The 142,975-nt window shown below is 45.4% G+C and overlaps 1 protein-coding gene across 1 annotated transcript; it reads right to left on the bottom strand.

Moving 5' to 3' along the window:
• Positions 1 to 53,883: 53,883 nt before the first annotated feature.
• On the bottom strand, positions 53,884 to 141,338 carry LOC309558244 (BTB/POZ domain-containing protein KCTD5). The gene is made up of 6 exons (XM_082261284.1): positions 141,109 to 141,338; positions 112,699 to 112,807; positions 89,873 to 89,964; positions 80,557 to 80,652; positions 68,960 to 69,085; positions 53,884 to 54,000 (listed from the first exon to the last, which is right to left on the bottom strand). Exons 1-6 carry the CDS (start codon positions 141,280 to 141,282, stop codon positions 53,971 to 53,973), a joined length of 627 nt encoding a protein of 208 aa, XP_082117410.1. The 5' UTR covers positions 141,283 to 141,338; the 3' UTR covers positions 53,884 to 53,970.
• Between the last annotated feature and the right edge of the window lie 1,637 nt (positions 141,339 to 142,975).

Below are 142,975 nucleotides of genomic sequence, written 5' to 3'. Positions count from 1 at the left end.
AAAAAAAAATTTCCCATAATTTTAGACCAATTTTTATTCTACTACATATTTTTGGTAAAAAAAAAAATCCCAATAAGTGTATATTGATTCGTTTGTGCAAAAGTTATCATGTCTACAAACTAGGGAAAAGTTTTGTAATTTTTATATTAAATGTATTTATTTATTACAAGTAATGTCATTTGTAGTGGGACTGTGACATTGCAACGGACAGATCGGACACCTGGCGTTTTGGAGGGACCAGTGACATTACTACAGTAATCAGTGCTAAAAAATTCACTGTTACTGTACTAAAGACACTGGCAGGGATGGGGGTAACACCAGGGGCGATCAAAGGGTTAAATGTATACCTAGGGGTGTCTTCTAACTGGGATGGGCTTATGGAATCAACACAAGGACCTGTGATCCTAAATAGGAGGAACACAGGAGCCCTGTGTTGATTGCTGACCTAACGGTCTGCCATGTTCATAACAGGACTGCCGTTCTGTCTCCCCCGGGGAGCGATCGCAGGTGGGTTGGCCAGCAACAATCGTGGCCGCCGGCCCCCGCAGATCAGCTTCCCCACTCGCGAATCGATGCGCGCGCCCCATGATCGCTCCCGAGGAGCAACATAGGGTACAGTGATTTGCGCAGCTGAGCCACCTTGCCATGGCAGGTGGTCAGCAAGAGGTTAAGGTGCGTTTTTTAAACTGCAGGACCGGCCGGTCAGATCCTATGTTCTCCATTCAAATGCAGCTGCATATGGTTGAACAGAAGAGTTAAAAGCAATAGTAAACTCTTTGGAAAAAGAGGGGGGGGGGGGGGGCAATATCACAGCATAATCAAGGTATAAGGGATGAATCGGCGCTATTTTTATTTATTTATTTTTTTTTATTTTTTTTTCGCTAGTTTCAATAAAGTGCTTAAAGAAGTAAGTAAAGTGAGAAATGAAACTAAAAACTACGCTGGATAAATAATAAATGATGGTGTCCTATGGTCTCTCTCCATTTTTATCCACAATAATTTTTCCCAAAATCTTATACCTGATTAGTAGTGCATAGGCTTATCTCAATATCACCGCATACTAGCACATTATGAAGAATTGGCCTTAAAACGAAGCCCTCCCCACTGCAGAGGCTTCCATCTTTACCTGATCTTCCTTCCGGGGTAACGGCCTGCCGCAGCTTGAATACCTGAGCCGCGTGGAAGTCTTGGCTGCAGCACACCGCTCTGAAGGAATAGTAAGGGTGTGCCGTTCCTTCAGAGCGCATGCGCCCATGATGTCACCAGCTGCAGCTCACTCGAATATCTCCTAAACGGTGTACATTTAGGAGGTCTTCATTCTACCTACCGATGAGCTTTACTATAAGCTTACCTGTGGGTAAAAATAGAAAACGAGAGTTTACTACAACTTTAAGGCTCTGGTCCCTCTAGTGCGACTTGTCATGCTACATTGGACACAGTCACATCACAAATTGCAGCCCATTGATTTCTATGGCACCCATTCCAATCTATGCAACTTCAAGGTTCCTGCACTACTTTGATGCCACTTGAGTGCCAGAGAGTGTAACATTGCATTAAAGTCGCATTTAAAATCACAGGATTTTAGAGTCGCACCAGTGGGAACAGAGCCTTAGTAGAACTCGTTAAAGTGCTCTGAAAACTGTTGGCACTATATTAATCCTGTATGATATTAATGTTAATATGACCCTGCCGCCCCCCCCCCCCCCCACAAGCCCCTGGTCACACTGTGTATGCGTTTGTTTTGTCGCTCTTCACACATAGGACAATCCATTCATTACAATTTGCTGCCCTACACGTGTCAAAGAAGCCGGTACATCTTTTTGATCTTTGCATGCATAAACGCGCGTCTTACTTGCCACATTTGGGGTACCATTAAGGGTCCTTTCACGCGGGCTTTCCGCCTGGCAGACTCTATTTTGCTCGGCAGGGATCGATCCACTGAGCATGTGGATGACGGATCCATCTCCTGTCTGTGTGCAGAGACAGACCTGTCAGATCCCCGCTCTCCTCTATGGGGAGATCGGATGAAAACGGACCGCCTGTCCGTTTTCATCCGATTCTATCCGATCCAATCTTCCAGACAGATGGAAAATGGGGTTTCCATCCGTCTGGATTTCACGGACAGGATTGGATAGCAGCAGATGTCAGTGGTGCATGGAGGGTCCATCAGGTCTGCCTGGAAAAACTGACAGACGGACTGGAAAGCCTGTGTGAAAGGGGTCCAACAAGTGAATGGTACCACAAACGTGCCACGCTTTCTATTACGTGAATGCAACCTAAGCCTGCATAGTAATCAGGTGAGAACTGATAATTATGGTGTTGCATTGAGCAGGTTAGTAGATTTGTGTTATTTGCTCCCTGAATCTAATTAACAGTTGAAACCATTTTATTTTAATTAGGGCAAGTGTTGAAGGAAATCAAAGCTTTTATATCCTTCTGGTGGAGTCTCGGGTACCAGGAGCCTTTTGGAAGGTTTTCTGTTCAGGTGGTTTCCATGTGCAAAGTACAGTTGTAATCTATGTATGGGTGAGTATTGGGGGGTCGGGGTCACTGAAACCTTATTGGTTAAAGTGGACCTTCACCTTCTCTTGCCACTCTCCTTTACATCCTGCTCCCCCTCTACAGCACCAATATTGGCCCCCCCCCCCGATATTTATGTTCCCATCAAATGCTTGGCCCATCCCCCTGTTTTTTTAGAATTTGCCGAGGTGAATGACACAATGCATGACATGCAGTCTCATTCAGCAAAGGGGGGGGGGGGGGGGTACAGCTGGGGGAATCCATAGTGAAGGATCTGGGGGTTTTGGTAGATCACAAACTTAATATCATGCAATGGCAAGCTGTGCTTTCCAAAGCAAGCAAAGTCCTTTCTTGTATTAACAGAGGCATGGACTCCAGAGAGAGAGATATCATTTTGCCCCTGTACAAATCATTAGTAAGACCTCATCTGGAATATGCAGTTCCGTTTTGGGCACCAGTTCTCAAAAAGGATATATGGGAACTGGAGAAAGTGCTGAGAAGGGCAACCAAACTGATAAGAGGCATGTCGGAGCTCAGCTATGAGGAAAGATTAGAGGAACTGAATTTATTCTCTCTTGAGGAAAGGCGATTAAGGGGGGATATGATCAACATGTATAAATGCATAAGGGGTCCATATAGTGAACTTGGTGTTAGGTTATTCACTTTAAGGTCATCACAGAGGATAAGGGGGCACTCTTTACTTCTAGAAGACGTCTCCAAATACGGAAAGGTTTCTTCACAGTAAGAGCTGTGAAGGTGTGGAATAGAATTCCTCCAGAGATGGTTCTGGCCAACTCACTAGATTGCTTTAAAAAAGGCCTGGATTCTTTCCTAAATGTACTAAAATTTATGGATAGTTGATTCATGGAAAATCTGATTGCCTCTCGAGGGATCAAGGAAGGAACTTTTTTTTTTTTTTTTTTTTTTTTTCCCCAGCTGGAGCAAATTGGATCATGCTTTGCTGGTGTTTTTCACCTCCCTCTGGATAAAGGATTGTGTATATGCAAACAGTGGGGCGGGCCAATCAGCACCTTCACCCGGATAAGCCAGTAGCTGATCCGACAACATTGCGGCGTCGGACGTGTGCAGCCGCTGCAGAGGAGGATCCCAGCAGATCGATGATGGACCTGTTGGCTAGGTGAGTATAATTTTTGTGTTTGAAGAATGTCAAAGGTAAGCTGTAGAAAAAAAAAAAAAAATGGGAGGAGAGGAGCAAAAAGTCTGCAGTTTCTCTTAACATAAGTAAGTTGGTGGAGGGCCTCAACGTAAGGAGCTAAACTAGAATAAAAATGAACACCGATGCCTTGTTGGTTTACTTTCACTTATTTGATTCTGAACATGCAATAACAGATGCAGTATGTTGTCACAATTGGTTACTCTTAAGGCAGGGTTAAGCCCAAAAGCAGATATTTTTTATATTGCAGCTTTAACAATTCTTCCATGTATTGGCTGCATTAGTGGTTTTTTTCCGCTCTTGTTTTTATCTGGTGATCAAGCCAGCAAGTCTGTTTTTCAAAAGCACAAGCTCTCCAGCAGAATGTATCAGTACATATGGATAAGACAAACCATTTACCACTGGCAGTGGTGATTACAATGATTCGTTTTTATGCTAAACCTTTATCCCAAAAGGGAGGGAAAAAAACAGTTTATATTGTAACTGATTATACAGTGTGTTTGCTGAAGTTTGGCTGCAATTTGTTAGTGTATTTAAATCTGCTAATACATTTAACACTCCCCCCTGCCCCCCAGACTGATGATGCTGCTGTCTGCTGTGCCTGCTGTCTGTGGTGATACCTCCAGTGTTTGTGTTTCACTAATACAGAAGGTGTTACTGGCCTGATCACCAGGTGAAAATGGAGGGAAGAAACCTAAGAAAAGAAAACTGATACAGCCATCGCACCTAATGGCTGGTAATCTGCAAAATGTTACATTTTTGGGTTTAACAACTGTATGTGCACTTCAATGCTGCATAATGTTTTCACATTACCTACTATATATATATATATATCTATATCTCTATCTATCATGTATGGCAAAGGATTTCTGAACATGTTCCTAACTTTGGCCACCTAAGTGACTTGTAGAAATCTTTAGATGAAATGTTTTCCTTCTAGAAAAACCTGGGGGTTACAAGAATAGGAATTGTAAGGCTTTTCTGGAAATTACGGTTAGGGCTTGTTCATACCATGTCTGTTGAGCTGTATTACTTTGCACAGATCAAAGCAGGTACAACGCAAGGTGACATAGAAAACACTACTTTTCTGTGTGCCCTATTCATACCATTGGGGAGCATTGTGTAAAAATGGCGCAAGTATGGAATTTTTTTTCTTTTTTTTTTTTTTTTTTTCTTTTTCAATGCACGGCATGTCCATGCACCTCAATATGGATCCTTAACCACTTGCCAACCAGCCATTGCAGATGTACAGCGGCAGGTTCCCGCGAATTTCCATACCTGTACAGTGCTTCGAGGGAGTGATCGTGGGGCGCGTGCCCATTCGCTAACGGGCAGCCTGATCCACAGGTCCGTCGGCCGCAATTGCTGCCTGGCACCTACGATCACTCCCTGTGGAGAGAGAACGGCGGTCTGCTATTGTAGACACAGCAGACCATTGTTCTGTCAGCAATCAACAAAGGGATCTGTCCTGTGTTCCCCCTTTTTAGGAACACAGCGCTCTGTGTTGCTTCCAGAAGTACTATCCTCCCCCACAGTTAGCAAACACCCCCCCCAGGCTCACATTTAACCCTTTGATTGCCAGTGTCAGTACAGTAATGGTGCATATTTTTAGCACTGATTACTGTAGTAATGTCACTGGTACCCCCCCCCCCCCTCCAAATGTCAGGTGCCTGATCTGTCTGCCGCAATGTTGCAGTCCCGCTAAAAATCACAGATCGCCGCCATTACTAGTAAAAAAAAAAATAATAAAAATGGCATAAATCTTTCCCCTAGTTTGTAGACGCGATAACTTTTGAACCAATTAAGCTTATTGGGATTTTTTTTTACCAAAAATATGTAGCAGAATACAAATTGGCCTAAAAGGATGAAAAAATTTGATTTACACCGATTCGATTATTTTCTTTTGTTGTTTTTGTTTTTTATAATTGTCCTTCTTTTTTTTTTTTTTTTTTTTTTTGAGAGAAACTGGGAGAAGACAGATGGATTATCTTCCCTAAAGGCCTGTACACACGATAAGAATCTGAAGGGAAAATTCGTCCGACCGATCTGCCGATTTTCGGATTGTTAGTATGGTGCTTTCGACAGCCGACTCCGACTTTTCGGCCCAAAAAATCCTGATGTGCAGGCTATAAAATTTTTGTCGTCTGTAATACAACGTCTGATTTTCGTCTCATTAGTACAGATTGACGGAAAAAAATCTTAAGAACAAGACTAGGCATGCTCAGAGACGAAAGAACACATACAAAGCAATCCAACACATGACATCACTTCTGAAGTAGAATTCTGTCGTACGGGAAAATTCGTATGAAAATAACCTCTTTCCACATCAGACTAGCATGCCACAAAAGACGGACGACAGATCGTTCGATAATCTGACCGTGTGTACGGGGCTTTAAGCAACACACCAGGAAAGCAGATGACAGTGCAGGTATGTCCACCAACCTACATTGGGCCAGTTGGGGGCGGGGCTGGAGCTGCAGCAGGAAGCAGTTAAAGCCCCTATGCAGGTTTTTTTTTTTTTTTTCTTCTGAGGCGACCATGTCAGATGCTGCTCCACTCTGCCCTGCAGATCCTGCTTGTCAGGACAGCAACAAGGTAAGCCAGAGCACTCTGGAGTTTCCTCTCTTTACCTCACTACAAACTGTTACTTATTTTTATGTATGGCAACCTCCTGTCTCACTGGGTCCTTTGTGCTAATTTACAGACAAAGACCCAAGAAGAGAAAAGGGCAAAGACCAATAGCAAGGCATGCTCCTCTTGTGGTCACAGGTTTCCTCCAAAATGGGGGGGGGGGGGGGGGGGGACATTATGCCAAAAATGCATCAACAAAATGGTGGCCAAGGAATCACAGGGGTTCCTTTTTAAAGACCACCTCAACTCTTTGAAAAAGCACAATTGGGCCACTACATTCGGCTATAGAAAAGCTGGAGGTTCTACCCACACCAGTACCCGGTTTTCCAGTAAGCCATCCATCCCCTCATGCTGCGGGGGAAGGGGGTGGACCTAGCAGAGCAGGAAACCCAGAGGCGTAACTAGAACCTTCAGGGCCCCGGTGCAAGAAACCATGAAGGGCCCCCCGGACCCCTGGCCGGGGCCCTTCCCTTCAAGCCCCGGGCTCTTCCCACTGATCCTGGGGCCCTTTACTCCGCTTGCGGGGCCCTTTATTGCGGTCCCACAGCGCGTCCCTTTCACAAGTTTTGCAGTGGGCCCCCCTTCCTGCCATCTTGGGGTCTCCCCACGGTGGTGGAATGCCAGGGCCTGGTTGCAAGTGTGACCTTTGCGATCCTGAGAATTCACCCACTGGTGTCAGTAGTTTTTTATTTTTTGGTATTTTAATTGTATTTTTTATCATTTTATTTCATTTTATTTAATTTTTTTACAATGTCACTGACTATGACTCTGCCCATTTAGAGAAGCAAGGAGCTGGTAAATTACATATTTACGACCCCTTCCTGGTTCTCTATTGTTACACATCCCCTGCAGCAGCCGGCAGGAAAGGGGAGGGATCACAGTGGGGGGGGGGGGACCAGGGGAGCACACAGGGGCCCAGACAGCAGAACACAAGTGAACTGGATAGGAGGAATGGCGGGGGCAGCATACAGAGGATCCAATCTCCTCCATTTTCTTTCTGCAGCTACAGGAGGAAAAAGGAGGACAGTGATTTCTCTACATGCTGCCCCCGCCTCCCCTCCTATCCAATGCTGGGCCCCCTGGAGCATTGGGCCCGGTTGCAATCGCAACCCCTGCAACCCCTGTAGTTACGCCCCTGAGGAAACCAATTCAGATAGGTCAGAATCCGAATATGGCCTATGCTCGGACTCAGATAATGAAGGCACCCCTTTTTTCCCTTCGGAATACATGGACAGTTTGCAGAGAGCCATAGCAGATACACTGGGCATCAACTAGCAAAAAGTCGCAAAAAAAAACCAAGAACCTTTCCGGACATGTGACCTCTCCATGGTACTTAAAGGATTCCTCTCTACACCCTTTGAACCATGGGAAGAATGCTCAGAAAAACAATACAAAAGGGTTTTGTGGATTCATAAGCTTACTGAGGGTTCCTTCGACGTTTAATCTTACTGAGGCATACAGGTGTGACTGACCTTTTTGTAATGGTGGACTATTGTGTTTCCTGTTTAGGGAGGGAGGAGCCTATCTCTCAGATGCTGCCCTGAAAGACTTCTTAGTTACCAGGTACCCAACTCTGTTTTCCCATGTAGTGTGCCTGCACTACATGGGTTAACTGCTCATTTTGTCCAGGGGCAACCAGTGAGCTGTCTATTCACCCGATCCTCTGCTCCAGCGGCAAACTGAGCTCCCACACAAACCAACGGTGGACTGTTCCTGACATCCTCATGTCCAGAGCAGGTCCGTGGGTGTGATAGGAACAGTAACACAGCACAAGACTGCTGGACCACGGGGGGGGCTTGTTTTGGGAGAATGAAAGGATTAGTTAAGTGTCTCCGCTCTTCTCTCCTCCTAGAGAGAAAAAGAAAAAAAACAAGCAGGGAACTCTTGATAGTTTTGCTCACAGAGTTCAGCTTTACAAGCTTGAACAAGTTGAAGTTAGAATCTGATTGGGGGAGATTTACTAAAACTGATGCGCAGAGAATCTGGTGCAGTTGTGCCCAGTAACCAAAGTGTCTTTAAAGGCAAACTCTGTCCGATAGGGAGAGATTACCCTTCACTTCCTGCTGCTTAGCCAAAACAGGAAGTGAGTGGAAAAAAAATCCCTCCAAGTAAGGCAGGATTGTCAGCAGGATCACCATAACTAGTGTCCCCATTGGAAGATTTCCCCTCAGTGTTAGGATGTCAGCCCAAAATTAGTGAATTTCTTTTACTTCACTCTTAATGAGAATGACAATAGCACAAATAGAGGGTGAATCTACCTAACTGGGACACAGACAGCAATAAAAAATGGCATGTGTTTTTAATTCATCTACACTCTGTCCAAAACCCTAATTATTTTATTTTTTTTTGTTTTGTCTTTAGTGACCCTCTAAGGGTCCTTTCACACGGCCGCTCCGAGGGTCCGCAAATCATCCAATCCGTTTGCGGATGATTTGCGGACATAATGTAAGTGAATGGCACTGCGGGTGTCAGCGGAATACCATCCGCTGACACTCGATTTTCCTCCTGTCAGTTCTGTTCCGTTTTTACGAATGGAACAGAACCCCATTTTTCCTTCCGTGTAAAAAACGGAAAGGAAGGAAAATCGGATGTCAGCGGTGTCATCCGCTGACATCCGCAGTGCCATATACTTACATTAGGTCCGCATATCATCCGCAAATGGATGGGATGATATGCGGGCACATGGAGCGGGTGACAGAAATGTCATCCGCTCCGTGAAAAAAAAAAGTCCCGCAGCGGACCTTTCACACGGAGCGGCCGTGTGAAAGGAGCCTAAGGCACATTTCAGTGAGCAATGGTAAAGGCATGGATCAGGGGAGGACACGGCTCAAGGTGACTGATGTATCATATTGCTATAGCATAAAGTAAATACAACACACTTTTGTTTCAAGAAATCTAGTTGCAGCACGATCCTTGCAGGACTCCCAAGGATGTATGCACACTGGACTTTTTTCTGCTGCTTCTAGGAGAGTTTGACAGTTTGCCCCCCCCTTTTTTTTTTTTTTTTATTTCCCCTTCCTCTTTTTCCTAACGCCCTCGCGTGTTAGCCTATGTTAATGCACATATAGGCATTTAGAGGAGTTTAGAGGCAGAAAAAAACCCCACAGCCAGTTCATCCAAGCACAACAGTGTTTTTGGCAGGGAAAAAAAAACACCACGAATTGCGTAACGCGTGTTAACGCTAGGTGCGTTAGTAATTACTATTCAGGCCAATAAAATTAATTCACTCCAAAGTGCTTGACACGGCTAGATGCATTAAATGTCTTGACAAGCAGTTTTTTTTTTTTCCTGCCAAAATTCTGCTACCAAGAGGAAAAAAGTTTAGGAGATAGCAGTATGTCCAGTGTGCATGAGGCCTATAAAGTACAGACCTTCTTCACCAGAGCATAGTAACAAGCTGTTGTAAATGGAAGACAAGATGGAGACAGAATGATTACAAGGGGGTGGAAAAAGTGAGCACACAATGGCAAGATGCACTGCAAATGTACTTTAGGTTGTTTTAGCATGCTTTGGCTTAAATGGTATCTGAATCTAGCAGGTTCTTGAAAGCGGGGGGGGGGGGGGGTGGAATGAAAGATGCTTTCCAGTGGGGGAGAGGTAGATGTTGGTTGCCCGAGTGTTTCACATTGTCTCATAGATGAAAGAAGTCATGAATTATGGGGCTGCCTATGTATACGCAAGGAGGTATCTATAGCCGTGGTCTCCAAACTGCAGGCCGGGGCCCAGATGTATCCCGTTGCTTGCCTTTATTCGGCCCTTGGGACACTGTTCCACTCACTGATCCAAGACCCTATTCCTCCCATTGACACCAACTCTTTGCCACTTTTCTTTCTACTGACACCATTGATGGGGTACTATTCCTCCCAGTACCAATGATGGGGTGCTATTCTTCCCACTGACAGCAATGATGGAGTACTATTCCTCCCACTGACCCCCAACCTTTCGGCTTCCCTAAAGTTTTGTAGGACCATAAACTGGCCCCATGTTTAGAAAGTTTGCAGACCCCTTATCTATATCAATGCATCCACTTCAATCAGGCCAATTTCTTTTGCCTTTAGAGCGGTAATTCTCAACTCCTGTCCTCAGGAGCCACTAACAGGCCCGCTTCTAAGGATTACCTTGGGGAGATGCAGACTAGAATACTGCAATCACTGAGCAGCGAATTTCTGCATATCCCCCCCCCCCCCCCCAAGGTAATCCTTCGCATCTGGCCTGTTAGTGGGTCCTAAGGACAGGAGTTAGAGGCCACTGTAGTAGGGGAACCCAGAGATGAGCAACTGGAGAAGCGTGGTAAGCTGAGAGCTGGACAATCTGTGCATCCCAACTACTATATGGCTAATGTGGAGGACTGACAGCATCTGCCTGCTCCTAAGATTGAGATATAGATAGAGAGAGAGAGATATATATATGAAAATTTATATCAAATACTTACTGTAATTTTCCTTTCCTGATGGACTTCCTTGGCAGCCTACTTGTGGGTTAGTCCCACCTCCTCCTACCTTATAGCACCCCACTCCCATAAATTTTGCTCTGCCCCAGAGACCATGTTCCATAAATAGCCTCCTCCGGCAGATGGGTGGGGACTCCGGCTGCCATGGAGTCCATCAGGAAAGGAAAATTACGGTAAGTATTTGATATAAATTTTCAGTTTTCCTGACAAACTCCATGGCAGCCTACGTGTGGGAAATATCTAGCCAAACACACCAGGGTGGGCAATCTGTTGTTCAAAATAAATTTAATTTGCACCATCAACTGATAGTATCCGCAAACCAAAATCAACAGATGATAAAGCTGGCTCGACACAATGAGCCATGAAAGTGTGAATTAAGGACCATGTTGCATATAACTTCGGGAGCCACATGACGGAACGCTGCCCACGAAGTTGACATTCCTCTCGTAGAATGCGCGGTCACTGCCTCCGGGGGAGTATACCCTTTAGCTCTATAAGCCCATTGAATGGTCTGTACAATCCATGTTGCAATCGTTCTAAATAAAGCATGCAAGCCTTTGTTCTTCCCATAGAACAGGACAAATGGATAATCTGTATGGCGGAAATGAGATGTGGCTTCTAGATAGTCTCAAAACTTGCCCTACTTCCAGTGGGTGAGTAGCAGAGTCAGAGGATTTGAATGTTGGTAACACAATTTCCTGATTTTCATGGAAAACAGAGGATACCTTGGGATGCAAATCCAACATGGGGATTAGAATCACCCAATCGGGGAAAAAGGTCAAAGGTTCTTTGCACCCCAAAGCTCCCAGCTCAGAGACCCTCTTTGCTGAGGTGACTGCCACCAGGAACGCTACTATAAGGGACAACTCTTTGATAGAGAGCTGATCCAAGTGTTCTCTTCTGAAATCTGCAAGGAAATCCAGAAAATCCAGAACAAGTGGTAGATCCCATTTGGGGAATCTAGACTTCCTTTGCGGTCTGAGCCTAGAGGCTCCTCTGAAAAATTGCCTCACTAGCGGATGCTTCACCCAGGATATTCCTGTGAAGGCCGAGATAGCTGATACTTGAACTCGAAGAGAGCTGACTGATAAAGGCAGATCCAGGCCAGACTGAAGAAAGCTCAAGATATGTTGAACTTTTGGAGTGCCATGCACATCCATACTCCCAGTGATGTGAGTCATGAACTTGAATTTCCTCCAGATCCTTTCATAGACTCTATTTGTACCTGCTCTTCTCACGTTCAACAGTGTGGAGATGGCTCCACTTGGACATCCTAATGCCTCCAACCTTTCCCTTTCAAAAACCAGGCCATCAGGTGCAGATGGGCTAGGCAAGGGTGCAGCAATGTTCCCTGAGACAGGAGATCCTGCCTGGAGGCCAGTGGAACGGGCTCCCGAAAGCTCAGCTGTAGTAACATCGGAAACCAGGGCCTGTTCGGCCAGTATGGAGCTACCACAAGAACCTCCACTTCTTCCGACCTGAGTCTAGTCGGGAATCAAAGGAGGACTGGAACTGGTGGGAAGGCGTAAGCCTTGTGAAACCTCCACTGCTCCGTTAGGGCATCCACCCCAAAAGCTTGTGGGCATTTGAATCTCGTGTAATACTTCTCCAACGTGAAGTTGCACGGGGAAGCAAACAGATCCACTTCCGGAAGGAACCCTAGAGATTTGAGCCACTGGAACACATCGGAGCACCGACCTGATCCGTCTGAACAGACCCAATATCAAAAAGACTTGGCAGCTTCCCGGCCACTGGAAGAGGCCCCTTTGGAAGCCTTTTGGTTTGAAGATGGATTTTTTTCCTCCATGCTTTCCGAAATTCACAACCAGTTCTGTAACTTTGAGCATCCTTTGCTCTATCCAAAGATTGTCTGTACTGTGTCCTTCTCTGACCCAGCAGGCGGCGATCCTGCGGAAGGAACCCCCGACTTAACCGCCCGAGAAATGGCCTCCAGTTTATTTCCAAACAAAGACCCCTCAAATGGAATACGGCACCAAGCCTGCTTAGAAGCAGGATCAGCTAGCCAGGGGCGCAGCCACAGAGCTCGCTTAGCCGTCACTGAAGAGAGCATGACCCGAGCCACCAGACGTATAATATCTAGGGAAGCCTCCCCCCAGAAAAGAAGCTGCCAGCCTAAGATCATTAACTGCTGAAGACCTGGCTACTTCTTCTGAAATGGACCTTAGAGATCCGAATCTACTTCTATTGTCCAGGCCTCCATGGCCTTGGACAAAGCCGCAATGGCTAGGGCTGGCTTACATGCCATTCCAGCAGACGCGTAGATCTTCTTAAGGTCAGTGTCAATTCTTCTTTCTAGCCCATCTTTAAAAGGCACTGTCTTCAAGTGGAGGAGTGACGTGCCTCACTAATCTCATGAGGGCGGCGTCCACTAGGGGCGCTGACTCCAGGCGTTTCACATCCTCCCTCTTGAATGGGTACATCCTGGCAATTTTAGATACCAGAGAATTTTTCCTCTCTGCACAGCCCCACTCATCTGAGATGATTTTGCCCAGTTCACCTAAAAAGGGCAAGTTATGGCGCTTTTTTTTTTTTTTTTTTTTTTTTTAGGTGCTTGAAGTACCTTCTCTGCTTAGATGGTAACTCCACTGGCTCCTCCCACTTCAGGGCTTCCTTAACTGCCTTAAACAGGGTAGGGACCAAGGCAAAATCAAAGCCTGTGCCAGGAGTATCCGATTTGGCCTCACTATCTGAGGAGTTGAAGCCGGAACGAGGCTATCCCTAACAGGGATGTCTGCCAGGCCAGCCAAGGGGCTATGGGTGCAGTCATCCAAGTTTTGTAAGGATTCCTGGACCACCCGTCTGACCAGGGTTTCTACCTGCTGGTTATCATCCCCCTCCCCTTTTCTTTAGAGGCTTGAGCAAAACAGAAATCGCATAGTTACTTGTCGTCAGGGACACATGCTCCACATCCCCAGCAAGATCTTCTGTCAGAGTGTCTGTGTACTGACACAGCTCTGGAACCTTCCTTGTGATGCCTGGAAGAGGACCTATGGCGACTAGCGCCAGGAGGTGTGTGATGACGTTGTGACCTGGGAAGGTCCTTATCTTCACGTGCTTTAGGTTGTCTCAGACCTAGAAGGGCTAAGAGAAAGGGAAGGATTACCCAGACTGCCCTAAAACCCAAACCATACAGGGATAGGTAAAGAGAGCCCCTCTTACCTGTAGGAGTAAGGGTTGGCCACTAGGGGGCGGTGAAGTATCCATACTGCTCTAACACGGCAATACACACAAGTATAAGGAAGTGCGGCACATATCAAACTGCACAAAGACATCCTGCAAGATGAAAGCTTACCACTAGCGGAGACCGATCAGACACAGGGAAGCCGCCACATATGCCCGCAGTACAATCCCAATGTGATCTGCTCTGACAGCCGTTTAAATCTGCCGCCAGATGTCACCGCCCCCCCCCCCCCCGTGACTGACAGCATTAGTGCGCATGTGCGAACACGGTTCAGCTACTCCACTGTGCCTGCGCCACCCCAGACACACAGCAGTGACCCGGAAGCTACGCTGGGACACAGGAAGAGCCAGGGCCGCAAGATGGGACGCACCTGCGTTCCAAGCACACTCCAGCCGCACAAGACCCCCAGGGAGAACAAATACAGTACAAAAAAACGGCTGCCATACATTACCAAGCACGCTCAGAACCACGGTCAGACCTGGAAAATGAAAACCTCCAGCACATCAATTCGGGGTGTATTAATGGGCCTCCTGCTAGTAGCCAGGATGATTGGCCATATTCAGCTCGCTTTATGCTTCTCCAATGGATGGGAATGCACACCCGTGTCCTACCCCGCTAGTAGCTAGGGCGTACTGGACTCTTCAGGAATTCAGCCTGGAATCAATCGTGTAAACCACCAGGATTAGACCGAAAATCTTCATGAGGTAAGACTTGATAATCATCCAACAGGAGGAGGACAAAAAGGAACATGGTCTCTGGGGCAGAGCAAAATTTATGGGAGTGGGGTCCTATGAGTTAGGAGGAGGTGGGACTAACCCACACGTAGGCTGCCATGGAGTCTGTCAGGAAATGTATATCTCTAGGGGGGTATAATTTATATAAGAAATTTGCTGTACAAATGTAACCAACATTTACATGGCTGCAATTTTAAAAATTTCCTTGTACTCAGATTTACAGCCCCAATTCCAAAACAATTGGGACTCTGTATAAAACACACATAAAAACAGAATGCAATGATTTGCAAATCTTAAACCCACATTTACAGTAGAAAACATATCAAATGTTCAAAATTAGAAATTGTACTTTTTGTTAGAAAATTAAGGTAATCTTAAAATTAATGGAAGCAACATGCCTTCAAAAAACAAAAAGGAAAGCTTACAAACACACCGGAACCTATAGTAAGCAACCCCAAGCGCTTAATGAGGATGATTATCCAAATGTAATAAATGGCAATGCTGCTACTTAACCAAAAAATATGTAAACAATGGAATAGTAGATAGTATTCAAAAAATACACTCTAAATAAACCAGCAGCGCAAAGAAATAACCAGAAGTTACTGCCGCATAGATACATAATAACAACTGCTATATAATCACAACTTTAGCAGTTGTGATTATATATCTATGCGGCAGTAACTTCTGGAAAAGAATTCCAAATTTTCAGAATGATTTGATTTTTTGGATTGGTTGAAAAAGTGACCATTTCAAATTCTGTTGGAATAGCTGGTTAAGGAGTGGGCTAGGATGCCAACCAGCAAGTCCTTAACAACGATGACTCGTCAGCGGGCTTCCCCCCCTGAGAGCTGAAATGTAGACAAAAGAATGAGTGAGTCAGAAAATAAATAGCATGGGATCCCTCCCCAATCCATACCAGGCCCTTCAGGTCTGGTATGGATTCTAAAGGGAATCGCACACCAAAATGTAAAAAATACACCCCCCATTGAGGTATCTTTGGGAAATAGACAGGAATGCTGCTAGCATTGCTGCAGAGGTTGAAGGGATGGGGGGATGTCAGTGCTCAGACCATACACTGCATCAATTTGGTCTGCATGGCTGTCATCCCAGAAGGAAGCATCTTCTAAAGATGATGCACAAAGCCCACAAACAGTTTGCTGAAGACAAGCAGACTAAGGACATGGATTACTGGAACCATAGCCTGTGGTCTGATGAGACCAAGATAAACTTATTTGGTTCAGATGGTGTCAAGCGTGTGTGGTGGCAACCAGGTGAAGCTCTGGTGAACTCAATGCCCAAGAGGGTTAAGGCACTGCTGGAAAATGATGGTGGCCACACAATCTGACACTTTGTGCCCAATTTGTACATTTCCAATTAGGGGCGCACTCTTGTTGCCAGCGGTTTAGACATTAATGGCTGTGTTTAGAGTTTATTTTGAGGGAACAGCAAATTTACATTGGTATAAGCTGTACAGTCACTACTTAACATTGTAGCAAAGTGTCATTTCTTCAGGCCCCGTTCACACTGGGGCGACGCTACTTTGCCGGGCGACCTCACAGGTCGCTGCTCGCACCGCGACCTCGGAGCGGCCGGCACGGACTTCATAACATTGAAGTCTATGCAGGTCGCTCCGGGTCGCCCCAAAGAAGCTCCGGACCCTTTTTCTAAGTCGGAGCGACTTGTGTCGCTCCTATTAGAACGGGTCCGCAGCTTCTCTATGGAAGGAGACCTGTCAGGCGACCAGGTCGCCTGACAGGTCGCCCCAGTGTGAACGGGGGCTCAGTGTTGTCACATGAAGATATAATAAAATATTTACAAAAATGTGAGGGGTGTACTCACTTGTGAGATTCTGTATGTGACCTTTAGATAGATTACTTCAGAGGGGCCAACAGGATCCATTTGGTTATTGATGAACAGAGACAAGCCAGAGGATTGTTGGAACATTTGTATGACCCCCTAATTTAGTGGCCCATACCCAGGGGGTAAGAGGCCCAGTGTGCTATGGTGTCGGTGGAGGACTTGGTTCATCTGCGGTTCATTTGCTTTTGCACCCTGCGTGTCCATTAGGACTGCAAGTAAACAATCATGAGAATGACCATCCATAAATCCTGTTTCTTGGTGTTAGTGAACACTTATGAATTTATTTATTTTTGATTTTGTGATTGTTAGCAGCAATTTAACCTAGCTGCTTTGAAAATCTAAGCACAGTGGATGTTTTTTCTTTTTTACATTATTCTGAAATCATTCAACAATTTTTGGATGCAGCTTATGACAGATTGGTGAACCTCTATACCCATCTTTACTTTTGGGACACTCTTTGACTTTCTAAGATGCTCTTCTTTTTTTCTTACCCAACCTGTTAAAAATTAACCTAATTGGTTCAATTTCAAAATTACTTTTTTTTTTTTTTTTACCAAAATTTTATTTATTTTTTTCTCAGTTTTAAACATTTGATATGTTTTCTATTGTGAATAAAATATGTATTAAGATTTGCAAATCACTACATTTTTGTTTGTGTAGATTTAAAATGGCATTCCAACTTTTGAGAATTGGGGTTTGTAATTTCTATGATGGTGCCATCTAGTGGCCATAATGCAGTATTTTTCTTTTTAAATACCCCAATCAGGAGAAAATACTACATTATGTCCACTAGATGGCACCGACAGTCATAGGAAATCATACTAGGAAAAATTATGGCAGTTTTTTTGCTGCAGCTGTTTGTTACATTTGTACTTGATTTCTTTTATTTGACCCCCCTAAGGTTCATAAAGGGTTAAAACAGAGTGGATAATGCTTTGTGGGCTGGCCTATGCACACAGTAGCCTGCATTGTATAGTCCACTAATTGTATTAAGAGATATCCCTACCTCGCCAAAAATTCTCACATGATTGGTTAGGGCTATAGACAGTGTACAAATATTGTCTTTGCCACTGGGATGATTTATGATGCAGGATTGTGTACTTTTATTTTTAGGATGAATAATGGCAACTTTTTTTTTTTTCAGCTTGCAATTTACAAATGTCCCGCAGTATATTAGGTTTCTATTTTGAGGCCCGTACTCGTTCTCAGCCATGTAAATTTAGGATGTATCTATGATGCCCAGATGCTGAATCCTACACAGAAATAATGTCTAGTGTATGCTGGCTGTGATTTGCATCTTGAAGAATGCATACGTTTATTATTATTATTATTATTATTATTATTATTATTATAATACATTTTTTTAACACAATGTTACTGACAGGTATGAGAAAAATCTGCTGGATCAGATGAGGCGTGGTGGATGGTGACAACACCTACGTGAGTCACTTGTTGTTCAGAAACTGAAGCGATGAACCAGGAAATGGTATTCCTGGTCCCACATATCGGTCAAAGGTATTGATCAATGTCAGATGTTATTACAAACGTGCAATATTCAACTGATCCATATCGTTGGCAATGCCTATAGTGAAAAATTGTTAAATACAGCATAATTGGGTTGTGCCTATTGAAATGGTTAGAAGATCTGCCACCTCTTAGATATAGCAATCTAGTGATGTCCTTGAGGATTTTGTATAATAAGAGAAAGTATGAAAGAAATTTGAATCACCTCCTACGTAGATGTAAACCCAATCACTAAGATCCTATACCATTTTAGGGAAATAAATACTGACTAGACCAAAACCATGTTGTACTTTTTTTTTTTTCTTCTCCCCCCCCCCCCCCCCTCCTCCCTCAGGGCTGGAAAAAAAAAAAAAATCTCTTCCTCAGGCATAAACATGCAAATTCTTGTGCCATGGATCCTCTTAACACAAATGAAAATTGTATTCATTTTTAGTATTCTCTAATGATATTTTTGGTATTCTCTAATGATACACAGTAAAAGATTAGTTTTACCATATAAACCCTATAAAAGGGAAGGACCTCTTTCTTTCCAGACCATGGGTGGTCACAGGTGCTCTGAATCTCCTGCAGAGTATCCAAGGTCTAGCAATACAAGAAACTTGCAGGTGCTGATGGGTGGAGTGATTTCTTAGCCATCAGTGCCTAAATAAATTCCATTGCCAATGTCATTCAGAAGAATCGGAGCCAAGCAGCATAAAAGCTATAAAGCCTCTCCGATAAGTAACCCATAATACAATGGTCTATTCTGCTCCAACTGACCACCAATGTGAGGGTTATTGCCAGTCACCAAAGGAAGGAGGACACTTCACCATCACCAGTGACCTTTAACAGAAGGCAGGTATTTCACCATTAACCTCCAGTGATAGAAGTAACTGCGTTTAAGTAAACGGCGTTGGTTAATACAGTTAGATTACTCGTTACCCTCTAAAGTAACTGATTACTTGTCCCCTCATGATAACGCCGTTGAAATTACTTCCGCTGCAATACTGCAATTACATCTACTGCCACTAGATGGCAGTAGTGTAATTCCTCCTCTCCTCTATAACTGAGGCTGGCGCTGTCTGCAGTACTGGCCTCAGTCGATGAGAGAGGCAGCAGCACAGGCCTGGAGGAGGACGGAGCCAGAAAGACCCCAGCCCACCCAATAACCCACCCCAACCCCCCCCCCCACCAGCAGCTGGCCATGCAGCAGTAGCACAACAGGTGCCAAAAAAAAAACTGTCAGACAGTCAAAACCGGAGGACTCAGTCAAGACTCAGACCCCCCCCACTACCATTGTACCACACCACAGGACTCAAACCCCCACCACCAGTGTGCCACACCACCACAAACAGCCGGCCACTCCAGACAGCAGCAGGTACCAACAAACTAAATATGGTTACTCACACAGTCAGGAGGACTCAGACCCCCACAGTGCGCCACCCCGCCACCACCTATACACCCACTGACCCCTAAATACACCTACTCAACCACCCTATACACCGGCAGTGAACCACACAGGTGCCACTCTCGGCAAATACCATGCATACAAGGGGCATATAAGTTATTTGACATATTCTTATTTGACTTTTTTTTTTTTTTTAAGTAATGCAATAGTTATTTTCCCTGGTAATTCTTTTTTACTGTTGTAACTCAGAGTTACTTTTGGGAGAAGTAACTAATTACTTTTTTTAGGTTACATGACCAACACTGTTGACCTCCAATGTAAGAGGAACACTTCACCAAACTGCTATTTATTATCTCTGTTTTGTTCACGTATGTATCATCTAAGATAACAAGAATTTGCATCAATTTTGTTAATCATCAATGGGCAGTGTCATTAGTACTAATGGACCGGATGGTACAGTGTGCCCAGTGCTTGCGTGGTCATTCATTTCAAAGGACAGAATAAATGACTATTCTGGCCAATGGAATGTATGTTAAACACTTGATGTGCCTAAACTTGTTTGCAAAATGTGGCTTTAGGTGTGTATTTTTACCCTGCTTTTCTCTGGCTAGGAGAAAAGGTGTCCAGAAGAGGCAGGCAAACTCCCAGCGTGCATGAGGACTAAATGAAACTGCATTCTTCAAAAAAGATCAAAACCAACTTTTGAATTTACATATTACAGCTTATGTGAGATTTTAGTAATTGACAATTTAATAATGAAGCAGCCAATAAAAGGTGACAAAGGAGGCTCCAGTCTAACAATTTTACATTGGAGCTGCCCTAGACAGACAACTGAAACAATGCTGCTTTTATTTATTTGGTACAGAATGTCATCTGCTAATAATTTTTACCAAAACTGCTGTCACTGAATTCTGCTGATCTCCTATTCCACCACAAGCTGGCAATAGTATATACATGTTCTAATATTTAACTTTGAACGAAGAACCCTAAACACTGGGAGATGTAGTCCTGAGCCGAAAGCAGGGCCATTATTACTGGACAAAAGAACTACTAAATAGACCAAAAGTATCTGGAAGCAGAAGGATCTTAAGAAGGGGTATAAATGAAAAGCCCAGGAAAGAGCAGGGGGTTTGGTTTGAAAATTGCCACCAACCAGAAAGGAGAGCTGCTGAGGTAAGAGTATTTTTTTTTTTTTTCCTGCTGTAAGGATGATACCGTATGGAGAGCCGCCAGAGCCCACCGCAGACTGCTGGACTGACCTGCTCATGGTTCCGCGCTGCTTCTGTGATTGCCTGAAGCTGCCAAATTATTGCTGCACAGATTTCCTGTATTGCAACAGCTAGTGATCCTGACTGTCCACTGTTTGTTGGCCTCCTGCCGGAACGAGCAAGATTTTCTATCATTAGAGCCTATACCGTCCTTCCCACCAGACAGCTGAAGGACACCATTTCAATGACCCAGCCTGTGGCTGAAGAGACAGAGGGAGAGCGGTGAGAGGATATTTGACTCACAGTACTAGTTGCTGAAATTGACTATACCTCTCAAGGAACTTGTTTCACTTGGATGTATACCCAATCACCTAACTCTCTGCTGAACTAGACCTAAACCGGAGTCAAAATCCAACTGAATTCTATAGTGTCTTAAAGAATCCTACTAACTTCAATCCTATTCCACTGGGTGCAGGACTATAAACGCGCCCATAGAAATAATCTCCATGTGCACCAATGTTTTCAAGGGCCCCAACATAGCCAGCAGAATAACTTTTTAAGGACAGTAGTCAGTTTACGTGATCCTGAAAGCAGATCTGCATACTGGTTTAAGTCTTTGACCACTGGCATAGGCTTAGCCCCTCATTGCTAGAGCTCCCAAGTGACTAAGGCTGGCCATACACTATACAATTTTCTTGTTCAACTTTCCTTTAGATTTACCAAAACCATGTAATATAGGGTCAAACCTAAACACTTTCAATTTGTATGCAGTCAGGCAGGCCCTTGCACTACATAGATTTACCTTAAACTAAAGGAAATTGAATAAGAAAATTGTATAGTGTATGGCCAGCCTTAGCCTATGTCGAACTTGGTACCCACCTGTGTCAGTTACATGCATGCTGGGATTTAAAATTATTGCAAGGAACACTTTATGAATTGTGCATCTGATTTATTTCTAAATTGTTATATCTTGGTTGACCTTAACTTGTTAATGTGCTCAGATACTTAATGTAGAGGTGTGAGTCCAGTTTCTGGGTGCCCTTAAAGTACATACAAAGTATTACTCTACATCCCGTTATTATTGGTAAGCAGTGGCGGCTGGTACTCAAACTTTTTGGGGGGGGGGGGGGGCGCAAAAAGAAAAATGTAATAGGTATTGCTTCGCGGTAAAAAATTGCGTGACTTTGAGGTCATGGTACAGGCATGGCACAGATGGTATAGGCATGGCACAGATGGTATAGGCATGGCACAGATGGTATAGGCATGGCACAGATGGTATAGGCAAGGCACAGGTGATGGTACAGGCATGGCACAGGTGATGGTACAGGCATGGCACAGGTGATGGTACAGGCATGGCACAGGTGATGGTACAGGCATGGCACAGGTGATGGTATAGGCATGGCACAGGTGATGGAATAGGTATGGCACAGATGGTACAGGCATGGCACAGGTGATGGAATAGGTATGGCACAGATGGTACAGGCATGGCACAGGTGATGGAATAGGCATGGCACAGGTGATGGTAAGGTCATGGCACAGGTGATGGAATAGGCATGGCACAGGTGATGGAATAGGTATGGCACAGATGGTACAGGCATGGCACAGGTGATGGAATAGGCATGGCACAGGTGATGGTAAGGTCATGGCACAGGTGATGGTATAGGCATGGCACAGGTGATGGTACAGGCAAGGCCCAGGTGATGGTACAGGCAAGGCCCAGGTGATGGTACAGGCAAGGCCCAGGTGATGGTACAGGCAAGGCCCAGGTGATGGTACAGGCATGGCACAGGTGATGGTATAGGCATGGCACAGATGGTATAGGCATGGCACAGGTGATGGTACAGGCATGGCACAGATGGTATAGGCATGGCACAGGTGATGGAATAGGTATGGCACAGATGGTACAGTCATGGCACAGGTGATGGAATAGGCATGGCACAGGTGATGGTAAGGGCATGGCACAGGTGATGGTAAGGGCATGGCACAGGTGATGGTAAGGGCATGGCACAGGTGATGGTAAGGGCATGGCACAGGTGATGGTAAGGGCATGGCACAGGTGATGGAATAGGCATGGCACAGGTGATGGAATAATCATGGCACAGATGGTATATGCACGGCACAGGTGATGGAATAGGCATGGCACAGGTGACGAGTCAGCACTTCCCTGGCTGAGACACTTACCTGGCAACGGCTCGGCTTCCAGCGGCGGCTTCTCACCCTCCTCGCGACTCCGACGTCCGTCCTCTTCTGCTCGGCTCCCGGCGGCGGCTTCTCCCCTCCTCGCGACTCCTCTTCTGCGGCGGCGGGAAGCTGACCGGGCGGTGACGGTGAGTGACTGATGCACGCACCGGCACCGCCCCCAACGAGGTCAGCATGGATGTCCTTAATCATGATTGGTCCAGGCTGGACCAATCATGAGCCAAGACATCACAAAAGGGGGGTGGTGTAGCGCCGTGCTCTGCACTACAGTTACGCCCCAGAAGGCTGCCATTTTGCACCTCTGCGGGCGGAAAACCCCACCCCCCCATAGGCACCAATGGAGCGGGCTCCAAAAGGGGGGTGGGTGTAGCGCAGTGCCCCTGCGCCCCCATGGGCCGGCCGCCACTGTTGGTAAGGTCAGAGAGGATAAGGCCTTGAATACGGTTGAATGGCTATTAATATTTATAGGTAAAGTTGATCCAGGAAATATCTATCTGATTGCTTCTTGGGGGATCAGTCATTTTTTCTCCTGCTGGAGTAAACTGGATAATGCTTTTATTGGGGCGAGGGGGGGGGTTCCTTCCTCTGGATAAAGCGTGGGTATTGGAAAATGTATAGAAGGTTTTCTATTTGGTTATTTTTTTTTTTTTTCTTTTTCTTCTTTCTTTCTGTTTGATTAGCTGGACTTTCTTTAACCAGATTAACTATGCAACCAGTGGCTTATGTGGGGGTGGAGCTACATAATTGTAAGTACAATTCAAAGTTGGGGCCCCCTAAACTGGTGCATTTTTTTTTTTTTTTTTCCATTCTCTGGCTACCTTAAGAAATCCTCTCTCAAGTGCCATTAAGAGAACCGACTTGCAGAATGAGTGGTTTCTATAAATGCCTGACAATGTTTTTGTTGCAGGTATAAATTAGAAATGAATTTGCGATGAGAACAATTCTAGAGTCCCTGCTGACAAACACTTGAGGACAAATGACCTACAAGAGAGGAAATGTGCAGGCAGAGCGTATGTCGCACTTTCCACCAATTAGCTTTGATAGTATTCATAACGGGAGATGATCACCGCTGGAGACTTCCATCTCTTCTGAAAGTGACAACAAGCAAAGGCATGGACTATCAGCTCCAATTACAGGGACTTGCTGCACTAACACTACAGACAGTGCCACTTCAAGCAATATGTTAAACCCATACTATGAAGCCACCTGCCAACTAAAAAGACGCTTGGCCTATGCTGTCCTTCATTTCTAATTAGATACTTGACTGAAGATGAACACAAAGAAGCTGTGTGGAGTAGGTCCTTTATAAACATTTGTGTGGATTGGCATGGATTTAAAGATAAAGTGCAGCTATAAAAGGGGGGGAAAAAACGCAGTAAAATATCCCTCGCATTGCCCACTTCATTAAAGGAAACCTGTGCAGCGAGAAATGGGGAGACTGCTATGCCTGGCTTCGTTTTTGAATATACTAGTTTCCTGGTTGTCATGCAGATTCTTTAACTTCAGTGCTTTGCCAACCCTAAACAAGCATTCTACAAGTAAAGTACAAACGTCTGGTTCACATACTTGCTCTTTTGTTAGCCAATAACTCTAGTGCATACTAAATCACTGACAGCCAAGAAACTAGCATTGCCCTCAGTACAAGTGTTCTTTAAAGTAGTATTAAACCCTTGGCATTTTTTAGTTAAACACATTAAGCACAACAAAATATATTAATATATCATAAATATAAAAGACAAAATGGCGTACCATACGTCAATACTTGTTAATATTGGGCGCGTGCCCCCCAATCCGCCCCCCCCCCCCCCCCGGGCTGGCTTTCACTTTGATTGTACACCACGGGAGTCTGTCAGTAAGTACCAGCCAATGATGCACAGCCGGGACTGCTGATCAACTCTGTACAATCACAGCCAAGAGATCTGTGTTGACATTCAACACAGAGCTCTGTACATCGGGGAAGACCTCTGTTTTTGCTTAGAGATCAGTTAGTAAAAGCAACATGCCTTACACACATTACACATTGTTAGGCACATATTTAACCCCTTGATTGCTCTAGATGTTAACCCCTTCCCAGCCAGTGCCTTTGTACAGTGTGTAATGGTATAGTGCATTGGCACCCTAGTTTGTCAGGCCGCCATTTCATTCAAATGCTGTCGCAAGCATCCATCTTGTGTTGCGAGCTTAGTTGACAGTGTTGGAAATGGTCATTCTTACCAGCCTCATCCCCCCCCCCCCCCCCAGCCTTTTGGCAGTGTAATGACCCCCAATGTTCCCTCTAATTTTTTACTGTGCTGAGCAAATAAAAAAAATTCTGAGCGCAAACCTTTAGACTGGGGGGGGGGGGGGGGGGGACGTCAATGCAGAGTGCACAGCAATGCCCCCAATAAATTGCAGAGTGCCAGCAGCAATGCCCCCAATAAATGCAGAGTGCCCACAGCAATGCCCCCAATAAATGCAGAGTGCCCACAGCAATGCCCCCAATAAATGCAGAGTGCACAGCAATGCCCCCAATAAATGCAGAGTGCCCACAGCAATGCCCCAATCAATGCAGAGATGCCAGCTTCTCTCCTGCGTTAACATGCTGGTGGAGCAGGAAGTCGGCATTGCGGCCCGGGTAAGGGATGTGCTGCATTCCGAGCAAGTGAACAGCTTCCGACCTCCTGAGTGGATCTTCTGGTGTTTGACCAGCCGTGACATGGCCCCCCCGCGACCCCGTGCACTTACCTCACGGACGGTCACAGTCACTCTTCAGTCCCCGGCTTCCGGCTTCCCGCATCTCCGTCCTCCCGAGTCCCGGCGCCTCCTCCTCGGCCAATGGCATGAAGTTGGCCTTTCGGCCAATCGGGAAGCGGGAGGACCCGCTCCCTGATTGGCCAGGAGGAGGATCCGTATGACAATAGCGAATTTTCATTTGCTATTGTCACACAATGGGCGTGCTCTCGGGGCGCACGCTCTGCTCCCTGGCCGCCCCGTCTGCGGCTGCGCCGTCTAACTAGGTGCTTGCGCGGGACGTAATTTACACTGCGCGTCCGCGCACCTTAAAGGGAACACTGATGACCCCCCTGGGTCACTGAATGCCAGGTTCCTGCACAGCTGACATTTTTCACACCTTTACTATACACAAGCAGATTGACCAAGCAGACATTCCGTCTCCTCATGCTCTAGAGTTAATTGGTAATCTGAACACAGCATATGGTTCCTAGGTCATTCGAAAATGACAGTTAACCACAAAACTTCCTAACTTTATACCCAAGCAAGATATGTCTCTAGAAAGTAGATATTTGGGTGCCCAATAAAATACTGATCAAATTAATATCATACATGAACCCCCTCATGCCTAGTAAAGACAAGCTAGCGACCAGATGCCTTACAGGTCAGAGGTTATTCCGAAATAACCTATGTTTGTTTAGTGTCTAAAGATAGGACATTCAAAACCGGACCATAAAATATCAGTTTCAAGCATGTAACCGTTTCATACTCAAGATATGAGTGCTTTTATTAATCTGTCAAACGTGGAGGTCCCTTAGCAGTTTATAAGACTCAGAGCCTATTGGCTAAGTACTTCTGGTGACACCCCCTGGAGGGTCAGAGAAAAGGACAGGAACTGATAGAGAGCTCAGTTCTCATCCTACCATCGAAGCCATAACATCGCCCAAGGGGAACCAATCATACCTGTTCAGCTTCTGAAACTAAGGTAATACCAGGATCGTTTTAATGCAAGTATTTTCACTCTTTATATTCATATTTCTAAATTGCTGTATTGTGTCTCTATTTCTTTATAACCCATTTTTTCTGTAAATAGTTTTATTCGCACCAATTTTAAACCTTTTTTATAATTTAAACCTTATTTTGAAAAGTGTTAACTTTGTCTCTAAGCTCTTAAACGCAAACTGACCCAAACGAACCTGCCTCCTGAAAGCGCGCTACTGTGTGTTACAGATGGTTATTCTAAAGTCATAATTGATATGTGTAAAATCACGAGCGTCCTCTAGGCTCATTATAACGTAGAGGTGGTAGCAGAGAAAGGGTTAATTGTCTAATTAGCCCAGTGACAATCGCTCTGTCTGCTGGAATCTAGATTGTGGTCCCGCAAGCTGGACAATCTGTGTGCTGGGTGCAGCTGAGAGTGGCATTGTTACGCAAGTGACGGCAGGGTGTGAGATTGCTTGGTCTTTGGTCACAAGGTGGATGAGAAGGCCAGGGGTCTGATACCCGCCACCGTCACACAGTGACCGTGTATATTATCACTGATTACTGTATTATTGTTACTGGTGATGTCATGGCAGTCAGTACTCGGACTCAACCCCCCCCCCGCATGTCAGATTGCCCACCCCACAAGAAGTTGCTGATCACTGACCAGAATAGTAGTATAACAATAAATTACAGTATGCATACCATAGATTGTAGACATTATAACTTTCATGTAAACCAATCCCTATACATTTAGACATGTAGCACAATACATGTTGACTGAAATTTATTTAAAAAAAAAATAGTTTTTTTTTTTGTTTTTTTTTTATAAATTACAAAAAATAAAAAACCTACTGGTGAGCAAATTCCACCAAAAGGAAGCTATGTGTGTAGTGTAAAAAAAAATGATATAAATTTTGTTTGGGTATGGGTATAACATTGCATGACTGTGCAATCACCAGTTAAAGTAGTACAGTGCAAAATAGCAAAAAATGGTCTTGTCATGAGGGGGGTAAAATCTTCCAGAGCTCAAGTGGTTCCATCATAGTGCTGAAAAAAAAATCAACACATATCTGTATGTTAAGACCATTACAAACATTTTGTGATCAGTTTATCCATTTCTTTATTTAAATTTTACACATCTTTGACCAGCGCTACACTATTATGTGAATTGCTGGAGAGTGTCTTGCCATCCTAGACTATGGGGTTGTGTGTTTATGATGCACACAGTGTAGGGAAAAACAACTCTAGTCTTTGCATGCAAGGGTAGCTCTAAAGGATGCTGTAGAAAAACTGACACAGGAAACCCACGATAGCAGTCATGGCCAGGGCTTAATACATGGGCACTGGCCAGGTGCATGGGTGCCCGAATTAGGGGGGTTGCTAGGATGGACTTTGGTACCCTGCACACAGAGTAATGCATCAAATTTTGTCAACAGAGCAACTTTAATTACAAAGTAAGCTTGAAAAAAGACACAAGTTTATCTACTTAAACCAAAAAAAAAAAAAAAAATCATACAATCCTATACCCACAGTTGATCCAGAGGAAGGTGAAAAACCCCAGTAAAGCATGATCCAATTTGCAACCGCAGGGAAAAATATTCCTTCCTGATGACTCGAGCGGCAATTGGATATTTCCTGGATCAACTTTCCCTATAACTATTAGTACCCAGTTATATTATGTACACCTCAGAAAGAATCCAGGCCTTTTTTAAAGCAATCTACTGAGCTGGCCAGGACCACCTCTGGAGGGAGTCTATTTCACATTTTCACAGCTCTTACTGCAAGGAAACCTTTCCGTATTTGGAGATTGACATATCTTTACCTCTAGACTTCGAGTGCCCCCTTGTCTGTGGTGACCTTTAAAGTGATTAACTCAACACCAAGTTCACTATATGGACCTCTTATGTATCTTTACATGTTGATCATATCACCCCCCCCCCCCCCCCCCCGCCTAATCTCTTCTCAAGAGAAAAATAAATTCAGTTCCTCTAATCCTTTTTTTTTTTTTTTTTTTATAGCTGAGGTCCTCTATGCCCTGCCTCTCTGCACTCGGTGCTGGCCCTCCCTCTCTGCACCCCCCCAAGCGTTCATCACTTGTGGAGTAGCATACCTTGAGTCCCAAGCCAGCAGGGCGTATGGCTGCAATGAGAGTGCGAGTCCATGAGTGGAGCTGTCTAATTGAAGCTCTGTTGGGAAGGGCGGGGTTGATATGCAGGGCTCCGCTCCTTTGTTCCGTGTATTGAGAAAACAACCAGTATTTACACATTGGGCAGGGAAGAAGGTGGCAGGGGGAAGGACCAACTACTGCATGTGCACCCACAGCTGTGTATAATTCAGGTTGATTATACAGAGCTGTGGGTGCACATGTAGTAGTTGGTCCTGCCACCTTCTTCCCCGCCCACCAATGTATAAATGCAGACTGTTTTGTCTATGCAGGGGACAAAGGGGCAGAGCCCAAATTTTGGCCAGGGCCTTCCTGACATCAGAGCTTCAATTTGACAGCTCCACTCATGGACTCGCACTCACTCTCATTGTGACCGTATGCCCCGCCGGCTTGCCTACCAATCCCTGGCTGTGCTGGATAGAGGTTTATACTGCTGAATGCCCTGCTATAGGCTGCTCTCATTTATTATGCATCTGATGCCTGCATTCTTCCCTCTGCTCCTGTATGCTGCGAATCAAGATTTTAGGATGTAAGTGTGCTATGTTTAATTCATTGGTGTCTTTGCAGTTTAACACATTCCTGAACCATTCACTCTGTACAATGCATTCCTGAACCTTGCACCCTGTACGAAACACACCCCTGAACATTGCACTATGTACAAAATGCACTCTTGAATCCTTCCACAATAAGCATACCGCACTCATTGGCAGGGCACGTAAACAACAGGAAGGTCAATAATTCCCCAATACCAGTGTGTGCGTCAAGGGTGGTTATTAGGATCAAGTTAAAGGGTAACTCAGCTTGCAAGGGGGAAAAACAAAATAGCAAATAAAGAAAAAATATATTATAGCGTATACAATTTCGACAAAAGTCATATTGTAATTGAATGTTATTAAAAATTACCTTTTCCATTTCAAGCTCCAGCCGCTGTAATTTTCTGAAAATGCAATATGGCTACCAGGAGTTGTTTTGCACACAGAATGTGTACTGAATATACCCTAGAAACATAATTTCCTGCTTATCTGATTGGCTCTATAATTTTCCCAGAAGTCTGCCTAAGATACAAGTCAGATTTCAGGCATCCCTTGCAACAAAAATGTAATTTTTGACGATATACTCCCAATAGAAACGCATCTAAAGGGATGCAGACCCAGCAGCTTTCCTCAGTGCTCTGCAGCTGCACAGCTAATTGATAATTATGAGACCACTCCTTTTTGCATGGCCATGTGCAACAGCATAAAATGTTTGAAAAACAAAACTTAAAATTGCTCATAAATGTCTGGATGTCTACATTCTAATATATACAATTTTTATTTATTTTATAACCGGCCCTCAAGCCTTTTTAATCTCCAGTTGTAAGAGGGTATGAAAAGCACTTGCATGTGTTCTACTGTCAAAACCTGTATCAGAAGTCATAAAGCAGTGTTGGGACACAGTGAAGTGCTCAGGTTCAGCTGCAGCAGAGGAGACTGGTGCACTGTGCTTCACAATATTGCCCACCATCTTCATCCTAAATAGAGGAGCTTATTAAAAACAGGGCCCAAAGATAGCAGGGCATCACGCTGACTGCAAGTAGAAGGGAGTGGGTGGTTTCAGAGCTTCTGCCTATCAGCCATTTTTATTATGTTTAGAAGAGATTCAGTTGGCTGTAAAGTCAGCCCATTGCGTTTACCTGTGGGCTCCCGCCCAGCCATCTAGATGACCTTGTGGGTGATATGGCCCTGTTGTGAAATAATTGCCTTAAAGTAAAATGGAAGGCATTAGAGAACTACTAGGATATTCTTTACTTCCACAACTGAGTTAGCTAGCTATGTCCTGAGGGCAGAATCTGTGTAAGGTATTGAAAGTCTAACTTTAACTTTTGGACATCAAGCAGCAGGGAGGAAGGTAGAGCAGAAGTGTTAGGGCTAACATTAATGGGTTTTTCCTTTCTCGTACAAGTCTATGGGAATGCAAAACCATCTTTAAGTAGGTCAGAAGGAGGTCAACTAAAGGTCAAATGCACCTGCCAATGAATTCAGTAAGATCTCACAAGAATCTATGATGGATGCCATTGACATAAGCCCATCAAAGCAGGCACTTATGCTGGGATAATGTATCTAAGCACCAACCAGTTTTCACCAGAGCTCTGGTTTGCCCCAACAAGGCATGAATGGGAACAGGGGGGGCTACAATGTGGAAACAGTACACCAGGGAGCAACTAGAGAATGGTTGGGTCAAGGCAGAGGATGGCAATGTGTAGGGCAGCAGGTGAGTGGTTAGGACAAGCCAGGTTGGCCATGGGCAAGACCAAAGAAGAGATCATACCAATCTGGGCCAGCAACAGGCTTGAAAGGAGAAGAGTGGTCCGGTTCAAGCAGAAGTCATGGGAAGGCAAGAGAGTAGTCCGATCAGTCAAGGGCTGCTTGTTCTAGGACTAATGCATAACTACCCCTCTGGGCCAAAGGACATGTGCAGCATCATTTCAGGTAACTCTAGAAGTACGGGCAGAGATTCAACAAGTCCCATTGGAAGTACTGTCAAGGATTCTAGAAGTCCTGGCAGAGATTCTACGAGCTCCATTGGAAGTAATGCCAAGGATTCTGAGAATGCCATTGGAAGTTCTAGCAGAAGTCCTGGTGAACCTGGAGAATCCCTAACAGTTTAATTCCTCACTTAACCAAATAAAGGTCCTTGCTTTAGTTAGCCCTTGAAACCTTCCACATTTTGTCATCTTACAACCAAAAACGTAAATGTATTTAACTAAAATCTAGTGGAACCAAGTATTCTAATTAGTAAATAGTCTACCTGTGTGTAATCTAAACCCTCAGACGTTTGTTAGAAAACCTTAGTGAACAAACATCATCATGAAGGCCAAGGAGCACACCAGACAGGTCAGGGATAAAGTTGTAGAGAAGTTTAAAGCAGGGTTAGGGTATAAAAAAAAAAAAAAAAAAAAAAAAAAAAACAACAATCTTTGAAAATCTTATGGAGCACTGTTCAGTCCATCATATGAAAATAGAGTATGGCACAACTGTAAACCTACCATGTCCACTTAAACTGACAGGCTGGGCAAGGAGAGCATTAATTAGAGACACAGCCAAGAGGCCCATGGTAACCCTGAAGGAGCTGCAGAGATCCACAGCTCAAACAGGAGAATCTGGCCACAGGACAACCATTAGTCATGCACTATACAAATCTGGTCTTAATGGAAGAGTGGCAAGAAGAAAGCCATTGTTGAAAGAAAGCCATAAGGAGTCCCATTTGCAGTTGTGTAGGGGATACAGCAAACATGTGGAAGAAGGTTCTCCGATCAGATGAGACCAAATTGAACTTTTTGGCCTAAAAGCAAAACGCTATGTGTGGCAGAAAACAAACACTGCAGTGGTGACAGCATCACGTTGTGGGGCAATCTAAGAAGAAAACCTGTGAAAGTCTGCAAGAGACTTGAGACTGAGGTGGAGGTTCAACTTCTAACACAGTGGTTCTCAACTCTGGTCCTCAGGACCCACTAACAGGCCAGATTTGCAAGATAACTGAAATACATCACAGGTGATATCATTTGCTGCTCAGTAAATGCAGTATTCTAGTCTGCTTCTCCCCAAGGTAATACTTAAAATCTGGCCTGTTGGTAAGTCCTGAGGACTGGAGTTGAGAACCACTGTTCTAGCAGGACAACAACCCTAAACATAGAGCCAGAGCTACAATGGAATGGTTTAGATCAAAGCATATTCATGTGTTCGAATGGCCCAGTCAAAGTCCAGACCTAAATCCAGTTGAGAATCTGTGGTAAGACTGTTCCCAGACGCTCTCCATCCAATCTGACAGAGCTTGAGCTATTTTGCAAAGAAGAATGAGCAAACATTTCACTCTCTAGATTGGCAAAGCTGGTAGAGACATACACAATAAGACTTGCAGCTGTAATTACAGCAAAAGGTGGTTCTACAAGGCAGTGACTCAGGGACTGAATACAAATGCAAGCCACACTTTTAAGATATTTATTTGTAAAAAATGTTGAAAACCATTATCCTTTTTCTTCCACTTCACTTTGTGCTGTCCTATCCCATAAAATCCCAAAAATACATTTGGTTGGGACATGACAATATCAAGGGGTGTGAATACTTTTTTAAGGCACAGTATGTGCATCCATACTCTTTGAATTTTACCATAAATGTTCTTGCAGTTTAGGTGGAGAGAAAGGGTATAAAGGTTACACAAATCGAACCTCCTTATAGCAGCCATTTACAAAGAGAGAGGAGTTAAACAGTGAGGTCATTTTCTAAATTACGGTTTTATCTTAAATATTTATTACCAGGCTCCAACTAATTAAAAGGCAACAAGGCATGCAACCTGGGGTTGCAAGTTATAAACAGTGCAGCAGACTGGCCCTAGCTTGCCCTCTGTCTGATGATAAGCAGATAAGTATTATTTCTGGAAAAACGTAATGTGAACAGAAATTGGCAGTTATTGAGGCCCTCATATTCCTACTGTATTGTTACTGTACTGTCGGTTATTACTATTGCATTGTAAAGTGCTGTGTAAACTGTTGGCGCTATATAAATCCTGTATAATAATATTTTTTTAGAGAAATCATTCAGCTATTTGAGCACTAGAGGGCACTGTGTCACTCCACCAGCACAATGTCACTCATTGCAATATACTTGTTATTTGTTCCTATTTTCAGTGTTCCATGCTGAGGATTTACCCTGGAAACTATTCTTCCAGTAATTTTTCTGTTTTCATTTACTAACCAAAGGTGTTCTACAAACAGTGTAGGATGCATTCATTTTAAGTTTGTGTGTTTTACTAGATTAAAAGAAACCTGCAGTAAAATAAGTTGCAGGCTGCCATTGTCGCCTCTCATTCGCAAATTGTTAGTTGCCTGGTTGTCATGCTGATCCAATGTCTACAATACATTCTCAGTCACCAACCAAGTAGTATGCACATCAGGGGTCCTTATGTTCAATGCCTTTGCTTGTGCTGGGGCAGTGTCTTAAAAGAATTAAGCACAAGACAGCAGTGGCAGCTGGTGCTCAAAAGTGTTGGGGGGGGCGCAAACAGGAAAATGTAATAGGCATTGCTTTGCGGCAAAAACCGCTGTGAAAAATTGCGTGACTTTGAGGTCGCAAAAGTGTGAAAGGGGCCTTTAGTAATTAAGGCATAGCGTGCCCCCTTTCAATGCAGAGTGACCAGCGTGCCCCCTTTCAAAGCAGAGTGACCAGCGTGCCCCCTTTCAAAGCAGAGAGACCAGCGTGCCCCCTTTCAAAGCAGAGAGACCAGCGTGCCCCCTTTCAATGCACAGTGACCAGCGTGCCCCCTTTCAATGCACAGTGACGAGCGTGCCCCCTTCAATGCAGTGACCAGCGTACATGCCCCCTTCAATGCAGAGACCAGCGTGCGTGCCCCCTTCAATCCAGTGCACTTACCTGGAGCGGCGGTGGCGCGTCTCTTTGTGTCCTCCCGCCTCCTCCTCGGCCAATGTCATGGGGTTTGCCTTGCGGCCAATCAGGAATCAGGTATTAGACCCGCTCCCTGATTGGCCGGGAGGAGGATCCATGTGACAATAGCAAATTTTCATTCGCTATTGTCACACAATGGGTGGAGTCGGGGCGCACTGCTCTGCACCCCAGGTCCACCCTTTGCATCGCCCTATTAGAGCCTCTGGCTCTAATCAGGTGATGCCAAAAAAAAAAAAGCCCCATTGAACTCCATGCGTCCGGCGCATGCAGATTAGGGGGCCGGACGCATGGATGGGGGGGGGGGGCGGCGCCCCCAACACACCGGCCGCCACAGCAAGACAGCCAATCGGTGAGTATGGAGTAACCTCCATATTTCTTTCAGTTCAGGACAGGGGCAGATCCAGAGTCTAATCTCGGGAGGAGCACTGCCAGAAAATAAGTTGTTGCTTACAGAACTGTATTGCAAAACAAACTTACCCCGTACTTCTCTTTTAAAGAGGAAGTAAACCCTTCTCTGACACTTTTTACCTATAGGTAAGCCTATGGAGAAGGCTTACCTATAGGTACTGTAAATATCTCCTAAACGTACCGTTTAGGAGATATTTACCTTACATGCAGCCAGTGACGTCACTGGCGCATGCGCTCTGAAGGAACGGCCGCTGGTGCCGTTCCTTCAAAGCCCCGTGCCGTGACCGTCGGCTCCCGCACGGGAGTGACGTCACCGCGGCTCCGGCCAATCAGATGGCCGGATGCCGCGATCCCGGAAGACGGGCGACTAAGGTGAGCGGACGGCATGGCGGGGGCTCGTTCTAAGGTAAGTATTTCATAATGAGCTAGTATGCGATGCATACTAGCTCATTATGTGTTTCTCTTTCAGCTTGTAAAATAAAAAAAAATTTAACTGAGTTTGCAACCTCTTTAAGTGTGTACCCAGCTAAAAGTGGAAAGGGCTTAAAGGGGGGCAATAAAACAGAATCTGTGCCAACTCGCTGTATACACTGCACACACATACCGCAAAATACTGCTAATTACTGTGCCATAGGTAACTGTTTTATAGATACATATAAACCTTAGAATGAACGATCATTTTAAAAAATGTAATCAGGGTCCCCATAGTGCCCCCCCTCACATCAGGGTGCCCACAGAGCCCCCCCCCCTCACATCAGGGTCCCCACAGAGCCCCCCTCCCTCACATCAGGGTGCCCACAGAGCCCCCCCCCCCACATCAGGGTCCCCACAGAACCCCCCCCCTCACATCAGAGTCCCCACAGAGCCCCCCTTACACATTATGAAAGAGCCTTGTGCTCGCATGTAGGCTTCAAACAAAGATATAAAACTGTAATTTTTTTGTGAAGAATCAACAAGTGGGACACAATCATGAAGTGGAACGAAATTTATTGGATATTTCAAACTTTGTTAACAAATAAAAAACTGAAAAATTGGGCGTGCAAAATTATTGAGCCCCTTTACTTTCAGTGCAGCAAACTCACTCCAGAAGTTCAGTGAGGATCTCTGAATGATCCAATGTTGACCTAAATGACTAATGATGATAAATAGAATCTACCTGTGTGTAATCAAGTCTCCGAATAAATGCACCTGCACTGTGATCGTCTCAGAGGTCCGTTTAAAGCGCACAGAGCATCATGAAGAACAAGGAACACTACTTGAACAAGGAATACTGTTGTGGAGAAGTTAAGGGAGCTGAATAATTTTGCACACCCAATTTTTCAGTTTTTTATTTGTTAACAAAGTTTGAAATATCCAATAAATTTTGTTCCACTTCATGATTGTGTCCCACTTGTTGATTCTTCACAAAAAATTACAGTTTTATATCTTTATGTTTGAAGCCTGAAATGTGGCAAAAGGTCGCAAAGTTCAAGGGGACCGAATACTTTCGCAAGGCACTGTATATACGCACACAATGCTCCCCTATATGTAATTTAGCTGCTTGCTTGGATTCCAGCTGCAAAGGAGAGTTTTTCTAATGCAGGAAGCTTTTTTTTTTTTTGTAGCACCCTCCAATGTAGGTGCTAGGTAAAGTATAGTGGGCCTTGTCTGCTTATCAGCAGGGCCATGTTTTCAGCTAGGCTGGCATGTGTTCCCAGGTGTGCCTGTTGTGGTGGGGAGTCTCCCCACTGTGTCCCAATGAGGGCGCTCACTGGGCAGTGGAGGAAACCTGACCAATAGAACACCAGGGCTTGTACCCATCCTAGAAGGGCAGATTCTGCCGCACAGCATTCTGGGAGGGGGTATAAGTCCATGGGGAGCGCATGTCAGATGGTCTTTGGCAGGAAGCAGTGTCCCAGGAGGGAGGGGACGGCTGTCTCTTCCCCTGTCAGGAAGAATCGGGTGTCCAAGGGCGGCTGGCCTGAGTGAATACAGGACTGAGCTGCAGTAAGGATCCAGGTGTGCTGAGGACCAGCGGAGCATTGGGGGTCGAGTTTCAGGAAAGCATTCTGAGTCGTGAGTACTGCAAACTGCCCCTGGGGGTCTGCCTAGCAGAGGATACCACTCCGAAGAAGGTCAGAGGGATCCAGGAGCTAGCTAGCCTGTGCAGGATTATAGTAAAGAGGGTGCCAGCAGTTAGGCCCTGAAGTGTAAAGTGTTAGGTGTTGCAGCAGCATTGCAAGTAGCTACCTCAGTCAGTGAAGACTACAGGGAGCAGTGTAAAGGACTTTTACGTTGTGAGGAAGTAGCAAAAGTCAAGTTTCAGTTCACAGACCGAAAGTCAGATTCACAAGCGCCAGTAAGCGTTGGTCGGCCTTCAGCTGGTGCCAAGACAGCGCTAGGCGGCATTTTTCTCAAGTGTCCCAAATTTGTACCTAGTTGAGCCAGAGGAGTATCCCACTCATTCCCTTCTCCCATTCAAGTTCCTACAATAAAACTAAAAACCAAAGATGCAGGACTGTTCATTGTCTCAGATTTCAAACTTGGGCAACAAGCTTAAAATGTGCTGTTGGTGTTAACAGTAACCATGGCAGACCCACATCAGGCCCAATGCCTGGAAATACTGCTACATTTTTTTAGCACAGTATAGAACTGCACTGTGTGTTTATTTTACCCCATGGACCTAAAACTTTGAAGCATCACTTCAAACGGTGAATTCTCTAATTTCCCACCACCCTTTAAATTTTTTTTTTTTTTACCTGTAAAGACAACCTGCACTCATTCTGTCTGAATCGTCAATAGAATGTTCCCAGAATAGTATTCCCAGTAGGATATCAGATGACCATTTTCTCCTCAAAACCAGATACATCAGATCTCATTACCAGCTGTGTGATGTATGTCTGCCTGCCATTTAGTTTCCAACCTGACAAGTGAACACTGTTGCACTGTTGTGTACTAACTTCTAATGCCTGCTATTTATAATTCACATACCTATTTTATCCAACATTAAGTGATTGGAATTTTTTTTTTTTAACCCCTTGCCACCGGCTGCTGCATATACAGTATCTCACAAAAGTGAGTACACCCCTCACATTTTCGTAAATATTTTATTCTATCTTTTCATGTGACACCACTGACAAAATGACACTTTGCTACCATGTAAAGCAGTGAGTGTACAGCTTGTATAACAGTGTATATCTGCTGTCCCATCAAAATAACTAAACACACACCCATTAATGAAAGTGAATTAAGTGAAAATGCCCAAATTGGACCCAATGAGCCATTTTCCCTCCCTGGTATCATGTGACTTGTTAGTGTTACAAGGTCTCAGGTGTGTTAAATTTGGTGTTATTACTCTCACTCTCTCATACTGGTCACTGGAAAGTCAACATGGCACCTCATGGCAAAGAATTCCCTGAGGCTCTGAAAAAAAAATTGTTACTGTACATAAAGATGGTATAGGCTATAAGAAGATTGCCAAGACCCTAAAAATGAGCTGCAGCACGGTGGCCAAGAACATACAGCGGTTGAATAGGACAGGTTCCACTCGGTACAGGCCTCGTTATGGTCCACCAAAGAAGTAGATTGCACATGCTCAGCGTCGTATCCAGAGGTTGTCTTTGGGAAATAGATGTATGAGTGCTGCCAGCATTGCTGCAGAGGTTGAAGGGGGGTGGGGGGTCAGCCTGTCAGTGCTCAGACCATATGCTGCACACTGCATCAAATTAGTCTGCATTGCTGTTGTCCCAGACGGAAGCATCTTCTAAAGATGATGCACAAGAAAGCCCACAAACAGCTTGCGGAAGTCAAGCAGACTAAGGACCTGGATTACTAGAACCATGTCCTGTGGTCTGAGGAGACCAAGATAAACGACTTTGGTTCAGATGGTGTCAAGCGTGTGTGGCGGCAACCAGGTGAGGAGTACAAAGATAAGTGTGTCTTGCCTACAGTCAAGCATGGTGGTGGGAGTGTCATGGTCTGGGGCAGCATGAGTGCTGCCGCCACTGGGAAGCTACAGTTCACTGAGGGAACCATGAATGCCAACATGTACTAAGACATAATGAAGCAAAGCATGATCCCCCTTCCTTCAGAGACTGGGCCGCAGGGCAGTATTCCAACATGATAACGACCCCAAACACACCTCCAAGATGACCAACGCCTTGCTTAAGAAGCTGAGGGTAAAGGTGATGGACTGGCCAAGCATGTCTCCAGACCTAAACCCTATTGAGCATCTGTGGGGAATCCTCAAACAGAAGTTGGAGGAGCACAAAGTCTCTAACATTCACCAGCTCTGTGATAGCTTCATGGAGGAGTGGAAGAGGACTCCAGTAGAAACCTGTGAAGCTCTGGTGAACTCCATGCCCAAGAGGGTTAAGGCAGTGCTGGAAAATAATGGTGGCCACATCAAATATTGACACTTTGGGCCCAATTTGGACATTTCCACTTAAAGGGACTCACTTTTGTTGCCAGTGGTTTAGACATTAATGACTGTTAAATTATTTTGAGGGGACAGCAAATTTACACTGTTGTACAAGCTGTACACTCACTACTTTACATTGTAGCAAACTGTCATTTCTTCAGTGTTGTCACATGAAAAGATATAAAATATTTACTTAAATGTGAGGGGTATACTTACTTTTGTGAGATACTGTATACTGCGGCAGATCGGCTCTATTGCGTGAAACAACATACCTGTACGTAGTTTCTTGAAATAGTCAGTGAGGGCACGCACTGGTTGGCCATATTGGCCACAGTTAGAAAGCACCCCTAGGGACACATTTAACCCTTTGATCGCCCCTGCTGTTAACCCCCTTCCCTGCCAGTGTCATTAGTACAGTAACCATGTATATTTTTAGCACTGATCACTGTAATAATGTCACTGGTCCCCTCAAAAGTGTCAGTTTGGTGTCTGTTATGTCAGCCGCAATGTCTCAGTCCCGCAAAAATAAATAAATCGCTGATCCCCGCCGTTGCTAGTAAAAATGAAATAAATAACAATGCCATATAGGGTAGTCCCTGGGGGTATACTCCCACTTCCTGCTATAGGTATTACGTTTTGTAACAAGCAGTGTCAGAAGAAAAAAAAACCCAACTAAAAGAGGTGCAGGTGCTATATCCATTAACTACCTGCCATCCGCGCTACAGCCTATATATACGGCTGCAGCGCGGACTTGAATTTTCGGGAGGCCGTTTTTAAACGGCCTCCCAGAAAGACTCTACCCGCGTGCTCCCGCGACCGCGCATCGGGGAGAATCTGTGTCAGCCGTGTCCCTTGGACACAGCCGATCACAGATCGTGGTGAATGGCCAATCACAGCGGCCATTCACCACATGATCAAGCCGTCCAATGAGAGATGATCTCATATGTAAACATATGAGATCATCTCTCATCGCCGGCGCTCCTTCCTCACACAGAGCCTGCAGTGTGAGGAAGGAGGGGGAGCCTCACAGCGCCGGGGACACACAGCAATGTAATCAGGGCACTCATCACCAGTGCCCTGATTACTAAAGGTAAAAAAAATACACAAATTGCCCCCCCATCAGTGCCCGCCATCAATGCCCACAATCAGTGCCCATAGTGCTGCCAGTCAGTGCCCATCAGTGCCTGCTCATCTAGGCACTGACTGGCAGCACTATGGGCACTGAGTGTGGGCACTGATGGTGCTGCCCATTAGTGCTCATCAGTGCCACCCGTCAGTGTCCATCAGTGCCATCCGCCAGTGCCCATCAGTGCTGCCTATCAGTGCCCATCAGTGCCGCCTCTCAGTGCCCGGCAGTGCCACCTCTCAGTGCCCGGCAGTGCCGCCTATCAGTGCTCATCAGTGCCGCCTATCAGTGCTCATCAGTGCGGCATATTAGTACCTCCTCATCAGTGCCCATACGTGCCACCTCATCAGTGCCCATACGTGCCACCTCATCAGTGCCCATACGTGCCACCTCATCAGCGCACATCAGTGAAGGAGAAAAATTTATTTTCAAAATTTACTCGCAGAAAATAAGAAAAACTTTTTTTTTTTCAAAGTTTTCTGTCTTTATTTTTTTTTTGTAAAAAATAAACCCAGAGATGATTAAATACCACCAAAAGAAAGCTCTATTTGTGTGAAAAAAAATGATAAAAATTTCATATGGGTACAGTGTAGCATGACCGCGCAATTGTCAGTCAAAGTGTGACAGCACTGAAAGCTGAAAATTGGCCTGGATGGGAAGGGTGTTTAAGTGCACAGTAGGCAAGTGGTTAATGGACATCAGAGAAGTGGATTTTACAGTAAATCGAAAATCCCATTTTCTCTTTCTTTCATTGACCGACACAGCTCTTCATCTTCTTGACCTTAGGGACGTCCCAAAGCAATGTCAAACATGAGGGGTGGGAAACACAGAAAACAAACTTCCCAAAGGCTAAACATAACCAACCAGGTAACATGGAGCTCAAATGAGAACAACTGGAGCTCACCTGAAGAAAAAAAAAACACCCTCAAAGAGGACAAATCCTCTAAACCGCAGCATGCAAAACTTTGCGGCCAAAAGAAGCATCCGCAGATGCCAACACATTTACTTTATAAAACTTTCTGAATGTGTGCACAGACGACTAAGTGGCCGCTTTGCAAACTTGCACCACTGACGCCTGATGACGGAAGGCCCAGGAGGCACTAAGCGCCCGAGTAGAATGCACCCTGACAGAAAAAGGAGGAACCTGACCCTTAAAAGAATAAGCCTGAACCACAGTCTGCCTGATCCATCTGGAAATGGTCGCAGCAGAAGCAGCCAGCCCCTTGCGAGGTCCATCCTTGAGAACAAACATTGAGTTTGACTTTCAAAACGATTCCGTAGCTACAAGATACACCCTGATTGCCAAAACCACATCCAGGGAATGCAAAGCAACTTCCTTAGGATGCTTAAGACACAGGGAAGGCAACACAATGTCTTCAGTCAGATGAAAAATCAGAGACGACCTTTGGAAGGAACGATGGACATGGTCAAAGAACCACCTTATCCCTGTAAACAAATAGATAAGGTGAACAGCAAGACAGCACCACCAGCTCAGACACCCTGCACACTGAAGTAATAACCACCAAAAGAGTGGAATCCCTTCTGCCTTGAGTCATGGCAGAAGCTTGAGAGGAGGAAAGGCATAAATTAGACAATAATGACTCCAGGGAGCCACTAGGGCTTCTATGGCGTTGGCTAGAGCAGTGGTCCTCAACTCCGGTCCTCCGGGCCCACTAACAGGCCAGGTTTGCAAGATAACTAAATTACATCACAGGTGATCTCATTTGCTGCTCAGTGATTGCAGTATTCTAGTCTGCATCTCCCAAAGGTAATACCTAAAATCTGGCCTGTTAGTGGGCCCGAGGACCGGGGTTGAGGACCACTGGGCTAGAGGTTCCCGAGACTGTGCCACAAACCTCTGAACTTTCCTGTTGAGGCAAGAGGCCAACAGGTCCACCTCGGGAGTCGCCCACCGGAGACACAACTGACCGAACACCTCCGGATGAAGTGACCATTCTCCCCGGTCCAACCCCTGTTGACTGAGATAGTCCGCCTGCCAATTTTCCACCCCTGGAATGTGTACAGCAGAGATAGCTGGAACGGACCTTTCTGCCCACCTTAGAAAGCCGGCTACTTCCTGAGCCGCCATAATACGTCTTATGCCCCCTTGGTGATTGACATAGGCCGTGGCATTGTCCGATTGAATCCATACCGGACACCCCTTGAGACAAACTGTCCAATGATCCAGGCAAAGACTGATCGCTCGGAGCTCCAGTACATTGATCAGTAGCCTGGACTCCTCCAAGGTCAAGACTCCTTGAGCAAAAACTGTGCCGAGGACACCTCCCCACTCGGATAGGCTGGCATCTGTGGTGACAACCGTCCAGTACAGGGGAAGAAAGGATTTTCCTTGAAGTGCCAGAGAGGGAAGCCACCAAACCAGGGACACACCTTGTTATCCAGCTCAACAAGATCAGATTTCCAGAGACTGAGGATCCTTTTTCCACTTCACCAGAATCTCCTTTTGCAGAGATCTGGTGTGGAACTGTGCAAACGGAACTGAATCAAAAAGGTAGACACCATCAGGCTCAGCACCCGAATGCAAGTCTGAAGAGATGACCATCTGCTGCACAGCAGAAGCTGAGTCGCCTCATGTCACTTTTGAAATGTAGCCAGAGGGAGAAACCCCTGCGACGGAACTCTTTACCCTTGGAAGCCTGAGGAAGAAGAGTACTGTTACTGCCTGTGAGGCCTTTGATGAGGTCATCCAAGGAAGCTCCAAACAGGCGATCTTTCACGAATGGAAAATCGGACAAGGCCTTCTTAGAAGCCTGGTCCGCTGACCAGTATTTCAGCCATATAATGCGCTGCAGGACCACCGCCGAGACAGACAGTCTAGAAAGCAAGAGAGCGGCATCCAAAGAGGCGTCACAGACTTAGACCAATTGATCCGCCAGCTCAACAAACTCAGGAGGTAGCTGTTTCTCCTCCAGGTCCCAGCGTAAACCTTTTGCCTATTCAATCATAGCTTGTGACACCAGGGTGAGGGTAAACACCGGCCTAAGTGCCGACCCAGCCACAGTGAACATATGGCGGGTCAAGGCCTCTGACCTCCTATCAGCCGGATCAGAGAAGAGCGGAGACTCTTCTACCAGTATAACCATGGCTTTATTCAACCTGGAAACCAGAGAGTCCACTAAAGGAGGTACTGTCCATTTTTTAAGGAGGGACTCCTCATAAGGGTACCGCATTGCAAAACGCTTAGGGATTGCAAAGGTACGTTTCGGGGGCCCCCACTGTTTTGAGACAATATCGTCAAAGGCGGCGGGAGAGGGAGGGAACACCCTTGCTGCTATGGAGGACTTGTGGGTGCCAAAGGTGACCCGTGTTTTGGATGCTGCATTAGTCGCATCTTCCAAATCTAATGTATCCCGCACGATATAATCAGTGCATCCACTAGCACCTTTTCATGTGCGGCTAGAGGAACAGAGGAATCATCCTCACTATCTGAGCACGCGGGGTGCGTGGACGTAGAAGGGTAACTGGCATAAGCTGCGGCCGACTCAGACCCTGGATCTAAAGAGACAGAGGAAGCAGGCGAAGGCGGGGGATGATTTGTTAGCCCATTTGCCCAGGACCAATTCCACTTTGAACACCAAAGGACTACCTTCAGTGCAGCCAGTTGTGCCCCACATCCTCAGTGGATCAGGTGGTGAAACAGGACTCCATGAATGGTGAGGGAAATTTGCACCACAAGTGTAAAAACACACTGTAAGGGACACCCCACGGCGCTGTCTGCACCACAAGGCCCAGCACATCACTACTGCTGTATTGCAGCAAGCGGGAGAGGAGGTCCCAGGCACTCAAAACCACTGGACAGCTCACGGTAAGCTTCTGCACAGCACACTGCGATCAGTAAAAGGCATGTCTGCTATTAGCACTAGAGGTCGAGGACTTCCCAGCGCTGAATCACCGCGCATCTGAGCTCCAAAAACCTAGCTGCCGCTATTTTTAATAGGAAACTATAGGAAAATGGCCGCCGAACAGTAGCTACACAGGCAACAAGAAAATGGAGGCTCCCAAGGCCGGGAAAAAGGTCCCAACAGAGAGGGGACCCAGACAGGCTCACCCCCACCCTCAAGGAGCAATAGTTTTGGGCACGGCAGTGCCCCCCCTTCCCCATTGCCACACCCCAAATCACCACAGAAAAGGGGGGGTGAATGAGTAGATGGGGAGAGGAGGACGCTATTGGGAAGGAGGAGAACCCACGGGTCCAACCATCCCAGGAAGAGGCTCACGTCTGCCCCAAAACCCGCCAGTAGTAGAAGGGGGACAGCTACTTACCACACCAGAGTGGGAACCATTCCAGACAGGACACCGCTTCATCGTAATGTGGGTGCTGTCGGCCAGGAGGAACACTGCGACTCAGGCCAAAGCCACTTCATATGCGCCCTGGCGAGACGTTTAACTTACAGGCCAGCCCCTGTCCACTAGGGCTATGTCACCGCCGCCCTAGCGCAGAGCTACGGTCTGTGCACGCTCGCTGGCTGGACTGGGGGGACCCTAAGGATCTAGATTATCCAGTTTGTCGCCCAGCTCAGCAGTTGATAGTAGATTCTCACAGGAACAAATAAAAGGAAAAAAATCCATTTAAAAAGAAAAAAATAGCTAGGACCAGAGATCCCTGCAAGGAACTGGGTCCTTTCTCCTCACTAGGCAGAAAAAAAAAAAACACAATACCTATAGCAGGAAGTGGAAGTATACCCCCCAGGGACTGCCCCATAAGCTTTTCTCTGCCTAGTGTCTTACTCCTGTCGGAGGCAGCATAACCCTACGGTCATGAAGAGGAAGAGCTGTGTCAGTCAATGAACCAAAGAGAAATTAGATTTTTCAATTGGCTGTGTTTTATAGCAGAAAGTAAAAAATATATATATTATATATATATATATATATTTATTTTAAAAATTTTTTTAGAATTGTCGCTTTTTTTTTTAATAGCGCAAAAAATAAAAAAAAATGCAGAGGTGATCAAACACCACCAAAATAAATCTCTATTTGTGGGAAAAAAAAGGACATCAATTGCCGTTTCGCAAAAAATGGCCTAGTCATTAGGAGGGGGGGGGGGGGGGGGTAAAACCTTCTGGTCCAGAAGTGGTTAAATAACAAACATCTCTATACTGTACTTACCTGCTCTATACAATGGAATTGCACAGAGCAGCCCCAAACCACCTCTACTCAGGTCCCCCGCATGTGCTCCTCCTTTCTGTCCAGTGCCCCCACCGGAAGCAGCTTCCTGTGGGGGCACCTGTGCGTACTTGCTCCCAATTGACAAAGACAACAGGGCTCCGCCCTGCCCCCTAGTCACTGGCTTTGATTGACAGCACTGGAAGTAATATATCATCAATTTATCATCTGGTGAATGCAGTAGGTATATCAACATATGTGGCTGGCGCACCTGCTGAGTACACAGTCACTTTTAGAGATAACCGTACAAGAAATTAGAAGAATGACTGTATGTGCGTCAACACTTGTGTACACAGCAGGCACATTGCCATCAACTTAAAAGCAGCTGGTTGAGTCAGGAGCAGCTCTGCTTGACTGGGCTCAGGTGAACTAGATCCTGTTAGGCCTCAGGCACTCTTTAGTGCTCATCATCTTCACTAAACAAATTCATCCAAAAGCTAAAAGAATGCTGGCAGATTGAATAACTATCAGAAGTCTCTATACTCCAGTTCTTAATGGGGTGGAAATGGTCACTATACCTTAGACCAGTATTTCTCAACCAGTGTGTCGCTGCACACTGGTGTGCCGCTAGAGGTCCTCAGGTGTGGAGAGAAAGGCTGTAAGATGAGCCTGATCTCCTGCCGAACTGTACATCGGCACTGTGAGTCAGCTCCGTAAGCCTCAAAAGTGAAAGTAAAGGGAGGGGAAGTGTGCTGTGCTCTCTGCTTCCCCCTACAGTGCAGTGCCCAGCTGAATGAGAAAGGTACTGTGCTGGAATGCTTTCAAGAGCTTTATAAATGTGTCTCTGTGTGTACGTGTGTGTGTCTACATGTGCGTGTATACGTGTCTGTTCACATGAGTCTGTGTGTACACGTGTTTGTGTCTTTATGCGTGCATATATACGTGTGTGTTCACGCGTATGCGCATAGGTCTGTGTGCGTGTGTTACTTTTAATCCTGACCCCCTTTTCTCCTTTTTGTAGGGCTGGTTTGTGATAGCAGCAAGGATCTCTGCTCCTCTGAAAAGCAATACATGCTCAAATCACTTTTCAGAGGGATTTAACAGATGGTAAACCACCTGTTTTAAGCCCATAAATGAAGCATCCTTACACTACAACCGTGCAATGTACACAGTTGTGGGGTGGTCGCAGTGCAGCCCCATTCACACTGGGTATAGCTCCAGCTGCAGCACGTGTACACCCCCAGCTACTGAATTTGCAGGTAAAGGGGGAGAAGTTGGGGTGGTAAAAACAGCTCAACCGTGTGGTTTTACTGACGCTCCAACCTGACATGTGAACGAGCCCTTGGTTAACATCTGTGTGGCTACATGTAGGGCATCCCATTCATTTCAATGGGCTTCCCTACCTGCAGAAATGCCGAAAAGGAAGTCCCCGACCCTTTTTTTAAAATTGCGCTTCACCAAAAGCACCTTATGTTTGCCAATCTGTGGGGTACCATTAAGAATTAATGGCACCCCTAAAGAACAGAGCATTTGTCTGTGTGTCAGTAATGAGCACGATTTTGCGCATGTTTCATGGCACACAGTAACGTGAATCGGGCCTTGGACAGGGGTGCCTCCAGACTAAAAATACTTTTTTTTTTTCAATCAAACAGTTCTTTATTGAACAAAAAAAGTGCAAATAACAGTAACAGGGTAATGCAGTAATCCACAAATAATTAGCCAAGCTATGACCAGAACAACAGGGTATGAGTATCAAAGGACATATTTGCGAGTACATACCCAGAAAAGTAACCCAGACAAGTATCAATGGCATGGAACAACTACACAACAGCGTGAGGCGTGAGGACTGAGGAACACTGTGAATGGCCTGCGGACCAGGGAATTATGTAGGGGAGGGGGACGGGAGACCGGGTCCAATACACGTCTCCGGGGCCTGGGTCCACCTGTCCCATATCTTAGTAAATTTCGTGGGACATCCACGATGACTATATAGAAGTTTCTTATACGGAATGGTGGCATTAACCTCCCTCAGCCAGTCATGAAAAGCAGGAGGTCTATCTCGCATCCAACTTCTCGCAATCAGCTTTCGGGCAGAGAACAGGACCTCATGCAGAAAGATAGTGGTATACTTATTCATGCTGGTGTCAGGAAATATACCCAATAGACACGGCTTGGGGACCAGTGAGAGAGGAGAGCCCATGGTGTCATGCAGGAATTTAACTATCTGTGCCCAGTAGCCCTGAACCTCTGGGCAGCTCCACAACAAGTGATAAAAAGTTCCCCGCTCCCGTTTACACATAGGGCAGGTGTCTGAGGTGTCACGTCTGTATTTGGCTGTCAGGATGGGGGTAAGATACGCACGATGAAGGATATATATTTGCGTGAGACGGTCGGACAATTTAGGGGAGGCCAGTTTACAAGTATCCAGGGCGTCGCTCCACTCGTCATCCTCCAGGGCTCCCACATCCTCCTCCCATCTAGCCTTAGGGACATAAGCCAGGACCGTGGACGCCGGCTCGTGCAACATAGTATATAAGATCAAAATGAGGTGACTAGGGTCCGAGCAGCTAACCACTTCCAGCACAGGAACTGGAGGAAGGGCAGGGAGAGGTTGAGGGAATTGTGTCTGGAAAGCGTGTCTCAGTTGAAGATATCTATAATGCATATGGGGGGGAAGATGGAACTTGTTGGAGAGGGACTCAAAGTTCCTTATATTGCCATTTGTGAGGAGATGAGACAAGAATAAGATTCCGTGTCGTACCCACACATGCACATCTGGTATAGTCTGGAACTCAGGAAGGGAGGCATTACACCACAAGGGGGTGTATTCGTGAAGGTCCGGGAGGGCCAGCTTGCTCGAGACCACATCCCACAGCCTCCGATAGTGATACAACATTGAAGTCCTGCTGTCTCTGCTATCTGCCCCCCGTATACCCGAGACTATGAGAGACAGTGGATCTGTGAGTGCATGGGCCCGAGACGGTGCAAGGAGCGCTAGGAATCTTTCCCTATCAGAAGAATTAAAATGGAAAAAAACTAAAAATACTTTTCAAGGGTGCCCTGACTGGAAAAAGGTTGAGAAACACTGGCTGATTTGTAACTTGCAGGCATCTCCTAAAAACTGAAATCTTTTTTCAGAATAAACACAATCGTCAACCATACATGAGGCTTCCTTTAAATGGCCCTAGATAACCCCCATCTTACTTTAAGATATACAGCCACTTGCAGACAGACAGATGAATGCAACAAAACTGAAGTAGTCATTAAATTATTGATGTGTTCTAAAGTGCACTGGACTTCTAGACAGGATTAGTTCATAGCAAGAGGCTTTCAGAACATGCCTGAAAACATACACTCACAGAATACTATTAACAGACTCAACTACAGAACATTAGTTTTATTTTGTAAAATAGAAAACGAAAGAAGCGTTTTTAAGACTTCCAACAAATGTATCAATGGGTGACATGAACTAGAACATTAACTGCAGTCTTCAGGTCTGATAATTAAAATTATAATAATAATTTTCACTAAACAATACCAGGGTTGTTCTCAAAGCACTTCAGAGAATTAGAGAAGACCTATCATATATACAAGATAAGCAGCCTGTTATGAATTCAACTGAGATTTGAGACTGCAGCTAATTTGTTTACAAGGCATACTATTGGTACGCTTTGCTGATGACAAAGGTTATACAACTTCTATGCAAAGATAGTCTTGCTTTCTGTTTGCACAGCAGGTCCACTTTAATAAAAAAAAAAAAAAGTCAGAACTACAAGCAGGTAATATAGGAATTTGTACATGCTACCACTGATATTTCCAAAAATTCTACAATAATTGTGGCAGTTATGGTGGAAAATGCCACAAGATTTAGGCCCCTTTCATATTGATGCAGTGCAGTTTTCCTGCATGCAGGACTTTTAGCGCACTGGTAGAAAATGCAACAAAACCACCTGATGCAACAGTCTATGGCAAAGCACAGGTAACCTACACAAAACCCACTTTGCTGCACATGTGGTGCAGGAAAACCGCACCGTATCAGTGTAAAAGCTCCCTAACAGTTTTCCATGTGTATCATAAGATGCCCTTGTTTAGAGCCACACTGGAGAATGTGAAGATGTAGATCCATGAGCTGCACGTACCTAATGGTGTGGTCACAAGTTCTAATGAAATTGACACAGAGATCACATGCTCTGTATTCATCTACGTGGGGCACAAATATAATGGCAATATTTCTTGAGCCTTTTGGAGAAATAAGTGTTTTCAATAATATATACATTCATAAAGCAGGGGGGTTTCACAATTCTTTCAATATATTTGGCTGTAGCATGGTTGAAGAGGCCAAATAACCTCAAAGTAAAACTCTCAGGGTTGGGCAACATTTTGTAAACCTTAAATCAGTTGCTCTACTGTGCAGCCTAGGATTAACTACTTACAATATCGCCACGGTGTGGGTTTATTCACAGGTTAAAGTGGAACCAAACCCATCGATCTAATGGTTTCCCAGAACACTTGCATTCAAGGCATGCCATGAATGAAAACTGTCACAGTTCCGAGTATCTTAAATTGAATTGTCAAGCTATAGGTTAAGATGGCAGCTTCTTGGCTGTAATGGATAAGAGGGGGGTCTTCTGCAAAACTGGCAACTGAACTGCAATGCTTAGTGGACAGATCATAAAAAAAAAAAAAAAAATTATTAGTGGTTACCAAAGTAGCCCAGAGCTCAGGTAAAACCCAATATGTGAAGCGGTTTCCTTGTTGGTGGAGGTTTCCCAAACAAACTAAATTCTGTTTCACTGGTAACCAATGTAGGGCTAATTGGGGTGTACATGGGTAATTGCAATACATAGTACTGATCACTGGGGATTTTGCTCAGTGTTCACATGCTCAGCCAAGCTCTGCAAAGTATCTGCACAAATATCCACAATGGCTATAATGTACTTAGCTATTTCTAGTGCTTTGTAATTAAACAATTATTTCTTTGTGATGTTCATCACTAACCAAAAGGAAGCACATTTATACAGAATAGCCCTTTTTTCGTTCAGCATTACAACATTTTATTAGTAATTCATGCAGATTGTATAGCCCTTTTATTTAAATATTTGTGGAATACAAGTCACAAAAAATTCAAAGTCTTCAAAATGTCAAAACAGTGGAGCAAGTGTATTCAGTCAAAACAGAACAGCATTAGGCCACACAACAAATACGCAGGCATGTATAGAGGAATTTAATCAAATACAAAAAGGTCAGGAATGTCAAGAGTCCAGACAAAGTTTGTAGCACAACCTGAACTTCATACCAGAACTGTATTATAAACATGTTAACCTGCGATTTAATGATCGCACCCCAGGTGTTTAAATTGTTGTAGTGACTTGATTTAAAAAAAACTGTCTTAAAAGGAGAAGTATAGCCAAAGCTTGTTTGGCTATACTTCTATGGATCAAAGGAGTGCAATTTGTTTTGCGCTCCTGTGACCCGTTTTCAGTAGAGAGCGGGCTGAAGTCCACTCTCTGGTGACGTAACAGAAGTCAGTCCAGGCACCGCGTCATCACTACAGTGGAAGTCAGGATCTGCCGGGAGCCTGGACCGACACCTGGCTCAGCCTCTCAGTGAGGCACTCCTTGCCCCAGCTCAGCACTCCAGTGAGCAAGGATTGACTGTCGGCAGCTATCTGTTCGGGGAGGTGTCGGAAATGAGGCACTGGGGGACAGATCCACCTAGGCAAGTATAAATCAACAACATACAATAAACCCATACTTCTCTTTTAAAAACGTATCTTTGACAGACAAGCTTTTTAATGGGATTATCAGTCAAATGCAAAACAGTGTAAAAAGAAATTATAGATATATATATTTCTCAAACCTATATGTAGTGTAAGGGTCTACCTATTTAAAATGGATTATTTACTTAGGCCTTCAACTCCCCATTCTTATCGCTTTGATAAATCAAATCTGAAAATAAATCTATTCTGACTCCTTGTTTCAGCACATTTGTAAAGCACACAGCATTGCTTTTTATATAATATATACCAACCAACACATTAAATAGGGTCTACAATAAGATTGTGTGGCCATGATAAAAAGGTGTCACGTTAAAGAAGCATATAAATGTACAGGGCAGGTTTGGCCAACCATTTGTTTGCCTTAAGTCTTTAGCAGTATTTCAATACATTGTTTTCAGGACAGCAGAAGTAAGGAAATAAGGAGTTGTTCAAATTAGCTTGATTTTTTCGATCTCTGGTAAAAAAACAATGTATTCTAAAAGTAACAAAAAGTTACCAACACTTATGCCAGAAGTTTACAGATTTGAGTACTGTCCATGATACTTTATTTTTTTATTTACACTAACATTGAAATTGGACAAAAGCTTAACACCATTCTTTTTAACAAAAAGGTCTACATCTGTCCAACTGAGCAGGCAGTAAGGGTAAAATATTTCCCCCTTTTTACTTTAGGCGTCAGTAACCCAGACAAACAAGCATGCATTATTCTCAAACATCCCTAAAAAGAACACTAGCACACAGACAAGACCGCCACAATATTTTTTCTTAAGTGTTGTTCATATACACTGAGAATCCACATCTTTACTGAGACACACTTTTTAAACTGGTCACACGTAACAAAAAAATGTAATATATACATATATATACACACACATTATATATATTTAAAATAATGCCCAACTGGGTTTGATCTGCAACTGTATATCCTTCCAATCTTCTGGGTACAGTTAAAGAATAGAATTTTAAGGAGACTATATGGAAATCTGGAGATTAAGGGCAGCACTTTTAAAGTAGGAGGACAGAAAATGATGGCTGCAAGTGCTGCCCCTCTACTGATAATGCACTTCAATACTTTTTAAATCACGGACCTGAAACAAATATTGGAACAGGAAAAGCCAACAATCAATCATTCAGAGCATTCTTGCTCTGGGTACAATATTTTAAAGAGAAATCAGAATGACAGCATAGAAAATAGCATTTTTGGGAGGTTACAAATAGCAGTCTGCATGTTTTCTCATGACAAGTCTCTTTAAGAAGGCCTAAAAAACTTTAGGCAATTTAATTGGTGGCAAGAGATCTTTGACTAGCTAAATGGCTTGTCAAGTTGCTTCCAGCTTCCTGGCCATTTTTTAGGCCCTTATTCATACGGGCAGTAAAAACAAGCAGGCCGCTTTTTTTTTTACTGCCCGTATGAATAAGGGTCTAAAAAAGCCATTGGCGCCAATTTTTGTGAATTTAGCTTAAATAAGCCATCTGTCTTGAAGAACAAAGCATGGCTCCCCAGGAGTAGGAGCAGCCGTGCAAAAGATTTCTAGTGGAAAAAATGTGTTAAAAAGTCTGGTTATAACATGCATCTTTCCTCTTTTGCTTTAGGCCAAGTTGTATTTCTCCACCACAGAAAATAGACTTCATTCTGACTGAACATGTTGCAATCTCTTGAAGCCCCAGGGAATCCCCATCATTTGAATCAGCTGCTAAAACACTGCAACAGGCCATTCTGCATTTAACAGTGTACCAAAATGTAGTGTGTGGACATTGCATTGTAAAGCAGATGCTTTGGAGTTTCTATTCAAGAGGTCTAATACTCGTTACTGTATGGTGCGGCAACAAGTGTCACAGCGCACTGGTATGAATGGGCCCTTCAATTATATTGTTCTCTTTTGGGATTGCTTTAGCTGATGACAACACTTAGTGGAGGAGTTCATAAAATTTTTATGATTTATCGCTGCTCCAGGTTTCACTTCAGGTAATGGGGAAAGTTTGAGGTGACTATTTGTTGCAGCAAGGGAACTCAAATAAGTCAAAAACTTCTGAGGTGTGGGACCACAGTTGCCCATAAAAATAAAATCATCTAATACTGACCATTTCAGTAAATTGAAATTAGGTTGCTATGGGTTACTGCATTTGGCACGACATCATCTTCTAAGCCTAAAGTTTTTTAGACTTGCTCTCCAGGAAAATGTTAAAAAGAAACAGCTTAGCAAGTTCAGCCTGTAGGGGTATGATGAGAATTTGTCCACCGTACATACAATTTTCGAAGATTATGTTGATCTGTTAGAAGGTAATGGGATACATTTACATCACAAAAAAGTTTCTTAAAAAAAAAAAATATATATATATATAAATAAAATAAAAATTTGTTTCAGTTTGTCAAGGAAGAAGAGTTTCTCTGGAAGAAACAATTTGCAGCAATAGACAAGTGCAGATTACATAGAGACATGCTCTGCATTCCCTTTGCTGATATGTTTTGGGGATCCACCTTAGTTGAAACTGCTACAGATGTTTCGGCTTGCAGGGTATGACTGTCAACTAGAGGTTCAATGTAGGGCAGCAACAGTCTCCTGGTGACCAGACAGAATTTTTGCAAACAACTTTTTTATGTTAACAGTCACAGTACGTATGTTATGTTGCGATCAAGAGCAGAGCATTGAACGTACAGACAGTTAACCGCTTTTCTGTATCAATGCTGTACAAAAAATATTTTAGAGAGACGAAAAAAAGTTAGGAGCTGGTAGGAAAATAGGCAAAAAACCCACCTAACAGAAGTTCCTGTTTAATACACAGGTCCCATTAAACACTGAAACTTCCACCCAAAAAACACAACTTTCGAAGGAAGGAAGAAAAGAAAAAAAAAATCTGACAGCAGGCTTCTTGCGGTAGCTCCCCAAAGCTCATTTCTTTGCTTACAATAAAACCATATAGAGAAAAAAAAGGTTTCTTTCAAAATACTTCATATTCGGGAGCCTCGTTCCTGCAAAATCTGAAAGACAAGACAATAGAACTGAACGTTAGTGAAATGACTAGTAGTAGCCACACATCTAAAGAACTTGCATTTTGTATATCAAGTCATATGGTAAAGCTACCACAAACTGCCCAGATCAGGCTCAAAACAAACTTACCAGCATCTAGTGAAATGCCTAATCTCCACATCTGCAGCTAGTTCCACATTATAATATTAAATCAAGACAACTAAGTTAGTGAAATTAAAACCTGAGTGGCCAGTTACTAGAGTCATGTGTGGCTATTTTTATCCAGGGAATTTGTTCAAGAGTCCTATGAGTGTGGTGTGTCAACACCAAATGGGTTTTCTCCTCCTGTGTGAAAAACAGTCATCAGAAACCCAAAAGATTTTATTTTGTTTTTTTCTTGGCTCAAAAATGGCAGGCATTGTGAAAACGTAAAAGACTTCTGTCAGAAGTAGCCAGTTGTCGGGCTGCCATGCTGAGCCTCTAGTTTACCAACTTGAAACAATTATGTATAGCTGGTGAAGTCAGAATTCCCAGTCTGCATACTTCTTTCTTGTCAGTGGCCTATTAAAGTGACCCTGTCACCAGAGGATCATTTTAACCCAACAGGTCACCTGTGAAGGCAGCACGAATACACTTACCTTTTTGACAACCAAAGTTTCAGAAAGCTGCCGCTACACTAGTCACCAATCTCTGCTTCCAGAAGAAACTCCTCCCACCAGCTTATAGATAACTACTGGAAACGCATTAGCTTTCCAACATATAGGCTTTGGTTTCAGATTTTAAAGTCTCTAAGATCGAGATCTGCCTTTGCGCGTGAGCACACACACACAAAGTCAGCTTGTATATGTGTAATAAGTACAGCAAACTTTTGTAAAGCTTTAAGTCTTTAAAAGCAAACTTCTGCTGTAGTTTGGGAATGTTGAACTGAACTGCTCATTATGGGAGTGCTGGCTGTCTTGTTGAATAAGCTGCTAGCATGCTTCTATACAGGCTTTCAGGCAGTGCAAAAGCTGATTGTTTAAAAAAGTCAGCACCCCCATTAAGATTGGTTTTCGAACATGCCTAAACTGAAAACTCTGCAATAGCTGTACAAAAGGCTTTTAAAAAAAAAAAAAAAAGAAAAAAAAAAGCCTATGGGGTCACCGCACACTAACTTGTCAGCATAGGATTGATGTGCAATGCAGCGTAAATACACCCCCCTCCCCACCATTTCCAAGCATCACTGCCCCACTGACAGTGAGCGATACAGGCGTCACCGCTGCAAGCCTCCGCTGCTGCAAAGCAAATCAGATGCTGGTCAGAGGTGCTCTTCCTAAATCTGAAGATGCACTGACAGAAAAGCAGAAGCCACACACAGATGACATCACTTGGCTTAGTCAATTTTTAATCAGCCATAAAAGCAACACCGTGTCAGGCAACCTCAGCACCCCCAGTAAGTCCGTAAAATCACGGACTTACTGGGGGATGCTGAGGTTGCCTGACATTTCAATGCTGCACAGCCTTAAGCGACTGCAGAACTACCTGAGAGTCCATACCCTATGACCCCCCCCCCCCCCCCTTTTGTAGGCCACTGATGAACCTTGGCCTGCAAAAAAAGCAGAGTGACCAAACAGGGTTTCCATGCAACATAACCTTTTAACCCTAAAAGAGCACATGCCGAGGATAAAAACGCAGCCAACTGTACCAGGACATATGATGCCTACCAACAAGAGCTTTCATGTCAGAGAGGCCCAACAGGCAGTACGAAGACAGGTTTCTGACTACAGACTTGCCTGCATTTCACCAGCACTGCAGGAGCCTGTCACCACAGCTGTTGTGTGCCCCCTGAATATAGACAGATGCACAGCGGTGCAGAATTCCAAAAAAAGTCTTCTGGCATTCATGCCACCACTCTCAGAAGGACTGGCCAGAAAAGGCACCAACATGCCCCACTCTCCCAGTGCAGCTTACGAACCAGGAGCCAAGGCAGCTCTGGAAGTGACAGAAACCCACCCAGAAGACACACTCAGGACTGCTGGTCAAGTGGAATTAGCCTTGCTCATCCCAAGGCACGGAGATCCATTCACTACCCCAGCATTGCTTACTGAATGATCCAAACCAGGCCAGTCAAACCGAGAGGTAAGTCGCCTCATAGAGCTGGCGTTCTCCAGAAACTAAAAAGGGAGAAGGGCCAGGAAGATAACCGCATCTAAAGCGAAAAGACAATGGGGAAAGGAAGGTAGGTAGATGTGCATGTGCAAAATTGCATAGGAGACACCCACCCCCCACCCCACCATCAAGCAGGGTTAGAAAAGAGGGGATGGATGGACGACTGCTATTGACAGCCCTAGGCCGAGTCTCCTTCCACTAGGTTCCAAGCAATGAGTCTCTTATGAATAAAGGATACAAACACTGAGCAGCTCTGTAGAAGAACGTAAGGTTTGTGGTGATGCGTCTACACCCCCCCCCCCCCCTTCCCATTTGTGATTCCCCAGGTGAAGAGGAGAAGCCACAGATACCCCACTGATCTATGAACAGGGCCTGGTTCTGGTGTTATATACAGTGATGGTCACCAGTAACTGCTTGAATGCACAATGGCACACATCTATTATCTGTTATGCTAAGCGTGCCAGTAGGGCCTGTATTAATTGCCTTTTGTTTGTTACCGAAGAGTTTGCATTTTTATACAAGTCTATGGAATGGTTCCAGCTTAAAGCAGGTCAAATGGTCTACAACAGGTTGAATGCACCAATGCCAATGACACAAGCCGGGTTCGCTTCTCATGGTAGGGTAAAATGGGATTTTTATATATATATAACGTAAAATCCATTTCTCTGAGTTCGACTGACACAGCGCTCCATAAATCATAACTACTGGGTTATTGGTCTCATCCAGGAGTAGGACTAGGCAGAACAAAACACCTGGCTACACCCAGGGGCTGTCCTCAGCTTGGTATATAACCCCCCCCCCCCCGCCCCTCTTCTCTAGGTAATCAGTTTAGTAGCAAGCAGTATTAGAAGCATCAGAACGCCATAGAGGGGTGGGGGCTGTGTTAAGAGAACTAAGAGAAATGGATTTTATGGCAAGTACAAAAGAACCATTTTTCTCTTTTGTTCATCGACGGACACAGCGTTAAATCATAACTATTGGGACATCCAAAAGCAGTGCCAAAGGGAAAATGAGGGTTGGGGAAAGTAACCCAAGGCTAAACATAAGAGTCCTTAATCACGGAAAAATAAAAGTTTAAAGAAAAAACACCCCTCAAGAGGAAACAGCCTGCAAAATTTTGCGGCCAAAAGAAGCATCTGCAGATGCCAAAGTATTGACCTTATAGAATTTTGTGAAGGTATGCACCGACGACAAAGTAGCCGCCTTGAAAACTTGCGATATTGATGCGGGATGACAGAAGGCCCAAGAAGCACTCAGCGCCTGAGTAAACTGCACCCTGACAGGGAAAGGTGGAACCTGACCTTTAATGGAATAGGCCTGAGTCACCGTCTGTTTGATCTTTCTGGAGATGGTAACCATCCCTTTTCTTGGTCTGTCTGTAACCACAAAAAGTGAGTCTGACCTCCGAAAAGGACTCAGTAGCTGCCAGATACACCCGAATCGCACATAACACATCCGAGATATGCAAAGCAAATTCCTTGCGATGAGCCGGCTTGGGACACAAGGAAGGCAATACCATGGTTTCATTCAAATGGAAGTCAGAGACAACTTTGGGCAGGAATGATGGACAGGGATGAAGAACCACTTTATTCCTACATACCACGAAATGGAGATGGCGGCAGAATAATGCCCTCTAATTCCGATACCCCGTGAGCCGAGATAATAGCCACCAAGAATGTCACTTTCTGAGATAACGTAGGCAAGGACAAGAATGTCACTTTCTGAGATAACGTAGGCGAGGAAATCTCCTGAATATTCTCAAATAGAGGTTTCTGGAGAACCGAAAGTACTAAATTTAAATCCCATGGCGGCAAAAGAGACCATACAGGTGGAGACAGGTCGAACCCCCTGAATGAAGGTACAAACTAAAGAGTGCGTGGCTAGGGGTCGCTGAAAGAAGATTGCCAGGGCAGACACCTGGCCCTTAATGGTACTCAAAGTCAACTTCTGATCAACGCCCTGTTGAAGAAAAGTTAAGATCCAAGCCACAGAAAAGGGATCACTAATCCAGACAGACCTCTATCCCTCAGTATCTGGCTTTCAATAGCTAAGCCATTAAAACTAGCGAGTGTAAAGCAGGATGGTAAATCAGCCCTTGGGGCAACTGGTCTTCTCTGAGAGGAGCCCCCAAGGGACATTTATGGCCACCAGACTGATTGGAAGATCCTCGCCCTTGATTCTTTGCAGGAATTGCGGTAGAAGCCAAGGATGATACTGGCCTTACCGTGGCCCTTGGACACCTGCGGCGTTTACCAGAGGAACCTGTGATCTCGCCATGAACCTCGGTATCCTCCTGTGGATCCAAACCTGCTAACAGAGCCGCATGTAGGACTGTGCAAACAGAACTGTCTTGAAGGTGGATACCACCAGACTCAGAACCTGTATGCAAAATGGGAAAGAGAACTATCTGTGTGACAGCAGTCGGTTAATCACGACCTGTGGTTCCTGAAGTTTGTCCAGAGGAAGGACCGCCCTGGGCAGAATAAGAATAAGACCTAGGTAAATCAATTCCCTGGGCAGGGATAGGGGGGACCTTAGGTAATCTGGACATCACCTGAACCTTTGCAGGAATTAAAGGAGACTCCGGACCTAAAAAAGACAAAGCTTTGTCCCCCTTTCTGGGTATCTCCAAAAGAATCATTTCGTGGATCCCCTTGATGCTCATGAAGGCGGTCCATGAGGCCAGAAATCAGCGAAGATGTCCCCCCACCCCAATAAATCTGTGAGGGCGGCAGGCCTTCATGCTAAAGTTAGCTCTAGGCTTACCAGACCAAGGATGCTTGGAACCTCCCGGGGAAGATTTGAAAGATCTATTTCCCTTATTCTCCGTCCCAGGAGCACTGAATAATTTTCTATGTGCTGAGAAGAAGGACCCCCGTCTGCGACGAGGCTCCTTCCCTTTCCTAGATTACAGCTGGAAGGTACTCTCCCCCCACCCCCCTCACGTGATACCCTTAATGATGTCATCCAGTGCAGCCTCAAACAGGCGATCGCCTTGAAAGGGCTTTCCTAGAGGCTTGGTCTGCGGACCAATACTTAAGACACAGCACGCACCTAATCACCACTGCTGAAACAAAGTTTGGACAGCACAGGAGCTGTATCACAAAAACTGCAGCCCATTGACCAACTGGTCCGCTAAATCAACATAAGCCGTGGGGACCTGCTCACCCCCCAGGCCCTGGAGCAAAAGCTTAGCCCATTCATCCATGAGGGTCTGAGACACCAGGGCTGAGGCAAAGACTGGCCGCAGTGACGAACCAGCCATAGTAAACATGATTCATGCCACAGCCTTCACTTTCCTGTCAGCCAGGGATTCCTCTACTGGGATCGTTGTAGCTTTGTTCAGCCTGGAAACAGGAGGGTCCACCACTAGTCCACTTTTTTTATTTTTAAAAGGGACTCCTTTTAAAAGGGTAACGTACAGCGAAACGTTTGGGGACCACAAAGGGTAATTTTGGATGTTCCCATCCCTTACAGGAAAGCCTGTCAAAATAAGGCACATAAGTAAACAGATTTGGAGAGCGAGGTGACTTATGCGTACCAAACGACACAGCCACGTGCATGGCTTCGTCAGCCACATCCTCCATTTTTAAAGTCTCACGCACTGCAGTAATAAGTGCGTCTACCACCGCTTTTTAATTGATCCATGGAGGAATCATCCTCACTATCGGATGGATCTAGGAGTGTGATATTAAGCCCCCACTGAACAGGCCGCGTCCACTGTGGCATCAGGCTGAGTCAGATGAGACAGGCTGAGCAGAGAAAGGCGGGGGACGCTTTCTACTGGGCTTTTGCCCACATGCCACTTCCACCCGTGACACCAAGGACTGCAGTACAACCATGGGAAGCTGGGGTTTCAGGGGACCTGCCAGAGGAGCTTCGGCATCCCCACGAGGCTTCGGTCATCTTCTACGTCTCCCGGACTAAGGGAAAATGGCTCCCATGACATCAGGCTACACAAACATGGCCACTAGCTGGAGACCAGCCAAACTAAAGGAAAATGGCCCCCATGACATCATCTGGCTACACAAACATGGCTGCCAACCAGAGACCAGACTAAGGGAAGCATGCTGTCAGGATCTTCCCTGTGCCCTCTGTAACAGGACCCCCCCTCCTGAAGGTAGGACACACGTTGGGGGAGACTCCGCTGCGCACTCTGCACTGGGACCCCCCTGCACTATACACAGACTTCAAACTGTGGGGCATGCACCTAGGGGTCTCGTACACTGGGACCCTTCCAGACTACAAGGGCAGGACACTATCCTAGGACCCTTACAGAGAGGAGATAGCGGAGGACATCCCAGGGGTCTCCACTGCACCCTCTGCCCTGGAACCCCACGAGACTCAAGGTCCAGGCAGGGGGGAAAAAGGTAGTGGGGGAAGCCCAGCTCACTGAAGGATTTTTAAGGATGAGAGGGGGGAACCTGCAGGCAGGTCTGACCATCCTTGGAGGTTACCCGCATCCACCCCAAAGAAATCGCCAAAAGAGGAGAGGGAGGACTGTACTTACCCTTCCATTGTGCGGGTAACACTCTAGACAGAATCCTCGCCATTGAAGTAGGGGGGCTGTCAGCCAAGGGTCGTATGTGACCCTGCAAGATGTTTAACTCGTGGGCCAGCCTCTGTCTGTGAGGCTATGTCGCAGCCAATCTAGCGCGTAGCTGCGGTCTGCGCGCGCTTGCTGACTGGGCTGGGGGGACCACTGGATCTAAATTATCCAGCCCGTCACCCAGCCCAGCAGTTAATTGTAGATCTCCTGAGAGAAAAAACAAAAAGATGTAAGGAAGGAGAAAAAATTGCTAGGACCAAATATCCCAGCTGGGAGCCTAGGACCTTTCTCCTGACTAGACAGATTAAAAATGATTACCTAGAGCAGAGAGGGGGGTTATATACCAAGCTGAGGACAGCCTTGCCTAGTCCTACTCCTGGAGGAGGCAATATAACCATTTTTTTATTTATGGAGCACTGTGTCAGTCGATAAACGAAAGAGAAAGAAACATTTACCCAACAACCTCTAATGGACCCTATAGGGAATATGGCACACAAATTCAAGAATGAGCACAAAAGCAAAGACAGTAGGACATTTACTCTGGTCTTATTGAGCAAACCTAAAAGCTCTGTTTACCTGGCAAAAAACTTACTACAACCACAGCACATGAATAAAAATAATTTCTATAAGCATAGTCCAAAACTAGTGGGCAGGAAGGGGTTTGGATTAGATCTGTGATCTAATGTGTGATCATCAACATAAAAAAAGGAATCAGGAAGGCAGATAATTGAAGACATGTATTATGTTGAGCATCTCACTGGCTACAGAATTACCACATCCTGCTATTGGTAAAAGGATTTTTTTTATTTTTTATTACTAGCTCAAACATTTCAACATGAAATTCGGACAGAAAATAGATTACATAACATATGCTGGTGGATTTTAAAGTCTAGAATTTTGTACAGGGGAAGTCAGGAATACATTATACTCTAGAAGGAGCTAGTGACAAAACGATGGGATGGAGACAGGTTAGGGTCAGCTCTGGGGAAATCAGGGGGGGTTAAGGAAAGCCAGTGCTCACCAGCATATTAAAACTTAATCTGAGTCATTCATATCGTAATCCGTCTCTTCGTCCTCACTCTGTATCAGCATGCAGCATGCATGTGCAAAGAAAAGGAATGAAAAAAAAATAAAAAGAAAAACAACAAAAAGAAATAGTAAGTGAAAAGAGAAAACATGCAAGCTAGGAAAACACTGATTAGGGGAGGTTACTAGTATACAATGTGTAAAAAAGTGTTACAGCTGTATTCGTCTAGCTACATAAAGGAACGACACGAACCCCTGTAGTATTCAGTGAGACTCCCGTTCATCAACAGCACATCCATCTTCTGGTATTCCTTTCGGGTTTGGACTCTTCGGTTGCAAGATTGGCCCGGCCAGGATGATGCAACTCCCGCTCCCACACAAGATATAGAGCCATGTCATAAATGTAGGAAGAACTGTGCATGCATAGCTCAGTGCACAAAAAAAATAATTGCCAACAGGCAGGCATGATCTATTACAGAAGAGACCAATAAGGTCTCTTGTCATAATCCTTCTCTCTGCCTATCAGCATTTGGCCAACAGGGTCTCGGTCATACAAATCCTACTGGCAGCTTTGTTTTTAATTACGTTAGATTTCATTTCACTTTGGTGGCATGTTTCTGCAGGTGCTTTGATGGCATGTTTCTATAGGTGCTTTTAAAACTATGCACTTCTTTTTGAAAAGGAACGCATATTATCAATACATATTCTTTTGGTGAAGCAGTATAAATTTTGCATGTCAAAGTAGACACAGATTTCACACTAGCTGGGCAAAGGTTTTTGGAACAATTGACCAATCAAATCTATATGAACATGGACATTCTATTCCAAATGCATAGGTATTAATATGGAGTTACTCCTCTAACCCTTTGCAGCCGTAACAGCTTCCACACCTCTGGAAGCTTTCTCCAAAGATTTTTGTGTCTGTGAGAATGTGTGCCCATTCAGCCAAAAGAACATTCGTAAGGTTGGGTGCAGTACTGCTGGTGGAAGAGAAGACCCGACACATAATCAGCATTCAAACTCACGACATTATGGGCTTGGCTTTGCGCATTGGAAAAAATGCATATCGGAACACAAAATGGCCTTTCCTAAATGGTTTCCACAAGGCTAGAAGGGTAGGGTACAGTTGACAAATTTCTTTGTATGCTGTAGCATTAAACTATATGTCAAGCCAAAAACCTTATTATTTTCGAATAGAGTGGAGAAGGATTAGAACCCCTTTCTGGTCTTCCAATATCTGGGAATGATTTCCCTCACTTGCTGTCCCAGTAACCTTCACTGAAAATACCAGAAGTCAATGGTTTAAGGGATGCACATACTTATGTCCATGTAGTGCAGTTATGAAGAGCAAAGTTGGGCTTTGGTAATCATTTAAAAGTGCTGCGCAGGTAATGCTATACTAATTGAAATATCCAGTGATAAATTCATTGATAAGATATATAAAAACACACACGATCAATTTTCATAAACAAAAAAAAAACATAAAAAGTGATAGCAATAAAAATAGTGAATGATGGTGATATATTGTTTCAACTATTTTCACAGCACTGGTGATTGGGATCATATGACAGCTTGTCAGATGTGTCACCTCTACTCTTGTGAGCCTCCCTAATGGGTGGGTTCTCACCTCGCTGAATGTGACCTCCGACAAGCTGTCATATTGTTTCAATTATTTTCACAGCACTGCTGATTGGGATCATATATCACCTTCTCATCAATTTTATATCATTCACTATTTTTATTGATATCGCTATCACTTTTTATGTTTATTTTTTTGATGATTCATCGTGTGTTTTTTTTATATATCTTCTGAATTCATTTATCACTGGATATTTAATTTAGTATAGCATTTACTGTGCAGCACTTTTAATGATTACCATTTGTTTTTCACACTAACTGATTGGGGAGGGATTAGTGCAGTCTGCAGTTTTAAGACATAGTAGCTCACAGGATCACTCTTATATGAAAGTTGGGCTATATTCACAGCAGTTAAGCTACAGATAGTTTTCCATGTTCAGAGGAAGATAAACACCATCTCTGGATGCAGCAAAGCTCTGTGCAATGGCTGCTTAAAAACTGAATGTGTAGTTTTGGCAGCACACAAACTGGATGCAACTAATCCGAAGCACTGACCCTGGATGCACACTGGTTCTATTCTGGTTGGAGGCTCTATTCAAAAGTTTAGCATGTGTGTGTGACGTCATTGAAGCTGGCTGGATGGGTGATACCGCAGCTGGCTCAACTTGCATGCTTGAATTCTCTCTGCCTCATTTTGGGTGTATTTAATATTCAAAATAAATGCATCTTACTGGATACACTACGGGGCTTCTCCCCATCTTTTATATGCTACCTCCTCTAGTGATTGAAGATATTTTCATTTGGAGATAAGGGGTTTGTGAGACTTCTGCTGTGGAGATACAATACAGGCTGTCTGAGAGCTCTGTAATGGAGATCCATATGTTGTGGTAAGAGGCCATCCGTTTTCTCGTTTTCTTTTTTGAGCACCTTTATGCTAATTTGGACTATGAAGCACAAAAAACTCAAGGTCTCCTCTACTTAAACTCTAATAGCTGGTGTTGATGTGAGTTTCAGTTGGCCAGAGGTGACCAAGCCATTGTAAGCAGGCAGCAAAATGAGACCGGAGACTGTAAGACCCCAGTGGCGCTATGGACTTTATATAAATTTGTGATTTGTTTGAATGATTGCTTTATAAAATGGGATTTTTGTACGAAGCGTAAAATCTATTTCTCTGAGTTAATCGACTGAGAGCACTCCATAAAACATAACCACTGGATTATATTGCCTCCTCCAGGAGTAGGACTAGGCGTAACAAAAAACACCTGGCTATGCCCATGGGCCATCCTCAGCTGGTATATAACCCCCCTCTCTGCTCTAGGTAATCAGTTTAGTAGTAAGCAGTGTTAGAAGTATCAAAACTCAATAGAAGGGTGGGTGCTGTGTCCGTCGATTTTTACGGCAAGTACAAAAATCCCATTTTCTTTTTTGTTCATCAACTGACACAGCGCTCCATAAATCGTAACTACTAGGATGTCCAAAAGCAGTGTGAAAAGAAAAATGAGGTGGAGAAAATAACCCAAGGCTAAAACATAAGAGCCATTAACCAGGACACAGGAGCCTTAACCGGGTCACAGGAGCCCCATCTTAAAAATAAAAGTTTAAAGAAAAACATCCCTCAAGAGGGAAAAGCCTCTCTTAAACAGCAGCCTGCAAAACTTTGCAGCCAAAAGAAGCATTCGCAGATGCCAAAGTATCTACCTTATGGAATATTGTGAAGGTATGCACCAACGACCAAGTGGCTGCCTTGCAAACTTGCGATATTTGTGCCTGATGATGGAAGGCCCAAGAAGAACTCAGCGCCCAAGTGGAATGCGTTGTGACAGGGAAAGGTGGAACCTGACCTTTAATGGAATAGGCCAGTGATGGGGAACCTTGGCACCCCAGATGTTTTGCTACTATATTTCCGATGATGCTCAGCTACACTGCAGAGTGCATGAGCGTCATGGGAAATGTAGTTCCAAAACATCTGGGGTGCCAAGGTTCGCCATCACTGGAATAGGCCATCACCGTCTGCCTGATTCATCTGGAGATGGTAGCCAAAGAAGAGGCCATCCCTTTTCTTGTTCCGTCCGTAACCACAAAAAGTGACCTCCAAAAAGGACTCAGTAGCTGCCATACACACCCGAATCACACGAACCACACCCAAGGTATGCAAAGCAAATTCCCTGGGATGATCCAGCTTGGTACACAAGGAAGGCCACACAATGTCCTCATTCAAATGGAAGTAAGAGACAACCTTTGGGCAGGAATGATGGACAGGGACGAAGAACCACTTTATCCATATGGACCACTAAATAGGGACTGTGACAGGATAATGCCACCAATACCTATACCTATACCCTGCGGCCCGAGGCAAAAGCCACTAAGAAAGTCATCTTCTGGGATAACGTAGGCAAGGGAATCTCCCGAATATTCTCAAATGGAGGTTTCTGGAGAACTGAAAGTACTAAATTTAAATCCCATGGCAGCAAAAGAGACCGTACAGGTGGAGCCACATGTCGAACCCCCCTGAATGAAAGTACGAACTAAAGAGTGCGTGGTTAGGGGGTCGCTGAAGAAATATTGGCAAGGCAGACACCTGGCCATTGATGGTACTCAAAGCCAACTTCTGATTAACGTCCTGTTGAAGAAAGGTTAAGATCCGAGCCATAGAAAAGGATCGAGGATGAGCGCCAATCAACTCACACTAAGAAATGTACGCTTTCCACGTACGATGGTGTATGTACGCTTTCCACGTACGATGGTGTATCTTGCTAGAAGAGGACTTCCTCGCCTTTATCATAGTAGGGATCACTGATCCAGACAGACCTTTATCCCTCAGTGCCTGGCTTTCAATAGCTAAGTCGTTAAAACCAGCGACTGTAAAGCAGGATGGTAGATCAGCCCTTGGGACAACTGGTCTTCTCTGAGAGAAAGCCCCCAAGTGACGTTTATTGCCACCATACTGATTGGAAGATCCTTGCCCTTGATTCTTCGCAGGAATTGCAGAAGAAGCCTGAGCTGAGGATGATACTGGCCTTACCGTGGCCCTTGGACGCCTGCAGCGTCTGCCAGGGGAACCCGTGATCTCGCTACAAACCTTAATATCCTCCTGTGGAGCCGAACCTGCTAAAGAAGCTGCATGTTGGACTGTGCAAACAGAACTGTTTTGAAGGTGGATACCACCGGACTCAGAACATGTATGCAAAATGGGAGAGGGAACTATCTGTGTGACAGAAGCCCGTAAATCACGGCCTGTGGTTCCTGAAGTTTGTCCAGAGGAAGGACCACACTGGACAGAATTAGAATCAGATCTAGGTAAATCAGTTCCCTGGACAGGGACAGGGGGGATCTTAGGTAGTTGGGACATCACCTGAACCTTTGCAGGAATTAAATCTGCACAAAGAGACTCAGAACCTAAAATTTCTCTTACTCTCCCTGTCCCAGAAGCAAAAAATATTTTTTTATGTACTAAGGTGGAGGGCTCCTGCCTGCGATGAGGCTCCTCTCCTTTCTCCCTTGGCAGGAAGGTACTCTCCCCCCATCCCTCCGTGATTCCCCTAATGAGGTCATCCAGGGTAGCCCCAAACAAGTGATCACCTTGAAAGGGCAGATCAATGAGAGCTTTCTTAGAGGCTTGGTCTGCGGACCAATTAAGCCACAGCATGTGTGTAATCACCACCGCTGAAACAAGGAGCTGTATCCAAAGCTGCATCACAAATAAACTACAGCCCATGGACCAACTGGTCCGCTAAATCAACATAAGCAGCGAGGACCTGCTCACCCCCCAGGCCCTGGCACAAAAGCTTTGCCCATTCAGTTAGGGTCTGAGTCACCAGGGCTGAGGCAAAGACTGGCCGCAATGTCAAACCAGCCATAGTAAAGATGCTGATTACCTAGGGCAAAGAAAGGGCTTATATACCAGCGGAGGACAGCCCATGGGTGTAGCCAGGTGTTTTTTGTTCTGCCTGGTCCTACTCCTGGAGGAGGCAATATAACCCAGTAGTTCTGATTTATGGAACACTGTGTCCCATCAATGAACAAAACAGAAATGTATTTTTAATTTTTGCATTTGCTTGCAATTTTCTTTTTACGGTTTCCATTGTGTACAGGCAGAATAATCCCTAAAAGGTATATCACATTTATGGGATTTAAAAGGAACAGTATACCATTTGCACTTGCATTTTATTGCTTTTCATGACTGCTTTGATGTTGTCAGATTGGAATTCATAAGCACAGCACACCTTTTTTGTTTATGAAGTGACTAAACAAACCCAAGAAGATGCACAATGGTGTGCAACAAGAACAGAAGGAAATGCCTGATTTGTGAATCTAGGTGGGAAGCTGCAAGGTGGGGACATAAGCCCCCAAATGCTGAAGTTTTGAACTACCTTAAAATCCAGCAGTAACAAAAAAAAAAAAAAAAAAAAAAAAAGCTCTCCTGGAGCGTACAGAGGATTTGGAATCTGAGTCGGAGATGGTAACGGGACCCTCGGTACACCCAGAGTTGAAGGCCAAAGAGGGTCAGTTCTTGACTAATGGCACCAGAGCATGCCTAAAGCCTCTCAGTAGGTTTCTCTGGCTGAAAACAGAAAAAAGTCTAAATTGGACACAAAAAGGAGGCCTTCTCCTTGCCTGACAGAGCTTAAGAAGCTTCCGATAAAAACAAACCTACAATATGGGTCACAGCTTATAAAATACAGGTGTCTGTTCATTCTAGTGATGCTGTATAAACACATCCAGAACCAGTATGAATCAAGATCACCAAGTTCAGTGGGAATGCCTTGTGCATTTCTTTGATCAGAAATGTTGCACAAAGTAGTGGAAAACAAAAAACTCAAAGCGAGGCAAGACCCCCTGTACTCAAACCCAAGTAGCTGGTGGTGAAGTGAGTTGCAGTTGGCCAAAGGTGACCATGCCATTGTACGCAGGCAGTGAAATGAGACTGGAGATTGGAAGGCCCCAGTGGTGCTTTGGCAGTAGGAGCAGCAGCATTTCCTCTCGGATGAAATGGCAGGAGAAAGTGTACAAGGCATGAGAGTGCGTGCAACACTGCACATAGTAATCAGCGCTCAGGCTCAACCCTTACTGTATTAAGTTAGGTTTGATATTTGAAAAGGTGCTCAATGGTACCAATGTGAGGTAGCTCCCAGTGCTTTAGCCCAACTGCCCTTACTCACTATGAGAGTCCTCCAGGACAGGGTCACACTAGAGGCTGTGTAAGGGCTTTGGACCTAGAAAGAGCTCTGCAGCCAACAGTGCACAAAGGTCTAGAAAGCGCCACAATGCAGAGCCAAAGGTCACATTCCAGTTTACCTTTACAATCTTCCAGTCCAACGGGGGTCAGAGTACAGCCTCCAAGGCGGTTGCTGAGTATATGCCAATCTAGATAGCTGCCATGTCAAAATGAGCTCAAGCATTGTTGAAAAATGTCACAAAGAAAAACATTTTATCAATGGTATAACAGAAGTCAAGAATGATCTTCTTAAAGAAAATAAAAGGCTAGCAAAAAGATAGTGCTACTTTGTTTCAACAGAGCCTTAAAACATCTATCAAGCTTTTAGCAAAAGCATTACACCACTTAAAACAAGCCCTGGTCCCCTTTTTACATGTATGCAGGAACATTCCATTAAAACAATCATTTAGGGTAGATAAAAAAAAAAAAAAAAAGACAGAACATACATACATACCTTTGCCTTTTCACTAGGTTCACTAGTTGTGCCATATGAAGTATTGTGCAACTCTTTGGAGACCACACACAAAAACTCCGCCTGGTCTTCATTTCCATAATTATAGGAAGAACCAATGTTGACCAGCTGAAAACAATGAAATTCTCTTGAATCATACTTACTAGAAATTCAGCATTATCAAAACTATACATACAGCATGAAGTAAATGAGCATAAGAAATCAACATTTAGTGAAATGAGAATTTACATTGACTAGATTGGACTTCGAAATGTTATAGCCGGGTATAAAAAAAAAAAAAACACGACCGACATTCGGCCCGTGTGTACGTTGCTTTGTCGGACAGAAGCCGACTGTGCATGCTGGAAAACCAGCAGCCTACCGACTCCTGATCAGCCCTCTTAGCCAATGGCAGAGAGCACTGATTGCAGTGTTCTGGTGTAGTGTGTAGCAGTCATACCAGTCCTCTCTCTCTGCTGTCCCCTCAAAATAACTCCACACACAGCCATTAATGTCTAAATCACTGGCAACAAAAGTGAGTACACCCCTAAGTGAAAATGTCCAAATTGAGCTCAATTAGCCATTTTCCCTCCCCAGTGTCATGTTATTTGTTAGTGTTACAAGGTCTCAGGTGTGAATGGGGAGCAGGTGTGTTAAATTTGGTGTTATCGCTCTCACTCGCTCATACTGATCACTGGAAGTTCAACATCGCAACTCATGGCAAAGAACTGAGGATCTGAAAAAAAGAATTGTTGCTCTACATAAAGATGGCCTAGACTAGAAGAAGATTGCCAAGACCCTGAAACTGAGCTGCAGCACAGTGGCCAAGATCCTACAGTGGTTTAACAGGACAGGTTCCACTCAGAACAGCCCACATGTGCAGAGTAGAGTGGCAAAATCATGACAGGTAATACAGGTATTACAGGTGATCTTCAGTGTGCAAACAGCCCACCACCATACAAATTGGCCTCTCACCTTAACCTTATACAAATCAGTCAAACAAATCTCCACTCTTCACAGGGAAAACCAGGGCACCGCTATTCATGGGAAATCATGAGCTGATAAACTCTAGGGCTTTCTGTAGAGTGCTACATCCACCCCACACCAAACGGAATCAGGTCCCTCTGACTCTGAGGCAACAGCCTCCTATCAAAAATACTGCCAAAAACGCAGGAGTATCCCACAAACATTAGTTGTCCACTTGTCCCAGTCCAGATGGCATGTCTCCTCACACTCCCAGCCCTTCCCCCTTTGCTGTACTTCCCACTAACAACGGAAGGGCTGGGAGTGTGAGGAGACATGCCATCTGGACTGGGACAAGTGGACAACTAATGTTTGTGGGATACTCCTGCGTTTTTGGCAGTATTTTTGTTAGGAGGCTGTTGCCTCAGAGTCAGAGGGACCTGATTCCGTTTGGTGTGGGGTGAATGTAGCGCTCCATAGGTTGAAGGGGTGGGAGGTCAGCCTGTCCATGCTAAAAACATTTGCCGCAAACTGCATCAAATTGGTCTGCATGGCTGTCGTCCCAGAAGGAAGCCTCTTCTAAAGATAATGCACAAGAAAGCCCTCAACAGTTTGCTGAAGACTAGCAGACTAAGGAGATGAATTACTGGAACCATATCCTGTGGTCTGATGAGACCAAGATAAACTTTTTTGGTTTAGATGCTGTAAAGCGTATGTCGCGGCAACCAGGTGAGTAGTACAAAGACAAGTGTGTCTTGCCTTCAGTGAAGCATGGTGGTGGGAGTGTCATGGTCTGAGGCAGCATGAGTGCTGCCGGAACTGGGAAGCTACAGTTCCTCGAGGGAACCATGAATGTCAACACGTACTGTGACATACTTAAGCAGAGCATGAACCCCTTCCTTCGAAGACTGGGCCGCAAGGTATTCCAACATAACAACCCCAAACACACCTCCAAGACGACCACTGCCTTGCTAAAGAAGCGGAGGGTAAAGGTTATGGACTGGACAAGCATGTCTCCAGACCTAAACCCTATTGAGCATCTGTGGGGCATCCTTAAATGAAAGGTGGAGGAGCGCAAGGTCTCCAACATCCACCATCTCTGTGATGTCGTCATGGTGGACTCCAGTGGCAACCTGTAAAGCTCTGGTAAACTCCATGCCCAAGAGTATTAAGGCAGTGCTGGAAAATAATGGTGGCCACACAAAATATTGACACTTTGGGCCCAATTTGGACATTTTCACTTAGGGGTGTACTCACTTTTGTGACAATGGCTGTGTGTTGAGTTATTTTGAGGGGACAGCAAATTTAGTGTTATACAAGCTGTACACTCACTACTTTACATTGTAGCAAAGTGTATTTTCTTCAGTGTTGTCACATGAAAAGATATAACAACATTTTTACAAAAATGTGAGGGGTGTTCTCACTTTTGGTCAGATACTATATATACACGTTTACACACATACATACAGTGCATTCGGAAAGTATTCACAGCACTTCACTTTTTCCACATTTTATGTTACTGTCTTATTCCAAAATGGGTTAAATTAATTATTTTCCTCAAAATTTTACAAACAATACCCCGTAATGACAACTTAAAATGTTTCAAATCTTTGCAAATATGAAAAAAAAAGAAAAAAATCCCATGTACATAAGGGCTCTTTCACACACTGTGTCCGTCAAACAGACTCCGCTTTTCTCAGCGGGGGATCGATCCGCCGATCCCCCGCTGAGCAGAAGGATGACAGCTGTGTCTCTGCGCTGTGTGCGGAGACACAGCTGTCTGTTCCCCATGCATCTCTATGGGAGAAATCGGATGGGAACGGACCGTCGGTCCGTTCTCATTTGATCCGATCCGCTGGACGGATGGAAAATATGGTTTTTCATCCGTCCAGATTTGACGGATCGGATGTCAGCGGACATGTCTCCGCTGACAGCCGATGCCCCATAGAGATGCATGGGGGGACCGTTCAGATCCGCCAAAAAAACGGACAGGCGGATCTGAACGGTCTACCTGTGTGAAAGGGGCCTAAGTATTTACAACCTTTGCCATTATACTCCAAATTGAGCTTAGGTGCATCCTGTTTCCAATGATCATCCTTGAGATGTTTCTACAACTTGATTGGAGTCCACCAGTGCTAAATTCAGTTGATTGATTTAGAAAGGCACTCACCTGTCTATATAAGGTCCCACAGTTAACCGTGCACGTCAGAGCACAAAGCAAGCCATGAAGTGTCTGTAGCCCTCTGAGACAGGATTGTATCGAGGGACAGATCTGGGGAAGGGTACAGAATAACTTCTGCAGCATTGAAGGCCACAATCAGCACAGTGGCCTCCATCATATGTAAATGGAAGAAGTTTGGAACCACCAGGACTCTTCCTAGAGCGGGCTACCCAGTCAAACTGTGCGGGCGCTTTAAATTTTTTCTTAATTTTATTGCATTTATTTTTTACACTGTCCATTTCTCCGTGCTCGCGTGCAAAAGCGAACGCATACGCAAGTCGCACCCGCGTATGTAAACGGTGTTCAAACCGCACATGTGAGGTATCGCCGCGATCAATAGCGCAAGAGCAATATTTCTAGCACAAAATCTCCTCTGTAAAATGTTTTAAAGCATCGCCTATGGTGATTTTTATGTAGCATAGTTTGTCACCATTCCACAAGTGTGCCCAATTTTAAAGCAGGACATGTTCGGTATCTACTCGGCGTAACATCAGCTGTCACATTATATAAAAAAATTGGGCTAACTTTACTGTTTTTTTATTTAATGAAAGTATATTTCCGCCCAAACAGTTGCATTTGGAAAACCGAGGCACAAATACCATGTGAGATAAAATTTTGCAACAATCGCCATTTTATTCTCCATGGTCTCTGCTAAAAAAAATATATATATATATATATATATATATATATATATATATATATATATATATATATATATATATATATATATATATATATATATATATATATATATATATATATATATATATATATATATATACACACACAGTGGGTACGGAAAGTATTCAGACCCCCTTAAATTTTTCACTCTTTGTTATATTGCAGCCATTTGCTAAAATCATTTAGGTTCATTCTTCTTCCTTCTCCACAGAATTGTTGACATTGTTGCAGATTTATTAAAAAAGAAAAACTGAAATATCACATGGTCCTAAGTATTCAGACCCTTTGCTCAGTATTTAGTAGAAGCCCCCTTTTGATCTAATACAGCCAGGAGTCTTTTTGGGAAAGATGCAACAAGTCTTTCACACCTGGATTTGGGGATCCTCTGCCATTCCTCCTTGCAGATCCTCTCCAGTTCTGTCAGGTTGGATGGTAAACGTTGGTGGACAGCCATTTTTAGGTCTCTCCAGAGATGCTCAATTGGGTTTAAGTCAGGGCTCTGGCTGAGGATTATGGAGGCCACTGTGCTCTTAGGAACCTTAAGTGCAGCAGAAATCTTTTTGTAACCTTGGCCAGATCTGTGCCTTGCCACAATTCTGTCTCTGAGCTCTTCAGGCAGTTCCTTTGACCTCATGATTCTCATTTGCTCTGACATGCATTGTGATCTGGAAGGTCTTATATAGACAGGTGTGTGGCTTTCCTAATCAAGTCCAATCAGTATAATCAAACACAGCTGGACTCAAATTAAGGTGTAGAACCATCTCAAGGATGATCAGAAGAAATGGAAAGCACCCGAGTTAAATATATGAGTGTCACAGCAAAGGGTCTGAATACTTAGGATCATGTGATATTTCAGTTTTTCTTTTTTAATAAATCTGCAACAATGTCAACAATTCTGTGTTTTTCTGTCAGTATGGGGTGCTGTGTGTACATTCATGAGGAAGAAGAATGAACTTAAATGATTTTAGCAAATGGCTGCAATATAACAAAGAGTGAAAGATGTAAGGGGGTCTGAATACTTTCCGTACCCACTGTATACATACACATATATATATATATATATATAAAATATATGTATACATAATGTATACATACACACACACACACACACACACATATATATATATATATATATATAATAAATGTATACAGTTGGTTTGGGCTGCTCATTCACAATAATGTCATGCAAAATAATGGTACCGCTTTCAGCAAAAAAACATACCCAACCAGGTAACAAGGAGCTCAACCATAAACAACTGGAGCTCACCTGAAAAAAACAAATACACCCTCAAAGAGGACCAGGTCCTCTAAACAGCAGCCAGCAAAACCTCGTGGCCAAAAGAAGCATCCGCAGATGCCAACACATCCACTTGACAGAAAACTGTGTAAAAGTGTGCACTGGTGACCAGGTGGCCGCCTTGCAAACCTGCATCGCTGACGCTGGATGACGGAAAGCCCACGAGACACTAAGCGCCCTAGTAGAGTGCACCTTGACAGAGAAAGGAGGAACCTGACCCTTGATGCAATAGGCCTGAACCACCATCAGATCCATCTGGAAATAGTCGCAAAAGAAGCAGACAACCCTTTGTGAGGTCCTTTCGTGGGCACAAATAGAGAGTCTGATGTCCTAAAAGACTCCGTAGCTGTCAGGTACACCCTAATTGCCCGAATCATATCCAAGGCAATTCCCTTCGGATGTTTAGACCTGGGACACAGGGGAGGCCACACAATGTCTTCATTTAAATGACAGCCAGAGACCACATTAGGAAGGAATGACAGACAGAGGCCAAGCACCACCTTATCTGGTTTGACCAGAAAACGTTCTATTGGTCCGGTGTATACGTACTGGAAAATAAGCTGACTTTATGGATGGCCTTTCAAATGGTTTCTGAATATCGCTTCACTTATTGCGTTTGTTATATTTAGAATCATCTTAACAACAGAAGGTTAATGCTCACAACTGCATCCTGAGCCCACGGTGGAGTCTCCAGCGGAGGTCACAGCGGAGGTTTTCATTTGAACATCTTGCCTGCTCATTATACTACCCGGAGTCGGTAAGGGTTTTCACACCCACTGTTGCCCCTTTTTGGTCTGCATGATGATTGGGACCCCTTTCTTATGCTCTCCATTAGTGTTTTTCTGGTAAGCGGCAGTCCTACTGGGGGAGGTGTCTCAACTACCTTTTGGCTATCATTTTTTACTATCTGGTAAGAGGTACCTATTGAGTCTGGTGGTGATTGTGATTCATCTCATCCACACCTATCCACTATTTATACTTTCTAGCACGGGAAACTTGGTGTTCCTCATCACTTTTGGGTGTTATTTCCAATTTTGTTTTTGGTTTTACGCTATGGCGTTTGCCTTTCTTTATTTCATATAACGTCCCATTGAGGAGATCCACATCGGAACCATGAGGTCCACCGTGTTATACTCCCTGAGGGCAGTTGGAGTCATCTTTCACTGATTGGCTTTTTTATATTCAGTTTCCGGTAAGCGGTACCTGCACAAGTTACTTCACTTCACGTTTTTTATTATTGGACATTTATATGGACTATTTCACTAGACGTTTCAATTTTTAGCGCAACTTATTTTATTATTGTTTTTTTGGGGTGTCGGTCGCACTTGAAGTTGCTGCTCTTTTGTTAATCTTTTTTGAATTAGCGCAGTTGTTTTCTATTTTTTACACCTTGTTGACTTTAGCCTGGATTGACGGGTCCCTCAATATCGCAATATATATCGTTGAAAAAAAAAATATTGCAATATATTATTTTTCCAATATCGTGCAGGCCTACCGGAGACGCTGTAATACAGTATAAATCGGCATCTTTATATACAGTACAGAGGGACACAATGTTATTTAACATAGGAGTTGGCATGCTTATACCGTACAGTACTGTAATTTAGATCTGATAGTAGCATATCTTTATTCATACCATTAAATGCTCGTGGAACGAATCATCTGAGTTTCCATGATTTCTTATGGGAAAACTTACTTTGATATACGAGTGTTTTGGATTACAAGCAAGCTGCTGGAACGAATTATACTCGCAAACCAAGGTATTACTGTACTAATAATAGAGTGGATTCTAGGATTTTGCAAACAATTTTACTTGGTTCACACAGGGGATTCCTGACAAGCATGGAGGGAGAGGGGGGGGGGGGGGAGAGACAGCACATTACATGTTAAGACCTCCCCGAAAATAAGCCCTACTGTGTCTTTTGGTGCCAAAATTAATATAAGACCCGGTCTTATTTTGGGGGAAACACAATCCATTTCCTAGCTTTTAACATCGTAGGAATCACCGACTCAGACAAACCTCCATCCTTCAGCACCTGGAGTTCAACAGCCAAGCCGTCAAAGCCAGCGATTGTAAAGCAGGATGGAAGATTGGTCCTTGGGACAGCAGATCCTCCCTGAGAGGAAGTCCCCAAGGAGCATCGGCGACCAGCCATACCAGATTGGCGTACCAAGATCGGCAAGTCCAGTCTGGAGCCACTAGAATGACCGAAATCCCTTCTGCCTGGATCCTGTACAGGAGTCATGGCAGAAGTTTGAGCGGCTTAAACAAATCGGTCAGCCTCATTTAGAATGCCAGCCATTTACTGAGCCGCCAGGACACTTCTTGTGCCCCCTTGTGATATAGACCATGGCCGTGACATTGTCCGAATTTGTACCGTACACCCCTGAAGACGAATTGTCCAATGAGCCAGACAAAGTCTGATCATCGGAGTTCCAGTACATTAAATCGGCAGTCTGGACTCTGCCAGAGTCTGAACCCCCTGAGCATCTTTGTGCGGAGGACACCTTCCCAGCTGGAGAGGCTGGGATCCGTGGTGACAACTGTCCAGTACAGGGGTAGGATTTTCCCTGTCGAAGTGACGGAGAACGAAGCCACCTCTAGAGAACGTGGATCCATCCCATTTTCCAAAATCTCTTTAGCAGAGATCTTGTGTGGAAATGTGTAAACAGATCACCTCGAGGGTGGACACCAGAAGGCCCAGCACCCGCATGCAAGCCCAGAGGGATGACCGTCTGCTGAACAACAGAAGCTGAATTGCCTCCTGCCAGAGGAAGAAACACTCCGGCTGAGTCCCGAGTCCTGACCCAGATAGTCCAGTTTTTGTGGACAGAACCAAAAGCAGACTCCTGAAGGTGCAGAATCCAATCGAACTCCCTCAGACTTCGCAGAGCAATCTCCAGTTGGCCATCAGAGCAGTCGGTGACTCTACTCGCAGAAAAAGATCGTCCAGGTACCCCAGTACCACGATCCCCCGCTGACTCAAACAATGCCAGCACTGGGGCCAACACTCTTATGACCCGAGGAACGGAGACAAGACCATGGTCAAACGCCAAAACTGATAATACTCCCCATCCACGGCAAAACAGAGGACACGCTGGAGACTGGCACATATTAGAATGTGCAGGTAGGCATCCATGCCGATAGAAGCGAGAAGAAATCCCCCTGATGTAGGGACGCCACTACCGTGTGAAAGGACTCCATGCGGAACTTCTGTACTCGCACAAAGCAGTTTAGCACCTTGAGGTCCAGAATTGAATGTACCTTACCTTCCTTCCTGGGGACTGTAAAAGGGGTTTGAGTAAAAACCCCTGAAAATGTTCCGATAGTCGGAACCGGAACAATCACCCTTGAAGGAACAAGTAATGCACTGCCCCAAAGAGACCCCATAAGCGGTCTTGGGACAAGTGCAGGTTGGAAGAGAAGAACCTTTTCGGAGGATAAGACTGAACTCGATCTTGTAGCCTGATCAAATAACTTTGTTGACCCACTTGTCGTGTACCAGGGACGTCCATGGATCCGGAAACCAGCAAAGAGACTAAAGCCTCGTACACACGTCCCGAATGTCGGCCGAACGATCGGCCGTCTTTTGTCCGATGCTGTCCTGTCGGCTGAAAACTGCAAAAGACTGCACATGAATTTTGTCGGCCAACAACAGCCGACTGCAGAAGTGATGTCATGTGATGGTTAACTTTCCGTGTGTTTTTTCTTTTCTGAGCATGCCCAGTCTTGCTAATCGGCTGTTTGTCAGCCGAATTCTGTACTAAGTGCCAAACCAGCCACAGTGAACATATGGCGGGCCAGTGCCTCCGCCTTCCTATCAGTCGGATCTTTAAAGGCCGGGGACTCCCCAACCGGAATTAAGGTAGCTTTAAGGCCCGTACACACGATAGGAGAATCGGAAGTAAAATTTCGTCCAACGGACTATCTGCCATTTTCAGATCATTTAGTATAGTGCTTTCGACAGCCGATTACGTATTTTCATACAACAAAAACTGGATGTGCAGGCTATAAAATTTTTATAGTACGGGAACACAACGTCCGATTTCCGTTTAATTGGTACAGTTTACGTCCGAAAAAAATCATAAGAGCAAGACTAGGCATGCTCGGAAACTAAAAGAATACATACAAAACAATTCAACACGACATCACTTCTGAAGTTGAATTCTGTCGTACGAGAATTTTTGTATGAAAGTAACCTCTGCACTTTCCATAGGAGATTACCATGCAACAAAAAACTAAGGAAAATTTGTCCGATTATCTGATCGTGTGTACGAGGCTTTATTTAACCTTTAAACTGATGAGTCCACTACAGGTGGGACCATTCACCTTTAAACGCAGTTATCCTCATAAGGACACTGCAAGCAAAAAGTGCAACCCCACTGTTTTGTAGCAATGTTGTCAAACTGAGCGGAAAAGGGAACACCCTCGCCACTTTGGAGGGCCTGTTGGTGCCAAAAGGGACTGGCGCCACCAACACAGCATCAGCCGCAACCTCCATTTTTAAAGTGCCACGCACTGACAAAAACAGTGCATCTTCCAGCGCCTTTTCAAGCGCGGCTAGAGGAGCAGAGGAATCATCCTCACTATCTGAGCACTCAGGGTGCGTGGACACAGACCGAGTAGGGTCACTATATACCAAGCTAATCCTGAAAACATAATCAGGGGAGGCCGCCACTGCAATCCAGCAAAGGGGACGCCGACCAAGGGCCCACGAATGGATCACCTACTGGACCCTATAAAAAAACAAGGGAATAACCCCTTAAAAGGGGCCTCCTGCCGGGAGGTGGACACGCAAGCAGGTTACCCTGATGGTCCCGCAGCACTAAAATGAGCAGGTGCACCACACTTTAATGGTGGCAAGGCTGTCAGTCACAAAAGAAGCACCCCCACAGCGCCGCTTCTTCAAAAGGGAGGTGCCAAGCTGACCAAATTATCTAGCAGGCCACAAGCTGCGGCCTAAATTTTTGTGGAGGCCCAGCCGCAAGTGCACGGATCCTCAACACGGCAGATGCCCAAAGCAAGAGCAGGGGCTTCAGCTAAACGCACTGAGGCCGCCTCACAACGGAGGCGCCCGACTCAGCCACATGGCCTACTGTAGTAGTGCACAGCCCAAATTTTTGTGGGCGCCCAGCCGCTTGGAGTCCCAGTGGAGCCGACCACCCAGGGAAAGGTGGATGTCCAAAACGGGAGGCAACGATCTCAGCCACCCTCACAGGGGCCACCTCACAAAGTTTCCGAGTAGGCCAGAAAGCCGCGGCCTAAATTTTTGGCCCGATCCGGCCGCGTGAGGCACGTACCTGAGGATGTTAAACCATCCGCTCCCCCAGCTCAACTACCGCCGCAGGGAGCCCAAAGACATGCCTGCCCCCTAGTCACCAACCCCCAGGATGGCAGGGAGCCCTGCTCAACCTCCCGTTGCACACCAGGAAAACCTAGTGAGCAGCAACTCCAACCAGCCCCCCTTATGAGCATGTGGCAACAGCCAGCTCATAACCTCACGCGGGAAGGGAGGTCCAAAGTCCCACAGTGACCACTGTAATTTTGAAGGGGCTGAGGGTGAAGGAGGGGAACCAGGGGTTCCATGTCCACCCCAAAACCCTCCAGGAGTAGAGGGGGGGGACAGCTACTTACCACACCAGGAACAGGGTGGACACTGCACCGGGAAGGACACCGATCTAAAGTAATGTGGGTGCTGTCAGCCAGGAGGAAACGCTGCGACTCAGGCTGAAGCCAGTTCGTTTGTGCCCTAGTGAGATGTTTAACTCACAGGCCAGCCCCCTTCCAGTGGGGCTATGTCACGGCTGACCTAGCGCGGAGCTGCGGTCTGTACGTGCTCGTTGGCCAGACTGGGGGGACCCTAAGGCTCTAGATCAGCGATGGAAAACCTTGCACCCCATTTCCCATGATGCACAACTACACTGCAGAGTGCATGAGCATCATGGGAAATGTAACTCCAAAACATCTGGTGTGCTAAGGTTCGCCATCACTGGTCTAGATTATACAGGTCGTCGCCCAGTCCGGCACTTGATTGTAGATCACAGGAACAAAATATTAAAAGGAGGAAAAAATTCCATATAAAAAGAAAAAATTGCCAGGACCAGAGATCCCAGAAAGGAACTAGGTCCTTACTGCTGACTAGGAAGGAAAAAAAAACTGAGTGCCTATAGCTGAGAGTGGTGCATACCCCCTGAGACTGCCCATAGGTGTATAGTCAAGCTTTTTCCTGCCTAGTATCCTACTCCTGTAGGGGGCAGTATAACCCAATGGTTAAGAAGAATCAGGAGGTGTGTATGTCAATGAATGAAAGAAAATAAAATTGCTTTTCATAAGCACACAGTTCATGATATATCACGTCGTTGCATTTAAAAAGGATCAATTCTAAAAACAAGTGAAACATTATAATTAAAACACTGTAGGCTACTCTCATGGCTTACCTGCTCAAACTTCCAGCCATCAGACATCGTTGAGACCATCTGAGTGAGCTCCTCCTCCTGACACTGCAGCACTCTGTAAACGTGTTTAACTGGCACCTTGCAGTGGACAGAAAAAATGGAATAGTTATTGAAAGTGTACACTTACTTTTTTTGGGAGGCAGACAAAAGCTATTAAAGTATAAATGTATTGTAGCACAATTGCCACATTCATCCTAAGGAATTTTGGGTTACATTCAAAATGTTATATTGTGTGTAAAAAAACATGAAGCACCTCTGATAACCAGCTCACAAACGCAAAAAGTATCCAGGAAAGTATTAATAGAACACTAAACGAGATCCAATTGTATGGCATTTGAGGCTTAAACTGGATATAGGCAGCGTCAAAAACTTGTTTCTGCACAAGGGGCAATGGACCAGGCACACATATATATGGAGGGAGTGCATGGAGAACAATATCTGCCAGATGCAGAGGAGGTGTGGCTTTCTATTGGTTCAATATAGAAAGTAAGCATCCTGCTTCAAATTTGTCCCTTATCTACTAGTCGCTATGCATGCAATGATGGACCAGTTTGGATTCTTTTAGGTTCCATTAGAGGAAGTTTTTTTTACTGGCCTATATTATGGGGAAACTGCCTTTTGATGGGAGTGAACGACTTTTGGGTCATTAATGGGATACGCCAATAGCCATGTACAGTATCTCACCAAAGTTTTTGAAAATATTATATCTTTTCATGTGATAACACCGAAGAAATTACACTTTGTTACAATGTAAAGTAGTGAGTGTACAGCTTGTATAACAGTGTAAATTTTCTGTCCTCTCAAAATTACTCAACACACAGCCATTATTGTCTAAACCGCTGGCAATGTGTTGGAATGGCCAAGTCAAAACCCAGACCTCAATCCAATAGAAAATCTGTGGTCAGACTTAAAGATTGATGTTCACAAGTGCAAACCATCCAACTTGAAGGAGCTGAAGCAGTTTTGCAAGGAGGAATGGGCAAATATCCCAGTGGTAACAACATGTGGCAAGCTCATACAGACTTATCCAAAGCAACTTGGAACTAGGATTGCCGCAAAAGGTGGCTCTACAAAGTATTGACTTTAGGGGGGTGAACAGTTATGCACATTGACTTTTTCAGTTATTTTGTCCTATTTGTTGTTTGCTTCACGATAAAAAAAATCCTCTTCAAAGTTGTGGGCACGTTCAGTAAATTAAATGATGCAAATCCTCAAACAATCCATGGTAATTCCAGGGTGTGAGGCAACAAAACACGGAAAATGCCAAGGAGGGTGAATACTTTTACAAGGCACTGTAGTGCATTACCCTTGGACACTTCCTAATCATTTACTGAATGCCAAAAACACTCAAACATGAAGAGTAAAATAGCATGTACAAAGTCCACCTCATGTGAAAAGGACATGTCCTCGTATTAGGACTGCTGATGCATTTCAGGAACTCTGAGGAAGGGAGCATGCCTCCCAAAACGCATTAGCGGTCCTAACACAGGGACATGTCCTTTTCACATGAGGTGGAATTGTTATATGCGATTTTACTCTTCATGTTTGCGAGTATGTTTTTGGCATTCAATAAATTATTAGGTGTCCAAGGGTAATGCACTAGGTGCTTGCGCCTCCTTTCTTTTGTGCTTTCAGTCTTTGGAGTTTCCCCATCTGAGGAGAGCAGCACGCCTACTATTCCCAATAGAGTGAGCGCTTGGGACATTTAGCTGCTTGGAATGTCTTAACCTCCTTAGCGGTATTCCCGAGTGTGGCTGGTGGTACCATTAGCGGTAACCCCCGAGCCACACTCGGGGTACCGCCAGGGAGCATCGCTGGATCCTTGTAGAGGTTAATTACCTTGTCCCCGGGATCCCGCGATGTGTCCCTGCAGCATATGGCGGCCAGATGTTCCACCCGATGCGGTGAACCCCAGGCTTCCGTCTCCTGCGACGTGACGCTCGCAGGGGGGTGGAACCGGCGGCAAATTCAAATAGTAAAACACACAAACACACTGATATATTGTAATCCTATTGGATTACATTACAAAATAAAATAAATTGACATTAGATTGCCACCCAGTGCCCTTTCCTGCAGTTTTACTGATCTTTTTATATATCTCTATCTATCTATGTATCTATCTATTAGGGCTGAACGATAGTCGATATGATATCGACTATCGTTCTGTGGGCGTGGGCGATATTCATATCGCCGAAGACACGATATTTAGCATTAGGCAGGGAGAAGTCGGGACTCTGAGGGAGGAGGAGGACTCACAGTAATTGCACATCCGTCCCACACGTTCAGCGGTGAGCAGCTGCACAGCTAACCAATCACGCGTGCCTGCACACCTGATGCCGCTACTCACGTGATTGGTTCGCTGTGCCACGCTCACCGCTCGGTCAAGAGAACTAGCTGCAGGGCAGCAGACTGAACGTGTGGGGCTGTGTTCTTCTACCTCCTACCACCACTGTAAGTCCTGACTCTGCCTTTCACACTGTCAGTGTCTTCTGCATTCCACCCAGTTAAATATCGCAATATATATTGTTGAAAAAATGAATATCGCAATGTACTTTTTTTCCCCCAATATCGTGCAGCCCTACTATCTATCTATACACACATTATATATATATATATATATATACATATATATATATATACACACACACACACACACACACACACACACACACACATACACACACACACACACACACACACACTTTAACTTATTTATAGTTATTTATTAGATTATAATTTATGATTTTGTGTTTCAAACTTTCATACCCGAGATGTTATAAAGAAGAACACACAGTAAAAAAAAAAAATCCTATGTAAATATTTGGTTTTGGCTGCTCGTCCTTAAAGAGGAAGTAAACCCTCTGACACTTGTACCTATAGGTAAGCCTATAATAAGACTTACCTATAGGTACTGTAAATATCTCCTAAACATGTACCGTTTAGGAGATATTTACCTTAGATGCATCCAGTGACGTCACTGGCGCATGCGCTCTGAAGTAACGGCCGCTAGTGCCGTTCCTTCAGAACTCCGTGCCGTGACCGTTGGCTCCCGGGCGCAGGAGTGACGTCACCGCGGCTCCAGCCAATCAGATGGTCGGATGCCGTGATCCCGGAAGACGGGCGACTGGACATGTTGCCCGTCATACAGCTAAGCGGGCGGCACGGCGGGGGCTCGTTCTAAGGTAAGTATTTCATAATGAGCTAGTATGCGATGCATACTAGCTCATTATGCGTTTGTCTTTCAGGGTGAAAAAGGAAAAAAAAAAAAAAAAGAAGAAGGGTTTACAACCTCTTTAAGAAGTACATGCAAAATAATTGTACTGCTTTCAGCACTTAAAATCGGAAACAATCATACCGCCAGGGAGGTTAAACTAATGAGAACATGGAACTGAATTATTTACTTTTTTTAATGCAACCAAAATTTTAAAATCCACAGCAACAGATTAAAGGCATTTACATCCCAATATGTGTTCATTTGACTGTGAAACTGTGGGTGGCAGATTATGGAAGGGTTCCTTTCATACATGGCTTTTGTTTTCTTTCAAAACTAGATGGAACTTTTACAAACGGTCCACAAGATTTCTGGATGCTATATGGCTCTCATTAGCAGGGCCGGACTGGCCATAGGGCAGACCGGGCATATGCCCGGTGGGCCGACCTCTGGGCGCATGTCATTTTGTGTGCCAGTCCCAGACAGTGTCCCTCCCTCTGAGTCCCGTCCCAAGCTGGCCCTCCGTGGCCGGCCGGCCGCGTATTCTTCTGGCCGGCCGGCCGGCCGGCCGCCGGGTATGTCACTGCACTCACTGTGTAGTGTCCCCCACTCCCCCTAGTCTTAGGCATAGTGGCAGGCTGGCAGCCGCCGGGCTGCGCTCACTGCGGCCGGCTCCGTGAAGGGGGAGGAGCTAGACGGGACTCCTTCCTGCTTGATCCGGGCCTGGCGGGAACAGTGTGCAGCCGCACCGAAGACACCGGCACCCAAGGCCTGCTGGCTGCTGCAACACTGCAAGGTAAGGAAGAAAGGGCACTCTACTCTTCACAAGACACTCTGCTGCCTGTGCCTCATCTCATCATCCATCCCACCTCCATCCCCTCTGCTGTGCCTCATCTCATCATCCATCCCACCTCCATCCCCTCTGCTGTGCCTCATCTCATCATCCATCCCACCTCCATGCCTCATCTCATCATCCATCCCACCTCCATCCCCTCTGCTGTGCCTCATCTCATCGTCCATCCCACCTCCATCCCTCTGCTGTGCCTCATCTCATCCATCCCACCTCCATCCCTCTGCTGTGCCTCATCTCATCATCCATCCCACCTCCATCCTTCTGCTGTGCCTCATCTCATCCATCCCACCTCCATCCCTCTGCTGTGCCTCATCTCATCCATCCCACCTGTATCCCTCTGCTGTGCCTCATCCCATCCATCCCACCTCCGTCCCTCTGCTCTGCCTCATCCCATCCATCCCACCTCCATCCCTCTGCTCTGCCTCATCCCATCCATCCCACCGCCATCCCTCTGCTCTGCCTCATCCCATCCATCCCACCTCCATCCCTCTGCTCTGCCTCATCCCATCTCTCCCACCGCCATCCCTCTGCTCTGCCTCATCCCATCCCTCCCACCGCCATCCCTCTGCTCTGCCTCATCCCATCCCTCCCACCTCAATCCCTCTGCTCTGCCTCATCCCATCCCTCCCACCTCAATCCCTCTGCTCTGCCTCATCCCATCCATCCCACCGCCATCCCTCTGCTCTGCCTCATCCCATCCATTCCACCTCCATCCCTCTGCTCTGCCTCATCCCATCAATCCCACCTCCATCCCTCTGCTCTGCCTCATCCCATCTCTCCCACCGCCATCCCTCTGCTCTGCCTCATCCCATCCATCCCACCTCCATCCCTCTGCTCTGCCTCATCCCATCTCTCCCACCGCCATCCCTCTGCTCTGCCTCATCCCATCCCTCCCACCTCAATCCCTCTGCTCTGCCTCATCCCATCCATCCCACCGCCATCCCTCTGCTCTGCCTCATCCCATCCATTCCACCTCCATCCCTCTGCTCTGCCTCATCCCATCAATCCCACCGCCATCCCTCTGCTCTGCCTCATCCCATCTCTCCCACCGCCATCCCTCTGCTCTGCCTCATCCCATCCCTCACACGGCCATCCCTCTGTCTGATCTCCACCCCTCCCATGAGGCAGTGGTGATGGGGGGATAGGGATAACATCAGTAGCGGTGGTGGTGGGGAGGTGGGGATAGGGATGACATCAGTGGCAATGGTGGTGAGGATAAGGATGACATCAGTGGCAGTGAACATTGTCATTCCTATCCCCACTGCCACTGATGTTATCCCTATCCTTACCACTACTCCCACTGATGTCAACCCTATCCTCATCATTCCCACTGATGTCATCCCTATCCTCAACACCGTCACTGATGTTATCCCTATCCTTACCACTACTCCCACTGATGTCAACACTATCCTCAACACCGATGTTATCTCTATCCCAACCACCACTGATGTCAACGCTATCCCCACCACCACCACCACCACTGATGTCATCCCTATCCCCACCACTGCCACTGATGTCATCCCAATCCCCACTGCCACTGAACCCCTATCCCCACCACCACTGCCACTGATGTCACCCCTATCCCCACTGCCACTGATGTCATTCCTATTCCCACTGCCACTGATGTAACCCCTATCCCCACCACCACTGATGTCACCCCCTATCCCCACCACCACTGCCACTGCCACTGATGTCACCCCTATCCCCACTGCCACTGATGTCACCCCTATCCCCACCACCACTACCACTGATGTCATCCCTATCCCCACCACCACTGATGTCACCCCTATCCCCACCACCACTGCCACTGATGTCACCCCTATCCCCACCACCACTGATGTCACCCCTATCCCCACCACCACTACCACTGATGTCACCCCTATCCCCACCACCACTGCCACTGATGTCACCCCTATCCCCACCACCACTGATGTCATCCCTATCCCCACCACCACTGATGTCATCCCTATCCCCACCACCACCATACGAAACTACATACAAATTTTGGGGGCGCCTGTGAACAAAAACCTTGATTTTACTACACGTGTAATATATCACCCTGCACACTGGGATGAGAGCAATAATTATAGGATCATTATTCATGGTAACTCTGAACTGATGACCTCTATGATCTTTAATAGCTTTGCCTATGGAAAATATAGGGTACTGAAATGTGTTGCTATTTTCGGGCATGCATAGTCTTAAGGTTTGACATGTTGGGTAATTATTTACTTGACACAAACTCATCTTTTATATTTTACCCAAAAATTGGGTAATATATTTTTAATGTACCCTAAAATTACCTGTTATTTCTTAGCCTGGGTTCACACTAAATGCAGACTTCATCTAAATAGCAACCCATCCATGCAAACAGATTGCGGAGTGTATGTTAGGTTAACGACATCCCGCGATCAGTTTCCAAAACGCAGCGCGATTTGCAGAATCGGATCGCATGGGTGTGCAGGCTAAATATAACTAAAAAACATAGAGAAACCAGTAGTTGTTCATCATTGGTCAGACTCATTTTGTTAAAAAAAATGGGCTGCTCAGCCTAAATTGCCCGGGCCTATTTTTTGTCCCAGTCCGGGCCTGCTCATTAGGAATGAAACAGCAAGTTTACCTTATGTAATGAAAAAAAAAAAATCCACAGCTTTTCAAAAACCCATCATATTTTTCTTATAAAGAAGTTAGCCTTGAATAGGGCTAATTAGCTTAGGAGATTTTTTGGCCAGGAATTCCCTTAGCTTATTTTACACCCGCTTGTTGCCGACAACAGTATCTGCTAAAAACTTTACTTCCATCACTTAGTCAATTTAAAACAAACCCTTTCACTGATCCCATAAAACAAAGGAACCTCCTTCTTGGGCTGTTCTGCAGATCTGTGTATCAGGGCAGATGATGCTTCTTTTAACTGCCACAGCTATACGAGATTCATAATCTGGGTGACGTAAATAATCTCAGCTCAATGAATGTTTTGTCTGTTCTGGTACAGATAAAATACATACTGAGGGCACTTTGTTAATGTTGTCCTCGATCTGCTGCAGAGGACTTCCTTTTATGGAAAATTTTGTATATTTTCATTCTCTCAGTTAACCAAAATACCAGCAAAAGCACAGAACAAACTGTTTATGCTAAGGGTCAAAGCAGAATATAGCGTGCTTTTCAAGATACAAAAAAAAAAAAAAAAATCAACCCACACATTACAAGGAAGGGAATTCTAGCAAAAAATTGCAATTCTTCTGAAGTGTAGGCACACATTACAGAAGTTTCTTTCACTTTTTATATTCATGCTGACATTGCCAGTAATCTGTACCGTATAGCCAGTGGCTTTGGAGCCTCTATTTAAATCAGACTCCGAATAATGTAAAAAACGGCTACACAGAAACTATCATTATGAATATTGTATCAAAACTACAAGAGTGAACTCCGACAAAACGTTTCCAATTTTTGCTACAGCGTGTAGGTGCTTGCAAGCAATAAAACACATCACTGGTTCCGATTTTTTAAGGTTACATGCACCCCGGGTATTAAGGATGGTGTGAATTGTAGCGGCAGGAATCTACTAATTCCTGTTACCACTTGGCGCAGCCGGTTTATTAAAATGACAGGGTTTCTTTGGCTGCAGGTGTTCGTGGCTGTCAGCTAGCGATTACCTGTGACACAATTTGCACTGGCCTGTGAATGTAGCATTAAGAACACCTTGAGCAAAAGTAAGCTTACATCAGACAAAAAGTAAGCACAAAAATTATTAAACCTGCCTGTTTCACCTCACTTCCTGTTCAGTTGACATGGGGATGCCTGTTCCAGTGACCGCTGTTAAAAAGGTGGGGTTTTCTCTGACTTTGTAAGATAACCCCCCTACCAATCACCAGTTTTGAATGGGGTACTGGAGGGTTCGAACTTGTTCGTTTGTTTTGCCATCTATGTTCCCATAAACTTTCCCTTCACTCAGAAGGGAAAAGGAAATCCCTGTTTGCTACCAAAGTCACCAGAACTAGTGTACTCATTGGAAAAATGTACCCTAAATTCCCGCACTGGTGAAAATCCAGAATTTAACCACTTCCGCTGCAGAAGATTTTACCCCCTTCATGACCAGGCAATTTTTTTTTGCTATTCAGCACTGTGCTACTTTAACTGGCAATTACACGGTCATGCAAAGCTGTACGCAAACAAAATGTATTTTGTTTTGTAAATGCCCCCTTCATCAGGGCTTGACAGGCAATAAAACGAACAAACCACGACTAGACTGGACCTACAATGGTGCTTTTTCCAGCATGAATTCAAAGCACAGGCCTAGTCAGCAGCCTGTTTGGCAGCCAGGCTGCTTCTGGTTTGTTCACTTTGCTGCCAGTAAAGCCCTGATAAAGGGGGCACTTAGACCCCCGAAACGCATTGGCTACCTTTGTTTAGGAGATATTTACTGTATATGCAGCCAATTAGGTCATTGGCACATGCGCTCTGAAGGAACGGCCAGCCATGCCGTTTCTTCAGGGCCCTCTGCCGTGACCGTCGGCTCCCGTGGGAGTGACGTTATGCGGTCCTGGCCAGTCACACAGACTGAGTCCAAGGACCCTGAAGGAAGACAAGGAAGACAACGATGGCTTCGTTTGCAGGCAAGTTTCAAGTAATGTGCTAGTATGCAATGCATACCAGCACAATATGCCTTTATTTTGCAGGTCAAAAAAAAAAAAAGGCAGCGCTTCTCTTCCTCTAATGCAGAGCATGAAATAAAAAAAAAAAATTAAAAAAAATGCGCTTTTGACTTTAGAACCACTTTAGATCAAGAAAATGCTCAAGCAAGGACAGTGCAATGTGCTTATCACAGACTAAACATAGGCCTAAAGTAACAGACAAGGGTACCGAGTACAATATGATTCAAAGAGAAAGAAATAATTTTAATAGTCTACATTTATCACAGGTATCCGGGTACACCTGTCAGGCTCTTTATAAAAAACATAAATATACCAGTGGAACATGTAAACACAAGTGGGACTCTATGGGGTTGACTTACTAAAGCGGAAGAGTGCAAAATCTAGTGCATCTCTGCATGGAAACCAATCAGCTTCCAGTCTTTTTGTCAAAGCTTAATTGAACAAGCCGAAGTTAGAAGCCGATTGGCTACCATGCACAGCTACACCAGGATTTTGCACTCTCCAGTGTTAGTAAATCAAACCCTATTGAGTCTTCCTGGACCAAATCCATCCCCCATTAACCAATAGGTCACAAAGTCTCACCTGTGATGTTTTACTGTCCCTCTCTCTTATTCTGTCCTTTATAAGCTTAATTAACGATGTGATATTGTAGAACTCGGCTTCTTCCAGAACACCTGTTGAAAGAGAGTAGTAAAGGTCAATAGAATTTGAAGTAAATCTCACCTACCTGGACTCAGAAGTCACTAGAAACTGAGTGCATTAAAATATTTTGGGTTTCACGACCATCTAGCAGCATCCTATTCAATTTACATTTGTTCCCTTTTCATCTGAATCCTTATCACTGGACCAACATTCTCAGGCAGCCCTAAGTAGAATACATTCTATAAGCTAGCCCAAAATACCACCACATCTTTAAAGGAACCTTAGCATCTCTGGGATTTTTGAAGCATAAAACACAACAGTGTTCTAATTAGAGTAGCCACTAGCAGTAAAAGTGCATCTATGATCAAAATGTAAACTTGATAATTTCCATGTTTTAATTTAAAATATTTCAAGTCTACTCCTAATAATCTGAATGGTCTAGAAGTTTGCAAACTTATTTTTGACGATCCCTACATTTATTTCTTGGAATTCTGTGACACGTATTCACTATGTCCTGTTGATAGGCACTGTGGTGTCAAAGAATACACAGAGCCTGCCTTCTGAACTACAGAGGTGCTGAGTGGAGCTGTTTCAGGAGGCGGAGTCAGTACAGGAATCATTGCTTGCAGGCAGTAAGGTACCATGGGATATATAGTCCTTAGAAATTGAAAGTAAACTGCAGAGGAGAAATTGCATGCAGAGATTCAGGAAAATGTGTAAAGATGGCAAGCAAACAGTGAGCACTCAACATGAAAGGAGAATATTCAAGTAAGCTTTTAGTGGACTGTCAAATTAAACTTTCCCATCGTTTTAAATTCTTCCAAGAAACACATGTGTACATTCCAGGTTTAGAATTCAGACATTTGAATTTGAAGAAAGATAGCAAGGAGAATACAGATTAAACACTGACAAATCAGGTAAATAGTACGACCAAAGCCATTTTGCCCAACTTCCCCTGGGAATCACAGTACTGCACTTTGTTCTGTACTCCTGCTGCCAGTTTTCTGCCAGCAGCAGGCTAAAGCCCGCTGGCAGTTGACGTCACTCATCTGGTCCAAGCTCAAGAAAGACCCACCCAGATGCCTGAGCGGACCCAGTGGTTAACTGAGTCAGCCACTCTGGTCTCGGGGTATGGAGAATCCAGACAACACTAGGAAGACCATGCAGTAGCATAAAAAGTCTGAAGGAGATGCCCAACGGGAGAGTGCAAGGCTGATGGATACATGAGGCTGTCTCGATAAAAAATCCAGGAAGGAAAACTACCTAGAGACCCATCAGAATGAATAAACAGCCCTGCACTTGTGGGGGTAGAGGAGACCTTCATGCTGAAGGCTGAGTGGAGAGTTAGAGAACCTCTGGTTCTGAGCCCTATAGCTTGGAGCATGGGAAGCCTGAATGCCTACGTGCTACTACAAATGTAGTAAATAAATGGGGGGGGGGGGGGGGGGGAGTGTCATCTTGCCTCCTTATGAGGGGGCAAACGTACACTACTGCTACTACAAATGATGGTTTCAAGAGCATATCTGAACAGGCAAAGACAATTGAGCCAGATGTTCATCAGCGTTCCAGGCACAAACTGCCCTATGAATGTGACCAGACATCAGTGCCATGCAAGAAACAAGGTTAGATGCTTGCAACAGCTAAAATCACAAAGCTCCAGACATTTGCTTGTGCCTACCCAATGGAAAGGTCCTAGTAGCCACAGGAGTCCTAAATGACCCTAACAGGTAGATTCTCTAAGTGCAGGGTAGCATGTACTGCATCAACCAGGTTAAAATGACCCCTTGCAAAACTTCAAATTTAAAAAATAGCCTCTCCAGGTGTAGAATGTTGGGGACGCTGAATCTAAATAAAAAGGATAGACAGGGGCCTTAATTTTGAATTAAAGGCCCAAGAGGGTTAGAGCAGGATTCCACTAAAGATGGCACAGGAGTGCACCTAGAGCCTCTACACGTACAAGTAGAGCCTCTACAAGCTCTAGTAACAAGGGCAAAAAAAAAAAAAAAAGTCCAAAGTTGACATGAAGTCATTGAGGACATCGGGAAGGCTTCAGCCCCACCCAACAGAGCTGGAAAAGCCTCCTAAGAGGATGATCCTTTAATAGGGGTTCCAAGTTTTAGAGTGCAAGAATCGGTTTCTGCCAGGGATACTAAGTAAAACGCCCCCAAAACCAGTAGAAGCATATGAGCTGAGGTCACTATTAGGAGCCGGACTGTCATCTGTCTTATACTAGGCCCAAAGTTAGGCAAGGCCTAGAGTAGTCTCAAACCCAGGAAGCTGATGCTAAGGAGGGTTTGCATATAGCCAGAGATGACTAAAGCACTGTACACAGGCAGAGGAACAAGACCAGAGATCAGATGATTCACGTGGTACTTTAGGAGCAGCAGGGGGATAGTGCTACCTCTGAACTGAATGCCAGGAAAAACCACATGCGTAGCATACCAATTAGCAGATTATGCGAGTTCCATCAGCCATAATCCTTGCCACTGTAAAAATTGGCAATGGAGGAAAATTGGAAAGGAGTGCCCACCATGAAGTAGCTCCCAATGCTTCAGCCCAACCAGCCTTATTCACTAAGCCTTCAGAGACAAGGTCACACCAAAGGTTGAGTAACAGCTCTGGACCCAGAAAGCACTCTGTGGCTAACCAACGGTACACAAGGGTCTGGAAAGCACCACAATGCTAAACCCAGTGCCAAAAGGCTACATTCTCAGCTAGCACCACAATCTTCCAGTCCAGTGGGGTCCAGCATCCAAAGCGGTTGCCAAGCATACGCCAATCCCGTTTCTATAACGTGACTAGCTAAATAAAGAATCTTGATTGGAGGTCAATTGACAAAAAAAAAAAAAAAGCTAGCAAAAATAGACTGTTGAGCAGCAAAGCTGAGGAAAAGCCTAGGGCAGTGATGGCAAACATTAGCACCCCAGATATTTTGGAACTACATTTCCCATGATGCTCAAGCACTATGCAGTGTAGTGGAGCATCATGGGAAATGTAGTTCCAAAATATCTGGGGTGCCATCACTACTAGGGCATTAGCAAAAAAAACTGAGGCACGGCAGTTAAAAAAAAAAAAAGGAACCAGAACCATTAATGGTCAAGTGATACTGGCGTATTACTGACCTCATTGAGGTGAGCATTTAGAACACCTAGAAGTGATTGCACTGAAAGTATCTGGGACACGAAGAGTTAAAAGGTGGAGGAAGAGTTTTAACCACCAAGGAGCACTATTACCATACTAGCCTGTTTTGCACAGAAGTTTTTACTGGACACTATTAATACAACTTTCTTTAGGTTTTAGACATTTTATTATCACTATAGGATTGAGTTTTATGAGAACAGGAATATTTGCATTTTAACACTATACACAGTGGCTTATTGATTTATGCACTGGTTCACTTTATATGATAAAAGCACTTTATAATTTATTATAATTGGAACACTAGCACTTTTGTAATTTAATAGTATAAAAGATACAGATATTATCTGATGCACAATAATCACTTTAAAGCACAATAACAACCCTCTTCACTTTTTTATGTAGATAAATGGTCACACTGGCACTTTAAGATATCAATATCATGGAAATTCACTGTTGATGAAATATACATATATTGTTTTAATTTTTATGGATCAATAATGGAAGTAGTATTTTATTATTTGTGATCAGAGAAGAGTGAATGTATAACCAAAGTTTTACCCAGAATTCCTAAAGCGCAGTACAACCCCCTTTTACACTATAGGTTTATACTGTTTTATTTGGTATCAGTTAATGTACTAGCAGCATTAGGGTGATTAGTGAAACCCTTCCAAGATAGCGCAGGAACCACACTTTAAACATTGATGGACACAGCTCCTGATCTTCCTAACCATTGGGTTATACTGCCCCCTATAGGAGTAGGACACTAGGCAGAAAAAAAGTCTGGCTATGCCTATGGGCAGTCCCGGGGGGTATACTCCCTCTCTCTGCTATAGGTACTAAGTTTTGTTACAAGCAGGGTCAGAAGAATACAGCTCCACAGAGGTGTGAGTGCTGGGTCTGTCAATGAACATCAGAGAAATGGATTTTACGGCAAGTCAAAAAAAAAACAAAAAAAAAACGGAATTTTTGTAAAATCTTACCGTAAAATTCCTTTCTCTGAGTCCTCCGACAGTCGCCGCCCCTTCATAATCTTCACCAATGGGTAATTGACCTTTGCTCCGTAGGAGTAGCTAGGCAACAAGATTTGTTAATATCAAAGCTTTTAGCATATATCACACCCCTAGGGGGCGGTCCCCTCAGTCAATACCTCCCTGCTTCCAGCATTCTCAACTCAGTTTGGTAGCATAGCAGTAGAGTACATAAACAAACCCCAAAAGAGGGGCGGGGGCGGCGACTGTCGGAGGACTCAGAGAAAGGAATTTTACGGTAAGATTTACAAAAATTCAGTTTTCTCTTACGTCCTCCAACAGTCGCCGCCCCTTCATAATCTTCACCAATGGGACGTCCCAGAGCAGTGTAGACATGAAGGGTGGGAAAAAAACGCAGCCGCGCATAAAGCAACGCAGTACCCACATCAGAGAAAGGAACCTTACCAAAGTAAGAGAACCAACCTGGCAACAGGAAAACGTGCTCAACAGGAGCAACAACCCAGGAAGAACAAGTAACGCAGGGGTAAAAACACCCCAACAGCCAAGGGCCCAAACAAGGGACCCTAAGGCACTGCCGCACTAAGAACTTTACGGCCAAAGGAAGCATCTGCCGATGCCTGAACATCCACTTTGTAAAATTTTGAGAAGGTGTGAACGGACGACCAAGTCGCCGCCTTACACACCTGGGCCACAGAAGCCTGATGATGATAGGCCCAAGACGTACTCAGAGACCTGGTAGAGTGCGCCTTCACGGGGAAAGGAGGAACCTTCCCCCTCAAAGCATAGGCTTGCACAATTGTCTGTCTGATCCATTTGGCGATGGTAGCAGCCGACGCCGCCATGCCCTTCCGAGGTCCCTCTGGAAGAACGACTAGGGAATCCGACTTGCGAAAGGACTTAGTCGATGACAGGTAAACCCTGATCGCCCGAACAACATCCAAAGCATGCAAAGCCACCTCCTTCGGATGCTTAGGCTTCGCGCAAAGCGAAGGCAAGAATGTCCTCATTCAGGTGAAATTCCGAGATCCTCTTCGGAAGAAAGGAAGGGTTAGGTCGCAAGACCTTCTTATCCAAGTGAATCACCAAGTAGGGAGAGCTGCAGGACAAAGCCGCCAGCTCCGACACCCTACGATCCGATGTTATAGCCACCAAAAAGGCAACCTTTTTGGACAACAGAGACAACGAGATCTCCCTGATCTTTTCAAAAGGAGCATGTTGCAACACGGACAGAACAAGGTTCAAGTCCCATGGAGGCAAAGGCTCCCTCCTAGGATGGGCCAAGTGTCGCACCCCCTGAACAAAAGTGCGAATCAACAAAATTAGACGCCACTGGGCGCTGAAAAAGAACGGCCAACGCAGAAATCTGACCCTTAATCGTGGCCAGCGCCAAACGCTGGTCCACTCCAGTTTGGAGGAAAGCCAACACTCTCAACACCGAGTATGAGCGAGGGGAATGCCCCCTGGACTCACACCAAGCGAAGTACGCTTTCCAAGTACGGTAGTATATCTTACCGGAAGAAGCTTTTCTAGCCTTAATCAAAGTAGGGACGACCTCAGGGGAGAGAACCCTATCTCTCAGGACCTGGCTCTCAACAGCCATGCCGTCAAAGCCAGCGACTGTAAAGCAGGATGGAATATCGGTCCCTGCGACAGAAGGTCTTCCCGAAGCGGCAGACGCCACGGAGCGTCGACTGCCAGATTTACGAGGTCCGCGTACCAAGACCGGCGAGGCCAGTCCGGTGCCACCAGAATCACCGTATGCGGTTCCGAGGTTAACCTGCGAAGGAACCTGGACAACAGTTGAATCGGAGGGAAGGCATACATCAGGCGATACTGATGCCAGGGCGCCATCAACGCGTCCGGGGCGTTTGCCCGCGGATCGCGCGTCCTTGCCACGAACCTTTCCAACTTGTTGTTCAGACGAGACGCGAACAGGTCCACATCCGGAAGACCCCACTTCGCGCACAACTTCTGGAAGACATCCGGGTGAAGGGACCACTCTCCCTGGTCCAGGGTCTGGCGACTCAGATAGTCCGCCTGCCAGTTCTCCACCCCCGGAATGTGCACAGCCGTTATCGCTGGGACGTGCGTCTCGGCCCACGACAGAATGTCGTTTACTTCCCGAGCCGCACGGGCACTCCTGGTGCCCCCTTGATGGTTGATGTAGGCCACCGCTGTGGCATTGTCCGTCTGAACCCGAACCGGACGGCCCTGAAGCCGTTCCGACCAATGCAGAAGGCAAGGTTTTATCGCTCGCAATTCCAGAATGTTGATCGGAAGGGAGGATTCCTCCTCCGACCAAGTTCCCTGGGCGGACAGAACGCCCAGAACACCACCCCAGCCCGACAGGCTGGCATCCGTGGTGATCTCCGTCCACGACAAAGGACGAAAGGACTTGCCCCCCGACACCGCCGGGGACTGGAGCCACCACAAAAGACCCCTTCGGGTGTGGCGGCTCAACGAAATCCGCAGATCCAGCGATTGCGGACGCCCGTCCCACCTGGCCAGGATCTCCGCCTGAAGACCCCACGTGTGAAACTGGGCGAAGGGAATCGCCTCGAAAGCCGAGACCATCAATCCCAGACACCTCATACATGTCCGGAGGGACGAGCACTGAGTGTCCCTGAGGGACCTGACCTCGTCCTGAAGTGTCCGGAGCTTGTCTTCCGGCAGGAAGACCTTCGCTTGAACAGAGTCCAGGATCATCCCCAGGTAGGGAAGACGAACCGACGGACAACGTTGATTTTGGAAAATTTATTGTCCAACCGAACTCCTGCAGAGTCTGCATCGTGGTGGACAGGTCGTTCACCAGGCCCTGACTGGTCGCAGACCGAAGCAAGATATCGTCCAGATACCCCAAGACAGAGATGCCCTGGGCTCTCAGTAAAGCCAGGACCGGCGCAAGCACCTTGGTGAAAACCCGCGGAGCCGAAGCGAGACCGAAGGGTAACGCCACAAATTGGTAATGATCCTCCGCAATGGCGAAACGAAGGTACCTCTGGTGACCCTCGAAAATGGGGATGTGAAGGTACGCATCCTTCAAGTCGATGGAGGCCATGAATTCCCCCGGAACCAGGGCAGCCACCACCGAGCGCAGGGATTCCATGCGGAACTTGTGAACCCGCACAAAGCGGTTCAGAGCTTTCAAGTCCAGAATCGGACGTACCTTGCCCTCCTTTCTGGGCACAGTGAACAGATTGGAGTAGAACCCCCGAAATCTGTCCCGATGAGGCACCGGAACCACCACTCCCTGGGCCCGCAGGTCCCGCACCGCCAGGTGCAGATCCTGCAAACGCTCCGGAGACAGCTGAAGATTTGAGGGGAAAAATCTGCTCGCCGGCCGAGAGAGAAACTCGATCTTGTATCCAGATCGAACGATGTCCTGAACCCACCTGTCCCGAATGCGGGCCAGCCAGGGTGGAAGAAAACCGAGCAAACGTCCCCCCACCCCAGAACCGGGTGAGGGCGCCCCTTCAGGCCGAATTGGCATGGGCAGCGGACCCGGACTGGCCGGACTTCTGCTTACCTGCCCACGGCTTCTTCTGGGAGCCTTGGCCCTTGAAGGACTTGCCCTTATATTGCGACCGAAAGGCACGAAAGGACCCCTGAGAGGGCCTAAACGAGGTATTCTTCTTACCGCGAACCAACTTATTCTTGTGAGTGTGGGGTAAGAGAGTGCTCTTACCCCCGGAAATTCCCTTAATCAGAGTATCCAAAGACTCGCCAAAAAGGCGAGATCCCGCGTAGGGAAGATTAGCTAGAGTCTTGCGAGAGGATTGGTCAACCGACCAACATTTCAGCCATATCAGGCGACGGTTCAACACCACTACACTGGAGAGGCGTGCAGCCAAAGGGACCAAATCCAAGTCTGCATCGCACAAATACATGACACCCTGATGAATTTGATCCACCATAGCCAATGTTGTCGGCGGAGCAGAGTCAGCCACCAGGGTGCGCCTGAGCACCTGCGTCCAATCCGCAATAGCTTGGGCTGCCATAATGGAAGCAAAAATAGGCTTCAGCATAGAACCAGCAACCGTATAAGCATGACGGGCCAGAGACTCCAATCTCCTGTCCGTAGGGTCCCGGAACACCGGGGTATCCTCAGCAGGAATCGCAGTAGATTTATTCAAAACCGCCACCGCGTGATCCACCTGAGGTGGCACACACCAACGCTCATCAGTGGTGGGTGTAAATGCATAACGCAGCTTGAACTTACTTGGCACAGTAAACGGCTTCTTTAAATTGCGCCATTGCTCATCAACAGCGCGCTGAAATTCCGCAGGGCAGGGAAAAGCCTGCGCTGCTTTGCGTTTCCTTTGCGTCCCATAAGAGGACATCAAAGCAGGAGGACTTGGTTCATCCTGCAGACGCAGTGTTTCCTTGATAGAAGTAATCAACTCATCCATGAGTGCAAGCTCTTCAGGCGAGCCAGGGGGAGAAGTATCAACTCCTACCTCAGCCTCCCCCTCAGACCCCACAAGGTCCAGAGATGAACGAGACCCTGAGAAGGGCACTCCAGCCATAGCAGCCCAATCGCCCTCTGAATCAGAGGAAATAGATAACCTGGGCCGTTTTGCGGATCGATCAGCCATTAGCATCTGCACCTGAGAAGCCAAGTTCGCTACAACAACAGCCAGATCAGCCCCCTTGGGGGATGCAGCAGCCCCTTGGCCCCCCACCAGGGTGGGAGGAAACTTGCAATCCTGAGAATCCATGCCCCAGTATCAACTGAAATAAAGGACTGCCCCTTTAAGACCGCGGCAAGTGCAGCCCACCGCACACTACTGTATGTACCGACCCCCGCAGGGATAAGGAGCACTGAGCAATGAAATACAGGATAAGGAAGGTAAAAACCTGGAGAGACCACACAGCTGCTGCCACAGATCGCTGTTCCAGTGAAAAAGGAAGTGATGCAATGACTGACCACCCTATATAGCCTATGAAGGCTTCACAAACATGGCCGCTCGGCTGAGGGAATGTAGGCAATAAGAAAATGGCGCCGACATGTGCCTGTATGAGCGATCGCCGCCAAAATGGCGGCGTTTGGCGCCAAAACACCGCGCTGTACCACACAGGGCCGGTCACCACAGTTTGCCGAAAAAAAAATGGCGGGCAGCATCAGCGATCGCCGCACAGCATGTCTAAGCCCAGTCTGCCCCATACATCTCACACAGCAGAGCGGGAGAGCCCCCCCCCCGCAGCCCACAGAAAGGCAGCTATCACAGGAATCTGACAGGGAGCTCAGCACTTACACAGACATGCGGGTCACACAGTCACAGACTGACACCCAAACAGACAGGTCCCCACATAGAAAAAACACTTACCATTACGGATGGCGTGGGGAGCCTTCTCTAGCGATCAAACCGCTGTACTGAGGACAGGGAGTGTTGCAGCCAGGACGCAGTGGACTGCGGTGCGAAACTGCAAATGGCGTCCGGTGAGGTAGCCACCTCACAGGCAGCATCCCTGCAGCGAACAGGGATGGGTCGTTCAATATGCCAGGGAAACCTGAGCTGAACGCTCGATGGCAGGCTGGGGAAACCCCTGGCTCTCAGCCCTGTGATCCAGGGCGGCCAGTCCAAGACCCAGCTCCGCATGATCATCTTCATCCGAAGAAAACTAAACTAATGCTGAGAAAAAAACAGCTAAGTAAAAGAAAGAGAAAAATACTTGAAATAAAATCAAAAAGAGGATAGAAGGCTGAGACTGAAAGCCCCAGCACAGGAACAGCCAGCTACTCCTAAGCTAGGCAATTGAAAACTGAGTTGAGAATGCTGGAAGCAGGGAGGTATTGACTGAGGGGACCGCCCCCTAGGGGTGTGATATGCTAAAAGCTTTGATATTAACAAATCTTGTTGCCTAGCTACTCCTACGGAGCAAAGGTCAATTACCCATTGGTGAAGATTATGAAGGGGCGGCGACTGTTGGACGTCGTAAGAGAAAATTGATTTTTGCCTTACCATAAAATCCTTTCCTCTGATGTTCATTGAGGGACACAGCTCCAGAATCTTCTTAACTATTGGGTTATGCTGCCCCCTACAGGAGTAGGACACTAGGCAGGAAAAAGCTTTACTACGCCTATGGAGCTGTCCCAGGGGATATACTCCCACACTCTGCTCTAGGCATTCAGTTTTGTTGCAAGCAAACAGTGTCCAAAGAAAAATAACCCAACTCAATAGAGTGGTGGGTGCGGTATCGTTAATGAACTTTAGAGAAAAGGTCTTTACAGTAAGACAAAAATCCAATTTTCTCTTTCGTTCATTTGGGGACAAAGCTCCAGAATCTTCCTAACCATTGGGACGTCCCAAACCAGTGGTAAACATGACTGGCGAGAAAAACACAGCAGAAAATATTCCCAAAAGGCTAAACCTAGCCAACCAGGTAACATGGAGCTCAACCAGGAACAACTGGAGTTCACCTGAAAACAATACACCCTAAAAAAGGACCAGGTTCTCTCAAACAGCAGCCTGAAATACCTTGCAGCCAAAGGCAACATCCGCAGGTGCCAGTACATGCGCTTCATAAAATTTTGTGAAAGTGTGCACAGACAACCAGGTGGCCGCCTTGCAAACCTGTATCACTGACGCCTGATGGCAGAAAGCCCAAGAGACATTAAGCTCCCATGTAGAAAGCACTTTAACCTCCCTGGCGGTATGATTCTTTCGGATTTTAGGTGCTGAAAGCGGTACCATTATTTTGCATGTAATTCTTAAGAATGAGCAGCCCAAACCTACTATTTACATAGGATTTTTTTTTTCAATGTGCGTTCTTCTTTATAACATCTCGGGTATGATAAAGTTTGAAACAAAAAATCATAAATTATAATATAATAAAAAACTATAAATAAGTTAAAGTAGATATATATATATATATATATATATACACATACATACATACATACATACACACACATACATACAGTGGGTACGGAAAGTATTCAGACCCCCTTAAATTTTTCACTCTTTGTTATATTGCAGCCATTTGCTAAAATCATTTAAGTTCATTCTTCTTCCTCATGAATGTACACATAGCACCCCATACTGACAGAAAAACACAGAATTGTTGACATTGTTGCAGATTTATTAAAAAAGACGCTGCAGAAGACGTCACATGACGAAACGCGTACAGCGCCGTCACGTCACTTCCGGTTCCGGTCTCCAGTTGGAACGCATTGCGTTCCGGGACGCCACTACCTCGCTGTTTACTGATTTTATCTATGCGAGTACCCATTTTTATGTTACTGCTGGAAGGAATAAACTTTAAAAACGGTATTACACTATCGAGTTCTTTTCCATTTATATGATCCCTCCATCCACATACCTTTGAGTGGCCATATCAGTTCACCCCACGGATCGTTGGATATCCTACTATCGGATAGGATCTCACTTTAGGATATCCCTGCGGACCCTATACTACATCTCCCCCAGGAAGGGAACTACTACCCAGAGCCAGGACCAACAGGATATTTCTACAGTACCTGCCCTATACCCCTGTGTGGGGTGGGTACATCTGGTGAGTAGGTTTTTCTACTAGAGGTTTCCCCGCCACTCGCCAGTCACCCACCTTGGGGGTCACCGCTGGATACTTATTCATTCACCACTCCTCGGGGCACAATCATCTATATATGGACTTATCTTAACAGCTGATCTGATCTAATACCATTTCTTATTTCTACCTTGGAGTTCATATTTCTTTGCACATTGAGTTTGCCCATAATATTGTTTGCACCTTTATTATTATACGGACTATTTATCACATGAATTTAGATCACATCACTACTTACTGCACTTTGTAAAAATAGTTTCCCGCACTCTTATTCATTTTCTCCGGAAAAGTTTCCCGCACACCCAATTTAATTGTTGCACTTTTTGCACACTTTTTCATATTATACCATTGCCTATGTATTATTATTTCAAGTTATTTTCTTACCATTTTATTACAAAATGCTGATATTATTATTTTAGGTATATACTAAGAGATATATATATTGTAGTACTTTGCACTTTATACTACGCACTCTGGTGGTTATTTATATTTTACTTCATTTTATTATTATATTTTTTTATATTTTTTCATATATTCCATATTAACTCATTCCCAATACCATTTTATGTTGGACTTTTACTATATTGTGGCATCATTTACATATCCACCATTTATATTTATATTTTTATTCCTCAATCACATCTGTGTTTCTACATTTTATTTTTTCATTTTATATATTTATATATACCTATTTGCACCTTATAAGCAGCGCCACCACTTCATATTTACATAGATATATATATATATATATATATATACACATACATACATACATACATACATACACACACATACATACAGTGGGTACGGAAAGTATTCAGACCCCCTTAAATTTTTCACTCTTTGTTATATTGCAGCCATTTGCTAAAATCATTTAAGTTCATTCTTCTTCCTCATGAATGTACACATAGCACCCCATACTGACAGAAAAACACAGAATTGTTGACATTGTTGCAGATTTATTAAAAAAGAAAAACTGAAATATCACATGGTCCTAAGTATTCAGACCCTTTGCTCAGTATTTAGTAGAAGCCCCCTTTTGATCTAATACAGCCAGGAGTCTTTTTGGGAAAGATGCAACAAGTCTTTCACACCTGGATTTGGGGATCCTCTGCCATTTCTCCTTGCAGATCCTCTCCAGTTCTGTCAGGTTGGATGGTAAACGTTGGTGGACAGCCATTTTTAGGTCTATCCAGAGATGCTCAATTGGGTTTAAGTCAGGGCTCTGGCTGGGTCATTCAAGAACAGTCACGGAGTTGTTGTGAAGCCACTCCTTCGTTATTTTAGCTGTGTGCTTAGGGTCATTGTCTTGTTGGAAGGTAAACCTTCGGCCCAGTCTGAGGTCCAGAGCACTCTGGAAAAGGTTTTTGTCCAGGATATCCCTGTACTTGGCCGTATTCATTTTCCCTCAATTGCAACCAGTCGTCCTGTCCCTGCAGCTGAAAAAAACCCCCACAGCATGATGCTGCCACCACCATGCTTCACTGTTGGGACTGTATTGGACAGGTGATGAGCAGTGCCTGGTTTTCTCCACACATACCGCTTAGAATTAAGGCCAAAAAGTTCTATTTTGGTCTCATCAGACCAGAGAATCTTATTTCTCACCATCTTGGAGTCCTTCAGGTGTTTTTTTTTTAGCAAACTCCATGCGGGCTTTCATGAGTCTTACACTGAGGAGAGGCTCCCGTCGGGCCACTCTGCCATAAAGCCCCGACTGGTGGAGGGCTGCAGTGATGGTTGACTTTCTACAACTTTCTCCGAACTCCTGACTGCATCTCTGGAGCTCAGCAACAGTGATCTTTGAGTTCTTCTTTACCTCTCTCACCAAGGCTCTTCTCCCCCGATAGCTCAGTTTGGCCGGACGGCCAGCTCTAGGAAGGGTTCTGGTCGTCCCAAACGTCTTCCATTTGAGGATTATGGAGGCCACTGTGCTCTTAGGAACCTTAAGTGCAGCAGAAATCTTTGTAACCTTGGCCAGATCTGTGCCTTGCCACAATTCTGTCTCTGAGCTCTTCAGGCAGTTCCTTTGACCTCATGATTCTCATTTGCTCTGACATGCATTGTGATCTGGAAGGTCTTATATAGACAGGTGTGTGGCTTTCCTAATCAAGTCCAATCAGTATATTCAAACACAGCTGGACTCAAATGAAGGTGTAGAACCATCACAAGGATGATCAGAAGAAATGGAAAGCACCTGAGTTAAATATATGAGTGTCACAGCAAAGGGTCTGAATACTTAGGACTATGTGATATTTCAGTTTTTCTTTTTTAATAAATCTGCCACAATGTCAACAATTCTGTGTTTTTCTGTCAGTATGGGGTGCTATGTGTACATTCATGAGGAAGAAGAATGAACTTAAATGATTTTAGCAAATGGCTGCAATATAACAAAGAGTGAAAAATTTAAGGGGGTCTGAATACACACTATATATTATATATATATATATATATATATATATATATATATATATATATATATATATATATATATAAATAAATCAGTAAATCTGCAGGAAAGGGCACTGGGGGCAAACTAATGTGACTATATTTTATTTTGCATTGCATCAGTGTGTTTGGTCTGTTTTACATTTACATTTGAATTTGCTGCCGGATCCACCCCCCTGCGAACGTCACATCGCAGGAGACGGAAGCCGGGGCACACAGAGGATCGTGAGGAAGCTCCGCCGCCGCACACCGCCGGATCCCGGTGATACATCGCTGGATCCCGGTGACAAGGTAAGTAACCCCTCTACCAGGATCCAGCGATCTTCCTTGTGGTACCCCGAGTGTGGCTCGGGGTTACCGCTTTTGGCACTGAAATTTAACCCCGAGCCACGCTCGGGAATACCGCTAGGAAGGTTAACAGGGAACGGAGGAACCTGACTCTTGAAGGAATAGGCCTGCACCCCCGTCTGTCTTGTCCATCTCGAAATGGCCTCGGCAGACGCGACCAACCCTTTGCGAGGTCCATCCTTAAATACAAACAGTAAGGCTGATTTCCAAAACTACTCGGTTGCCGCAAGGTACACCCTGTGCGCCCGACCCACATCCAGAGAGTGCAAGGCAATCCCCTTGGATGTTTAGACTTAGGACACAGGGAAGGCAACTCAATGTCTTCATTCAGATGGAAACCAGAAACAACCATCGGAAGGAAAGACTGACACTTTAAGGTGAACGGCAAGACAACATACCCAGCTCCGACACCTGTGTGCAGAAGTAATAGACACCAAGAAGGCTACCTTCTGGGACAATGTAAGCAAAATATTTTTTTTTGAAATGCGGTTACTGGAGAACCGACAGCACCAAACTGAGATCCCACGGTGGCAACGGAGACCGTACTGGGGGAGCCAAGTGGCGAACCCCCTGAATAAAAGTGCGAACCAAAGAATGCGTAGCCAAAAGGACGGTAAAAGAAGACCTCCAATGCCAGGCACTGCTAAACACCTCGGAGTAATGCCAAAATCCGAGTCACCAAAAGGGAACTGGGATGACCGAGAAGAGATTCACACCATGCAATGTTCGTCGTCCAGGCGTGATGGTAAATTTTGCTAGGAGGTAGATTTTCTAGATTTTAACAGCGTGGGAATCACAGATTCAGACAACCCCCTATCCTTCAGCACCTGACCAAGTAAAGCCGTTAAGGCCAGCGACTGTAAAGCAGGATGGCAGATTGGCCCTTGAGCCAATAGATCTTCTCTGAGAGGAAGTCTCCAAGGGGCATCGGCGACGGGCCGTACCAGATTGGCTTTCCAAGACCGATCCTTCGCAGAAGACTCAGGAGAAGTTTTAGCAGGGGAAAGGCGTATAAGTTTTAGCAGGGGAAAGGCGTATAATCAGACGATACTGGCCACAAGGAGCTACCATTGTGTCTGTGGCGTCGGCCAGAGGACCCCAAGAACTTGCCTCAATTCTATGTACCTTCCTGTTAAGACAAGAGGCCAACAGGTCCACCTCGGACGTTCCCCACCAGAGACACAGCTGAACCTTAGAATGCTGGCTACCTCCCGAGCAGCCAGGACACTTCCTGTGCCCCCTTGGTGATTGACATACGCCACGGCCATGGCATTGTCCCATTGAATCCTTACCGGGCACCCTTAAAGGCCATTTGTCCAATGAGCAGGACAAATTGTATCACATGAAGTTCCAGTATATTGATCAGTAGTCTTGACTCCTCTAGAGTCTAGACCCCTTGAACACATCAGTGGCCAAAACGCCTTCCCACCCGGACAGGCTGACATTTGTAAATACCACCGCCCAGTATAGGGGATGGAAGATTTGCCCTGTCGAAGCCCCGGAGAGTGAAGCCACCATATCAGGGACCTACTTGTATCCCGGCTCAACAGGATCAGATTGTCTAAAAACTGTGGATTCTTGTCCCGCTTGGCAAGAATATCTCTTTGCAGAGGTCTCGAGTGGAACTGTGCAAACTGAATCGCCTCAAAAAGGTAGACACCATCAGGCACAGCACCCGCATGCAAGTATTGAAAGATAACCGACTGCTGGACAACAGAAGCCAAAATCGCATCCTGCAGCTTTTGGAGTTTTTTCCCTGGAATAAACACCCTGGCTGAAGCCGAGTCCAGAGTCAGACACAGATAGTCCAACTTGGTGGACGAAACCAGAGCAGATTTTTGGAAGGGCGTTGGGGGCTTCAGCTAGACCCACTGAGGCCATCCCCCAATGACGGCACCCAATTCGGCCGCACGGCCCAGTTGGCTGTAAGCCGCCGCCTAAAATTTGAGGGCGCCTCACCGCCAGGATGCGAGCCCCAACAGATCCGACCACCCAGGGCAGCGAAGGGGGAAGGCGGATGCCCATACAGGAGACAGTGGCTTCAGCCATCCGCACAGGGGCCGCCTTACATATGTTCTGCCGAGTAGGCCGTAAAGCCACCGCCTGAATTTTAGGCCGGATCCTGCCATGTGAGGTGCATATCCCGCGGATGGTAAAACATCCGCTCCCCCAGCCCAACAACTGCTGCAGGGAGTCCCGAGGACATCCCTGCCCCAGTCACAACCCCCAGGATGGCAGGGAATGCTACTAAACCCCCCCCCCCCTTGTGACCCCCAGGAAAAAACCCAGTCAGCATCAGCAGCTCAGCAAGCAGCAAACCCCCCCATAGCAGCATGTGGCAAAGCCAGCTCACAACCTCACCTGGGGAGGGGGGGGGGCTGTGGGGGCCGAAAGACACACAGTGATTGTTTAGAAGGGCTGGAGGGAAGGGAGGGGCCTACGTCCACCCCCCAAAGACCACCCGGTGAGGGGGGGGGGGGGACACTACTTACCACACCATTGAACCGAGTGGGCACCGCTCTGGGCAGACCACCACACCATCAGAATGGGGGTGCTGCGGGTAAAGATGCACAATGCGACTTAGGCCCGGAGCAGGTCGTATGCACCCTCGCAAGACGTTTAACTCACAGGCCAGCCCCCGTCCAGTGGGGCTATGCCGCGGCTGACTTAGCGTGGAGCTGAGGCCTGCGCGCACTTGCTGGCCAGACTGGGGAGACCTTAAGGATCTAGAATATCTAGTCCATCACCCAGTCCAGCAGTTGATTGTAGTTCTCACAAGAACAGAAAAGGATAAAAAAAAAAAAAAAAAGGAGGAAAAAATTCCATTTAAAAAAGGAAAAAATTATAGGACCAGAGAACTAGGTCCTTACTCCTGACTAGGCAGAAAAAAACAGAATGCCTAGAGCAGAGTGTGGGAGTATATCCCCTGGGACTGCCCCATAGGCGTGGTAAAGCTTTTTCCTGTCTAATGTCCTACTCCTGTAGGGGCCTTTTTGGAATATTTTCTGCTGTGTTTTTACCACCAGTCATGTTTAACACTGGTTCAAGACGGATGAACACGAAGAGACTCACACCACGCAATGTACATCTTCCATGTATAATGGTAGATCTTCCTAGAAGTAGATTTCCTAGCTTTTAACAGCGTTTGAATCACCAACTCAGACAAACCTTTATCAATCAGCACCTGGCGTTCAACAGCCAAGCCGCCAAAGCCAGTCCCTGTTAAGCAGGATGGAAGATTGGTCCTTGGGACAGCAGATCCAACCTGAGAGAGAGCTTTCAAGGAACGTCGGCGAACAGCCACACCAGACTGGCCTACCAAACCCAGCGAGGCCAGACTGGGGCCACTTCTGCCTTGATCCTGCTTAGAAGTCTTAGCAGAAGCTTGAGAAGAGGGAAGGCGTAAATCAGACGATGCTGACCCCATGGGGACACCAGCGCGTCTGTGGTGCTTTGCCAGAGGATCCCGGTACCAAGCCACAAACCCCTCACCTTTCTGTTGAGCCGGGACGCCAACAGATCCACCTCGGGGATGCCCCACCGGAGACACAACTGATGGAACACCTCCGGATGAAGGGACCACTCCCCTAGGTCCAAAGCCTGACCGGTAATCCGCCTGCCAGTTTTCCACCCCGGGAAACATACGTGTACGATGGAAAGAGCTGGAACGAACTGTTCTGCCCACCTTAGAATGCCGGCTACCTCCAGAGCCGCCATTGTCCGATTGAATGTGCACGGGATATCCCTGAAGACGATCCGTCCAATGTTCCAGGCACAGTCTGATCGCTCGAAGTTCCAAGACATTGATCAGTAGCCTGGACTCTCCCAGTGTCCAGATCCCCTGAGCAGAATTTTTGCAGAGGATGCCTCCCCAGCCAGAGAGGCTGGCATCCGTGGTGACCACTGTCCAGTACAAGGGGAGGAAGGATTTGCCCAGCTGAAGCACCAAAGAACGAAGCTACCATATCGGGGACTCCTTCGTTCCCCGGCTCAGCTGGATCGGATTGTCCAGAGGCCGCAGATTCTTGTCCCATTTGGCCAGAATCTCTGTTGCAGGGACCTCATATGGAACTGTGCACTGTGCACTGTGTGAAGGTAGACACCATCAGGCCCAGCACCCGCATGCAAGTCCAGAGGGATAACCATTTGCTGGACATCAGGAGACTAATTGCAGCCTGCGGTTTCTGGAGTTTATCCAGAGGAAGGAGTATTCTGGCTAAGGCAAAGTCCAGAGTCAGACCCAGCTAGTCCAACTTTTTGGACAGAACAGAGCAGACTTCTGAAAACTCAGAATCCAGCCAAACTCCCTCAAGCTCGTATGTTGATTTCCAGGTTTTCCACCAGAGCAGTAGGAGACTCCGCTCACAGAAGGAGGTCGTCCAAGTGCCCAGTAGCACGATGCCCCGTTGGTGTAACAATGCTAGCACCAGGGCCAACACTTTTGTGAAGACCCGAGGAGCAGAGGCGAGACCAAAGGGTAACGCCACAAACTGATAATGCTCCTCTTCCACGGCAAAGCAGAGGAAGCGCTGGAGACCGACACATATTGGAATGTGAAGGTAAGCGTCCATGATGTCGATGGGTGCAAGAAAATCCCTCTGATTCAGGGAAGCCACCACCGTGCGAATGGACTCCATTCTAAAATTCTCACCCGCACAAATCAATTCACTGCCTTGAGTTCCAGAATTGGACACACCTTGCCTTCCTTCCTGGGGACTGTACAGGTTTGAGTAAAAACCCTGAAAACGTTCCGAAGTCGGCACTGGGACCATCACCCTTTAAATTAAAAGGTCCTGCACCGCCCCAAAAAGAGCCTGTAAGCGGACTGGGGAAAGCCTTATGGTGGAAGGAAGAACCTTACCAGAGGTTAAGAATGAAACTCAATCTTATAGCCGAAGGGCGCACCTTCATGCTGAAGGGACCTTGTCCGCGGGTCTGGAGAAGCCCTCTCTTGACTTGCCAGACCAAGTTTGCTTGGATCCTCTAGAGGAGGCCTTATAAGGCTCCGATCCCTTGTCAATCAACCCAGAGGGACGAAAAAACCTCTTATAAGCCGAGAAGGAGAGCCCACGTCTACGACGAGGGTCTTTGCCCTTAATAGCCTGCAGAAGAAAGGTACACTTCCCCCCCCCCTGTGAGACCTTTAATGATGTCATCCAGGGTAGCACCAAACAGGCGATCTCCTTGAAAGGGAAGATCAGTCAAGGCCTTTTTAGAAGTCTGGTCCACAGACCAGCATTTAAGCCAAAAGACACACCGAAGGACCACTGCCGAAGCCGAGTCACTAGGGGAGCCGCATCCGAAGAGGCATCACAGATAAACTGCAGCCTCTGGACCAGCATGTCCGCCAGCTCAGCAAAGGTAGGGGGCAGCCTTGTTTATTCTGGAAACCTTGTTTAATTAGTCATGGTCGCCTTATTTAATCTGGAAACCGGAAGGTCAACCACCGGTGGAACAGTCCACTTCTTAAGAAGGGACTCATAGGGGTATCGCTTAGCAAAGCGCTTAGGGACCCCAAGGGGATGCTTTTGGTTGTCCCCACTCTGTAGTGACAATTCTGTCAAAATAGGAGGGCTAAGGTAATACCTTTGCTGCTCTGGATGGCTTGTGAGTTCAAAAGGGGATGTGCGCCTCCGTCGCAGCTGCGTCCTCCATGTTTAAGGTTTTACTCACGGATACAATCGGTGCGTCCCTCACTGACTTTTCATGCGTGGTTGCAGAAGTGGAGGAATCCTCCTCACTATCTGACGATTCAGGGCGCGTGGTCGCAGATCCATGCAGGGTGACCTACGTCTGCGGAGGCCGAATCAGATTCAGGATCTGAGGGGACAGATTAGGTAGGGGGCGTTTTTTTTTTGCCAGCCCATCGCTGAAAAGCCACCTCCACCGGAGACACAAAGGACCCCAGGATCGCCGTCACTGCATCGATGGATGGATGTGACCCAGAGGGCCCCGCAGCCTCAGAGAGGATCAGGTGGGGAGATGTGCTCCAAAGACTCCATGAGTCACCAGGAGGACCCCACAAAAAAGTGTAAAACACTGTTGAGGGACAACTCAAACTGCTCTGGCAGCCCACTCGGTTGCCAGTCATGGAGCACCAATCGATCGCTCTCAAGGAGAGGACCCTACCAGACTCCCCACCCCGCAGAAACCAGGCACCGCAGCCACCAGGAGAATCTGCACTGCACGAGCGGCGATCAGGAAATGAAAGGATCCAGGAGTCAGCACCAGGGGATGAGGAGGGGCTCCCACCACCAAAAACTCCGCCCAGAAGGCTCTACAGACATGGCCGCCGCTGTTTTCTATGGCAAACCACCTCAAAATGGCTGCTGGACTACACAAACATGGCTGCCGTGCATTGCAGCACAAGGCTACAACAAAATGGCGGCACCACGAGGCTTCCAGGGACCCATAAAGGAAACCCTAGGCCTCAAGGACAGGCCCAGGAAGGACAGTGGGACCCTGGCAGAAGTCCCCACCAGGTACAGTCCCCCCCTGCACAGCCGATCGTCCGGTCGCTGGCGGCGCACCCCCCCCCCCCCTTAGCAGCATAGGGCCCTGCCCCCACACCAGGAGGTGGACCAGACCACCCACACAGCCCCAGCATGTCATGGCCGACCAAGCACGGAGCTGAGGTCTGCGTACGCTCGCTGGCCAAACTGGGGTGACCACTGGATCTAGATTATCCAGTCCGGCAGTTAATTGTAGATCTCACAGGAAAAAACCAGGAGGAAAAAAAATCTGTCTAAAAAGAAAAAAAAACTGCCAGGAATAGAGATCCCAGCAAGGAACTAGTTCCTTACTCCTGACTAGGTATAAAAAAAACTGAGTACCTATAGCAGAGAGAGTGAGTATACCCCCTGGGACTGCCCATAGGCGTAGCCAGACTTTTTTCTGCCTAGTATCCTACTCCTATAGGGGGCAGTATAACCCAATGGTTAAGAAGATCAGGAGCAGTGTCTGTTAATGAATGAAAGAGAAACGTATATTTTTAACATGCAGCAAATGCAAGTACCCAGAGCATGCAAGTACTTGGTATCAACCTTCTGCAATTCTCTATACAGCAGCACAAAGTGGCAGCAGACAGAGCAAAGGTGCTCATAACATAGATCCCTGTGGAACTGTCCACATTTCCATCTATGTATTGGCCCAGTAGGGTGTGTTGAACAGCTACAGAGAGACCACTGCTACCATACAGAGAGCAAGGGTCTCTCTAAGCCTGGCTGGCAGGAGAAAAAGCTTTTCTGTTCATGCTTTGTAAAAAAAAAAAAAAAAGTTGCCACTACCTGAACTGTTAAAACGTTCACTGTTTGGGTATATAAAAAATAAATGCTTGTGCTCAATAGCTTGTGCATTTATATAACCCATCAGGTGCTAAAGGGCCGTGTCCACATGTTAACACTAAAAATTCTGGATGAACCCTCTGCACACTGTTCTATACCCTTTCTAGCAAACTTTGCTCCAGAACAGATTTTTAGTCCACATACATTGCAATACATGTTTAAATTGGCCAATTGCAGAAGATAATCCCTCTCTGGCCAGTCCCTACTCTGCAAAAGCTCCAGTGGATATAGTGCCAATATAAGGCAAACAGACAAGTTGTAGGAGAGCTACAGGTACATGTAAAAGCTTGGTCACAGATCTGGACTAGGCAACAGAAATAAGATATATCTGTGCTCAAACAACAATAGAAGATCTCACTCTCTATTTATCTATTATTTCTACTGCATAGTCCAGGTCTGTTACCAGACCTGTACCTCCCTTACAGCTTGTGTCAAGTCGATTTTCCCCATACTGGTACTATATCCTATGGAGCATTTGCAGCGCAAAGCAGAGTAGGGCTGGCCAGAGAGGATTTTGGTGCAGTTGGGCTCCTTAAACATGTATTGCAATGTACGTGAACTAAAAATCCCTGGTTTTATGCAAGGTTTGCTTAAAAGGGTGTATAGCAGTGTGCAGAGGGTTTATCTAGAACCTTTTGTTTTAAAGTCCCTGAAAAGGATTGAACGGACTTAAACTGAAAGTTTAGTTGGCCTGTAATGGTAACATAGAAAGTGGGGTCAAATCATTTGGATTATCCAAAACAACGGTACAGCGCTTGTTTTGGATTATTGAATTGCTTTGTAGTGGTAAACTCAGTTGGTATAGCGGTTTATTTTAGCACCTTTAGTTGATTGCATACAGCCAATTGTTTGCGCTGATATATTCACTTTTGCAAATCATTTGGATTCCATTTGTGTAGGAGCTCATTCTATACACATTTAAACAAGGGTGGGGGATACTTGAATATCTTACCTTCTTCTGCTAGGTTTTTGTTTATCACCAGTTTCCCGTGTCTCAAATAGTTCAACACTGGTCCAAAGTATGTGGGGTCTCGATCTATGATATAGGCCCCGGTTTCATCCTGCAAACAAGAAATGCAGATGGATCAGACAGTTCTAGGCTTACACTGCATCCTGTACTGTCAAAAGGATACACAAACTGAACTTCCAAGATTTGTGTAGCTAGTTTTCCTAGTTGATCGTGAAATACTTGCATACAAATAAAACTGCAATTTTATTCATATGAGGTAAAAACTATTCTAAAAGGCCTCATGCACACTGGACGTTGTTTGGGCTCCTCCTAGGGGCATCTGGTGTTTCCTGCCTCTAAACACCCCTGCATGTTTGGCTATGTGTCAATGAACACAAAGGCTTTTAGAGGCAGAGGCATTAATGCCTCGTTTCCACTGAGTGGTACGGTATGGTTCGGTTCAGTACGGTACGGTACACATTGCGTTTCCACTGCCAATAGTACCCGTTCATGATAGGCGTGGTGTAGCAGAAAAGCTGTGATAGAGAATTCTCTGTCAACCAATCAAAGTTCTGCAGAGTGTAGCTCCACCCAGTTGGTACGGTACTAATGTGCTTGGTACCCCAACGAAAGGGTACCAAAAAAGTGGTACGGTACGGTTCGGAATTAGGGTACCATTCATAATGGAAACGGCATAAATAGCGTACCGTACTGAACCGTACCAGAAAGCTCAGTGGAAACGAGCCATTAGAGGCACGAAAAAACCCACGGCCAGTGCATCCAGAAGCAGAGTTGACAGAAAATGTGTTTAAACCTGTGTGTTATTGTTAGGAACATTAAGACTCGATTCACACTAGCGCGACTTGTCAGGGGACTTGCCAGCCTGATAAGTCGCGCTCCCTCGCGGTCCATTGACTGCTACATCGACCCGTTCTAATAGGAGCGACACAGGTCGCTCCGACTTAGAAAAAGGGTCCTGTACTACTTCGGGGCAAACTCGGAGCGACTTGCATAGACTTCCATTATGTGACGTCCATGCAAGTCGCTCCGAAGTCGTGGTGCATGGGAATGCACAAGTCGCCCCCGAAGTAGTACAGAGTCGTGCCGCCCCAGTGTGAACCGACTCTTAGTGCTTCAGTTTGAATTTATTTCAATGGCCAGAATACATTTTTTGGGCCAATAAACTAAAACTCCCAAGCGCTTGATGCCTGGAAACATGCCTGAACGCGTTACACACATTTACCAACGCCAGGCGGTTTTTCTGGCAAACCACTGCTGCCAGGAGGAAAATACTTTTTTTTTTTAATTCTTTTTATTGGATTTTGGTGTAGTTCGACATACATACAGTAAGAACATACAACTCAACAAAACCTTCCAGTCTCTGGCACTGAGCCCACGCAGGGATGCAAAGGCCGAGAATGCAGAATATATAATACACAGAGGCCTTGAGAACTGTAGTGGCATTTAACACAAAGCAAACAGAAAAAAAAAATATTAATTAGAAGACCTGTGTACATCTAACCACCCTAGTCACAACAGTTTCTGAAACTCAGGTGATCTTAATGCACTCTGAGTTAGAAAGATTGAGCAGTAAATAACTTGTGTCAGAGTTACTTATCCACCGATGTGGAAGGTTCCGCTAGCCATTTGGCCCAGACTCTGTCATACTTCCTGGGGCAACCTCTGAGCATACATTTCCTTATAATAAAGCAGTGCTTTATTAACCAGATGTTTCCAGAAAGAAAGGCAGGGAGAGTCTTTTTTTTTCCCCAGCATAGCGTGATTGGTCTCCTTTTATTTTTATGCCAGAAAAGCTATCAGGGTTCTCTATGCCACTTTGGGAAATAGATCCTCCACCAGACCTAGCAGGCTCACCCTTGGGGAGGGGAGGAATGGTGATGTTGGTCACCTGTTGAATAACAGAGAGCACTTGCATCCAGTATAATGATTTTCCCGGTCAGGTTCAGAATATGTGGATAAAGTCTCCCTGAAGATTGCATAAAATGGGACTCATTGTGGCTAACGATAGGGGGTTAGATAGGCCCTATGTACCAGCCTATAATGAGTAAGGCGATCTCGTAGTGAAACAATAATTTTAAATGGATAATCCCACATGTCTTCCCAGTCCTCCCCAGGATACTCTGAGGAGATGCCCAGAGTATGGAGGAGGGTTTCTCAGAGCATTCATAGCATAGGATTCTTTCCAGATCCGAAGACACCATCTGAGCGCCCCCAGACAGAAATTGACATCTGAAAGCATAAGACAACTGAAGGTAACGAAAAAGGTATGAGGAGGGGACATTGTGGTTGGAAACAAAATAAACAAAAGAGCAAACAGAGGTCTGATGAGACAGCTTTCACTAGCCTAACATTAAATGTGGTCCATGCTACAGGCTCGGGAAGGTTAAAGATAGGAGGTAGTGTGGGGTTATTCCATAGACGGGCATTAGGGGAAACTATGGTTTGTGGATATCACTCACATACAAGCCCTGCCTTCCAGGCCTTAACAGTGACAAGAATAGAAGGAGTTCGTAAAGGGGCTCTGGGACCTCGGAATGGCAGGCATTTAGGAGCCTCCACCGAGCGTACCTCTGCAGCTCCTAGAATTATGGACGGGTTGGATAGATCCGGTTTTTAGCCACCAGGCAACAGTGACCAGCTGGGCGGCTATATAATATTTGTGGCAAGCCGGTAATGCTAGAAAACTTTGAGAGGTGGGTTGAATCAACTTATTGGACTATACTAGGTATCAACAGCTCCGTAAAATCCAAAAAAAAAAAAAAAAAAAATAGAATAGCTGCTATCCTGTCTGTGTTAACTTCAAAAATTTTTATAATGGGGGAAAAAAATAAATAAAAAAAAAAAAAGGGGGGGGCGAGGTAGTGGCTTTGGCATGAAATAGTTGGACTTTATAATTGGACATTTTTTGAATATGCAATTTGTTTATTAGCACAAGGCACTTTGCACTTTATTAGAGAATGATATATTGTTTTTTACTTTGTACATGAATTTTGTGTGGTACATTACACAGGATATAGGTGATATACATGTACTATAGATTTTTGTAGGTTTGCACATGGAATTAGCACTTCCCTCTCCTTTTTTCATTATGGGGCTAACATTAAATTGACTGTTTCCACTTCCTTGCCACAAAAGGAAAAATTAGCTCCCCAACATTTCTATGAACTGCTCCCAGCTCAGCACCTCTTCTCGCGGACTTAGCCTCTCCTTCAACATGAGGAGCAGGGCGCTCTAGTGCCGGGAAACCACCGACTGCTGATTTCCCATGTCCCTGCCCTGGGCCGCTGCCTTCCTGAGCCAAGCCGCCGCCTCACGCAATACCCTGGGGGAGGGCAGGCCACCAGGGATCCCCAGCTGGACTTGATTCTGCTGGCTGCTCGCTCCTCCCACCACTCTCTTCCTGCTGCCGCTGCTAATCACATTCCATAATGATGGCAGGGCAAAGCAGTGCTCTGTGTCCGCAGGGCCTACGGGGCCCAGGCCGTCTCTTCCTTTCCTTCCTGGCCAAGACCCTGCAGCTTGCCCTGTAGCAGAGGCACCAGGTGCCAGGGTGCAATATAGTCGCAATGGTGACCTGGTGTCTGGGATTTGTCGAGCCCTGCCAAAAAAAACAAAAAAAGGCCTAAAACAGACTACCAATCTCCCTAACACACACCTCAAAATATGCTCAAAACTATATAAATAAGTAGCAAATTCATTAATACGTGAGCACGTACAGCGAAGTAACATCTGGGAAATCGATGTATTCATGTAATTATCATTTACTTGCTGCTAACATATTGCAGAAGCACGGCTATATAAATCTAGAAATCCCAAGACAAATAATTTCCCTTGTGTGACTTTAGACATTTACAAGTGAGCAAGAATAAGTGTTATGGCAGTAGTAGTTCGATAAACACTCAGTGTCATGCAGAATCCAACAGCTGTGACCAATGCTTCTACATCTCAGGAAAAAGGCCAGCTCCAAATTACACATAATGCTTGTGCCACTAGAGTTAAAAGAAGCGGTCATAAGCCTATTCAGGGCAAAGTGAAGGGAACGCAGGTTATGAGAAGGGTTGAAACTAATTATTATTCTTAGAATATACAACCATTAACATAATTGATTATAATAATAGATGTCAATTATTTTCATAATCTATTAGTTGGTCAGCCGATTAGCTGGCATGCATACAGAATGCATTATTTATTTACATATCAGAAAATCCACAGCAGCACACAAACAGCTCAGTACACTATCCAAACATGTCAGAAGTGCCTGAATGTTTGAGGAGCAATGCCTTCTGGGCAGGAGAAGGAAGTGAGGGATTCTAAAAAGGCAGAATTATTTTTATCTTGCTATACTAAATCAATACGGTAGAACCACGCAAAGTTTTTTTTTTTTTGATGAAGGTATTACACTGTTGCTGCACTATTGGGATTACCCCAACCTAAAAATCATATGTCTGCAAAGTGAGCGCGATATGAACAACCAATGTTTTCATTTAAGGTCTAATTAGTGCATGAAACAAATAAACCCAGTAAATATATCACATCTATTCGAAACAACTAAAGTGCGAACGTGCTATAGATCCAATATTGCGATTTCAAATGAATACATTATTAAATTAAATACCTGTATAAATCCATTATATTCCATATATCAAAAAAGTGCCAAAGTGCTGTTAAACAAAATTCACTTATGAAAGTCCGTGCTATAATCCCTCTAAAGTGATAATTGTAGTGGGTTTATAGCACGGAATTTCACAGCAGAATTTTGTTTAACAGCACGTTGGCACTTTAAAATATGGAATATGATGAATTTATACTTCATTTATGAATTTTACACGGTATTAAATTTGAAATAGCAATATTTGTTCTACAGCATGTTTGCACTTTAATTGTTCACATAGATGTGATATATGTGCTGGTTTTATTAGTTTCATTCCCTAATTAGACCTTAAATAGAAACATTTATTGTTCAGAGCCCATGCACTCTATACTATACACTGCGGCTTGCTAAATGGGCACTCTGAAGGCAGGAGGAGTCAGAGTGTCGGTGGGGGACCCCAGAAGAGGAGAATCAGGGATGCTCTGTGCAAAACCATTACACAGAGCAGGCAAGTATAACAGGTTTGTTTAAAAAAAAAAATCCAACGCTTTTAACCACTTTAGGGGCTCTGTGCAGGGAAGATCAGCATCTGGACAGGAGATTAGAGATGCACAGAAATTTCAGCTGCCGAAAATATGGTTATTGGCATTTTGCTAATAGAGAAGGTGGCGATAATGGCACCTAAAACGTGTTTTTCATAGGTCGTTTGTAGGGGTTTTTAGGATCGTTATGTTTGAAATACTGCCCTGCGGCCCCAGTCTCAGAAGGAAGGGGATCATGCTATGCTTCAGTATGTCACAGTACATGTTGACATTTATGGCTCCCTCAATGAGCTGTAGCTCCCCAGTGCTGGCAACACTCATGCAGCGCCAGACCATGACACTCCCACCACCATGCTTGACTGTAGGCAAGACACACTTGTATTATTACTCCTCACCTGGTTGCTGCCACACACGTTTAACACCATCTGAACCATCTGGTTCCTGTAATCCATGTCCTTAGTCTGCTGGTCTTCAGCAAACTGTTTGCGGGCTTTCTTGTGCATCATCTTTAGAAGAGGCTTCCTTCTGGGACAAGAGCCATGCAGACTAATTTGATGCAGTGTGCGGCATACGGTCTGAACACTGACAGGCTGACCCCCCCCACCCCTTCAACTTCTGCAGCAATGCTGGCAGCACTCATACGTCTATTTACCCAAAGACAACCTCTGGATTGGACGCTGAGCACGTGCAGTCAACTTCTTTGGTGGACCATAGCGAGGCCTGTTCAACTGCTGTATGGTCTTGACCACCATGCTACAGCTCAATTTCAGGGTTTTGGCAATCTTCTTCTAGCCTAGGCCATCTTTATGTAGAGCAACAATTCTTTTTTTCAGATCCTCAGAGTTCTTTGCCATGAATTTCCACTGACCAGTATGAGAGAGAAAGCGATGACACCAAATTTAACACACCTGCTCCCCATTCACACTGTGACCGTGTATCTCTTATGAGTCACGACACCGGGGAGGGAAAATGGCTGATTGGGCCCAATTTGAACATTTTCACGTAGGGGTGTACTCACTTTTGTTGCAAGCAGTTTAGACAATGGCTGTGTGTTGTTAGTTTGAGCAGATTTACACTGTTCTACAAACTGTACACTCACTACTTTACATTGTAGCAAAGGGTCATTTCTTCAGTGTTGGCACATGAAGATATAATTGGATTTTTGTCTTACCGTAAAACCCTTTTCTCTGAGTTCATTGACGGACACTGCTCTGATCTTCATATCAGTAGGGTTATAATGCCCCCTACAGGAGAAGGACACTGGGCAGAAAAAAAAAAAGTTCTGGCCACGCTCATGGGCATTCCCGGGCGGTATACCCTCTTTCCTTGCTAAAGAATGTCAGTTTTGTATCAAAGCAGTGTCAGAGAAAATACCAACCCAACTCAAATGGAGGGACGGGTACTGCGTCCCTCATTGAACTCAGAGAAAAGGATTTTACGGTAAGACAAAAATCCAATTTTCTCCATCGTTCATTGAAGGACGTAGTCTCTGGTCTTCATATCAGTAGGGACGTCCCAAAGCAGTGCCATAAAAATGAGGTGTGGGAACAGCAGAAAAATAATTTCCCAAGGCTAAACCATAGCCAACCAGGCAACATAGGACTCATCAGAACAACAAGAGGAGACCCACCTGAAAAAAGCCTTAAAAACACCATCAAGGGAGACTAAAAACCCCCTTAAAAAAATGGCAGACTGCAAAACTTTGCAGCCAAAAGAGGCATCTGCAGATGCCAACACATCCACCTTGTAAAATTTTGTGAAAGTGTGAGCAGACGACTAGGTAGCCGCCTTGCAAACCTGAAGCACAGATGCCTGATGGCGAAAAGCCCAGGAAGCACTAAGCGCCCGAGTAGAATGCGCCCTAACAGGGAAAGGTGGCACCTGACCCTTAATTAAATAAGCCTGCACAACTGTCTGTCTAATCCATCTGGAAATAGCCGCAGCAGACACAGGCAGCCCTTTCCTTGTGCCATCCGCGAGTACAAAGAGCGAATCTGACTTTCGAAAAGACTCAGTAGGTCGCCAAGTACACCCTTATTACCCGAACCACATCCAAAGTATGTAGTGCAACTTTCTTAGGATATTTAGGCTTAGGACACAGAAGGTAACACGATGTCCTCATTTAAGTGAAAACCACCTTCAGAAGGAAGGACGGATCCGGACGGAGTACCACTTTATCCCTGTGAACCACCAGATAGGGAGAACGACAGGACAACGTCGCCAGTTCTGACACCCTGCGCGCAGAAGTAATAGCCACCAAGAAGGCCACCTTAAGCAGAGTAGGAATCACGGAAGCAGACAAACCGCGGCCCTTCAGCCCCTGGCTTTCAACAGCCAAACCGTCAAAGCCAGCGACTGTAAAGCAGGATGGAAGATTGGCCCTTGAGACAGTAGATACTCCTTAAGGAAGTTTCCAAGGAGCGTCTGCGACTAGCCTGATCAGGTCGGCGTACCAAGCTCGGCGAGGCCAGTCCGGAGCCACAAGAATGACCGGAATTCCTTCCGCCTCGATCCTGCAAAGAAGTCTTGGCTGCAACTTGAGAGGAGGAAAAACATACATCAGCTGATACTGACCCCACGGGGCCCCCAGCGCGTGCCGTGTCGTCTGCCAGAGGGTCCCAGGAGCGGGCCACAAACCTTTGCACTATTCTGTTGATCTGAGACTCCAACAGATCTACATCTAGAGTGCCCCAATGAAGGCGCAACTGCTGAAACACCGCCGGATGGAGAGACCATTCCCCTTGATCTAAAGGTCTGTCGACTGAGGAAATCCACCTGCCAATTTTCAACTCCTGGAATGTGAAAAGTGGAGAGAGCTGGAACAAAGCGTTCCGCCTATCGGAGGCTGCCAGCCACTTCCAAGGTCGCAAGGACACTTTTGGTGCCCCCTTGGTGATTGATTATGCACTGGAAACCCCGAAGGTAAATCGGTCAGTGGACTAGGCAAAGCCTGATGGCTCTCAGCTCCAGTACATTTATAGGTAACCTGGATTCTTCCAGGGACCAGACTCCTTGAGCAGAAAACCTGCAGAGAACCCCCCTACCGGACAGACGGGCATCCGTGGTGATAATTGTCCAATATATAGGAAGGAAGGATTTTGAGCATCAAGGGCCGGAAGCCACCAGATCAGGGACTACCTGGTCACCTGGCTCAGCTGGATATAATTGTCCAGGGAATTTGGAGTTTTGTTCCATTTCAGAAGGATTTCCTTCTGGAGGATTCTCGTGTGGAATTGAGCGAAGGGGACCGGAGCGAAGGGGACCGCCTCGAAGGATGACACCATCAGTCCCAGAACTCTCATACAGGTCCAAAGGTATAACCATTTGCTGGACAGCAACAGCTGAATCACAGTCTGTAGTTTTTGGAGTTTGTCCGGAGCAAGAAACAACCTGGCTGCGGACGAGTACAAAGACACGCCCAGATAGTCCAGTCTCATGGAAGGGACCAGGGCCGACTTCTGAAGGTTCAGAATCCACCCGAACACCTCCAGAGTTCTCATGGTGATCTCCAAATTTGTCACCAGCACTGTGGGAGTCTCCGCACGGAGAAGCAAATCGTCCAGGTAACCCAGGACCGATATCCCCCATTGTCCTTACAGCGCCAGGACTGGAGTAAATACCTTTGTGAAGACCCGAGGAGCAGAGGCGAGACCAAAGGGTAACGCCACAAACTGATAATTATCCTCTCCCACGACAAAGTCCAGAAACCGTTGATGTCCTGCACATATTGGGATGTGAAGGTAGGCATCTTTGATGTATATGGAGGCCAGGAAATCCCCCTGATGTAGGGAAACCACCACTGTGCGAATGGATTCCATCTTGAATTTTTGAACTCGCATTAGGCAATTCAGTGCCTTCAGGTCCAGGATTGGCCGCACCTTGCCTTCCTTCCTGGGGACCGTAAACAGGTTTGAATAAAAGCCCTGAAAACCTTCCACACACAGAACCGGAACTATTATTCCCTGTTGTACCAGGTCTTGTACCGCCCCAAAGAGAGCCTTGTAAGCGATCCGGGACAGTCTCCCTTTGGAAACTCAATCTTGTACCCGGACCATATGAGCTTGTGAACCCATTTGTCTTGTATCTGGGATAGCCACAGGTCCGGGAACCGGCAAAGACGTCCACCCACCCCAGATACGGGTTAGGGCGTACCTTCAGGGCGAAGGGGCCTTGTCCTCCGGTCTGGAGAAACTAGATTTTTGTTTGCCAGACCCGGGTTCGCTTGGAGCCCCCAAACAGGCGATCTTTTTGAAAAGGCAGATCAGTCAAGGCCTTCTTTGAGGTCTGATCCGCAGACCAGCACTTTAGCCAAAGAGGGGTTTACTTTTTTGTGAGATTATATATACTTTTTTGTGAGGTAGTAGCCACCAAGAATGTCACTTTCTGGGATAACTTTGGCAAGGGAATATCCCGAATATTCTCAAATAGAGGTTACTGGAGAACCAAAAGTGCTAAATTTAAATCCCATGGTGGCAAAAGAGACTGTACAGGTGGAGCAACATGTCGAACACCCTGAATGAAGGTACGAACTAAAGTGTGCGTGGCTAGGGGCCACGGAAAGAAGATTGCCAGGTGTCTGCCTGGCTCTAAATGGTACTCAAGGCCAACTTCTGATAAACGCCCTATTGAAGAAAGGTTAAGATCCGAGCCACAGAAAAGGATCGAGGAGGAGCGCCAAGTGACACTCAGAATGAAATGTACGCTTTCCATGTACAATGGTATATCTTGCTGGAAGACTACTTCCTCGTCTTCACCATAGTAGGGATCACTAATCAAGACAGACCTCTGTCCCCTCAGTACCTGGCCTTCAATAGCTAAACCATTAAAACCAGCAATTAATGCAGGATGGTAGATCATCCCTTGGGACAACTGGTCTTGTCTGAGAGGAAGCCACTAAAGGAATCAGATGAGACAGACTTAGCAGGGAAAAACAGAGGACGCTTCCTCCTGGGCCTTTGCCCACACGCCACTTCTACCTGGGACTCTAAGGACTGCAGGACCAACGTCCGTGCAACCATGGGGAAACTGGGGTTTCAAGGAACATGCCAACTCCATGAGGTGCTCAGTGGGGGAGATGTGGCCCTGAGGCTCTATAAGGAAAGGAAGACCGTGCAGTACAAAAACTATCTTTTGGCACCACTAAAGGATCCCCCCAAAGCTCAGGGTACCGATCAGCAGAGAGATATAACCGGGACCCCCAAGGACTCACCCTACCGATCGGTCGTCTCCAGCGTCTCCCGAACTAAGGGAAAATTGCCCCAATGACCTCGTCGGGCTACACAAACATGGCTGCCAACCGGAGACCAGCCAGACTAAGGGAAAAAGGTCACCAACAGCTACAGCATGTTTCCAGGAGCTTCCCTGTGCCCTCTGCAACGCTGAACCCATTATTGCAAGGGGACCCCCCTCCTGAAGGTAGGACACACATTAGAGGAGACTCCGCTGCGCACTCTGCACTGGGAACCCCCTGCACTATACCCACACTGCAAACAGTGGGGCATGCACCTAGGGGTCTCCTACACTGGGACCCCTCCAGACTACCAGGCCAGGACACTATCCCAGGATTTACAGAGTGGGGACAGCAAAGGGAGACCCCAGGGGTCTCCGCTGCATCCTCTGCCCTGGGACCCCCACCCAACTCCAGGTCCAGACAGGGGGGGGGGAGGGAGTGGAGGGAAGCCCAGCTCACGGAAGAATTTTTAAGGATGGGAGGGAACCTGACCATCCCTGGAGGTTACCTGCGTCCACTCCAAAACAACTGCCAAAAAGGGGAAGGGGGGGGGGGCTGTACTTACCCTTCCATGGTGCGGGTAATGCTCTAGACCGACTCCTCACCACCGAAGTAGGGGAGCTATTGGCCAAAGGACCGCTATGACTCAGACCCAAGCCCGGTCGTATGAGACCCTGCGAGGCGTTTAACTTGCGGGCCAGCCTCTGTCCGTGAGGCTATGTCTCGGCCGACCTAGCGCATAGCTGCGGTCTGCACACGCTCGCTGGCTGGGCTGGGGGGGAACCACTGGATCTAGATCATCAAGCCCGTCACACAGCCCGGCAGTTGATTATAGATCTCCCGAGAGAGAACAAAAAAGATGTAAGGAAGGGGAGCGATTTTTTGCTTGAGGCTCCATTCACACCATAGCGTTTGGATCGCAGGCGGAATTGCCGCAATTCTGCACACGATCACAAATCGCCATGAGACGCGTTTGCGATCCCCATTACTTTCAATGACACCCCAATTACAGTACAAATTTGCCGCGATTGTCGCTTGACTAAATCGCAGTAAAATCACGCAAACAGATTCACGGGACGCCTGTCACCAAAGTTCCGGAAATTCTTTTGGGCGACTGGCGTCCTGCGATTGGTGCGAATGGAGCCTGAAGCTATTGTAAACAATCACCTTGTAACACAAGCCATTATTTTAAAATACTAATGAAAGGAAAAACATTTTTGTATAGATATTAAAAAAAAAAAAAAAAAAACCAATACATGGATTGGGGTCAGGCGATTCTGTTTGCAAGATTTTACAGGATTCATCAGGCAAAAATCGCAGCAAAATTGCGCAATTGGGGTGCTATTGAAAGTAACAAGTTGAGTAGAATCGCGGCGAATACGCCCACGATCCAGAACGCCATGGTGTGAACAGAGCCTGAAGCTTGTAGCTCTAAAACGCTCAATAAGCCAAATATTATTTATTGCAATGGCCCCTGTGCACATCTGAGCGTTCTGTCGCCTGTAGCTTAGTTGAGTGTTTTACGAGCACTTACAAGTATTTTCTGCTCAAATAGCAGCTCTTCACCCCTAATTTCCTCTAAGTCACCTCCCCCTAGTGCTTTATTAAATAAATACAAAAAGGCCCAAAGCTGTAAAACGCTTGGAATACGCTTCTAAAACGCAAGAAAAAAAAAAAGCGATACGTTCAGGTGTGAATGGAGCCTAAAGCTTAATGTGATTGTAAATGATCACCTTGTAAAAAGACCCATTTATTTTAAAATCGAGATGAAAGGAAAAAAACATTTTTGTATAGATAAAAAAAAAAAAAAAAAAAAAAAAAAAAAAAAAACATAAATTATAAGGTGATCACATTCCCTCTGTTCTCAGCTGCATAAAAGCTGGGGGGGGGGGGGGGGAAGAAGCAGCAGTACACAGAGCTTCCCAGTGCATAGCTGTGCAGCCGGGGCGTGTCAGGACAAGTCTAATCATTGGAGGGTAGCATGCAGTTCCTAACATGGAGAACTGTCTGACCACGATGTACTTTTCTGCTTATTGTGGTCATTTTTTATTAGAAAAGCAGAGGGACTGGCAGGAACACCAGGGATTTCAAATAAAGAAAGCATTACAAAGAGAACAGGATACTTTATCATACAAGTACACGGTACAACAGGCACATAAACTTCCTTTCCAGTGACAAACCCATATGCTGCTGGACTTTCCGCAGTTGTACCAGGATGATGCCAGCAGCTGCAAGCATCATCCGGTACCGTTTTTTAGAGCCGGCAGTTGGCTCTCTTGTAATATCAGAGCAAATCAGAGCAGCTCACCAGCCCTTTAATTGCTTTTACAAGCAGCGGGACCCGAGCGACCAGCTGACGTGTCCGTTGGCTGGCCGGATAGCCAAGCAAAGCCGAGATCAGATTTGAGCAGCTGTTCGTAATAGTAACCCGGAAGCAAAGACATGACATCAATTCCAATTTACTCGGAAACGATTGGCGCCATCTGAATATCGAAAGCATTCAGAAACATTGATCTTGGTGTTTTAAATGCTTTAAAGGGCAGGGGAGGGATTTGGGATCTCATAGACCACAAGAAATAAGAACAGTCAGTGTGGACTTAGGTGATCCACAATCTCTGGACCTGAACCTAGCCTGTCACAGAGGCTGGAAAAACCCGGACCGGATTCTGGTTCAGTCTCTCACTACAGAACCTATGCGAGGTGAAATATAGCAATTATCTACTACCTCACCCTGCATACCGTCACAAAGAATTAAAAGAAGTCTCACAGTGTGGCATAGCCATACTCAGAAGGAGTAGCAGAATGCATTTTAGGGTGTAATTCTAAGTATGCCCATGCTGTATGGGAGAAAATTATTATTTTTTTTTTTTTTAAAACTACTTTGTAAAAGAAAAAAAAAAAAAAAAGTTTCATTTTTATTCCGCAAATATGGCCCCTTTCACACGGGCACACCGCCCGACGGAGTCCGTTCTGCTCAGCAAGGGGGGCAACATTCATGTGCATTGACATGGTAATGAACAGCTTGTCACATACTATATCACGCACACAATGTTTTGCCTGCCTTGCATTTCTATTTTAAAATATATACTTTAAAGGCACTTGTAAGGTTTCCTGAGTTCTCTCAGAAGGCTGTAATTAGGCAAATTATTTTCCGTATGAATGCAAATCAAGAAGGGAGACCCAAATAGACCCAACAGGTACGTTCCAATACATCTGACAGCTGGAAATATGCAAAATCAAGAAGCCTTTCCATATTTAAACAAGTATTTTCCAATATAGACACCTGCAATTCCATATGTTAAATGGCTTTTAACTGCTTCACTATTGTAAAGTTCATTCAATGCTACAGTACAAGTCTCCAGCCTTGGAAGAGATTCATTTATTGGTCAGGTGACCCATTACTATTGTGCCAGGTATTGATGTTGGGATAGGTGGATGGAACCACAGCACACCATGGGAAACACAGGCATCAGACACTCCAAGAGTCAGACTAAGGTCAGGCTGGCCCTTAATTGAGTCTGCAGCCTCCAGGAGCGGGATACACTCTCCTCTGTGCGAACTGGTGCCCTCCTGTGGTGGACGGTGCTGTCATGAGCACGGCTTGCTCACTGACCAGCCACCTCCGAAATCTCCTACCCAGTTTGAAAGCTGGGGTTGAGGTTGTGGGGTTGTTTGGTCACCCTTTCCTTACCACCAGAGTGCTGCCTGTCAGTGCCACCTCATCGTAGCCTATCCGTGCCCATCAGCGTCACCTCATCAGTGACCATTAGTGCAGCCTATCAGTGCCACTTCATCAGTGAAGGAGAAAAAAAAAAGGACTTATTTGCAAAAGGTTTTTTTTTTTTTTCTTAATTTATCTTTCAGTCTTTTTTCGTTTGGCACCAAGTGTGAGCAATTCCTATTGCCCGACTCTCTGAACATGCAGCGGATTTATAAAACTGAATTCTAAATTTTTTTAGCTAAATTATATTTTTATTTACAAAGACCCTAAAATCCAAACCTACTAGATAACATTGAAAAGGAGCAGAGAGTAGTCAGACACTAGTTCACTTCAGCTTGAAGCCAATTGTCAACCAGCTGCTACTTCACAGCTAACATGAGAAAAAGTCATAGTCCCCAGAAAACCATTGCTCTGTTCATCCCATGCAAAGTAGCTTACTAAACCAAAGGCTTTTATACAAAGGGTCATTTACAACCCGCACTTAGACATTCAGCCAATTTAAAAAAAAAAAAAAAAAAAAAAAAAAAAAAAAAAGGGAAGTTTACAGACAAAGCCAAGTCTGTGGCTTTCCCAAAGCAAACAGCAAAGTTTGAACATTTCTTGGTGACAAAACACATTTGTTATCGGGTCACCCATAATGCTGCTTAGCCTGTAAAAGAGCATTTATGGTGGGGGGTTGGCAAGCCGTAGATCACAAACTACCCATTGACCGCAGGCAGGCGATAGGGAGATTGCAAGCAGTCCTGCTTCTCCCCAGGCTCTGCTTTTCTCATCTTCAGCGCAGTGTGGGGAGCGGGAGGCAGTCTTAGCATCCAATCCCTAGATTGTTAAAATAAAAAGTTAACTTCGGTAGCTCCCCCCTTCCATCCAGTACTGTGCTGCCTACCAATTTGCTGTACACACGCTGTCAGGTAGGAGAGTGCTACCCACACAGAGCTGTCTGTGTGTGTGTGTTGGGTGGGGGAGCTAGGGCATACTGCTTTCGGGGTGGGGTCAGGCTGGGAGAGACAGGACATGGCTATGGTTGGCAGAGGAGCACTGGACAATAAAGTTGGGGGGGGGGGGGTGGGTGCAGGCAGAGGACATTACTGTGAGGGGGAATGATGTAAAGAGGGGCAGAGGAAATGACTGAGCCTGGGAGGGGGGGGGGGGCGGGACGGAATGTCACAGGACACTACTGTGGGGGTGATGTGAAAGGGGGGCAGAGGAAACTGCTGTGACACACTGTTCTTAATGCCATCATCCTGTGTTTTTATTGGGAGAGTAAGGTTTTGGGGTTTTTTTTTGCCATCTGACAATTATGTCCACTCCTATCGCCCTGCATACCATCAGGGATGTGTCAAAAGGCCATACTTATTTGGGAATAATAGTATTAAGATAGAAGATATAAAAATGTGGTTGACTCTAACATTGGAAAATCAGTAAAGATACCAAAGTCAGGGGAGCTAAGCCAGGGGTTTGCAGCCATGGGTTCCACAACTTCTCAAACCTACTAGGAGTACCACTTTGTTGATAGAGATGGCGTGCTTATAGAAGCATAGAATTGACTTTCGAACGCCACTCCTCCAATGTGGGAGGGAGCCATTTAGATGCAATGCATTTATGTGCCAGGAATAGCAGTTGTGAAAAAGGGACTCCAACAGTAGGTGTAAAGACTTCCTTGTCTAAGAATCCCAATATACACGTCAAAGGATCATTTATCAAATTAACTTGAAATGCCCTGTTAATAGTATCAAATCATTTGCCAGTACCAGACCAGCGCCAAATCAGATGCATCAGATCCACTGAGGTTCCGTGACAGAGTAGGCAGTCAGAATCCTCCCTTCGGTACTATCTATGAAGTTGTATGGGTGTTCTATATGATCTATGGATTCACAAACAGCTGGAACAGCCTCCGCACAAGTGAAAGGAAGACCATCTGAACCTATTCCAGTATCGCCTGCCATGTCTCACTGTCTATGTCTCCAATGTCTTTTTCCCAACCTTTCCTACCAGGCATTTGAAAGTTAGCAAGAGATTTGACCAGCAACATCCTGTAGCATTAAATAAGGCCCTTTTTATCCTCTGCAAGCCAAGAAATCAATAAATGGGGTTGAGATTAGGGCTGCACGATATTGGGAAAAAAAGTACACTGCGATACTCATTTTTCAACTATATATATCGCGATATTTAACTGGGTGGAATGCAGAAGACACTGACAGTGTGGATTAGGCAGAGTCGGGACTCACAGTGGTGGTAGGAGGTAGAAGAATCCCCCTGAGTCCCCACTTCTCCCTGCCTAATGCTGTAGAGCGGCTGCTAAAAGAGTTCTATGCAAGGGGGGGGGGGGGGGGGGATTGCTGAACAAGGTGAGAGAGTTGCAGTCTGCTGTGGATCTGTGTCCCCCTGTGCAGCCAAGATGGCGGTCGGCACAGCTTGCTGAGGGATATGAGTACACTGGGGTCCTTTTTGTGAAGATTAGGAGGTCTGTGTATGGCTTTGGGGGCACCTGGGGGATGGAGGCAAGTCCCGAATGAGTGCGGAGTAAGTAGGCCTTATCAGGAACCACGAGCGCGCTCCGATCTAGGCAAGGCCACGGCTTCTGTGCCAGTGTAGGCCTCAACTCTGCGCTCCTCAGAACGGAGTCTTTCCTCCGCAATACCTGGCAGTATTCGTCTCTGGTGCCTCGATGGGTCTCCCCAAGCTGTTTTTTCTCCCTGAATAGGGGAGATTTAGGAGGATTGCTGAGGATTCTGTACGGCGGTATCGGAGCTCTCACAAGCAGCGTCCATCCCGCACGTCTTCCGGCCACACCCCTTGCCTAATGCTAAATATCGTGTCTTCGGCGATATGAATATCGCCCACGCCCGCAGAACGATAGTCGATATCATATCGACTATCGTTCAGCCCTAGTTGAGATCAATCCCATATTGTTTTTTTTTGGCTTGTATCGATAGAGCGTGTCGCAACTGGAGGCACTGGAAAAATCTGCAATGAGAAATATGAAATTCCTCTTTTCAAATCCTGGAAATATCTAAATTGGCCTTGTACAAATATCTGGTGTATAAATCTTCCCCCTTATAGTACCAATGGTCAAACCCAGAAAGCTTGCTCAATTCCATGAACCATTCCCCCAACCATATAGGAGAATAAGAGGAAACACCATGATAGACCATTATCGGTTTCATGGTTTCACACGCCAATTCATCAGAGAAGGGTATTCTGATGGATCGCCAAACCCACTAGCCTCCAACTGAACCAGGAGATGATATTTCGTCTTATGGGGAATTAAAATGGCTTGATTCGGGTCATTTGGTCTTGGAGTTCCCCACCCTGCTAGGTGTAATTGTGCAGCAAGGAAATATAATTTCATATGAGGTACTGCTAAGCCCCCACCATCTTTTGGTAATTGTAAAATAGATAAGCGGATCCTGGGGTTTCTACCCTTCCACATAAAAATGCAAAAGAGAATCAATGCTTTTAAACCAACTATTAGGGATCCACACGGAGCAAATATGTAAAATTTCCAACAGTTGTTGGGTCCAGATAATTCTAATGAGGTTCGTATGGCTCACCACAGATCAGGGCAACTTAGAGCAGACTTTACATTTTATTTTAAATCTAGTCAAAAGGGGCTGTAGATATTTTAAATAAATCCGATAGGGATCCAAATGCTTTAATAATGGACAAGGAGGCCATACTGCCCCCTAGGAGTAGCAACACATCATCCGTGTATAAGGATACTTTGTCTACTTGCTCACCCCTTCGAAACCCGGAAGCGGAGCCCGACTGCCGAATGGCTGCAGCAAGCAGTCTAATCGCCAGAGCGAAGAGGAGAAGGGGGAAAGGGCTCACCATTGACGCATTGCTCTATTCAAGGCAAAGACAGAGTAAGATCCATTGATTTGCATGGTTGCCCGTGGGGCAGAATAAAGCAGTTTAACCCAGCTGATAAAGCATTTGCCCAGGCCCAAGAGACTTAATACTTCCTAAAGGTAGGGCCATTTCACCCCATCGAACAATTTGCCTGCTTCCAAAGAGTATGGGTTTTTTTTCTCCATCATTGTCTGACGGGAGTTGTGGGTTAAGATACAATCTACAGATATGAATTGCTGTTGATCTTGGGGAAATAAAACTGTATTGATCCGAATTGACTAAATGCTGCAAAACTTTACTGAGACTATTTGCAAGCACCTTTGCCAGGATTTTAACGCCTGAGTTCAAAAGTGAAATCAGACAATATGAGGTTTCAATAGTACTATAATGCTAGCCACATTCATAGAGTCCAGTAACTGGTGGGATGTAAAAGCCTTGTTTAATGCGTTACTCAGGGAGTAATAAGTTTCCATACACCTTGTATATGTTGGCCGGAAAGGCTATCTAGCCCTGGAGCTTCAATATACGGTGTCTGTGCTACATCTGTATTAAGCTCTTCGATAGTTAGCGGAAAGTTTAAAAGCTTTGATTCCTCCGAAGTGAGGCACAGCAGGGTCACAGAGTCTAAAAATTTCCCTGAGGTGGGGGGGGGGGGGGGGTAGTGTGCCTTGCTACTATAAAAGTCGTAAAACTTGTGAAAACGCATTTAGAACAACCTTGGTGTCAGAAGTTGGTTCTCCCAAGGCCGTAGCGATAGACTAAGTGTACTGTGGGGGGTTATGGGAACTTGCAATCACTGCAAGAAGGTGGCCCATATTTTTGCCATCAGCATATTACTGGCAGTGGGTGAAACATGTTTTATTCTCAGCCTTTTCAATTGCTTTTTGTTTGAAAAACCAATTATGCATCCTTCCAAGACGCCCAGTTTTGTTGCGAAGGGGGAAGAGAAATACATGCCTCTGTTCTGTGAACTTCAGCTGAGAGGAAACTATCCCACTCAGTCCTGGACTGGGTTCATATACTTTAAAAGTCCATTCACACGGGCATATGAGGATATGGAGATTTTCTGCCTTGCGAGCAGAAGGTCCTGCAGAAAATACACATCTGAAGTACTCGCATTTAATTGCATAAAGCATTTAGACATGAACAATTCTTGTTTCAGTCAAATAAATGGCTACACATTTACGTGCACGCATTTAGAGGAGTTTAGGCATGTCTGCACATAAAATCTGCAGATATATGTGGTCCTGGATGCAGAGGTGGCTTATTTTTTTCTGCGCAGCTAAACGCAGTGCACATTTTTGCAGTTAGACATAGCTGCTTAATGATTACTACACTGCTGAGTTTAGATGCAACCAAAACTTCACGCACTGTGCGTCTACATAAGCAATACCTTTACCTGCTCATGGGTGACCCAAGTTGTTTTTGAACAATGGGATGCAAAGGACAGGCACCATTGGGGGTTGGGGAGTTATAGTCTACCAACAATTTAACACACAATACAATATTAATCAAGATAAATGATGCATGTGGAGTTTTTCTGAAGCAGAGCCATTAGACGGAGTGCAAGCAATAAGCATTTTCATAATGTATCCGGTTCCCAAAATAGCCATTAGGGGCGGGCTCCTCCCTCATGTTATACATTACACAAAACTGAAATATGGGCCTTTATATTTATACTGGGCCTTTATATTTTACTCATGCCCCACTACATCTTGGAGGTGTCCTATATCAGATAAACTAAATGAGGGCATTTAATTATATATATATATATATATATATATATATATATATATATATAAATTATTAAATTATATATCTCACAAGAGTGAGTACACCCCTCACACTTTATTGTAAATATTTTTACATCTTTTCATGTGACAACACTGAGGCTGCATTCACATGTCAGCATATGGATCGCGGGCAGAATCGCCGCGATTCCGCCTGCGATCCGGAAATCATTGCAAATCGCGGGATGCCTGTGCGTTGCCCGTGATTTGCAATAGCACCCCAAACGCTGAGCGATGTTGCCGCAATTTCCGCCTGCCAAATCGCGGTAACATCGCGCAAAAAAGAAATCGCGGGACGCATTACGCCCAAAAAAGTACAAGAGCTTCTTTGGAGCGTATTGCGTCCCGTGATTTTTTTTTAGCGCGATGTTACCGCGATTCGGCAGGCTGAAATCGCGGCAACATCGCTCAGCGTTTGGGGTGCTATTGCAAATCACGGGCAACGCACAGGCATGCCGCGATTTGCAATGATTTCCGGATCGCGGGCGGAATCGCAGCGATTCTGCCCGCGATCCATACGCTGACATGTGAATGCAGCCTGAAGAAATGACACTTTGCTACAATGTAAAGTAGTGAGTGTACAGCTTGTATAACAGTGTAAATTTGCTTTCCCCTCAAAATAACTCAACACACAGCCATCATTGTCTAAACTGCTGTCAACAAAAGTGAGTACACCCCTAAGTGAAAATGTCCAAATTGAGCCCAATCAGCCATTTTTCCCTCCCCGGTGTCATGTGACTCAGTGTTACATGGTCTCAGGTGTGAATGGGGAGCAGGTGTGTTAAATTCACTCTCACTCTGGCCAGCTAGGGAGACACAATAACATGTCATACCAACCTTAATCTTCCTGATGAGCTCAGAACCTTTCAGTTACAAATCATTATTTGGGTGGGTACTGGTGCCGTCCTGAAAGACTCCTGGAAAAGACGTTACCGGTAAGTGTCCTCCCCTTCGTCTTTCAGGACAGCCACCTTAGTAAGGATATAAGAGCACTTACTCTAGGGTAGGACCACAGCTTGAAGAACTTTACACCTGAAGCCCTGTTCTTTAGCAGATAACAGGTCCAACCTGTAGTGCCTAACAAAAGGTGGTACATGCTGGACCATGATGCAGCTTTACAGATTTGCTCTGGTGTAGCACCAGCCCACTCTGCCTGTGATGCTTCCATAGCTCTAGTGCAGGGCTCGACAAACCGCAGGATGCATTGGCAACTAGAATTAGCGGCCTGGCACCTGGGTTACTCTGCAGCAGGTGTCTTGTCGCCAGACATCCCAAGTCTCCTGCGAAGTGCGGGAGTCTCCCTTATGTGGGCTGCGGCTCCCCGACACACGCAAGTGCTGCACTCGCACCTCGCAGGAGTTTTGGGATGTCTGGCGAAAGAACGGTGTCTGTCAGCTGTGACAGAACAGAGCTGATGCTTCCTGTATAGTTCCAGCTTTGTCTGTCACAAGCGGAGTGATATCAAATGCACTCAGGCTGTGACAGGAGAGATACAGGAAGCATTGGTTCTGCATGCTTCCTCCAGCGCCGCTCTGTGACCTCCGCCAGCATTTCCCACCAGCAGTACCCACAAGGAGAACCCACAGCAGTACCAGCCAGCAGTAAGTCACATGTGCTAGGGGTGTAACTAGCCCCCAGCACATAATTGTAAATATCCCAGCATGTGCAGTGTTTCTGACTCATACCACAATGACCACTTCAAAACTACTGAAGTGGTCACAGTGGTTGGAGTGTTCCTTTAATATCTCTCAGAAGAAGTTAACAAAGTATACACGAGTCAAATGCTGGGCAACATCAGCTGGTTTATTAAAAACTGGCAACCACTGGGCCCGTGTGTATGCAGGCCAATCCAGAAGCCGGCCATTCGGAATGCGCGAAAAAAAAACTGGCTGACGTCACTTCCAGTTTCCGGCTTTCAGGTTTCGGTGGAACGCACGCCGTTCCTGTCGGCTTATACTACCGCATTGCCAGCTCTAGGTGACACATAAAGGCGGGGAAACCGGGAAAGGAATATTATTCCTCCTTCTGGCAGCTCTTACCTGTGCCGAGCAGGCACTTTGAAATGTAAGCATATTTGTATTATTTTACTCTGGTTTTGAGTTCATTAAAACGGTATTAGGGCTCATGTACACTGCAACTTGTAAAACAGCCGTTTAGGAGCAGTTGGGCGTTTTTTCAGAAGCCCCTGAACCCTCCTCTATGTTATCTTATCTGTCCATGTACACAGGGTCGTTTACAGTCATTTACAGGCAGTTGAGTTCAGTGTCGTTTTTTGGAAAGCAATTATTTGCGTTCAGGAAGTTCAGAACATTCACCCGCGTTTAGCGCTTGTGTTTTAAGGAGGCCTTTTAATATATACATATTATATATATATATTTATTAAAAGGCCTCCTGAAAACACAAGCGCTAAACGCGAGTGAATGCGTTTAGTATACAGTGCCTTGCGAAAGTATTCGGCCCCCTTGAACTTTGCCACATTTCAGGCTTCAAACATAAAGATATAAAACTGTAATTTTTTGTGAAGAATCAACAAGTGGGACACAATCATGAAGTGTAACAAAAATGTATTGGATATCTCAAACTTTTTTAACAAATAAAAAATTGGGCATGCAAAATTATTCAGCCCCCTTAAGTTAATACTTTGTAGTGCCTCCTTTTGCTGCGATTACAGCTGTAAGTCGCTTGGGGTATGTCTCTATCAGTTTTGCACATCGAGAGACTGAAATTTTTGCCCATTCCTCCTTGCGAAACAGCTCGAGCTCAGTGAGGTTGGATGGAGAGCGTTTGTGAACAGCAGTTTTCAGTTCTTTCCACAGATTCTCGATAGGATTCAGGTCTGGACTTTCACTTGGCCATTCTAACACCTGGATATATTATTTGTGAACCATTCCATTGTAGATTTTGCTTTATGTTTTGGATCATTGTCTTTTTTGAAGACAAATCTCCGTCCCAGTCTCAGGTCTTTTGCAGACTCCATCAGGTTTTCTTCCAGAATGGTCCTGTATTTGGTTCCATCCATCTTCCCTGTCCCTGCTGAAGAAAAGCAGTCCCAAACCATGATGCTGCCACCACCATGTTTGACAGTGGGGATGGTGTGTTCAGGGTGATGAGCTGTGTTGCTTTTACGCCAAACATAACGTTTTGCATTGTTGCCAAAAAGTTCGAATTTTGGTTTCATCTGACCAGAGCACCTTCTTCCACATGTTTGGTGTGTCTCCCAGGTGGCTTGTGGCAAACTTTAAACAACACTTTTTATGGATATCTTTAAGAAATGGCTTTCTTCTTGCCACTCTTCCATAAAGGCCAGATTTGTGCAGTATATGACTGATTGTTGTCCTATGGACAGAGTCTCCCACCTCAGCTGTAAATCTCTGCAGTTCATCCAGAGTGATCATGGGCCTCCTGGCTGCATCTCTGATCAGTCTTCTCCTTGTATGAGCTGAAAGTTTAGAGGGACGGCCAGGTCTTCGTAGACTTGCAGCGGTCTGATACTCCTTTCATTTCAATATTATCGCTTGCACAGTGCTCCTTGGGATGTTTAAAGCTTGGGAAATCTTTTTGTATCCAAATCCAGCTTTAAACTTCTCCACAACAGTATCTTGGACCTGCCTGGTGTGTTCCTTGTTCTTCATGATGCTCTCTGTGCTTTAAACGGACCTCTGAGACTATCACAGTGCAGGTGCATTTATACGGAGACTTGATTACACACAGGTGGATTCTATTTATCATCATTAGTCATTTAGGTCAACATTGGATCATTCAGAGATCCTCACTAAACTTCTGGAGAGAGTTTGCTGCACTGAAAGTAAAGGGGCTGAATAATTTTGCACGCCCAATTTTTCCGTTTTTTATTTTTTAACAAAGTTTGAAATATCCAATAAATTTCGTTCCACTTCATGATTGTGTCCCACTTGTTGATTCTTCACAAAAAAATTACAGTTTTATAGCTTTATGTTCGAAGCCTGAAATGTGGCAAAAGGTCGCAAAGTTCAAGGGGGCCGAATACTTTCGCAAGGCACTATATATTATATATATATATATTCATTCAAATGAAAATGGCTGAAAAACATATTTCTGTTGCATTGTGGGTGTTTGGGAGGGTCTCCTGATGTGTTTTGCAAAAAATGCCTCTGAGCGCAAACGCCGCTAAACGCGTCCAAACGCGGCATGCAAACGCGACACAACGGGCGTTTTTAAACGTCATTCAGTAGCTGTCAAGTTCCAGCGTTCAAAGGACTTTTTCAAACGTCCCGTGTACATGTAGCCTTACACTAATATATATATATATATATATATATATATATATACACACACACACACACCTTTTTGTGTGTCATATATCGCCATATTTTTGCCTATATCCTTGGAGTGTGGGAGAGATCCCTGGGTGAAGCACTATCGGCTATTGGTCTCTATTAAATGCTATAGGTCCTTGAGGCCTGAAGTAATCTGGTGAGCATATATCATTTATTGTTACTCACCAGGTGAAAACGATTCTACTAATCTCTATGGTGTGAGAAGCTGAATATCATCACTTTCCTTCCATATTGGATATGACCTTGGACACTGAAAGATTGGACTATTTCATATATGCACTTTAATTTGACACGTACCGTTTCCACTTAATTGTTTCATTTAAGTGTTATCAATTTATCTCTTATTCATTTATTCTATGATATTATTGAGTTACTCGTTTATATATTTAAGAGGAGGCATCTATTTTATGATTTTTAATAAGTTATTTACTTATTGAAAAAAGAGTCACCACACTGACTCATCTATTTTTAAGTGTTACATCACATGTTACATGGTTTTTTAATTAGCATATTTACACATTTGTAGTTGTTTTGAACAGCGCCTTCTTCATGTTTAATATGAAAATGTCAGTTTGTTACCAATGGGTTGATATTTGGGTGTCTATATCTTAACATTTCCACAGTAAAATCCCACCATATTGTAAGATATCGTAGAGAGGTGTGTATGACACATCTGTATTAGTGATCGACCGATATCGGTTTTGGCTCTTTTGAATGCTGTTATTGTTTTTAATTTGGGTCCAGTACCCGGAAGTGATGTCATGACATCACTTCCGGGTTTTTGCATGGAGACCCGATCAGAGCCGAATGCGGCTTTGATTGGGCCTTTGGCGGCCGTGCAGGCTGGTTGCCTGGGTCTCCTGGTGGGACGGGAGACCCGGGCAAGCTACGGAAGGCGGCGGGAGGGGGGGGTGGGGGAACATCCCCTCCCGCTCTTTGTAATGACAGCAGAGCAGCTTCCCAGCCACATCGGTTGTCATTACAAGAATGCCGACCGTTGGCTATGGACGCCGGTACCGGGGTGATGCCTCTAGCTGCAGGCATCATTCCGGTACAAGCACTTTCCCGAAATATCGGCAATATCTGTCACCTCCGGGGCCGATTCCGATATATAATCGGGGAAAGTGCATATCGCCCCTCTAAATATCGGCTTTGCCGATAATCGGTCGATCCCTAATCTGTATTGTAAACGTATTGATCCAATGGGAGATTTTGTCTCTGACCCATTTTGAAATATTGTGAAAATGTCAAATTTGTAACCAATTTGTTGATATTTGGGTGGCTTCTATATCTTTAAATGGCCACAGTAAAATCCTACCATATTGTAAGATATCATAGAGGGGGGGGGGGTGTATGTGACAACTCTGTGTAATCATTATTTTATAGATTTCATTCTGGTATATATTGGGTCATCTAGTTTATCTCCTGAATATCCAACCAAAAAGACTTGTCTGATAGCATTAGCACCGATTTGGAACTGTCTGATGGCTTGACGTCAGTGTATTAGGATGGGAGTAGTATTAAAAAAGCTCAGATCAAGATAGAGATATTCAGCACAGGTACCACTGTCCCAATATTTGAATATAGAAAAGAGAACAGGGGGGGGCCAAGTGGACTTTAAAGGTACCGTCATGGAGAAATAGTATATACAATATACACACAATACATGAATACAGTATAGAAAAAATGACCGAGTAGGTAGGCCCATACCTCGAATGAACATATACAAAACCAAAAAAGAAAAAGATGGGGCTTTGAAAGGCCAATTGGGAGAAGGAGGACCAAGATACAACAATGTAAAATAAATCATTTTATTATTACATATAAAACAGCATATGCAATTTAGGGACACAAAGGAAAAGTCCTGTACAAAAATTACAGATGAGATAAAAAAAACGCAGTGCAGAAATATGTTCCCTAGATAGGGGGATGTAGATACCTAATGCAGATGTTGATGCAAGTCTCAGATGACACTCGGTCTAAGGGTCCCAGCAAGCCAACGTGTTTCGCATAAGGCTTCGTCAGGGCCAGAGAGACCAGACAAGACCGATATTTCCAACTGCGTGCAGAGATAGGAGTGGCAGGATAGACGTAGGGTCCCTAAATCAAGATGCAAGGTCCAAATAGCGGTTCCAATAGCAACAGCTCTTTTTATCTATTCCTCAGAAGTGCAAGTATCTCTCCATCTACCAGTACCTCCGTGGCTTTAGTATGTATCCTCATTAATTTTGGAGCAGGCTATAATAACCTTAGGAAGTGCACATCCGAATACTGCCTTTCTTATTATATGTGGTAAATGCCAGAGGTAAGGAGAAGTATACTCAGTAATGTCCCATATAGGATTGAGGCAGGGAGATCAAAGGCATGCTGTACAGTCACAGACAACACGGGTCCATGGCTGAAGCTCTCATCAATAGGGAAAGCCTTATCAATAGTGGTCCTCTGCGTCTAAATCCCTGTCCCTAAATTGCATATGCTGTTTTATATGTATTAATAAAATTATTTATTTTGCATGAATACAGCAGTTAGTAAATAACACAGGTTTATTGAAAAAAGACACAATAATATAAAATAGTTCAAAACATAGCATAGACACTATAGGCAACCATTTACACAATAGGTCAGTAATGCCAGCAATACTTATATAATTGGTACATCAACTACAATATATGGGGCTGATGTTGAAAATGCCCTAAACTGACCGCAAATGTAAATGGTTGCCTATAGTGTCTATGCTATGTTATGGACTATTTTATATTATTGTGGTTTTGTTCAATAAGCCTGTGTTATTTACTAAACTACTGTATTCATGTATACTATTTGTCCATGACGGTACCTTTAAAGTCCACTTAGCCCCCCCCCCCCCCCCCCCCTGTTCTCTTTTCTATATTAGGATGAGAGAACGGTGCCCACTGTCCTCCATGCGGTCCTACTCTTACATCAGCACCAGACCCTGATAAACTATTACAGCATCATGAAATCAAATGACATCCCAATTTATAAACCCAAAACTGATTTTTCTCCCTCTGTATTGGGCCTTTACTTTAACCACTTGCCGACTGCCGTCAGTATATTTACTGCGGCGGTCAGCCCCTCACAGGCAAAACGATGTAGGGCTACATCGCTCGCCTGTGAGGCTCTAGGGGGCGAGCGTGCGCCGCCGGAGGCGTGCTCCCACCCCAGCGCGTGTGCCCGGCGGACCCGATGTCTCTTGGCCACTCGCAATCGTCCGTTGCAGAGGGAGAAAGGCAGGTGGCTGATGTAAACAAAGCCGCCTGTCATTCTCCCCTGTGTAAGAGCAGAGATCATACGGTCCTGCTATGTAGGATCGTATATCTCTGTTGTTACACCAGTAGCCACATCCCTTCACAGTTAGAAGCACGCCCCTAGGGACACACTTAACCCCTGCATCACCAATAAAGTTAACCCCTTCCCTGCCAGTGTCATTTTTACAGTAACAGTGCATATGTATAGCACTGATTACTGCAGTAATGTCATTGGTACCCCCAAAAGTGTCAAAAATGTTGGTCAAGGGTCTGATCTGTCTGCCGCAATGTCGCAGTCCCGCAAAAAAAAAAAAAAAAAAAAAATTGCAGATCGCCACCATTACTCGTTAAAAAAAAAAAAAATACAGAAATCTTTCCCTTAGTTAGTAAACGCAATAACTTTTGCGCAAACCAATCAAAATACGCTTTTTGCGATTTTTTTTTTACCAAACATATGTAGCAGAAAACAAATTGGCCTAAAATGTTAAAAAATTTTGATTTTTACATTTTTTTGGGGGGAATTTCATAAAAAAAAAGTGAAAAATATTGTTATTTTTGCAAAATTGACGCTCTTTGTTTGTTTATAGCGCATGATAAAAAAAAAAACACGCACAGGTGATCAAATACCGCCAAAAGAAAGCTCTGTTTGTGGGAAAAAAAAAAAAAAAGAACGTCAAATTAGTTTAGGTACAGCATCGCACGACCGCACAATTGTCCGTTAAATGTCACGCAGTGCCGAATCGCAAAATAGGCCCTGGTCAGGAAGAGGGTAAAATCTTCCGGGGCTTAAGTGGTTAAGCTAGTTACAGTCAAAACCTGGGGGGGAAAAAAAACCCACAAACAAACCATGAATAAATAAATGGGCATGATGGGAGTTACATTGTACTGTTTGTGATCCCTGCATTGTATTTTTATTGCATACCTTTAAATAAAAAAAGAAAGAAATGGGAAAGAAATGTCATGTCAAATCGTGTTAGGACAATAATAGCCCGGGCTCTCTGACAGCAGCTCTTCCCAGTCACTTGATAAAAGCACAGCCCCCCCATGTCCACACAGCCCGGTACCCCCTGTCCCCCCTTACCTTGTCAGAGTCCAGGTCCGGGTCCGCCTGGCACAGCCGGTACAGGAAGGATTTGGAGTCTCTGCACAGAGTCTGTCGGGTGGCTAAGAAGCACGTCCCCCCCACATTCAGCCGGACCCACTTGGACACCCCACCTCTCTCCCCCGCAGACGGTTCACAGCCTTCCTCCGCCATATCCCTCACTCCCCAGCCGCTGACAACCCCGGAAGTGTCCGCTTTTTACTAGCCTCCCCCTTCTGCGATCTGGGGGTCTTTCTGGGTACTCGCCGGAAGTTCCCGTTCCGGGGGACTCTGCTCAGTGGTGCACCAAGCGGAAGTAAACAAAGGAAGGCGCCTGACAGTGATTCCTATAGATGGAGAACCTGTGATTGGCTCTTCCACAGAAAGCTCACACCTGAGCTACAGAGCTATACACATAAATCTGATTTATATTACAATCTAGGCGGTGTCTGCTTCCTCATTTACTGCCCATTAAGGCCTCATTCACACAGCTGTAAAAAACATCCCTTCCAACTTTGTGACAAGGGAATGAGGGACACCTATTAGAAAATGTTTGTAAACATAGGACACACCCCCTGCCACGCCCCCTTGAAGGAGAATTGTACAAAAACATTTTTTTTAACCACTTCAGCTCCAGAAGGATTTACCCCCATAACCACTTCCGCACTGCTCACTAGAGCTGTACTGCGGCAAAGTGACTCGATAACGTCTGGCGACGTAGACCAGACATTCCCCTCTCTCCGCGGCGCGCGCGCGTTGCCGGAGGCGCGCTCCCGCTGTATTCAGTCATAGCGGGAGTCGGGCCAAGGGAGGAGCGGCGGCGATCGCCGCTGCTCTTCCCCGATCGTCAGGAAATCGAGTGTGGAGATCCGCCTGCTCGTGTAAACAGAGCGGGCGGATCTCCTAAGTGACAGACAGGGTCAGATTGCAGGGTTCAGCGTAGCTGAACATGCGATCTGTCCTTGTGTCACATAGTCCCCTCCCCCCACACATGTCAGTAAGCACCAGGCATACAATAACCCCTCCCTCTCCAATAAAAATGAATCCCTTCCGCAGGTGCCAATGTCATTTTTACAGTAACAGTGCATATGTATAGCACTGATTACTGTAGTAATGTCACTGGTACCCCCAAAAGTGTCAAAAATGTCAGCCAGGGGTCCGATCTGTCCGCCGCAATGTCGCAGTCCCGCAAAAAAAAAATCGCAGATCGCCCCCATTACTCGTTAAAAAAAAAAAACACCAAAAATGACATAAATCTTTCCCTTAGTAAACGCAATAACTTTTGCGCAAACCAATCAAAATACGCTTATTGCAATTTTTTTTACCAAACATAGGTAGCAGAAAACAAATTGCCCAAAAATTTTAAAAAATTTAGATTTTTACATTTTTTTGGGGGGAATTTCATATAAAAAAAAAATGTGAAAAATATTGTTATTTTTTCAAAATTTACGCTTTTTTTTTTGTTTATAGCGCAAAAAGTAAAAATCGCACAGGTGATCAAATACCACCAAAAGAAATCTCTGTTTGTGGGAAAAAAAGGACGTAAATTTAGTTTGGGTACGGTGTCGCACGACCGCGCAATTGTCCGTTAAAATCATGCAGTGCCGAATCGCTAAATAGGGCATGGTCTTTGAGCAGCCAAATCCTCCGGGGCTTAAGTGGTTAATGACCAGGCCATTTTTTGCGATAAAGCACTGCATTGCTTTAACTGACAATTGCGTGGACGTGCGACGCTGTACCCAAATAAAATTTCATAAAATTAGAATATCATCTAAAAGTTAATTTATTTCAGTAATTAAATTGAAAATGTGAAAATCACATATTTTATATAAACGTGTTACACACAGAGTGATATATTTCAAGCATT

Source organism: Pelophylax lessonae, assembly GCF_965119305.1.
Source record: "Pelophylax lessonae genome assembly, chromosome: 6".
NCBI lineage: Eukaryota > Metazoa > Chordata > Amphibia > Anura > Ranidae > Pelophylax > Pelophylax lessonae.
Note: the sequence above shows the minus strand (reverse complement) of the source record. Positions and strands in the feature narration are given on the sequence as shown.

What these genes read in the sequence shown, in the direction of transcription:
- LOC309558244 (XM_082261284.1), bottom strand. Translation starts at nt 141,282, where the DNA reads ATGGCGGAGGAAGGCTGTGAACCGTCTGCGGGGGAGAGAGGTGGGGTG. An exon ending in CGGACCTGGACTCTGACAAG is followed by an intron (nt 112,808 to 141,108) that starts GTAAGGGGGGAC and finishes TCTTGTTTGCAG; the next exon opens with GATGAAACCGGGGCCTATAT. An exon ending in AACCTAGTGAAAAGGCAAAG is followed by an intron (nt 54,001 to 68,959) that starts GTATGTATGTAT and finishes CTTGTCTTTCAG; the next exon opens with ATTTTGCAGGAACGAGGCTC.